This window comes from Caenorhabditis remanei, chromosome II, assembly GCF_010183535.1.
Source record: "Caenorhabditis remanei strain PX506 chromosome II, whole genome shotgun sequence".
Lineage (NCBI taxonomy): Eukaryota > Metazoa > Nematoda > Chromadorea > Rhabditida > Rhabditidae > Caenorhabditis > Caenorhabditis remanei.
Window position 1 is genome coordinate 2233256 of NC_071329.1, and position 140260 is coordinate 2373515.

General features: G+C 39.9%; 28 protein-coding genes and 1 pseudogene across 29 annotated transcripts; 20 read left to right on the forward strand and 9 right to left on the reverse strand.

The window, feature by feature from the left end:
- Positions 1–504: 504 nt before the first annotated feature.
- GCK72_004035 (uncharacterized protein) lies at positions 505–974 on the forward strand (the record flags this gene model as incomplete). Its single annotated transcript, XM_053724416.1, has 3 exons — positions 505–641; positions 693–755; positions 881–974. The coding sequence occupies 3 exons, from the start codon at positions 505–507 to the stop codon at positions 972–974; spliced, it is 294 nt and encodes a 97-aa protein (XP_053588610.1).
- Positions 975–1807: 833 nt separating this feature from the next.
- Positions 1808–12056, forward strand: GCK72_004036 (uncharacterized protein; the record flags this gene model as incomplete). The annotated part of the gene is made up of 21 exons (XM_053724417.1): positions 1808–1885; positions 1928–2033; positions 2301–2453; positions 2498–2631; positions 2680–2752; positions 2800–2896; positions 3028–3268; positions 3751–3882; positions 3933–4019; positions 4066–4229; positions 4279–4405; positions 4453–4534; positions 5260–5370; positions 5538–5751; positions 7891–8120; positions 9041–9221; positions 9270–9380; positions 10251–10619; positions 11559–11666; positions 11715–11897; positions 11942–12056. The coding sequence occupies 21 exons, from the start codon at positions 1808–1810 to the stop codon at positions 12054–12056; spliced, it is 3096 nt and encodes a 1031-aa protein (XP_053588611.1).
- Positions 12057–12437: 381 nt separating this feature from the next.
- Positions 12438–16219, forward strand: GCK72_004037 (uncharacterized protein; the record flags this gene model as incomplete). Its single annotated transcript, XM_053724418.1, has 7 exons — positions 12438–12514; positions 12573–12674; positions 13527–13716; positions 13770–13816; positions 14986–15122; positions 15809–15976; positions 16020–16219. The coding sequence occupies 7 exons, from the start codon at positions 12438–12440 to the stop codon at positions 16217–16219; spliced, it is 921 nt and encodes a 306-aa protein (XP_053588612.1).
- Positions 16220–21054: 4835 nt separating this feature from the next.
- Positions 21055–21531, reverse strand: GCK72_004038 (uncharacterized protein; the record flags this gene model as incomplete). Its single annotated transcript, XM_003098390.2, has 1 exon — positions 21055–21531. The coding sequence occupies one exon, from the start codon at positions 21529–21531 to the stop codon at positions 21055–21057; it is 477 nt and encodes a 158-aa protein (XP_003098438.2).
- Positions 21532–23452: 1921 nt separating this feature from the next.
- Positions 23453–32311, forward strand: GCK72_004039 (uncharacterized protein; the record flags this gene model as incomplete). Its single annotated transcript, XM_053724419.1, has 22 exons — positions 23453–23569; positions 24227–24357; positions 24429–24538; positions 24587–24719; positions 25392–25627; positions 26094–26216; positions 26456–26497; positions 26593–26681; positions 26877–27002; positions 27582–27720; positions 28006–28133; positions 28182–28387; positions 28436–28805; positions 28919–29291; positions 29766–29851; positions 29899–30131; positions 30185–30308; positions 30354–30493; positions 30540–30742; positions 31124–31221; positions 31320–31526; positions 32138–32311. The coding sequence occupies 22 exons, from the start codon at positions 23453–23455 to the stop codon at positions 32309–32311; spliced, it is 3588 nt and encodes a 1195-aa protein (XP_053588613.1).
- Positions 32312–32601: 290 nt separating this feature from the next.
- Positions 32602–35377, forward strand: GCK72_004040 (uncharacterized protein; the record flags this gene model as incomplete). The annotated part of the gene is made up of 9 exons (XM_053724420.1): positions 32602–32641; positions 33187–33384; positions 33438–33590; positions 33655–33788; positions 33837–34247; positions 34343–34474; positions 34734–34817; positions 34884–35047; positions 35146–35377. 9 exons carry the CDS (start codon positions 32602–32604, stop codon positions 35375–35377), a joined length of 1548 nt encoding a protein of 515 aa, XP_053588614.1.
- Positions 35378–35910: 533 nt separating this feature from the next.
- Positions 35911–40674, forward strand: GCK72_004041 (uncharacterized protein; the record flags this gene model as incomplete). The annotated part of the gene is made up of 11 exons (XM_053724421.1): positions 35911–35941; positions 35992–36029; positions 36083–36171; positions 36275–36372; positions 36419–36473; positions 36526–36595; positions 36687–36791; positions 37163–37333; positions 38317–38516; positions 39354–39717; positions 40543–40674. 11 exons carry the CDS (start codon positions 35911–35913, stop codon positions 40672–40674), a joined length of 1353 nt encoding a protein of 450 aa, XP_053588615.1.
- A 231-nt stretch (positions 40675–40905) lies between these two features.
- Positions 40906–42227, forward strand: GCK72_004042 (uncharacterized protein; the record flags this gene model as incomplete). The annotated part of the gene is made up of 2 exons (XM_053724422.1): positions 40906–41022; positions 42054–42227. The coding sequence occupies 2 exons, from the start codon at positions 40906–40908 to the stop codon at positions 42225–42227; spliced, it is 291 nt and encodes a 96-aa protein (XP_053588616.1).
- A 5177-nt stretch (positions 42228–47404) lies between these two features.
- GCK72_004043 (uncharacterized protein) lies at positions 47405–49995 on the forward strand (the record flags this gene model as incomplete). The annotated part of the gene is made up of 10 exons (XM_003098391.2): positions 47405–47505; positions 47771–47852; positions 48377–48540; positions 48603–48717; positions 48766–48867; positions 48931–49246; positions 49294–49371; positions 49485–49612; positions 49661–49745; positions 49796–49995. 10 exons carry the CDS (start codon positions 47405–47407, stop codon positions 49993–49995), a joined length of 1371 nt encoding a protein of 456 aa, XP_003098439.2.
- Positions 49996–50304: 309 nt separating this feature from the next.
- On the reverse strand, positions 50305–51611 carry GCK72_004044 (uncharacterized protein; the record flags this gene model as incomplete). The annotated part of the gene is made up of 3 exons (XM_053724423.1): positions 50305–50445; positions 50547–50786; positions 51540–51611. The coding sequence occupies 3 exons, from the start codon at positions 51609–51611 to the stop codon at positions 50305–50307; spliced, it is 453 nt and encodes a 150-aa protein (XP_053588617.1).
- Positions 51612–53100: 1489 nt separating this feature from the next.
- On the forward strand, positions 53101–53577 carry GCK72_004045 (uncharacterized protein; the record flags this gene model as incomplete). The annotated part of the gene is made up of 1 exon (XM_053724424.1): positions 53101–53577. The coding sequence occupies one exon, from the start codon at positions 53101–53103 to the stop codon at positions 53575–53577; it is 477 nt and encodes a 158-aa protein (XP_053588618.1).
- A 959-nt stretch (positions 53578–54536) lies between these two features.
- GCK72_004046 (uncharacterized protein) lies at positions 54537–55013 on the reverse strand (the record flags this gene model as incomplete). The annotated part of the gene is made up of 1 exon (XM_053724425.1): positions 54537–55013. The coding sequence occupies one exon, from the start codon at positions 55011–55013 to the stop codon at positions 54537–54539; it is 477 nt and encodes a 158-aa protein (XP_053588619.1).
- A 1765-nt stretch (positions 55014–56778) lies between these two features.
- Positions 56779–57243, forward strand: GCK72_004047 (uncharacterized protein; the record flags this gene model as incomplete). Its single annotated transcript, XM_003098337.2, has 1 exon — positions 56779–57243. One exon carries the CDS (start codon positions 56779–56781, stop codon positions 57241–57243), a length of 465 nt encoding a protein of 154 aa, XP_003098385.2.
- Positions 57244–65790: 8547 nt separating this feature from the next.
- On the forward strand, positions 65791–66267 carry GCK72_004048 (uncharacterized protein; the record flags this gene model as incomplete). Its single annotated transcript, XM_003098328.2, has 1 exon — positions 65791–66267. The coding sequence occupies one exon, from the start codon at positions 65791–65793 to the stop codon at positions 66265–66267; it is 477 nt and encodes a 158-aa protein (XP_003098376.2).
- Positions 66268–67012: 745 nt separating this feature from the next.
- GCK72_004049 (uncharacterized protein) lies at positions 67013–67489 on the reverse strand (the record flags this gene model as incomplete). The annotated part of the gene is made up of 1 exon (XM_053724426.1): positions 67013–67489. One exon carries the CDS (start codon positions 67487–67489, stop codon positions 67013–67015), a length of 477 nt encoding a protein of 158 aa, XP_053588620.1.
- An 880-nt stretch (positions 67490–68369) lies between these two features.
- GCK72_004050 (uncharacterized protein) lies at positions 68370–69634 on the reverse strand (the record flags this gene model as incomplete). The annotated part of the gene is made up of 2 exons (XM_053724427.1): positions 68370–68531; positions 69551–69634. 2 exons carry the CDS (start codon positions 69632–69634, stop codon positions 68370–68372), a joined length of 246 nt encoding a protein of 81 aa, XP_053588621.1.
- Positions 69398–69955, forward strand: GCK72_004051 (uncharacterized protein; the record flags this gene model as incomplete). Its single annotated transcript, XM_053724428.1, has 1 exon — positions 69398–69955. The coding sequence occupies one exon, from the start codon at positions 69398–69400 to the stop codon at positions 69953–69955; it is 558 nt and encodes a 185-aa protein (XP_053588622.1).
- A 1010-nt stretch (positions 69956–70965) lies between these two features.
- GCK72_004052 (uncharacterized protein) lies at positions 70966–71442 on the reverse strand (the record flags this gene model as incomplete). Its single annotated transcript, XM_003098360.2, has 1 exon — positions 70966–71442. One exon carries the CDS (start codon positions 71440–71442, stop codon positions 70966–70968), a length of 477 nt encoding a protein of 158 aa, XP_003098408.2.
- Positions 71443–74986: 3544 nt separating this feature from the next.
- On the reverse strand, positions 74987–75289 carry GCK72_004053 (uncharacterized protein; the record flags this gene model as incomplete). The annotated part of the gene is made up of 2 exons (XM_053724429.1): positions 74987–75076; positions 75146–75289. The coding sequence occupies 2 exons, from the start codon at positions 75287–75289 to the stop codon at positions 74987–74989; spliced, it is 234 nt and encodes a 77-aa protein (XP_053588623.1).
- Positions 75290–76458: 1169 nt separating this feature from the next.
- GCK72_004054 (uncharacterized protein) lies at positions 76459–76732 on the forward strand (the record flags this gene model as incomplete). Its single annotated transcript, XM_053724430.1, has 2 exons — positions 76459–76541; positions 76585–76732. 2 exons carry the CDS (start codon positions 76459–76461, stop codon positions 76730–76732), a joined length of 231 nt encoding a protein of 76 aa, XP_053588624.1.
- Positions 76733–76865: 133 nt separating this feature from the next.
- GCK72_004055 (uncharacterized protein) lies at positions 76866–78572 on the forward strand (the record flags this gene model as incomplete). Its single annotated transcript, XM_053724431.1, has 3 exons — positions 76866–77188; positions 77392–77737; positions 78519–78572. The coding sequence occupies 3 exons, from the start codon at positions 76866–76868 to the stop codon at positions 78570–78572; spliced, it is 723 nt and encodes a 240-aa protein (XP_053588625.1).
- A 22222-nt stretch (positions 78573–100794) lies between these two features.
- On the forward strand, positions 100795–102935 carry GCK72_004056 (uncharacterized protein; the record flags this gene model as incomplete). Its single annotated transcript, XM_003098323.2, has 3 exons — positions 100795–100941; positions 101075–101135; positions 102814–102935. 3 exons carry the CDS (start codon positions 100795–100797, stop codon positions 102933–102935), a joined length of 330 nt encoding a protein of 109 aa, XP_003098371.2.
- A 5335-nt stretch (positions 102936–108270) lies between these two features.
- On the forward strand, positions 108271–110306 carry GCK72_004057 (uncharacterized protein; the record flags this gene model as incomplete). Its single annotated transcript, XM_053724432.1, has 4 exons — positions 108271–108381; positions 108625–108759; positions 108810–108848; positions 109965–110306. 4 exons carry the CDS (start codon positions 108271–108273, stop codon positions 110304–110306), a joined length of 627 nt encoding a protein of 208 aa, XP_053588626.1.
- A 453-nt stretch (positions 110307–110759) lies between these two features.
- On the reverse strand, positions 110760–119418 carry GCK72_004058 (uncharacterized protein; the record flags this gene model as incomplete). Its single annotated transcript, XM_053724433.1, has 9 exons — positions 110760–110866; positions 111603–112188; positions 112652–112786; positions 112830–112994; positions 113500–113766; positions 114997–115398; positions 116354–116602; positions 118472–118663; positions 119302–119418. 9 exons carry the CDS (start codon positions 119416–119418, stop codon positions 110760–110762), a joined length of 2220 nt encoding a protein of 739 aa, XP_053588627.1.
- Positions 111279–111982, forward strand: GCK72_004059 (annotated as a pseudogene). Its single transcript has 2 exons — positions 111279–111325; positions 111565–111982. Coding segments are annotated over exons 1-2 (465 nt in total).
- Positions 119419–119850: 432 nt separating the features above from the next.
- GCK72_004060 (uncharacterized protein) lies at positions 119851–124112 on the reverse strand (the record flags this gene model as incomplete). Its single annotated transcript, XM_003098322.2, has 7 exons — positions 119851–119934; positions 120507–120584; positions 120672–120977; positions 122040–122604; positions 123406–123795; positions 123850–123959; positions 124011–124112. The coding sequence occupies 7 exons, from the start codon at positions 124110–124112 to the stop codon at positions 119851–119853; spliced, it is 1635 nt and encodes a 544-aa protein (XP_003098370.2).
- Positions 124113–129300: 5188 nt separating this feature from the next.
- GCK72_004061 (uncharacterized protein) lies at positions 129301–130401 on the forward strand (the record flags this gene model as incomplete). The annotated part of the gene is made up of 4 exons (XM_053724434.1): positions 129301–129334; positions 129774–129955; positions 130002–130174; positions 130227–130401. 4 exons carry the CDS (start codon positions 129301–129303, stop codon positions 130399–130401), a joined length of 564 nt encoding a protein of 187 aa, XP_053588628.1.
- Positions 130402–132379: 1978 nt separating this feature from the next.
- On the forward strand, positions 132380–133830 carry GCK72_004062 (uncharacterized protein; the record flags this gene model as incomplete). Its single annotated transcript, XM_053724435.1, has 4 exons — positions 132380–132542; positions 133202–133383; positions 133436–133608; positions 133662–133830. 4 exons carry the CDS (start codon positions 132380–132382, stop codon positions 133828–133830), a joined length of 687 nt encoding a protein of 228 aa, XP_053588629.1.
- A 2142-nt stretch (positions 133831–135972) lies between these two features.
- GCK72_004063 (uncharacterized protein) lies at positions 135973–137119 on the forward strand (the record flags this gene model as incomplete). The annotated part of the gene is made up of 3 exons (XM_053724436.1): positions 135973–136253; positions 136298–136906; positions 136954–137119. The coding sequence occupies 3 exons, from the start codon at positions 135973–135975 to the stop codon at positions 137117–137119; spliced, it is 1056 nt and encodes a 351-aa protein (XP_053588630.1).
- Positions 137120–140260: the final 3141 nt, after the last annotated feature.

Below are 140260 nucleotides of genomic sequence, written 5' to 3' on the forward strand. Positions count from 1 at the left end.
TCTACAACATCAGGTATTTGACTTAATGTTTGCGACCTTTTCGTTTTAGGCTCCGCCCCCTTGAGACTTTACGAGACCCGAGATTTGGAGCCTAAGTCCAAAGCTTCCAGGGTTTTTGTTTTGTGAGCGGAATCTAATATTTCTGTGAAAATTTTCAAAATCTCAGTTTGTGGGTTACTGTACACGCCTTGCATCCGTAATCTCTCTAAAACCTAAAGCTCCTCGAGCCCCCGCCCCTTTGCTCTTTATTGCCTCAAATTTATATTCTTTGTGTAGATCAAGTCTAAACCTCCATTTTAGTAGTTGACCACTTTTTTGTACGAGCGGTCCCTAGGGAGATACGGTAGGATGAAGCTCGGCACTTTAAATTTCGCGCGCCTTGTATGTGCTAACTTCGCTCTACCGTATCTCCCAAAGGACCGCCCGTGCAAAAAAGTTGTCAACTACAAAAATGAAGTGCTAGGCTTGATCTACAACATTGCCCCAATAACTTTCCAGGTAACAATGCGTTTCTCCCAATTCTTGGCGCTCTTCTTCATGTTGACCGTGTTCTCCATCACCACGGCTCAACCCTACCAAGGCTACCGTACCTACCGTAGTCCCCTCCGTGACGGAACATTCGATCACGCCTCAATGTTCAGGTAGTCTATGGAGCAAAAGAACGCGCTTCAGAATTTCCCCATCATTTTCAGATTCACGTCAGACGGCTCAGCCGCGAGTGGTCAGAAGCTTCCAAGGTTTGGACAAGGTTTCAGGTAGTTAGTACCGACACTTTCCTATATTACCCATTTCTTTAGCGTTTTTTGGTTTTATGGGGTGGTGGGCGTGTCTCAAATCTCAAAAGAAATGAAAAACCCGTAATAATTCTGAAAAATTGCAGAGACTACCCGTACGCCCAGGTCCAATACGGCGCCTCGTCGCCGATGTATGTTTTTGACGGTCGTCTGTACAATCTGGCGTCAGCACGCTCTTAGACAAGCCGCCTCCGAATCGAAATGATACATTAATTATCGATTTTCTTTTTCCTGAATAACAGACCCAAAAGTTGATAAACGAACAAACAAACGTGCGAGATAATAAATTATTTTGTTGTTAACAGTTTTTTTTGTTGCGGTTTTCAGATTTTTCAGGTTAAGAAGTGCCAGTGAGCTAGCAGGACTCAACGAGACCTGAAACTTGAATCCTGAGACTCTTAGCCTCAGACTTTAAGCCTAAGCTTTAAGGCATAAGACAATAAGCCTATACCTTTAACCCGAGACTTGGAGCCTAAGACTTGGAGCCTTAGCTTTGAGGTAGGTTAACTTTGACCGCCCGTATCTCGTGAAATTGAAGTTCTACTGAAAAATGAGCAACTACAAAATTGTAGCCCTTGACTTTGTCTACATTTTACCAAAAAATTATTTAAATCCGTCATTTCCAGATTCCTTAAGGAACACGGAAAGTCTGGAATCTCATTCTGGGTGTTGAGCACTCAGAATCTGTCAACGCTGAGGTCGAGACTTCACAATTTGAACGAGACGTGACGAGACTCGGAGCGAGACCCAACGACAATTTTTGTAAACTACATTCTATGGTCTGTGCTCCTCACACGTGTTCTATGAACCGGGTTCCCCCCCCCCCCCCTCCTGATAAGAAATTTGATAAGAAAAAAGTGACGGAAATTTGCCAAATTTCAGTCTCTCCCTCGTCATGAAGTCACGGTTTCGTACTATTTTCTCATTTATTTTTTTCATTATATTTTGTTTAGGTAGGTCACAAACTTTCCACAAAAAAATTTTGTCCAATAGAGCGCGTTTTCTTCCAGCAAATGCCGATGACTGTACATCGAAATCATTCAAAGATGGTACAGTATGTGTTTGCAGTTTGGATTACTGTGATGAAGTTGGTAGATCAAATTTTTCAGATTTTCAATAGAGCACATTTTCAGATCCCCGCTCTGGACATCACTATGGGTCAGGCGGCGGTTTACACGTCCTCTCACGCTGGAGCGCGAATGCATCGTGATGTGATCTACGCGACGGATGCGGAACCTTGTGAGTTTTTTTTTGGAGCGCACTTGCACCAAAATCTATATGGTTAAAAAGCGGAAGAGTTGAGGATTCAGAATCTATGTTTGAAATTTTTCTAGGACAAAAACTGACAGAGTAATGACGTTTTGAAAGTTTAGTCTGAAATTCGGAAATTTTTAGTGAACAACTAAAACCTCTGTAACTCGGTTAGATTTGGTCCCAGAAAATATCTAAGACCAGATTCAGAATTCTCACGTCTTCAGCTTTCTCATTATACCAAAAAAATTTCAGTCGGCACACTCCACTTAACAATTGACTCCTCGAAAAAGTACCAGACGATTCAAGGATTCGGTTCGACGTTTTCCGGCGCTTCTGGCGCAAATTTGAGAAGTCTTCCCGATAAATTAGCGGACACAGTAATCCGACAGTACTTCTCGGAGTCAGGTGAGGAGTCTCGAGACTTCTCGAGACCAAAACAAAACTTTCAGGCCTAAACCTTCAATTCGGACGTGTTCCCATTGCTAGTACCGATTTTTCCGGCCGCGTTTATAGTTATAACGATGTCAGCGATGACTACATGATGCAAAACTTTAATTTGACGAAAGAAGACTTTCAGTGGAAGGTAAAGTAAGCTGTAGATCAAAAAAGTTTGAAAATTTGATCTACACAGATCCCCTACATCCAAGCCGCCAAGAAATACAATCAAAACTTGAAATTGTTCGGAGCGCCGTGGAGCGCGCCAGGTGAGGCTCTAAAGGGGCGTGGCCTATTTCAAAAAATTTTATTTTAGGATGGATGAAAACTACAAAAGCCATGTCGGGACCGGGAGCATTGAGCGGGAAAGCGGGGGATAATTACCATAAGGCATACGCGACGTATTTTGTGAGGTAGGTTTGACTTTGACCGCCCGTATCTTGTAAAATTGAGGTTCTACTGAAAAATGATCAACTACAAAAATGTAGCCCTTGACTTTTTCTATATTTTACATAAAAAATTGACTAAAATTGGTTTATTCCAGATTCCTTGAGGAGTACGCAAAGTCTGGAATCTCGTTCTGGGCGTTGAGCACTCAGAATCAGCCTACACTGGGGTCGGATAAGAAGAATAAGATTCAGTCGACACTCTTCACCGCCGAGACTCAACGAGACTTTATCAAGAGTGATTTGGGACCGGCGTTGATGAAGTCCAACGTGGGAAAAGATGTGAAATTGCTTATTTTGGACGATAATCGCGGAAATTTACCGAAATGGGCGGATACGGTGAGTTGGGAGGGGCGAAATCAGGCGAGACTTGTAGCGAGACTCTACGAGACTTCACGAAACCCTGGACCCTAGACCCTAGACCCTAGACCCTAGACCCTAGACCCTAGACCCTAGACCCTAGACCCTAGACCCTAGACCCTAGACCCTAGACCCTAGACCCTAGACCCTAGACCCCTAGACCCTAGACCCTAGACCCTAGACCCTAGACCCTAGACCCTAGACCCTAGACCCTAGACCCTAGACCCTAGACCCTAGACCCTAGACCCTAGACCCTAGACCCTAGACCCTAGACCCTAGACCCTAGACCCCTAGACCCTAGACCCTAGACCCTAGACCCTAGACCCTAGACCCTAGACCCTAGACCCTAGACCCTAGACCCTAGACCCTAGACCCTAGACCCTAGACCCTAGACCCTAGACCCTAGACCCTAGACCCTAGAGACCCCAAAACGAGACCCAACGAGACTCCCACTATTTCAGGTGCTAAACGACCGTGACGCCGCCCCATTCGTCTCCGGAATCGGTGTCCATTCGTACCAAGACTCGGAAACCGACAAGCATCTCGACGAGACCCACAAAAATCATCCCAACTTTTTCATTTTGGGCACCGAGGTATGTGAAGAGCAATTTTTTCCTAAATATGTAGATCAAATAAAGTTTAGGCAAGCGAAGGGGGCGGAGCCAAGGATGTTTCAGTGGATTACGGTAGCTGGGATCGTGCGGAGGATACCGTTTCGGATATTTTGGATGTAGGTCGAAATTTATCGATTTTTTTCTAACTTTTTGTATATTTAGGACCTAAACAACTGGGTTGTCGGTTGGACAGAACGGAATCTTATCCTAGACGCCCAAGGTGGACCATCTTGGGTGTCTGACTTCGCCGATGCACCAATTATTGCGTTCCCCGCATTGGCGCAATTCTACAAGCAACCAATGTTTTATGCTATTGCACATTTTAGGTGAGCTAATGCGCTCCATTGACAATTTGTCATTAGAGCGCACTTGCAGCCACTTCATTAAACCGGGCGCCGTGAGAATCGACCATTCTCTGAATGTGATCGAGTTGGAAGTGGAATCGTCGGCTTTTTTGAATCCAGATGGCTCCAAAGTCATTGTGATGGTTAATAAGGGATCGGTAAGTTTATGAAGATCATCATGTAGATCAAAATTTTAAATTTGCAGCTCGTGGCCACAGAGCATACTGTAGTTGTGCAGGACACTGCGGACAACAGGAATCACTATCAATTCAAGCTTCCGCACAGAAGTATTACCACTTTGTACATTCAGACATCGAATTTTTAATTTTTTCTGGGAAAATAAAAAATAAATTTTTAAAAGGACGAAATATCAATATTTTCGTGGAAAAATATTTTCAATTTTATTTTTTCTTTCCTTTTTTCCGAAAAATTCACTCCAGAAGCCGTCAATTCATCGTCAACGTCTTCCTTCCTTGCTGAAAATGCAAACGCGCTCCACGGCTACGCACGAGAGAGTGAGAGACGCAGAGAGTCGTGCATTATTTAATTTTTTTGATAAAAATTGCATTTTTTTCGAGTTAAAAATTGGTTTTTCGCAGGGAAAAAGGGGTTTTTATTGTTTTTAAGTGAAACATTTTAATTTAGAATAAAATTTCCTTGTTTTGCATATAGAAAATCTTTTTTTAAATGAATTTTGAATATTTTTGCAATAATAAAGGAATTTTTTAATTTTTTAATTGTATGAAATAATATAAATCATGATAAACCGAAGTTTTATAAAGCCAAAAAACTTCTGAAAAACCGAAAAATCGCGAAAAAAATTTTAATTTTTTTTTTCAATTTTTTGCGACAAAAATTAAATATTCGGGTTTCTTTCTAAAACCTGAAAAATCAAATAAACCATTAATATATTCAATTCCGTCGCAAAAAATCCAATTTTTTGAAACTAAACTCTTATGAAAAAATCGCGAAAAAATTTTTTTTTTTAATTTCTGAATTTAAAATTTTTCAGACAATTTCCTTATGGATACCCCGTTAAAACCATTTGCTCTTCTAGGAAAACCGACAAATCACATTGATGACGTGGAAATCGACGAGGAGTCAGAAGAAGTGGATTCAGAGGGTTGGTGTGCTGGAAAATCTGAAAATAAAAGCCTAAACCTGGAAAAATCGATAATTGACTCAAAAAAATTGAGAAGAAACACTTGAACACACCTTAAACACACAAAAAAGCAATTTTTGAAAAAAATTTCGAAAAAAAAATTTTTTTTCAACATTTCTTTTTTATAGCTCCAGAATCCTCCCAAAAACGAGTCCGCCGCCAATTCTCCGCATCGGAACGTCTTCATGTATTCCAATACATTCTAAGTGAATGTAAAAGTCGGGTACCCGGAAGAGAGGGACGAATCGCTAAATTTAAAGTGCAGACGAATAGTTCAAAAGTTTGGGAGAAATTTAAACAGTTGTATGGATATGAAAGGGATGTCGCAGTGTATAGGCTACAGTGAGTTTGCTGGGGGAAAAAATCGGAAAAATGACATTTTCAAGACAAAAAATGGAACTTTTATCAGAAAAAAACTGATGAAAATCGTAAAAATTCAAAAACAATTTTTTTTCGAAATTTCATATATTTTCATGATGCAAGGTCTCCCACATTGCGAAAAAGAACTGCAAGAAACGCGAAGAGAGAAATTGGCGAAAACCGATGAAAATCGTAAAAATTCGATTTTTATGAAAACCACGGCAGTGCGAGGCATAAGGTCCGCAACGAACAGATTTGAATGTTTTCCGAGCCGCGTTGCGTGCGCGTCGCGGTTTATACTGAAAGATACGACAAATAAACGTTAAATTTGAACGATTGGCACCAGGGATGTGCGGAAATAAAATTTTCGGAAATCGGAAATTCCGGAAACTCGGTTTTTCAAATTTCTCATGGTCAAATTCAATAAATATGCATTAAAAACTGAAAATTTTGTTAATTTTTGCAGCAAATTTTTTTTTTTAATTATCATCACACGGTCTCCCACACTGCGAAAAAGAACTGCAGAAGCCGATTTGTTCCACGTTTTAATTCTATTCTTTTAGTTTTTGCACTGAAATTTCAGTATTTTTTTGGGTTTTCAGACGTCGGAATGGATGAAAAAAGGGTCCCATCCATCAGAATTGTAGAAAATGAAATTCTCTATCTTATGAGCCAAAAAAACGCGAATTTTGGTCAGAAATTGACTTTTTTGATACAGAAAAACTGATTTTCACAAATATGAGATTTTCAGCCTTTTCAGCTAATATCAAAAAAGTCAATTTCTGACCAAAATTCACGTTTTTTGGCTCATAAGATAGAGAATTTCATTTTCTACAATTCTGATGGATGGGACCCTTTTTTTCATCCATTGCGCCGTCTAAAAACCCAAAAAATTGTGAATTTTCAGTGCAAAAACTGAAAGAATTGAATTAAAACGTGAAAAAATCGGCGTCTTGCAGTTCTTTTTCGCAGTGTGGGAGACCGTGTGATGATAAAAGAAATTGCTGCAAAAATTTACAAAAATTTTCAGTTTTTACTGTATTTTTACAGATTTTGACCATGAAAAATTTGAAAAACCGAGTTTCCGAAATTTCCGAAAATTTTATTTCCGCACATCCCTGGTGCCAATCCACTGCACCCTATCACTCCAAAATCTACTTTTAATGCGTCAGCTCGACAGGAAACGCGTCAGAAGTCTACTGTGCGCATAACGCGATAAAATTGTTTTGAAAATGTTTTCAGTGGAAAAAACCAATTTTTTGAAGATTGAAAATAATTTTAGGGGAAATTTCGAAATTTTATTGCTATAAAACACCTCATCTTCACTGAATTCGGTAGAAAACGGCTGATTTAGTAATTTTTGTATACTGTAGGAAAACTTTCTTGCTATGCGCCTTTAAAGCTACAGTAAGAACTTGCACTGCTAAAGCGCCAGCAATGCCTTGGGTCATTTGGATGCGTAAGGACCTGTGCAATCCTTCAAATTTAACGTTTATTTGTCGTATGTTTCAATATAAACCGCGACGCGCACGCAACGCGACTCGAAAAACATTTAATTCTATTCGTTGCGGACCTTTCGCTTCGCACTGCCGTGGTTTTGATAAAAATAGAATTTTTACGATTTTCATCGATTTTCGCCAATTTTTCTCTTCACGTTTCTTGCAGTTCTTTTTCGCAGTGTGGGAGACCGAGCATCATGAAAATATATGAAATTTCGAAAAAAAAAGTTTTTTCCGGAAAATTTTCTCGGAAATCGGCAATTTCCAACGGAAAACAGTTCTGAAAAAGTCGGAAATTTCGGAATTTCCGATTTCCGTTCAGCACATCCTTGGTTGGATCTTACAACTGCGCCCCACCGCAAACGAGAGAGTATCGGAAAGAGAGACGCAGAGTTTTTTTTCTCGCGTCGACATAGATTTTCACAGTTTTTGACCTATTTCCGCTATTTTTCGTAATAATTTTCCGAAAAAATTATGGTAAATAGCGAAAATAGACTCTCTCGTTTGCGGTGGGGCGCAGTTGTAATACATATGCTTGGCTAACAGAAATTGCATTTTTTGCCTCGAATATTTTATTTTTTTTTTTAAATTGATTTTCCGATTTTTTCCCATTATTTTCCAGCTACAACTTCAATTCGCCCCGCCTTCACACGGTGATCGGTCTGTCTCCAGATGAGCGTGTCGATTTGTACTATGCAATGGATATTCCGGTGACATGTGAAAAGGAGAGAACGATGATAATTGAGAAATATGGGTGTACACTGAATTCCGATAATATAGTGACTGGAAGCACGAAATGTGAACATTGGGATCTTGTCCATTCGGATAGTGAAGACGATAAGGACGGCGATGGTACGTGCGGGGAAGCCACGCCCACTTTTTGCCATAAGGGCGCACGTTCTAGCCGAGACGCCGTGTACTCCACGTGGACAACGTGGAGTTTGATTTTTGAATTTTTAGTCATTTTTTGCAAAAAATGCCTAATTTTTCGGTGACTTTTCCAACAAATGTCGTGTAATCCTTGTGGACAAGTCGCGTTCCTAGAAAAATTGTTATTTTATGCAAAAAATCTGGAAACGTCTTGTCCACGCGGAGTTCACGGCAGCTTTTTTGCATCTTCCCGCCAAAAATGCTTTTTTTCTATCGAAATGACATTTTTTGCTGTTTTTCTTGAAAAAATAAGAAAACAATTATATAATTATTACTATAATCGAAGATTCTCAAAAGAGTTTCGTATACCTGGATAGCTGAAGACGTGAAGATTCTGAATCCAGTTTCAGAATTTGGAAATTGTCGAAATGAAGCGAGATATAAGGTTTTCGGTGAAAAATATCATATTTTCACCGCCAAAACCCTTATATCTCGCTTCATTTTGACAATTTCCGAATTCTGAAACTGGATTCAGAATCTTCACGTCATCAGCTATCCAGGTATACGAAACTCTTTTGAGAAACTTCGATTATAGTAATAATTATATAATTGTTTTCTTATTTTTTCATGAAAAACAGCAAAAAATGTCATTTCGATTGAAAAAAAAGCATTTTTGGCGGGAAGATGCAAGCGCGCTCCATTGATAACAGGTTCCGTAAGAGGCGCCATGAACTCCGCGTGGACAAGACGTTTCGAGATTTTTTGCATAAAATTTTATAAAATAACAATTTTTCTTGAAACGCGACTTGTTCACCAGGGTTACACGACATTTGTTGGAAAAATCAAAAAATGTCGGAAAAAATCAATTTTCGTGCTGAAACCCGACTCCGCCCCTTTTTCAGAAGGCCGAGAAACGACGCGATACGTGGAATATCAGGATGGTGTCATGTGGCAATTTCTGCTGGATCGCGCTATGTCGACAACGGATATCATTAGTTATGGATTGCCGGTGTGGAAAGAGTTTCGAGAGATTTATAACTCACCGATTATTAGGAAAAAGTCTTACGTGTGTTATGCGGATAGGTACGGTGGTGTAGATTTACGCGCGTAAATCGACTTTTTTTTCTCCAGATGTCGTCGGATCCTTCTCCCAAATCTCCACATAATGCCATTCGATATTGAGACTAAAGCAGCATTATATCAGTCGCTGGATTACCCGGTTCCACCTGAATTCAAAGAAATGTAGGCTCCGTTTTTTCAATGGAGCGCGCTTCCTTGAAAAAACAATTTTCAGCAGATTTTTTTTTGCTGAAAATTCGGTTTTCTGTCATAAAGAGCCAATTTTTTGCAATGTTTTGGTTTAAAATGAGAGAAATCGGTCTAGTTTCATCTAAAACTAAAGAATCTAGAAGAAAATTATATGACTGGAACGCGGAAGGCGTGAGGATTCTGAATCCGGTTTCCGAATTTGAAAAATGACAAAATGAACGGAGATATAAGGGTTTCGGTGGTGAAAACATGATATTTTGGACCAAAAACCTTATATCTCGCTTCATTTCGACAATTTCCAAATTCTGAAACTGGATTCAGAATTTTCACGTCTCCAGCTTACCTGACATACGAATTACTTCCAGAATCTTCGGTTTTAGCGAAAACTATACAAAATGTTCTTATCTTTCCACGAAAAACAGCAAAAAATGCCATTTCGATAGAACTAATAACATTTTTGACGTTAACTTGAAATCGCGCTCCGTTGATAACAGATTACGTAAGATGCGCCGTGAACTCCGCGTGGACAAGACATTACGAGCTTTTTTGAATAAAATAACAATTTTTCTCGGAACGCGACTTGTCCACAAGGATTACACGACATTTGTTGGAAAAGTCACCGAAAAATTCGGCTTTTTTTGCAAAAAAATGACTGAAAAATTCATAAAACCAAATTCCACCAGAAAATTGCTGAAAATGCGCGTTTTTGATGATAGAAAACTGGATTTGCAGCTAAAAAAAAACTTGGTGAACATTGTGTTTTCAAGGAGATCGAGACGATTAGAAGCAATCGCGCTCCCTTGACAATGTGGGAGGGAAAAAAGCGTAGAAATATGTTTTCAGCCTAATCACCGAAACTGGTGTAGAAATTCTCTCGAACAACTTCATCGCCGAATACCCGGCTCGCCCCGCCCACCTGGTACTCCAGTCCCGCCCATTCGACGACTCGCCGATCGGAATCACGTCGACAACGAAATTCTCGACACTGCGAGCGCCGGAAGAACATCGTTCGCGGCTATGGATTGTCGATCAAAAAGGGTGGTCGGACAAGGAGAATCAATCGATTTGGGAGTATATTCTGAAGAAGGCGACTGAAACGAAGAATGGCGTCATGCGGCCGATTGAGGTGCCGAAGTATGGATCGGCACGGTTTTGGTGGAAATTCACGGAGGCGGTGAAGACGAACAGATCGTGTCATGCGTTGGCTCAGCAGTTAGTATTAGCTTGGCACAGTTCTTACAACTGCGCTCTACCGAAATGCCCTTGAAAACTGTCTTCATCTCTGAGTCACTCAATTTCGCCCACAATTTTCTTTGGTTTCGGTGGAGCGCGGTTGTAAGAAGTGTGCCGTGTAATGATGATACTGTGTTCGGTAGGGAAACAGCTCGTGACCTAGAAACCTAAACAGAAAAAAAGTTCGGTCATGATTTTATTACACACTGGATAATGCAATGAACCTCTAGAAAACGTGCTCTGCGGCTAACCGGGATGGGCGCGAAGCGGTTTTCAGCCGCGACGCAACGGGCAGCATTGGGCACTATAAGAAATCCGCTTTTTTCCACTGAAAACATAATAGAAAAGGTACGAAAAATTGGTTTTAAACGACTAAAAATGAAGAAAATTTAGCTTTTTCGAAGAATCACGAGCTTCGCGGCTCATCACTTGAAGGGAGCCGCAACGCGCACGCAACGCATCTCTTTCGGTGTGGATTTACGAGATTGAATTCGAGGTTCATCGCCATTACCCCGTGATTACACTGACCATTTTTTATGACCACTTTTATCATATAATAGGAATTTGCATATTTTTCTACACATTCTGAAACAAATTATCAGAATACAGGCAAACTTAAATTGACAACTGAATGATGTTTCCGATGGGAAATTTATTTTTGAAATAAATCCGAATTTCACAATTTTTGATAAAAATCAGAAAAAAAAACCCCGAAACCCAATTAAGCACTGTAAAAACTACCAGAATGTTACATAATTTCAGAAATGCTAAAAATGGTCAGTGTAACCGTGGCCGAACTTTTTCTCTATCGGTTTCTAGGCCACGAAAAGTTGTTTTCTGTTTTGGTCAGGAATGACCTTTTTTTTAGACATTTTCAAAAATATTTCCAAATTAAATAAGTAGTTTTTATGTTTCCAGTTTCAAACTTCTTCGCACCCAAATTCTGTCATCTGGTCTCGACTTGGAAAGCAACATCAATTTATATTATATAATTACCCAACCAGTTGATAGGATTGCTCTGGAGAGGTGAGAATGAATCATGCAAAGTTTCAGCCAAAAATGTCGCGTTTCCAGATTCAAATCGATTTCGATTTTGGTGTTGGATGCGCAGCGACTCATCCGATACGCAGTAGGAAAGACGTTTCTGATTGGACCACTCGCCGGAGAGAGTTTTGAGAATTTCAACACAGACAACTACTCGTTTCATTATGATCCGACGGTTTTGAAAAATATTTTGGGATTGGAAGGGGATGAGAAGTGGGTGGAGTCTAAAAAAAGAAAATTATTGATTTTTTGTCCAGGCCCGACTACTCGAAAGTCCCTCAACAACTACAGACATATATGCTTGAATTCGAAAGAAAACAACACTTTGCTTATCTCAATTTGAGTAATAGTCTCAAATTTTCGAATCTGTGAGTAAGCGCGCTCCATTGTTAATCGAAGGAAATTATAATTCTTGCCGACACGAGCCGGCACGTAACTCGCGTCAAACTTAACATTATGAGCTGAAAAATATACCAAAATGTAGATCTCAACGAGTTCTATGTCCGTGACCTAGTACGGGCCGGATGGTTATTAGTTAGTATGTCGCGGGCCGGGAAAAAGTGCCAAAAACGCGAAAATGGCCAAAAAAGCCTTTCTAGCCCAGCCCTCGATACATTAACGAATAGCCATCCGGCCCGTAGTGGGTCACGGACATAGAACTCGCCGAGATCTACATTTTGGTATATTTTTGAGCTCATAATATTGAATTTGACGCGAGTTACGCGCCGGCCCGCGTCCGCCCGGTTTGCAAGTATGGAAATTATTTTCAGCGATGGTCCCTTCTATCGAGGAGCATCGAAACGAAAGAGTATGACGCCGGAAGATTTGTGGTGAGTTTCGAAACAGGATGATTTTAAAACAAGCGGTTCTAAACCGTCCCATTTATAGCGACCAACCACGTGGGAAAGAGATGAAGGTGGAGATAGTGAAAGATGAGATGCCATCGATGGAGAAGGAAGTTGTCAAATTGGAACCCGTTGAGCAGGAGAGGTAAAAAATCGAAAATAATCAAATTTTACAGTACCGCTCAAACGGTTATCATCTTTGGTCGTTTTCCTCGTAAATCTACACAAAGCCCTTGTAAACTTACATTTGAAAAATGAACTCGTAAATCTACACAAAAAGTAAATCCACACAGAGTTTGGAGAACTAAAAATCGTCGTAAATCTGCATATGAACATCCCGTAAATTCACATAGAACCCCTCGTAAATCAACATCTAAAATATAGCGAATTTACATTAGGAGAATCCTCGTGAATCTACAAATGATTTTTAATAAAAACCACACAATAACCGTAAATCTACAACACGTAAACCGACACCTCGTAAATTTACACTTAAGGATAAATCCTTTTTTTTCGTTCACTATAGAAAAGCGCTTATAGTGAACAGAACTTTCTATAGTGAATAGAACTTCTTGATTTACAAAGTTCTTAAGTGTAAATTTACGAGGTATCGGGTTACGAGGTGTAGATTTACGGTATTGTGTGGTTTTTACTAAACATCATGTGTAGATTCACGAGGATTCTCCTAATGTAAATTCGCAATATTTTAGATGTTGATTTACGAGGGGTTCTATGTGAATTTACGGGGTGCTCAGGTGTAGATTTACGACGATTTTTGGTTCTCCAAACTCTGTGTGGTTTTACGAAGCTTTTTGTGTTGATATACATGATTATTTTTCAAGTGCAAGTTTACAAGGCATCAGGTTTGAATTTCTGGTCTATAAAGTACAGTACTCTTAGTCGTAAATCTAGACATAAAGTCTCGTAAATCTACCATAATTTTCGGGTCAAAATCTTCACACAATTTCCTATTAAAAATGTTAAATTTGTCTTTCAGTGACCGGCCGCCGCATCTATTCCCGATGATCTCAAATAATGGTGTGAATCCACAAGAAATACCGTATCTTCCCCTGGAATCAGCATTTGAAGAACTCGAAAAACGGATCCGAATTTTCACGGAGAAACTTCAAGAAGGGTGTCGAATGATGAAGGAATCCCAGAGAATTGCCTATGTCAACGAGTTGGAGGTAAGCCGAAATATTCTGAAGACGTCACAGGACTTTGAATCCGTTTTTTTCAGAATTCGAAAATGTGGGCTCCAATTGTTGAAAATCTATGGAATTATGGGTTTGTTTCTTTTTAAATAAACTTTTGAGTTTTTGTGAAAACGCATCTTTTTCAAAATATACTTATTTTTGAGACGTAGGTTTCCTCAAAGGGAAAATTTTTTCCAATATGGAAACGTAACCGTTTCCGGGCAGTTTTTTAGCTTTCGCTTGACCGTTGGCGTTGAGAGTGTATTAAGGCAACCAGATGTTGCGAGTATTTTCTATTTCCCGGGTTTTTAGAACGTCCGTATCTTTTCTCATCGTCCATCTTCCGTCGCCCGCCCGTAATCCAAGGGTACATCGCGGTCATAGGTACATTGAATCTTTGGGTACATAGAGTACCTATGATCATGGGGTACATCAAGTCAGAATTTTCATAAAATTTGAAAAGGCTCAGTGTTTTCATCAAATTTTGAAAAAACGCTTTACAGACGGATTATCATCTCTGAAAAAAAAACAGTCAGTTTTCCTTTAGAAGCTTTTCTGAAAAATTGATGAAAACTCTAAACTTCTGAAATTTTATGGAAATTCTGACTTGATGTAACCTCATGGATGTCCCCATTATCATAGTTTCTCGATGAACCCTAAGATTCACTGTACACTCTGTATCCTTTTTCGATGTACCCTTGGATTACGGGCGGGCGACGGAAGATGAACGATGAGCGCGGAGACACGGATTTCGACGGGAAAAAAATACGAATGTTCTAAAAACCGGGGAAATAAAAAATACTCGCAACATCTGGTTGCCTTAACACAACCTCACCGCCACCGGCAAGAGAAAGCTAAAAAAAAACTGCCCGGAAACGGTTACGTTTCCATATTGGAAAAGATGTTGCCTTTGAGGAAACCTATAATTTCCTCTAATTTTTAGAGTTGTTTTTACAGTATATAACAGATTACGTGCTTTTTATCTCAGAAAGAAGTATATTTTTAAAAATATGTCTTTTCTCAATCCCTTTTATGGTGCGTCCAAAGTTGCTACAAAACAGCAAAAACGACAAATCTGCGGTGTCCAAAGTTGATTTATAGATTTGCAGGTTTTCAGTTATGCGTTATTGCTCATCCTTAATTTTTCAACTGCGAAACCTGCAAAACCTACAAACCTACAAATCAACTTTGGACGCCGCAGATTTGTCGTTGTAGCAACTTTGGGCACACCATTATAACTCCAATTCCATCGGTTTCCAGTTATCAAGAAAATGCTCACTACCATCAGCATCATTACCCATCAGCTCATCATACCGAACGCTTTCAAACTCTTTCCTGTCCATCGGATGTTCCCATTGACACTTCCTACTGCAACAATATGTCACCAACCTATCAAGGTAATATATTTCAGATGTCTTCTCGAAAAATGAAGTCACGCGACCCTTGCAGACAGAAATTAATTTTATACAAAATGAACCATAGTTGTCAAGGCCCGGCCCGAAGGCCCGGGCAAATTGGCGCGAAAGTCAAATTTTCAAATTTTTTGAATTTTTTCGCGAAAAAGTCAAATTTTCGACTATCAGTCAGAATTAGAAGAAATTCTGAAAAATAGTCAAAAATGGTCACATTTCCGATGAAAAATTGAAAAAATTTCGAAAAAAAAATTGGAAAAAAAAGGGTCATTTTTTGAAGCCGGGCCTTGAAAATTTTCTACCGGCCCGGCCCGGGCCTTGACAACTATGAAATAAACCGGTTCCTTAACTACTGCACCACTGAGTCACCAACTATGTATTCTATCGAAGCACAATCTTGTCTACAACTAGAATTCTCCGCCACTTTCCATTAATCCGCTTGCTATTGGTGTGACGGTTCTCTCCGACTCCCCATCAGTGTTGTTGGGAATTCCGACTTCCGACTTCCGGGCATTTTTTCACTTCCGACTTCCGGATAAGAAATTTTACTTCCGACTTCCTGATAAGAAAAATCACTTCTAACTTCCGACTTCCGGATAAGAAAAGTTTCACTTCCCAACATCTCTGCTCCCCATCTTCACAACTTCAATCTTGACTTCTTTATGTTTCAGATCTCGGACATGATCTCAGCCCTCAATTCTGGTGTGCTGAAGTGGATTGTGCCTATGAGAGATGTGCCACGAGAGTTATTCCTCGCGGACAATCTATCTATTTCAGACATGATGAGGGTATTCATGAAGCAAGTCCAGTCAATGATAATCTCAAGAACAATGACTGGGGTAAGGATCATCGAGTGAGATTCAACTGAATTCAATTTTTCAGAAGTCAAGAAGGCCTTCCGTAAAGAGCAGAGTAAAGTGGCTTCTGCCCGTTACCGTGTGAAAAAGAAGGCAAAACGGCAGGAGCTTTTGGATCAATTAGAGGCTGAAGAGAAGCGAAATGCTCGTCTCAAACGAAAGTTTGCTCAATTGGAAAAGGATGTTGCCGAAGCGAGATTCCATCTGAAACTTTCCCATAAATAGATCAAATTCTATAATTTACCATTCCCCTTTGTATTTGTACATCACATCTTCAATTTCTTTTTCGTGGAGGAGACCGATTTAATTATCGATTTTTTTCCTTTCAAATTGTTGGCATGAATTTTACATTGTTTTAGAGAATTTAGGACATTAGGCTTGCAAGTGCGCTCTATTGAGAAGCGCACGCGACGCGACCGCACCGCGTTTGTTTCTATTTAATTGATTTCTTTAGCTTTTTTGTTCAATTTTTTGCACTTTTTTTAATTTAAAAGTATTTGGTTGATTTAAAAATAATTTATTTCAATGTAAAGAAACGGAACAAAACAATTACAAATGGGATTTTTCTCAGAAGTCATTGGAAATGCAATGTTCTTATTGAGAGCTTCAATTATTTTGATAGTCGTGAATTGCGCATTCCGACGAGTATCGAACTTGTTCTGGAACTGGAAATTGATCCAGTGTTCTTTGGTGACAGCTAAGTCGCATTTGATCTCTTGATCGTTCTCACATCTGAAAATTTGAGATGAAATTTATGTTTTCATCGAAAAAACTCACTATCTGTACAAGTCGCAACGACTTTTTGGGTTCACTGGACTTGAGCTCTTCACAAGATGGCTCGTTTTTTTTGAAGAATCAATCTAACAATCAATTTCAGCACTTCCATATTCATTTCGTTAACTTCATCCGTCATTGAAAACAAATCCATAGCTCGAGAAGCAATTGAGAGCACATCGATGTCATTTATTGTCTGCTCTATTCCATTAGGCGGTCGGAATCCACCGAGTCTTCATAAGTTCGATATCGGCTTTTCATCTTCACCAGCTCTCCATCGGATGTTTCAATGTTTCCCAAAGATTGACATTTCTGTTGACCGTTCCAAATATTCTGTTGATCTGTTTATTTCTAAAATAAAATAAAGTTAAATAAATAATGAAAATTAGCAAATACCACAACTTACTGGTGAAAACATGTGGATCTTTGACTGGCGGAAACTGAAGCAGATCTCCAAGCATCATAATGTTATATCCTCTAAATGGTTGAGGGAGGACACTGATTTCACGTAGTCGACGATGAATCTTCATCAAAATGACGTTCGGCACCATTAATACTTGATCCATAAGAAAAGTGCAAAAACAAGGGGAAGCTATTAGTATTCAAAAAGAATCAGAGGGAAAAGAGGGAGACCAGCCATACAGTAGGCAGTCTGGAGCGCAGAATGAGATGGGAGATCGTCTATCGCTTACGTCAAATGGAAACACATCTGCGTACTCTGCGTATTGGCTCCTGGGAAGAGCGCGCACCACTTTTGTGGTCATAGGACTAGAGTTTTCCCAGAAGCCAAGATGCAGTGCCTATGACCCTAAAAAGTGGTGCGCGCTCTTTCCAGGAGCCAATACGCAGAGTACGCAGGAGTGTCTCCACTTGACGTAAGCCAGAGTCAATATCCCATCTCATTCTGCTTTCCCGACTGCCTACTGTATGGCTGGTCCCCCCGATTCCCCCTGATTCTTATTGAATCATAATTCCCCTTACTCCTCTTTCCTGTCTGCTACTGATATTCTAATGGATTAAGATGTCCTTCCGCCAGTCCTGCTAGAGTTTGGAGTCTTACGATAACAACCTTGACCGGTCTATATGGATACTGAAGGCTCGTATAAGGAGCTCCGGAATGGTACCAATGATCATACTATTCGATGTTATGACACGAAGAGTATTCTTATTGAAAGTTGACCGGATGAGTGCCGGTGAATTGGCGGATGTTAAGAGGGTAGCAAATCTTTACTCCCATCGAATGGTAAGTTATAAAATCATTTTTGCCCCACAAATCTTGTTTTATTACAGATTGTCAAAGCAGTTCTGCTTACCCAAAAAACTTCAATGTTGCCTTCGACCTCCAACAAAGTGCACTTTATGGTATTGTTTCCTCCATTCCTTTCTCAATGTCAATTCACCCAAAACACTACGAAATAATTCCAGAAACATATACATACGCAATTTCGTTTCAGAACATATTCTCCAACATGAGCTCTACCCAGCCCGATCAAGGCTCAAACGCCGAAATAAGAGAGCGATTCGAGTCGACCATTGAAAATACCAAAAACACAATTTCTACTTTTCTGGAGTCTAATCAGGTAAGAATTCTTGTTGTTTTCGAGGATTTGGTAGCAAAACTTGAAAATTTTACTTTCAAACATTGAGCTACTTTCTTAAAATTTATCATCCTACTCGGTTGCTTGCTAATATACTGAAGACCCGTCGTGCAAAATCTGCGGTGGGATATCCATTATGGAGTACACATGTGTGAAAGGCTAGTATTTTTTGCATGTAGTAGTTCAAATTGTTTCCATTTCAGTGGTTGACGTACCGAAAGAAAATTTATTGTGCGCAAAAGAGTCAAATTGTGTAATTAACACAAAAACCTGTCTAGCATGCCGACTGCAAAAATGCTACAAGATGGGCATGACTAATGGTGAGTTGGTATGATTTTTTTGATATAGACTTAATGTTTTATTTTAGATTATAAAACGTCAAAATCTCATGAATCGTACAATGGATTTTCATCGGCTGAATCAAACACTTGATAAACGACCCGCTTATTTCGAAACGCCGGATCAATACTGTATGGACGTGCGAGCTACTGGTGGAAAACTATGTTCGAAATGTCGTCAGTTTTCATATTGCAAATGTTCCTATCCCACGTGTGTAAATGAGAAAAACAATAGTTGTTACTCAAAATCTTTATTTTATTCAATAAATTATTAATATTTCATGGCACAGGTCCTTACGCACCCAAATGACCCAAGGCATTGCTGACGCTTTAGCAGTGCAAGTTCTTACTGTAGGCTTAAAGGCGCATAGCAAAAACGCTTCCATACCGTATACAAAAATTACTAAATCAGCCGTTTTCTACCGAATTCTGTAAAGTTTAGGTGTTTTATAGCAATAAAATTCCGAAATTTCCCCTAGACTTATTTTCAATCTCCGAAAAATTGGTTTTTTCCACTGAAAACATTTTCAAAACATTTTTATCGCGTTATGCGCACAGTATACTTCTGACGCGTTTCCGGTCGCGCTGACGCCTTAAAAGTAGATTTTGGAGTGATAGGGTGCAGTGCATGGTTTCACATTAGTCGCTCTTCAATTCGTCTATAAATTTGAAATAAAAACAAGAGCAGCTTTTTAAAGCACAAGATTTTCAAAAACTACATAAAGTACTGGAACAAAAGGTATCAACTTTGGCTGTTTTCAGTGGAAAATGACCAACTTTGAGAGTGTATTTCGGTGTCATTTGAATGTCACACCAAGAAAACTTTTAATGGATCATACAGATCAAGGGTAGAACTTTATTTTTGTAGTTTATAACTTTTTTGTACGGACACTCCCTAGAAAGTTACATATCGACAACGCAATTTCTTCCTGAAATCGACCCATTTCAGTGCAAAATAGAGTGATTTTTGAGCTGTCCCCTTAAAATGACCATAACTCTCTAGGGTGTGACCGTATAAAAAAGTTGTCAACTACAAAAATGGAGCTCTACCTTTGATCTATATGATTCATTAAAAATTTTCATGGTGGGATTTTCAGAATTACTATGGCGCACTGTCAAAGTTGGTCATTTTCCACTGAAAACAGCCAAAGTTTATACCGTTTTTCCGGTACTGTAACTCTTGGTCAAGCAAAGTACGTTTTTTGAAACGATGATAATGGTTTTGCTCATAACTACTCCAAACTTGAAACAATCTTTTTCAAGTGCTCAGAAAAATTTGGCTTCAACTTTTACCCAATTTATCATAATTTTTGATTATGAAACAACTGAACTTAACCAAAAGTCTATTTTCGCTATTTTAAGGTTTTTTGGCAAATTATTATGGAAAATAGCGGGAATAGGTCAAAAACGGTGAGAATATTATGAATTCATTTTTTTCCTGTGCAAGAGAAGCTCGCGCTGCACTCTTGCGGCAGTGTTCAGAAATTGAACGCACCGATGAAATCGGGGTGTCCGTGCCCGCCGCGTGAGTGCGGTGCGAACTTCTCTTGCACAGAAATAATGTATTAATAATAATTGTATGCGCGAGCAAAAAACTCTGCGTCTCTTGCCGATACTCTCTTGTTTGCGGTGGGGCGCAGTTGGAAGTCGGGATGGGCACACGCACATGTCCCAAAAATAGCCGCTTATTTATTACATGCGCAAGACCAGAGAACGGAGGACTTGTGAATTACTGGTTTTCATTTGAAATTTTCACCACTTTTACCCCAAATAGTTCTTACTTTGTAAACTTAACTTTCTCATATTTCCACACTTTATACAATTTTCCGGTTTATACAGTTTCATAATGTTCCTTAACTCTCACAAACACTAACGCTGTGAAAGACAATTGACAACCTGTATTTTCATACAAGACATTTCTTCCCAGAGCCTTCTTCTCATTACTACATAAGAAAGATATGGTGCTTGACCTTCTCATCCATAATCTTGATTGTCCTCCGTATTGTTCTCATCGTTAGTATTCAAAAAAGTAGGTCACCAACCATACTATTTTTACAGCCTCTACCCAGTCTCACTTACCGTTAATTTTGAGCCAGTGGCGCACCGCGTCTACCCTTCCGGGAAGAGAGCGCACCACTTTTAGGGTCATTGACATAGAGTTTTCCCATGAAATTTTGATTCAAAATGGATCATTCCAAGTTTGCTGATTGTTTTTGCCATTAAAGAAATGCTAGAAACAGTACAAGGTATTATTATTATTAAGATTTATTGATTGAGGGAATGAGAATAACAATCGAATGACAGAAATAATAAAAAAGACATAAGCAAACAAAATGAATCCTGAGATCATTTATCGGTTGAATTTTCGAATAATCGGTGTTGGTTTGTACTCTGCATACATCTCCATTATTGTAGTCTTCAGTCCGTTGGATCCTGAGAACTCCGGGTCGTACTCCTCCTCCTTCAACTCCAACTTAGCTGCTTTCTTTCCAAACTTCTCGGATTCTTCTTTACGACGGAGCTCCTCGAATTTCCGTTTGAGAATATTGACCTGATACAGGCACTCAACATTTCCTTCGAATCTCTTCAGTCTCTTTTCCGTTTTACATGTCTCGAACACTCTAATAGGGCAGTTCAGTTGGGCGAGTCGGAGAAGAGCATGACTAACAGCATGTCTACAGTTGGAGTGTTTCAGAATCTTCGAATACTTGGCGACTTTCTCAACAGAAGTCTCGACAGGGGTCTTCTGGATAGGGTGGGGACGGGTGGCTGGGATAAGGGTAGCCGAAGAAGAGAGAATAGAGTGGGGGAATGGTCGTGGGGCCATATTGGTAGACGGAATAGAAAATAAGAGAGCAATAAGACAGTAGGGAGTTGGTAAGGCAGAATGAGATGGGAATTGGTCTATGCCTTACGTCAAGTGGTAACATATCTGCGTACTCTGCGTATTGGCTCCTGGGAAGAGCGCGCACCACTTTTAGGGTAATAGGCCTAGAGTTTTCCCAGGAGCCAAGACTCATTGTCATCAAAAGTGGTGCGCGCTCTTCCCAGGATGCAATACGCAAAGGACGCAGATATGTTTCCACTTGACGTAAGCCCTATACGATCTCCAATCTCATTCTACCTCCCAGACTGCCTACTGTATGGCTGGTCTCCCTCTTTTCCCTCTGATTCTTTTTGAATACTAAAATCTCCCTCTTGCCCGTCCCCTTTTCTTATGGATCCCAATGTTTGAAGGTAAGTTCTATAGTATTTGTCATTTGAGTATTCGATTAATTGTGTTATTCCAGGTGTCTGAGTGTTTGGATGCAAAATCAAAACACGCTATAGCTATAAGAAATTCCAATCTCTGGAAGGATATAGAGACGTTCGAGTTAACCGAAAACCAACGAGCAATTACCGATCCTGAATATGCAGCACTAATTTTGGCGATCGGCGACGGGACCAACTACAGGGTTGACTTGGCGGATTGGGTGTTTCCAGATGTGGATGATTCGGAACTCACCAAGTCAGCTGCTATCTTGACGCCGTCGATAACAAGACTGCACTCCGGCACAACCACAATGGATTTTCATCGGCTGAATCAAATACTTGATAAGCGACCCGCTTATTTCGAAGCTTAGTGGCCGGGATGGAAGAAAATGATTGACGCGAACAGTAAAAACTCGGAGTTTGTGGTACTACCTGATGGAACAACAAGTAAACTTCAACCACTGGATTAATCGTTCAACCGGCAGTTCAAGAACTTCATTCGAAAACTGGAAACACTAATTCGATACATCCACCCAAACATAATAATTGCCTGAAGAGAACGACAGCTCCAAATTGTTCAGTTTGTACTGATTGTTCTGCCCTTAAATTGGTTTTAATAATAAACTATTGATTATTGTAAATTCTTTTGTTACCTTACATTGTTAGGCAGTGGGCGGTTCTCTGGACAGTATTGAAATGGAGGGTGGTTTTGAAAACGTCTGAACCCGGAAAAGTCGGAAGTAAAATTTGTAATCCGGAAGTCGGAAGCAAAATTTTGAAAACGGAAGTCGGAAGCCGGAAGTCGAAAGTGAAAAAACGCCCGGAAGTCGGAACTCGGAAGTCGGAAGTAGATTTTTTCGCAAAGATTCAAAAACTCCAAGAGAAAAGTTCATAAAATTCGCGAAAGACCATTTTTCCTTCTATTTTTGCGAGATGTACTTTTCCGAAATCCCACAATTATGGAATAACGGAAGTCGGAAGTAAAATTTTGAAAACAGAAGTCGGAAGTGAAAAACAGCCCGAAAGTCGGAATTCCGCGCAACTCTGTTCCCCAAGTTTTCCAAAACTATCGGTTTTGTAAAGTACGGTTCTTATTCGTAACAATTTTGAAACGTGGCAGTTGGGTTCTGAAATGTCCCTTCTATAACTCGCCCCATTGAGATCACAAATATTTTCGTTTCATGTAGATCAAAAGATTCCTTAAAAGATCAGTCATACCTTCTCCCTAATCCCGAGAGATGCCCTTCTAAAAGTTTTGAAAAGTAGGCGGAGTCTAAAGATTAGTCACCTAGACCCTATGACCACAGGGGACCCTATGACATGGGGGAAGGAAGCCAACAAATTTTTTCGAAATTAAATTTTTTTTCTTCATATTTTTATTCGAAATTTTCTCTGATTTCAATAAGAAACCTTTCACTAATCCCCCGCAAGGAAGCAAGGCATTTCTTAAATTTCCACATTTCACTTTTCAAATTGTATATTTTCCTTTTAAAAAAATGGAATTCCTGTTATTTTTGCTGGTTTTTGGAAGTTTTTCACCGTCTTTCACCGATGGACAAATCACCCAGAGTACTACTACGACGACACCGGTACCAGCGGCGAATCGGAGGACGGTTAGTTGAGAAAAAATCGATAAAATCGTCGAAGACCGCGACGCGACCGCACACGCACTGTTTAGGGTATTGATTTTGGGTGAAGAAGGAGCGCACGCCGCTACGCGACCGCACCGCCTTGAAATTCGTGTTTGCGTACTTCTTTGACTACAGTACTCCCCTAATAGAATTTTTTGTTTGCAAATTCGCTTTATCGCACTTTGTCCAAATTCAGACTAGACGCTCGACTTTTGGGTGAAATCGGTATTTTCAACCAACTTTGACACCTCGTCACAGTTTTCTTTTCGATTCTATCGCACCAATTTTATACTCATTGTGTAGATCAAACCTAGATCTCCATTTTTGTAGTTGGCAACTTTTTTGTACGGGCGGTCCCTGGGGAGAGCGTTCCGAAGTTGGGTATCCCTTTCAAACGCATTTAGCAACTTCAACACACCGCATCTCCCCAGGGACCGCCCGTACAAAAAAGTTGCCAACTACAAAAATGGAGATCTAGGTTTGATCTACACAATGAGTATAAAATTGAAATAACTGAAATAAGTAGGAAAGTCGTGACGGGCTCTCAAAGTTTGCCGTAAAATTTTCAAAAAAAAATTTTAAATTTTTTCAAATTTTTAGGTCATTTCTAGCCAAATTCCTCAAAATTTTTGTTTTCAGATCCGCGTGGGCGTGGCAGCTGTACAAACAACAGAGCTTGATAGCATAGGATGGCCGATGTCAGGTGGTGCGATAAATCTCGCGATTCAAAAGCTACGAGACGACGGATTTATTTCGGCTTTCGATTTCGAGTGGGTTTTTAACACATAGGGCTTCCTTGTGATCTACGTCTCAAGAATTGTTATGATCTACATGATTCCAGACTCACCGTAAACTACACAGAATGCGATCGGTCGTTGGGCGCCGCTGTTGGGATGGAATTCATGAGAAACAAAAAGTTAGACGTGGTTATTGGGGCGCCGTGTCAGGATCGTAAGCTATTTGGTAGATCACAGAAAAAAGCAATCAATAATTTTGTAGCTATGGAAGTGATGGCGACGATGGCGACGTTTTATAAGACACCTCTGCTGGCATGGGGTCTCGTGACGGATTCGAAATTTACTGACGCCGATCGATATCCGTATCTGACGAATATCATGGCTAATTCGTTGTCGTAAGTTGACGGTATCGATAATATTGATATATGATAGTGATGATATTGATATAAGGTATCGATGATTTTGATGTATGATATCGATATCGTCGATCAGAGTTGCGCGGAAGTGATTTTTTCTAAAACGGAAGTCGGAAGTCGGAAGTAAAATTTGTAATCCGGAAGCAAAATTTTGAAAACGGAAGTCGGAAGCCGGAAGTCGGAAGTGAAAAAACGCCCGGAAGTCGGAAGTCGGAAGTCGGAAGTAGATTTTTTCGCAAAGATTCAAAAACTCCTAGAAAAAGTTCATAAAATTCGCGAAAATCAGTGAAAAACTAGTTTTTGGCTGAAGAAAAGCTCATTTTCTGTCTTTTTAGACCATTTTTCCTTCTATTTCTGCGAAATATACTTTTCCGAAATCCCACAATTATGGAATGACGGAAGTCGGAAGTAAACATCCGAAAACGGAAGTCGGAAGTCGGAAGTAAAATTTTCAAAACGGAAGTCGGAAGCCGGAAGTCGGAAGCCGGAAGTCGGAAGTGAAAAACAGCCCGGAAGTCGGAAGTCGGAATTCCGCGCAACTCTGTCGTCGATATATGATCGATGTATGATATCGACGATATCGATGATAGCGATATATGATATCAATGTTTTTCAAAAGTATCGGTTCTAATCCGTCCCTCACCTTTCCAGACTCGGTTTCTCTCTAGTCAAACTGCTCGAAATGATGGATTGGGATCGTGTCGCCCTTCTATATGAAACCAGTGCCCAAGACTACCCGTTATCGATTATAAATGATGTGGAGACGGCGATAAACGAGTACGAAACATATGGAGTCAATGTGGTGGTTAAACAAGCGCTCCCCAGTGGAGATGCCAACGACGCTCAGTACATTTCGGTGCTCAATCGGATTAAGAGCCGGTGTCGGAGTGAGTCAGCACGATTTTCGTTGTCGTCATAAAATTTCCGAAGTTTTGAGCCCCATATTGCCTATATTTAGAAAAATTCTAGTTTTGACCTACACGACCGCGACGCGACCGCAGCGCACCATGAAAAACAAGCTTTCTTGGAGTTGTGCGAGCTGAAATTCAAATTTACTATCCTACATCCAAAAGATGAAACACATTTGCCGGAGTTTTTCATTCTTTCAAAATTCGGCGCGCTGCGGTCGCGTCGCGGTCGTGTAGGTCAAAATCAGAATTCATCCGAATATAGGCAATATGGGGCTCAAAATTTTGGAAATTGCACGGAGAATTCAAATATCATAGAGAAAACCAACGATTTCTTTCAAAAAATCGAGAAAATTTAAAATATAGGCAATATCGGGTTCAAAACTTTGGAAATTTTACGTAGAACTCGAATTTGACATCTACTTTTCATGATTTTGATTTCCAGTCATAATCCTGGTCGTCCAAACGGCGACTCCTCGTCGAAAATATCTGCGAATGATCACCGAGCAGAATATGGCGAACGAGGAGTATGTGCACATTTTGTTAGGTCTGAGGAGTATCGGGTTTGGTGAGTTTTGAAACGAGACTCGACGAGACTCAAACGAGACTCAAACGAGACTCAAACGAGACTCAAACGAGACTCAAACGAGACCCGAACGAGACTCAACGGGACTCAACGGGACTCAAACGAGACTCAACGAGACTCAAACGAGACTCAAACGAGACTCAACGAGACTCAAACGAGACTCAAACGAGACTTAGACGAGACCTGACCGAGACCTGACCGAGACGCAAACCATTTTTCAGGTAAACAAAGCGCAGGCCTGACGAAATGTGAGTTAGGCTGCTGTAAGTTGGATATCTGTCGTGTCTAGTGGTTTGTACCTGTCCTTTTTGTGTTTTGTGATCTACAATAATGTTTTTGTGATCTACAACAATTACAGTATCCTCTGGCATGTCACCTGTATGGGAAGTCAATCCGGATGACGGTTGGAACGAGAGACTTAAAGTGGCGTCGACACGGATGCTGGTTGTGAGTACTGGGTTACGGTAGTCACAGACAGACTACCGTATCTCTCTTCAAGTGAACCCCTCTAATAAAGTTGCACATGTTTTCAGATGGATCTACCGGCTACGGTAGGAGACACGCACACAATGAAAAAAAAATTCAAAAAAAAATTTTTTTTGCCGACAAAAATTTTTTATCGATAAAATTTCTCTCTTCCAGATGGATCTGTCGACCGATGTGCCTGACGTGAATTATCTGAATACGTTCACGTCACAGTGTGGAGCTCAAGTGGTGAATCCGCCGGTCTCGTGTGCAACACCACAGTGTCTGAATGCTTCCACATCGGTAGGAATCAAATTTTATCGATAAGAAATCAATTTTGTTTGACAAAACCATTTGTATCGACAAAACTCATTTTATCGATAAATTTAGATTTTTATCGATAAAAGCTCAATTTTTATCGACAAAGCTCATTTTATCGACAAATTTCAATTTTTATCGATAAATTTCCATTTTTATCGACAAAACTCATTTTATCGATAAATTTCCAATTTTATCGATAAAAACCCAATTTTTACCAACAAAAAATAAATTTTTATCGATAAATATCCAATTTTATCGTCAATAACAACTTTATGTAGGTAAAAATCAGTTTTTATCGACCAAACTCATTTTATCGATAAATTTCCATTTTTATCGATAAATTTCCATTTTTTATCGATAAAAAACTCAATTTTATCGACAAACTTTTTTTATCGGCAAAAATCATTTTATCGACAATTTTTCATTTTTATCGATAAAAAACCAATTTTTATCGACAAAAACAGTTTTATCGCCAGAAATCAATTTCATCGATAAATTTCATCATTTTTATTGGTGAAAATCCAAATTTTATCGATAAATCTCGATTTTATCGTCTTCCAGCCCCCGTCCGCGTTCGCCAGAAGCCTTCACGACGTCTTCTATTTGTACGGATTGGCTATCACCAACGTTTATAATCAGAATCCGGCTAATTTGAATGTTGGGAGCGTTATAAATGACGCTATGCAGGTCACATTTCAAGGTAAGGCTGGACGAGACACGAGACGAGACTCTCGAGACTTTCGAGACTTTCGAGACTTTCGAGACTTTCGAGACCTTCGAGACTCAACTAGACTCAAGGAGACTGCAAGAGACTTAAGACTCCACGAGACCCAAAATCCGATTCTCGTTTTGTCTCGAGACCCGATTCTCGTCAGGTCTTGAGTTGAGTCTCGTTAGGTCTCGTTGCTCAGTTGTTTCGAGACTTGTGCCTCGAGACATGACTCTCGAGACTGTCCCGAGACCGAGACCCACCGAGACGTTTCAGGACTCACTGGAGAAGTGTCAATCAACGCCAATAACACTCGGGTGCCAAAACTGATGCTCTATGCGCTAAACGAGAAGTACGACCAGGCGTCCTACATGAATTTGACCTACTCTGTCGACGGAGGAGCGGTGGGGAGTGACCACGCCCACTTTATCGATTATCGATTGATTTTTCAGAGTGTCTCGTTGGCATACACAAATGAAGCGTCCCTCTGGTTCTGGTATAACGGACTCCGCCCACTTTCCGTCCCAACTTGTGGATTCACCGGCACAGAGTGTCCCCAATCGTTTGTAGATCAATACGGAGCACTCGTTTTTTCGGTGGGCGGAGTCTTGGCATTGGCTCTCTTGTTTTTGATCACTTGCTTCTTTTATGTGTTACGGTAGGGTGGATTTATCGATTTTTATACAAATTTTTATGGTTACTGTAGACAAAGGAAGCTGGAACGTGACCGTATCGACGCGGAATGGCAAATCCCCCTAGTGAAACTTCAGAAGCCACCGAAACGAGAGAAATCTCAAATGTCAAAAAGATCCCTCCAATCGGCACCGTCCAACATCACAGACACCTCGAAAATGACATTTGACAACACTTTTTCCAACTATTCCATATTTTATTTGGATAAGGACCCCGTGCTAAGCACCGCCCATCCCGCATCGAATTTGTTCCGTGCGGATTACGATACTTTTGTGAAATTGAGGAAATTGGAGCATGAGAATGTGAATAAATTCATTGGATTGTCGATTGATGGGGCGGAGTATTTGTCGGTGTGGAAAATGTGCATGCGTGGTAGTTTACAGGTGAGAAATTGGAGAGACGAATCAATTTTTATCGACAAAAATCGATTTTAACTGGAGTCTCGTCGGGTCTTGCCTCCAAGTCTTGACGAGACTCTCATTCCCCGCATTTCCAGGACATAATCGGTCAGGGAAACTTCTCGATCGACCCATTCTTCATGTTTTGCGTGATCCGTGACATGGCCGAAGGGCTCAAATACCTCCATAACAGTTTCCTTCACGTTCACGCGAATCTTCGCAGTGGTACTGTACTTATCAACGAGTCGTGGCAAGCGAAACTCACGGATTACGGTCTCGGGAATCTGGCGGAGGAGAAGAAGCCGATGAAGAGGAGGCAGTTGTGGATGGCACCGGAAGTGATACGGGGGACGTTGTTGCCACATCAAATTGAGAAATCTGCGGATATCTACTCGTTGGCTGTGATTGCGTCGGAGGTTTTGACGAGAAAAGAGGCGTGGAATATGTCGGAGAGGAAGGATACGGTAGATGGTAGGTTGGAGAGCCAAGAGACTAAAGCCTGAAGTCTAAAGCCTTAAGCCTTAAAAACCCTAGACCCTAGACCCTAGACCTAGACCCTAGACCTAACCCTACCCTAGACCCTAGACCCTAGACCCTAGACCCTAGACCCTAGACCCTAGACCCTAGACCCTAGACCCTAGACCCTAGACCCTAGACCCTAGACCCTAGACCCTAGACCCTAGACCCTAGACCCTAGACCCTAGACCCTAGACCCTAGACCCTAGACCCTAGACCCTAGACCCTAGACCCTAGACCCTAGACCCTAGAGCCTAGACCCTAGACCCTAGACCCTAGACCCTAGACCCTAGACCCTAGACCCTAGACCCTAGACCCTAGACCCTAGAGCCTAGACCCTAGACCCTAGACCCTAGACCCTAGACCCTAGACCCTAGACCCTAGACCCTAGACCCTAGACCCTAGACCCTAATTTCCCCAATATTTCAGAAATCGTGTACCGTATCAAGAAGGGCGGCCCAAACCCGCCACGCCCCGATTTGGACATGGACGGTGTGGAGATCAATCATAATTTGGTATGTGGTTTCAAAGTTCAGGTTCTAAAACGTCTCCGTTTTTCCAGTTAATCCTAATCCGTGACTGTTGGAGTGAAGAGCCGATGGACCGCCCGTCGGCCGACGTCATCTGTAATCTTTTGAAGAATATGATGCCGAAAAAGGGGAATCTGATGGATCACGTCTTCAATATTCTCGAGGATTACACAACGAATTTGGAGGTGGAAGTGGAGGATCGGACGAAAGAGTTAACGGCAGAGAAGAAGAAAGCCGATGTCTTGTTGGGGAGGATGTTGCCAAAGTGAGACTTAACGAGACCTAACGAGACCGGGACTCCCACGAGACTCATTTCAGACAAGTCGCCGAACGTCTCAAACAGGGCCAAACCGTCGAACCAGAGGGATTCGACTCGGTTACCGTATTCTTCTCGGACGTCGTCAAATTCACCCAACTCGCCGCCAAGTGTTCACCTTTTCAGGTATTGTAGATCAAAAACTGTTACTGATTTTTTGTGATCTACCAGGTGGTCAATCTCCTCAACGACTTGTACAGTAACTTTGACGCGATCATCGAGGAGCACGGTGTGTATAAAGTAGAATCGATTGGTGACGGATATTTGTGTGTCTCGGGACTCCCGTCGAGAAATGGGAATGCACATATAAAGTGAGAAATCAAGACCGAGATCCACGAGACTTACCGAAAATTTCAGACAAATCGTGGAGCTCTCTCTGGACTTTATGGCCTACTGTAAAGCATTCAAAATCCCTCATTTGCCACGTGAGAGAGTGGAATTGAGAGTTGGCGTCAATTCTGGACCGTGTGTCGCTGGAGTTGTTGGTCTAAGCATGCCACGTTACTGTCTTTTTGGGGATACTGTAAATACGGCGTCTCGAATGGAGAGTAATGGGAAGCGTGAGTGATTTTAGAAGAAATGGTTATGATATTCGAATTCTACGTAAAATTTCCAAAATTTTGAGCCCCATATTGACTAGGTGTGGTGGAAATTGATTTTTGACCTACAAGATCTATAAGAAAGACCGCGACGCAGCCGCAACGCGTGGGCCAGTTGTCAAATTGGAGCGTCACTATCTATCCTACAGTGTCATCTGTCTTATGAATCCATTAAAACAACAAAATGACAAATATTATTTTCAACTGCGGTGCGGTCGCGTCGCGGTCGTGTAGATCAAAAATCAAACTCCGCCAAACCTAGGCAATATGGGGCTCAAAACTTTGGAAATTTTGCGTAGAACTCGATTTGACTGGAAATCCTTCGATTTTTCCCGTTTTCAGCGTCCCACATCCATCTAAGCGCCGCCTCCTACACACTTCTCATGAAACACTACCCGAATCAATACAATACAGCGTCGAGAGGTGATGTTATTATAAAAGTGAGTTTGACAGCAAACGCGCTCTATTGATAACTCTTGAAAAAGTCGAAAAAAATCCATGAAACACCCAATTTTTCAATTTTTCAAAATTTTCTCAGTGGAGCGCACATGCATGCCAACTCGATTTGTTTCAGGGAAAAGGAGTGATGGAAACATTTTGGGTTTTCGAAAGAAATAATCAATTCATGCTGTCCTCGTCGAATTCTGCATATAATCCTGATAAGAACAAGAAGAAAAACGATGATGACAGTAGTGACGGCTCCGTGGGCTCATCGACGCCTCCGAGTACTCCGCCGATGCATGATGTGAGTTTTTTTGGGGTATGGGAAGCAATGGAACAGAATTTGGATGTTTTCAAAAAAAAATTTTTTTTTGGAATTTTGGATTTTCTCGCTATTTTTTAGAAATCGTAGGTTTTCACTATGATTTTAAAATTCTCCGTGAAATTTCCAAAATTTTGAGCTCTATATTGCCTATATTTGGATGAATTCTAGTTTTGACCAACATGACCGCGACGCGACCGCAGCGCGCCGAATTTTGAAAGAATGAAAAACTCCGGCAAATGTGTTTCATCTTCGGAATGTAGAATAGTAAATTTCAATGTCAGCTCGCACAGCTCCAAGAAAGCCTGTTTTTCATGGTGCGTTGCGGTCGCGTCGCGGTCAGTAGATCAAAACTTGAACTTTTCTAAATATAGGCAATATGGGGCTCAAAATTTTGGGAATTTTACATAGAATCCAAATATGTTATTGTTAATCTTGTTAGAAGCCATTGATGTGACATCCGTTGCGGTCGCGTCGCGGTCGGTGTAGACCAAAATCCGAATTCCATCAAACCTAGTCAATATGGGGCTCAAAACTTCAGAAATTTTATGGAGAATTTGAATATTATAACCATAAATCAACAACTATTCCAGGAGAAACCGAACAGCCCTGTCCGTCACCGTAAACCGCCCGTCCCATCATCACCAACGCTCTCCAAACGGTCTGTGAGCCCAATAATGGAGGCAAAGGCCCGAGATATTCACAACGAGGAGACCGAGGCCCTGTATCGACAATTCCGACGGCAGGAGACGTTGGCGTTGATTTGATCTACAATTTATTTTGGAAAAATTGATACATACATATTTTGCTCATAAAAACCCAATAAATGTGATATTTAATGAGACGAGAGCCAAGACTACAAAGACTACACAAATGACTTATGTCAAACGGGCACAAAATTTCGTGTGATTTTGTGTGAAAAGTGACTGCGGCAGACTACACGCAGCGATAAGAACGATGACGATAATTTTGAAGTACTAATTGAACTGATGCGACTGAAAATAGTATAAATGGAAAGAGTTTGATAAGTGGAATTAAGTTTCTAGACTATATTCTCATGGCTACTCGCTTATTTTTGGTGGTGTTGGCGGTTTGTGGTGAGTTTTCTCATTTTCACACTTAATTCTCGAAATTTTTCAAAAAACTAGAAGTCGTAACAGGTTTTCATTACGATTTTCGACTTCCCCGTGCAATTTCCAAAATTTTGAGCCCCATATTGCCTATATTTGGATGAATTCTAGTTTTGACCTACACGACCGCGACGCGACCGCAGCGCATCGCCCACAGATGACATTTGACAAGCATTTGGTAGTGATTTTCGAATTCTCCAAGAAATTTTAAAAGTTTTGAGCCTCGTATTGCCTATATTCGGATAAAATCGAATTTAGACTTAAATGCGTTGCGGTCGCGTCGCGGTCGTGTATGTCAAAACAAGAATTTTTCCGAATATAGGCAATATGGGGCTCAAAATTTTGGAAATTTTGCGGAGAATACAAAAATTACAACAAGAACGCTCTCCGAGTGAGATGCGTTGCGGTTGCGTCGCGGTCGAGTAGGTCAAAACCAGAATTTTTCCAAATATAGCCAATATGGGGCTCAAATTTCTCCAAATTTTAGGAGAATTCAAAACTTTTATTATCAGCTCTCTCCCTGCCAACCTCCGCCTCGGACTGCACCGAAAAGAAGTTCAAGTCGGGTACAGTATGCGTGTGTGACCTCACAAAATGCGATGAGATTCCAAATATCGATTTATCGTCTGGACAGGCGGCCACATTCACCACAGCCAATTCTGGAGCACGTCTACACCGTGATATCGTGTACGCGACGAATAGTGATCCGTGTAGGTCAAAAATTTTTTTTCGATTTTCGATTATCGATTGATTTTTGCTACAGTAACCAGTCTGCATTTGACAATTGACTCCTCAAAAACGTACCAGACGATTCAAGGTTTCGGTTCGACGTTTTCCGACGCTTCTGGCGCCAATTTGAGAAGTCTTCCCGATAAATTAGCGGATACAGTAATCCGACAGTACTTTTCGGAGTCAGGTGAGGAGTCTCGAGACTTCTCGAGACTTCTCGAGACTTCTCGAAACCAAAATGGAATTTTCAGGCCTAAACCTTCAATTCGGACGTGTTCCCATTGCCAGTAACGACTTTTCCAGTCGTGTCTACACGTATAACGACGTGGCCGACGACTACAGTATGACACACTTCAGTTTGCAACGGGAGGACTATCAGTGGAAGGTACAGTAACCCTGTAGATCGAAAAATGGACGATTTTGATCTACACAGATCCCCTATATGCAAATGGCTCAAAAGTACAATCACAACTTGAAGTTTTTCGGAGTGCCTTGGAGCGCCCCAGGATGGCTCAAGACTACAAACTCCACTTCGGGTTACGGTAGTCTGCTCGGTTCGAGTCAAGGCACCTATCATAAGGCCTATGTGACGTATCTTTTGAAATTTTTCGAGGAATATCAGAAAAATGGAATCGAATTCTGGGCGATGAGCACTCAAAATGAGCCAACAAGTGGTGGGGATAAGAAGACGAAGGCGCAGTCGATGTTGTTCACTGCCGAGACTCAACGAGACTTTATCAAATTGGATCTCGGGCCGGCGTTGAGGACGTCAAGTGCGGCGAAGGCGGTGAAGGTACTCATTATGGATGATAATCGAGGAAATTTGCCGAAATGGGCGGATACGGTGAGTGGGGAGGAGACGAGACCGGGCGAGACTTGTAGGGAGACTTTGCGAGACTTCACGAGAACCTAGACCCTAGACAAAAACCCTATTTTCAGGTCCTTAAAGACTCTGAAACTGCGTCCTACGTCGCCGGAATCGGTCTCCACTCGTATCAGGATTCGGAAAGTGACAAACATCTCCAACAAACCCACGATAATCACCCAAAATACTTTATTTTTGGCACGGAGGTACGCAATTAATCGATACAAAAGAATCAAAAAAGGAAAAAATGAAATCCGCAGTCAGCAGGATTCGAACCTACGCGGGCAGAGCCCAATTGATTTCTAGTCAATCTCCTTAACCACTCGGACATGACTGCACGTCGAGGAGACGACGCGGCGGGTGTATATAAAAGAGGGGAGGAGGAGAGGGAGAGGCGAGGAGAGGGGGGAGGAGGAAAACTGAGAAACTTTTATAAAGTCATTTTGATGACCTAGCTTTTTCTAGGCCAGCGAGGGATACAAGTCGAAGGATTCAGTGGATTACGGTAGCTGGGATCGTGCGGAAGATTATGTTGAGGATATTTTGGATGTAAGTTAAAAAATGTTTTTTTTCTTTTTCAGATTGATTGAAATTTTTTTTAAATTGTACATTTAGGACCTAAACAACTGGGTTGCCGGTTGGACAGAACGGAATCTTATCCTAGACGCCCAGGGTGGACCGTCTTGGGTGTCTGACTTCGCCGATGCACCAATTATTGCGTTCCCCGCGTTGGCGCAGTTCTACAAGCAACCAATGTTCTACGCTATTGCACATTTTAGGTAAGCTAATGCGCTCCATTGACAATTTATCATTAGAGCGCATAGATGCACCATTTTCTAGTGTTTTTTGAAAAATTTTTGAAAATGTTAATTTTCAGTCATTTTATCAAACCGGGAGCTGTGAGAATCGATCATTCACTCAATCTACCCAACTTGGACATTCAAAAAAGTGCATTCTTGAATCCAGATGGCTCGAAAGTGGTCATAATTCTGAATAAGAATGTTTTAGCCCCTTATAGTGTCAGTGTCAAGGACAGTCAACGTTCCTCAGATCATTATCAGGTTCATATGGGTCCCAGATCAATTGTTACTTTGTATATTCAGAATTAATTGCTTGAAAGTGTGAATAAATATTTTTAGTCCAAGTTTTTCTCTGAAAATCGATAATTGGCAGTGGTTTTTGCGAGAAAATGTATTTTTCTAGTTTAATTTTGCCTGAAAATCACGAAAATGTTATTAAAATTTTTTACAAACGCTGAAAAGCTGCTGAAAATTAAGAGTTTTGTGGAATTTAGTGCAAATTGAGCAATTTCGTGGCGAGACCCAAACTTCAATTTTTAAAAACAGCAGTTTTCGCACCGATTTTTATATTTTTTTTTGCAAAATATTGTGGATTTAAGGTTTAAAAAATTTAGTATATAAAATTTATAATAATTAATTATATAATTAGCCTAAAAACCGTTGCCGAAATACGGCCAGGTACGGTAACACTCGTTTGCGCTGTGTCGATTTCCCCGTGGTTTTGATTTACGCGCTGTCTGTTTGTCTATTTATTTTTCGGTGTAAAAACCGAATTTCTAGTGTAAAAAATAGTTTTTTTGGCATAATTCATTGATAAAAGCGTGTTTTCGATCTCAAAAATCATGCAAAACAACCAAAATTTCTATAGAAACGGTGAGAAATATCGATTTTTGAGGAAAAAACTCAAAAAAAATTTTTTGCAGGGTACCCACGATATGATAGCTTTCCCACGTCTTCTAGGGCAAGTTTGGGCGGCGAAAACGATGGAAATGATGGTTTTTCAAGAATTTTCAGAGTTACGGCGTGAGAAACGATCGATATGAGCGTTGGCACGAAGAAGACGACGATTGGTCGACGCCGAGGAGAGAGGAGACGTGGAGAGGGTAATTATATGCAAAAATGATGAAAATAATGCGAAAAAGCTGTAAAAAATCGGTCAAAATCCTGAAAAATCGAAAAATTTCACTGAAAATCGATTTTTTCCAGAGATTCCCGTCGAAACCCGGGTTCCCGTGCTGCTGAGGAGCGCCGACGGAGTGATAGCTGGAAATCGGGTTCTCCAAGAGATTTCCGACATGGTAAAGGTAATTTCTTGTAAAAATTTAGGAAAATTTATGAAAATCGTTCCAGATCGCGCTCCAATGCCCATCGACGACGAATTTCTGGATAGATATGGTGCGAAAAGGTGAAAATAATGGAAAAATCGTCGATTTTTACGTTAAATTTGTGGTTTTCAGGCTGAATAATGGAAATCTAGTGGATAGAGATGGTTACACACTGAGAACTCGTGATCCAGACTGTCGGGCGGTAAGTTTCGCTGAAAATACCGAGAAAAATCGATAAAGATTGGATTTTTAGCTATTTTTCTATTCCAAATCATTAATTTTAGCATTTTCAGCCCTCTCCACCCACATTCAATCCAGGAAGAGAGATGCGACGATCAGGAGATGGAAAACCTCCACCTGGTCTAGCGAATAGGCTTAGTGAGGAGGATTTAGACAAGGTGCGGGTGATTTTGAGCAGAAAATTCGGATTTTTGGGCTCAAAATTCGTTTAAAATGGATTTTTATCGATTTTCCGGCCGAAATTATCCGAAAACTCATTTTGATTCGTCTGAATCTCCGTTGTACTGGTTTCCAATGGACTTTAATAAATTCTGGAGCTTTTCGAGCGAAAAATCTCCATTTCTGACTCAAAAAACGCGAATTTCAAAGTTTTAATGCTGTGAAGTTGTTTTTCGAGCCAAAACTCAGTTTTCCGGGTAAAAAAAAACTCAAAATCTCAATTTTCGACTCATTTTTTCGCGCCAATTCTCGAAAAGTTATGAAAAAATGCTCGGAAACTCAACTTTTTCACCCATTCCCACAGTTTCAGAAAGCTCGTCAACAAATAGAAATGATGAATCGAATGGCGACGACGCAACAGAAGGACGAAGAGAAAAACGAGAAGAAACAACGGAATGAGAGAAAACGGAGGAATCCGGATGAAGGGGAAGACGAGTATGAAGAAGTCGAGGAGCCACCAGTGAAAGAAACACCGATTGAGGTAGAATATCGACGGAAAATTGCGAAAATTCGTGTTTTTCGGCAAATTTTGAGCCAAAAAAATGACAATTTCTGACTGAAAAACTGGATTTTTCGTAAATGCTGGCCTAGGAACCGACAACTCGCCCATAATCTTCTGAAAATCACAATTTTGTCAGATTTGACTTCAAAAAAGTCAATTTTTGACTGAAAGATGGCATTTTTCGTAGTTAAACACACTGAATGTTACCGAAATCGTTATAAGAAAGTCGTGGCCTAGAATCCGACAATTCGGCTATCATAATATCGAAAATGACGTCACACAGCTGAAACGTGTGCTACCGTAAGATTCTTGTGCGGAAAATTTGGATTTTTCAATGATTTTCAAGCGATTACCAACAATTTTAAGAGAAACCTCTTGAAATCTTTGAAAAATCCAATAAAAATCCATATTTTGGGCTCCAGAATCTTACGGTACCACTCGTTTCAGTAATGGCCGAATTTTCGAATTCTAGGCCACCACTTTTTTATACCGATTTCGACCACACACAGGGTCTAGGGTTGAGTAGTGAAATCGTATGCGCTCCACTAGACATTGGCGGCAAATTCAAGTTTTAATTTTTGCAATTCGCTGTTTCACTGTGGCATTTTGATACGCAGCTTAATCGACCAGTTTTGAGCCGATTTATGCCAGTTTTCCCGCATTTTTGGCCAGTTTTTCGACCGTCGCGCGTCTTTTCGAGATCAATTCTATTCATAAAATAAATAAAATTTTTAAATATAAAATTTATTTTGAATTTCGCGCTAAAATTTCAGCTGATTTCAGCGGAGCGCGTTTATTTTCACTACTCATCCTGAGACCCTGTGACCACAGATCTACGAAAAATGTCACTTTTCAGTCAAAAATTGACTTTTTTGGAGTCAAATGTGAGAAATTTATGATTATCAGAGGATTATGGCCGAGTTGTCGGATCCTAGGCCACCACTTCTTTTTTTCTATTCCAGACCTCCAACCCCTACTGCAACAACATCAAAAAGGCACTTCTGACGTCTCCGCCTTCTTCTTCTGAATCCTTTCATCATTCATCGAATTATTTGGGAAAAAACCCTCGAAATATCCCATATCGACCCGCAATTTCACAACAGAAATCATGGTTTCAAGAGTATAAGCAACGGGTGGACACATTGAAGGAACAGACGTATGGGTACGGATTTGTAAAGCAAAAATCTGAAAATTTAGGTGGAAAAATGACAAATTTTGAGCATTTTTACCACAAATTCGTGATTTTTCGAGATTTTTCAGGTTTCTAGTATCGAAATTCATATTTTCGGTATAAATTTTTAACTTTTTGACTGAAAAATGATATTTTTGACTTTATGTCTGGAATTTTTGAAATTTCGTTTCGAAAAATGCCATTTTCAGCTAAAATACTTAAAAATTCGTATTTTCTGTATCAAAACTTAACATTTTTGACCAGAAATGTCTTTTTCTTGCGATTTTTGATATATTTCTGATGATTCGGTGAAAATCTCGTTTTGAAATCGAAAAATTGCGATTTCTCACTGATTTTTGATAATTACACTGTAAAATATTGCATTTAACACGACAAATCGGAAATTTTCGTTCAAAAAATACTATTTTTAGCTGAAAAATCACATTTTCAAGGTGAAAATGTGTAAATTTCTAATGAAAAATACTTATTTTTCAGACTTTTCACTTCAAAATTCGTATTTTCGGTGTCAAAGTTTGAAATTTTCAACGAGAAATACCACTTCCGGCTGAAAACTGAGATTTCCTATGTATTTTCGTTGATTCGGTGAAAATTCCGTTTTGAAATCTAGTTTTTGGTCAGAAAACATCAAAATACGCATTGTTGGTACCAAATGACATTTCCAGTCGAAAAATTGCGATTTCTCACTGATTTTTGATAATTACACTGTGAAATGTTGCATTTTTCGCGAAAAATCTGAAATTTTTGTTCAAAAAATACTATTTTCAGTCTGAAAATGTCTATTTCTAGCTGAAAAATGCTCATTTTCAGCCCCTCCCCATCACTTCCCGCCGCCACGCCCGGCTACTTCTTCAAGTCTCAACCCACGCTCTCCACGTCATCTGGAGCATCCACAACGTCTCCAGGAGCTCCATTCTCCTCCACATCATCACCATACTACGCGGTGGCGGCGACGTCTTCTTCTTCTTATCTCCAGAATCCTCAGAATGTGAATCCATTCGGTGTGCCGAGAGACGTCCCGATTCCCGACGTCGTCTATCCGCCGTCGACGCCGACGCCTCCTGGAGCCACGTCACGATATGCGAATCAATATTTGAATGGGATCAGTGTGGCGTCGAGTGCGACGATGAATCCATTCGGCGTGTGGAGTGGGAATAGTAATGATGGAATACAGGTGCGGAAAAAATTCGATAGATTTCAGAATACGAATGTTGGAAAACCGGGATTTTCACCCAAAATCGATGTTTTTGGCTCTGAAACCACGTTTTTGACCGGAATTTCTGCCAAATTCTATGTTTTTTGGCTCGAAAACCACTTTTTTGACCGGAATTTCTGCCAAATTCTATGTTTTTTGGCTCGAAAACCACTTTTTTGACCGGAATTTCTGCCAAATTCTATGTTTTTTGGCTCGAAAACCACTTTTTTGACCGGAATTTCTGCCAAATTCTATGTTTTTTGGCTCGAAAACCACTTTTTTGACCGGAATTTCTGCCAAATTCTATGTTTTTTGGCTCGAAAACCACTTTTTTGACCGGAATTTCTGCCAAATTCTATGTTTTTTGGCTCGAAAACCACTTTTTTGAGCGGAATTTCTGCCAAATTCTATGTTTTTTGGCTCGAAAACCACTTTTTTGACCGAAATTTCTGCATTTTTACTGAAAAAGAATTCGATTTTTGGCTAATTTCTGATAATTTTCGGGTCAGAAAGTGATTTTTCTCAATCAAAACAAGAAAAGGCATTTCCGCTTGCAGATTTCAAAATTTTGGTCTAGAAGTTCACATTTTCCGAACCGAATTAAACATTTCGTCGCACAGAAATCGATTTTTTAAAGCAAATCGACTTTTTTCTTTCAAAAAAGATGGATTCTGAAGAGAATAACACATTCTCAGTAAGAAAACCCGGAAAATCATGATTTTGAGCTGAATTTTTATAAAAATTTTGAAATTTACCATTGGAAAAGTCAATTTTTTCGCTGAAATCTCAAATTTTTCGTTTCAGCAACTCGCCCACGCACCCCCACCACCGCCTCCTCCAGAAGACCGCCGACGCGATTCATCGGATTCGGATTCAGAAGACGAGGCGATGACGAAACTTCGACAGATTATCGAGAATTATGGATCGAAACGTTGAAAAAACGTATTAATTTATTGATTTTTGTAATCAATTTCACTCATTTTCTATCATTCCGACGCATATCTTCTATTGAATCTCCATTTTTTCCATTGATACACCTCGTTTTAGAAGAAAATTGAACGTTTTTATTGATTTTTTTGTGATTTTTCTGCGTTTTCTGACGCTTTTATATCGAATTTCTGCCATTTTTTGTGGATTTCACTCATTTTTTTAAACCATATTTTGCAGATGACACGCAGCGAGGACGAAGTCGGTCAAAAAATTGACAGATGCTTTGCGGATTCACTTCTCAAAGTGACCGGTGGAGTCGCCATCGGAATTGTCGCCAGTGTGGCGTTTTTTAAGGTAGAAATTCGGGAAATTTCGATGAAAAAAAGGAACAAAATGGTGAAAAATTGTTGATTTTTAGCTTTTTTGGTCGAAAAAACTTATTTTTTGACAAAAAGTCGTTTAAATTTCGTCACTTTTCAGCCCTGTGCCCTAGAAATCCGAATTTTTTGAAAACTAGGCTCCCAACACGAAATTCAATCAGAAAAACTAAAAATTTGACTATAAACTGCCATTTTCAGTGTTAAAAACCTCAAAAATGGGAATTTAGAGCTTCAAAACTACAGATTTATGCAACTTCGCTCTACCGAATTAACTAAAAGTTCGGCAGAGCGCACTTTACAACTTCTTTGAAGTTGCTATTAGCAGACACACTTCTTACAACCGCGCTCTACCGAAACCGACGAAAATTGTGTGCGAAATTGAGAGACTCAGAGAAAAAAAATGACAAAAGTAGACAATAATTGTTCAAATTTCGTCGATTTTCTGCAAAGTGGGTTAGAAATCCAAATTTTTTGAAAGCTAGTCTAAAATTGTCGAAGACAGTTAATGTTGAACAAAAAATGGCAGATTTATGCAACTGCGCTCTACCGAAGGTCAAAATTCGGGAAAATTTCGACGAAAAATCGAATAGACAAAAATTGCTCAAATTTTGTCTATTTTCAGCCAAGAAGAGTGAAATATCTGTCTGAAAACTGTTATTTTTAGTGTTGAAAACCTCCAACACTATTTTTTTTGTGGAAAATTGACGAAACTATTGAAATTTTCAAGTTTTTCAGTAAATTTTAAACAAAAAATGACAGATTTATGCAACCGCGCTCTACCGAAATAGGCGGAAAGCATGTCGAGTTTGAAGTTCGACAGAGCGCACTTTGCAGCTCTTTTGAAGTTGCTAGCGCGCTCCATTGAACAATGAAGTTGAAGTGTTCGGTGGAGCGACGTTTCTTATCTCTTCAAACGTAATTGTTGCGATAGAGCGCACTTCAAAGATTTGAATGTTCGGTAGAGCGCCCTTGCCACCCACAATATCTCAAAATGAGTTCTTGCAGAGCCGCTCGTGGCCAATCTGGTTCGGATCGGGCGTCGGCCTTGGAACGGGATGGTCGAACTGTCGTCACGACTTTGCGTCGCCATACGTTCTTCACGGAAAAAAGATTCCAGCCGGACAGGATTCAAACGGAAAACCGACATACAACATTATTCCGGAACAACAGAAACAATAATTCTAATTTAATGGAATAAGCGAACGTCTACTACTTCTCCTCATTCTCTCTGTCTTTTCTGTATTTTTATTAGATGAATTTATAGAATTCATCATCCTCTCCTCCCCCGTTGATAGATGTCAATTTTAAATGAATTTATGTGGAAATAGGCGATTTTTCCAGATTTTCAGCCATTCTCACCACCAAGCAAACATAGGGAGTGCCTGGGGCAAATATTTGATGTTTATTACCGCGCGGAAAGAGGAAAAGTTTGTTTGCGGAAAAAGGTTGGAAAAAATTGACGAGAAAACTGGTAGAACTTGTCAAGTTCCAGTTTTCATCGGGGTCAACTTTTTACTTATATAAAATCACGAGATTTTCTGATTTTCTGACGATTTTTGAGTTTTTTGAGCAAAAATGAACTCCTAGGACTCCGGAGTTCGGTAGAGCGCATTTTCTCGCTTCCTTAGGATAGCAAGCGCGCTCTATTGAACTCCCAAGACTTGAGAGTACAATGGAGCGCACTTTCATACTTTTGTGCAAAAAGGAAAATGCGCTCCAGTGCACTTGCAAGTGCGCTCCATTAGACTCTTATAACTTTAGAGTCCAACTTTAGAGTCCAATAGAGCGCGTTAACGGAATATGCAAGTGCGCTCCACCAGACTTCTCCATTTTTCAGGAGTCCGATGGAGCGCACTTGCGATCAATAACCGCGAGAAAAAAAAATCGGGCGTTATCAATCTTTTTCTCCCCATTTTTTTGTCTTCCTTCTAGAAAAAACGGGTTTTTTTGGGGCTAGAAGCTTTCCCGCCCTTTAGTATCTTTTTCTTTTAGTACCCCTTGTATTATCAGTTGTGGGTGTAATAATAATAGTTCTTACAACTTGCAACTACCATTCCCCCCTTGGTACACAGAGGTTTCTCTGTATTGTCTCGAACTTTTTACTTTTTTTTTTGAATTTGCGATTTTCTCGAGTTCTAGACTATGAATTTCCTGAAATTCACTTGAAATTTAGAATCCGCGGATTTTTAGCTTTCGAATGGTATAGCATATGTCATAATACCGTTTGATATTGAGGGTTTTTGGGGAAGTTCAAAATACTGCGATTCCAAAATATTTGTCAACTTTGAGATCCCCTCACGACATCCCGAATTATCCTAATTATCCCGAATTTATATTTATTATGTAGATCAAACCTAGATCTTCATTTTTGTAGTTGACCACTTTTTTGTACGGGCGGTCCCTAGGGAGATACGGTGGGTTAAAGTTGCTATCCTTTAGAGGCGCCTGAGAGAGGGGTACCCAACTTCAACACACCGTATCTCCCGAGGCTCCACCCTCACAAAAAATTTGTCAACTACAAAAATGTAGATCTCGGTTTGATCTACACAATGAATATAAATTCGGGATAATTAGGATAATTCGGGATGTCGTGCCGGGCTCTCGAATTTTGTCAAAAATTAATCATTTTGGTAAAATACAAAAATTTTAATTTTTTGAAGATGTGCTCCTGTGCCTGGTGTTCAGCTGATTATTCCAATTCTATATTGGGTTTAGAGATCAAAACTAGGACTACATTTTTGTAGTTGACAACTTTTTTGCACGGGCGGCGCCTCGGGAGATACGGTGTGTTGAAGTTGCTAACCTTTAGAGGCGCCTGAGAGAGGTACCCTACTTCAACCCACCGTATCTCCCTAGGTACCGCCCGTACAAAAAAGTTGTCAACTACAAAAATGTAGTCCTAGTTGTGATCTACACAATGAATATAAATTTGGAATTATTAGAACAATTAGGGATGTCGTGACGGACTCTCGAATTTTGTCAATTTTCAAAAATGTTAAAAATATACAAAAAAAAGTATGAAATTTTTGATTTTGCTCAACTTTGACAGCCCGTCACGACTTTTCTAATTACCCACAATTACCTCAAATTTATATTTGTTATGTAGATCACAACTAGGACTACATTTTTGTAGTTGACAACTTTTTTGCACGGGCGGTACCTAGGGAGATACGGTGTGTTGAAGTTGCTAACATCTAGAGCCGCCTGAGAGAGGGGTACCCCACTTCAACACACCGTAATTCCCGAGGCGCCGCCCGTACAAAAAGTTGTCAACTACAAAAATGGAGATCTCGGTTTGATCTACACAATGAATATAAATTTGGGATAATTACGGTAATTAAGGAAGTCGTGAAGGGCTCTCAAATTTTGTCAATTTTCGAAAAGAAAAATTTAATTTTTAAAAGTTTTTTTGTCAATTTTTTTTCAAAAACTGACGAATCTCCATTTGTTTGACATCACAATTTTGACTGCTATTAGATTTTGATCGTTTATTGAACCCTTACTAGTAATGTATCAGTGAAACATAGAAATGAAGAGTGTACGCAGGTAGTACTCATCGGTTTCCTTTTTTTGTTGTTATTGTAGATTTTTAATCAATTTTTGTTTTGTCAAATGATGACACAAGACGCAAAAATTTTTCAATGTATGTTGTTTCTATATTGTAATCAAAATTTAGTAGCAAAATAGTTTTTGAAAAATACATGACAATTATAAATTGAGAGCCCGTCACTGCTTATCTAATTACCCCCTTTTTCAACTTAATTATAATCGCAATCAAAAAATTTGTAGCTTTCTAATGGCACATAATTTGTTTTGTTACACTTCTAGATGGGTAATTTTCAGAAGTTAGAAAATATCGCAAATTTTCTCGATTTTCAAATTTCATCAACTTTGTGAGCCTGTCAGGAACTCCCTAACAACCTCAATTATTTCAAATTTATATTCATTGTGTAGATCAAGCCTAGATCTTAATTTTTGTAGTTGACAACTTTTTTGTACGGACACTCCCTAGCGAGATACGGTCGGTTGAAGTTGCTCAACTTTAAAGGCGGCAGAGAAAGTACCCAACTTCAAATCGCTCTACCTCTCTAGGGACCGCCCGTACAAAAAAGTTGTCAACTACAAAAATTAAGATCTAGGTTTGATCTACACAACAAATATAAGTTTGGAATAATTACTGTAATTAGGGATGTCGTGCCGGGCTCTCAAAATTTATCAAAATCGAAGAATTTTGGAATTTTTCACTTCCGCGAAATCCCTTACGTAAGGATTATAACATCATTAATATCATTCAAAAGCTGAAAACATTCTTATATAAAATATTTACAAAGAAAACTTAAGTTTCAAAAAAGAACTCGATTTATGTAAAGTTGGAATGGCACTAAACGTTCTATCCGGCTGTCTGTCCGGATGTCCGTCTATCCGTATGTCTGTCTGTCTATCTACTCATCCAGATGTCCTCCATTTAACATTCTACTCTGATCTTCCATCTTGTCTGACCATCTGTTGATTCCCTGTCGGTTTCCCAAAAATTTTCAAATCTTTGAAAGTAATAAATAGGCGAGAAATAGCACACACAATAAGGAGACTTAGAGACTCTAAAAGAGAGAGTGAGAAGAAATTTTAAAATTTATAAACATATGGTCAGCCTCCTCCCTCTTCTTCTTTTCTTCCCTCCTAATTGCTCACAGATGGTGAAAAGTGGGGAATGGAAGAGGGGGAACATTTTAGAAAGTTCATTTTACTATGGTTTTGACATTGTCTCCAACTTTAGATCGGGTTTCCTCGAAACTTTAGCTTCATTTGTTAAAACTAGATAAATTTTCAAAATAAGCATATTTTCAGCTTCAGAATGATATAGATTATGTCATAATCCGTGAGGGATTTTGTGGAATGGAAAATTCCTACATTTTTCAATATCTTCAATTTTGATCAATTTGGAGAGCCCGTCACGGCTTCCTTAATTACCGTAATTGTCTCAATTTTATATTGGTTTGGTAGATCAAACCGAGATCTACATTTTTGTAGTTGACCACTTTCTTGTACGGGCGGCGCCTCGAGAGATACGGTGTGTTGAAGTAGGGTACCCCTTCAGACGCCTCTAAATGTTAGCAACTTCAACGCACCGTATCTCCCTAGGGACCGCCTGTATGAAAAAGTTGTCAACTACAAAAATGGATATCTAGATTTGAGCTACATAACCAATATAAATTATATACATTTGACATGATTTTTGACAATGTTATGATGTCTCAAAAATAATAGTTTTGGTTTCAATTTTTCAATTTTTCAAAAAAAAAGTTCAATTTTTTGAAGCTACGGTGCCTGGTGTCAAACAAATTATTTCAAATTTATATTTTTTGTGTAGTTTAAACCTAGATCTCCATTTTTTTAGTAGGCCACTATTTTGTACGGGCGGTCCCTTGGGGAGTTATAACACTTTGAAGTTGGGTATCCCTTTCAGACGCATCTAGCAACTTCAACACACCGTATCTCTCTAGGGACCGCCCGTATGAAGAAGTTGTCAACTACAAAAATGGAGATCTAGGTTTGATCTACACAATGAATATAAATTTGGGGTAATTGGGGGTAATTAGAGAAGTCGTGACGGGCTGTCAAAGTTGAGCAAACTCAAAAATTCATACTTTTTTTTGTATATTTTTAACATTTTTGAAAATTGACAAAATTCGAGAGCCGGTACGACATCCTTAATTGTTCTAATAATTCCAAATTTATATTTTTTGTGTAGTTTAAACCTAGATCTCCATTTTTGTAGTTGACAACTTTTTTGTACGGGCGGCGCCTCGGGAGATACGGTGTGTTGAAGTAGGGTACCCCTTTAGACGCCTCTAAATGTTAGCAACTTCAACAACGCACCGTATCTCTCTAGGGAACGCCCGTACAAAAAAGTTGTCAACTACAAAAATGAAGAACTAGGTTTGATCTACCAAACCAATATAAAATTGGGATAATTACAGTAATTAGGGAAGTAGTGACGAGATCTCAAAGTTGGGCAAATTTCAAAAATTTTGAAAAATGTCAAAAAAAAATTTTGAAACAAATTGAATTAATTTTAAGTTTTCCACTGTTTCCCTTGGAAATTCTTCATATTTTCGTTGTTTTTGTCATTCTTGAACGAGGAAGAACTCACCTTCGTCATCTTTTTTTTTCTCGGGCTCTCCGTCTACTCTGACAGCCCCCCCCCCTTAGGCTCAAATATCATTCTTGTTATCACTCTCGCCTAGAGCTATCATATTTCTCTGACACAAAACGGACCATTGTTCACAAAAGAAATTCGAAAAAATATTTTTGAAAATTTCCCCCTCCAAACTCAAAATTTTAAGGCCCAAGGAGAGATGTGGCTTCACTTCTTGGTTCCCCTAATCCTTCTGACGACGTGGACAGTCACCTGCCACGTCATCGATGAAACCGCAGGGAAAATGGCTGATTATAGTGGGTAAGTGCGCTCCAATGCAACAAGTTTGGTGTCTGGCGTGTCTGGGACGCGCCGGGAGGCGCGGATGCCACCAATTACTTATACGTCCTGAGAGGCTCGGCGCGCCGAGAGGATGTGTGGCCGAGTGGTCAAAGGCGGTGGGTGGCGCGCGAAGCATCCGGGGTTCGATTTTTTCTCGGGGCTAAACCTTTTTTTGGTAATGTAAAAACTGGTTTTTAGATTAAAAACGTGATTTTTATGCTGTTTTTATCAATTTCTCTTACAGATATACCCTCCACCGCTTCCAAGTCGACACCACATCGAATACTATGGAGAAGTTGGAGAGTTATGATATGGAATTGGATCAGGTAGGGCTTTTTTTTTTTGGATTTTGAATGAAATTTAGGGGTGTTTTTGAATTTGAGTAATAGTCAAAACTATGAAAAACGATTGTAGAAGTTTAGAAAGTTTAGAACTTTTTTGAAAAAAATATTTTTAAAAGAATTTTACTGAAAATTCTCAAAGGTGTCCTGGTGTCGGCTATGGTTCAAGTAGTCTAAATTTGTATTCATTGTGTAGATCAAAACTAGAACTTTATTTTTGTAGTTGACAACTTTTTTGTGCGGGCTGTCCCTAGAGAGATACGGTGGGTTGAATGCACCCCTCGCAGGTACCTCTAGAGGACTAGTAGTTAGGCATACTGTATCTCCCTAGGGACCGCCCGTACAAAAAAGTTGTCAACTACAAAATTGTAGCCCTAGATTTGATCTACAACATGCCATAAACTCAATGCCCTGCGACATATTCTGATCTCGTGGCATTTCCTCAAAATTTTAAAATTTTTTGAAGAAAAAAATTTTGCAGAAACTTAAATATTTTCTTTGTTTTTCAGACCACCCAAACCGCACGTCTACTAATCGATATCTGGGCGGAGCCATCGAAACAGAATCCTCACGCCGATGTCTTGGTTGCTCCAGAATTCCTCCAAAAATTCAAGTCATTGCTCACCGGCGCCGAGCTTTCCACTCTCAAAATGATCGAGGGAGACATTCAAAGGTAAGGGGTGGTGGCCTAGGATTCCAAAATTTGGAAAGTTAGGCCACGGACTAATCTTTCAGCCAAATAAACGCCGAACGTCGAGCGATGATTCACAACTCGGTGCGACGACGACGTAAGCGAGCATTGAGGTCTTGGCACGAGTTCGATACCAACGCCTACCATTCTTACGATGAGGTACTGTACGGGTTACTGTAGATATTGATTATTCTTCAAAACCTCCAGATGGTCGAATTCATGAGATTACTGTCGGAACAGAAGCCGGATATGGTGGAGATGGTAAAGGTTGCCACGTCATCAGAAGGAAGATCGATTTATGGAGTGAAGGTGAGTCGAGACCTGACGAGACCCGACGCCGAGACCCGACCGAGACCTTACCAAATCTTGCAGATCCACCCTCCCGGCATCTCGCCACCCGAAAAACCGTCAATAATCGTTGACGCGGGTGTGCACGCGCGTGAATGGATCGCACCCGCAGTCGGGCTCTTCATGATCAAAAAAATAGTGTCGGAGTACGGTAAAACCGCCGAGGTGACAGCGAATCTTCAGAAATTCGATTGGTACATCATGCCACAAGTGAATCCAGACGGTTACGAGTACAGTAGGACGAATGACCGTCTCTGGCGTAAAACTCGCAGCAAGAATGTGACGGTGAATCGATGGTGTGTTGGAGCCGATGCGAATCGCAATTGGGGATATCGATGGGGTACTGTAGCAAGAAATTTTGATAATTTGAGAAAAATAAATTTCCAGGCGAAGCTGGAGCCAATCGTACACCCTGTTCGAACATCTACATGGGAAGTCATCCATATTCGGAGCCAGAGATTAAAGGTGAGACCGTAGACCGTATACCGTATTCCATAGACCGTATACCATAGACCGTATACCGGATACCGTATCCTCCCCCCTGGACCCTAGACCCTAGACCCTAGACTTTTTTGCAGGTCTAAAAGAGTTTTTCACGTGGCAAATCACGAATCCGATGGTCTACATCTCGCTCCACTCATACGGTCAACTCCTCCTCTCCCCGTGGGGATACACTAATGAGAGAACGGAAAATTATCAAGATCAGGTACAGTACCTTGTGCTTTGGATTACTGTAGCCAAGAGATTTTTTCAGCAAAACGCCGCGAAGGAGGCCGCGTTGGCTATCAAGAACACCACTGGAGTCTCTTATAGCTATGGCACAATTTCTGAGATGATGTGTGAGTTTTAAAAGTGTTCCCAAGGTACAGTATCCCTAAAAATTCTGCAGACCCCGCCTCCGGCACCAGCATCGACTTCATGCAACACCGCGGTGTCCCTTATATCTATGGTGTGGAACTACGCCCCACTGATAATCCGAACAGTTTCGCGTTCAACTTGCCACCATCGTATATTCGAGCGACAGGCGATGAAATGATGGCTGCCCTGAATGCTATTGGAACTCATGCCGTGAAAATTAAACGTCTGTAAATTGGATCATCATCCCCGAGTGTGTTCTCTCAAAGTCTTGCCTCTCATCCCTATTTAAAACTTTTGCTTTAATTTTATATGAATTTGAATAAAAATCAATAATAATAGACTAAGTATCCGCAATCCGTTGAAACCGAGACGTTTGGCAACTAAAATTTTGTTCCCCAATCCGACTGATAGGGTGGTCTCAAAATAGAAATGAACAAAAATCAATAATTTATTACTAAAACAAATTTCAGCGCAGATCATTCCAGGAATCAAGGTTGTGGTGTTTGGCTTTTTTCGTTATTTCGTTTTCAGCAAGTGGTGTTATAGCAGAATGTTTTTCCTGTTCCTCCAGCACCACCGACGTATATCATTCGCGACTTTCCGATTATCATATCCAGCTCGAGTACTCTGTCGACGAACTTCTTTTGCTTCTCCTTTATTCTTGTGTTCGGCAGGATTCAACTGGACAGTTAACGGGTTGTCGATATCATCATTCGGAACAATGGTGGGAGTCGTTCTCCAATTCAAAATCTGCGAGCTTCATTTCCCAATGTTTCGTCCACAGCTCTCCCGGATTGACTGGCGAAGAGACGTCTGCATTCGACTGGTCTTGCAATCTCCGAAATCGCATTCTCCCATTCAATGTTTCCATTCATAAGTCCTCGTGCACGGACCGCTTCCGAGCAAGTGTTGTAGAAGGCGCCGCGGAAACATCTCTTACTGACTGAGCCACAAGTCGAATAGCTGTCAACTCCAGGAATTGAGGATGTGGAGATTGATTTCGTCCCGTCCTGAAAGACAATCTGTAACCAAACAGGGTTTGAGGGATAACATAGATTTATAACTTACCTAAACCATTGGAGACTGGGTAGGGGGAATCTAGTATTCAATAAAAATAGGGGAAAGGACGACCAGCCATACAGTAGGCAGTCTGGGAAGGCAGAATGAGATGGGAGATCGTCTACGGCTTACGTCAAGTGGAAACATATCTGCGTACTCTGCGTAGTTGGCTCTTGGGAAGAGCGCGCACCACTTTTTGGGTCATAGTCACTGCGTCTTGACTCCTGGGAAAAATCAAAGGCCTATGACCCTAAAAGTGGTGCGCGCTCTTCCCAGGAGTCAATACGCAGAGTACGCAGATATGTTTCCACTTGACGTAAGCCATAGACAATCTCCCTATCTCTATCTCCCGTCCAGACTGCCTACTGTATGGCTGGTCACCCCCGTCTCCCTTGATTCTTATTGAACTCTAAGCTTCTCCTATTTTCCTGTTACCACCATATACCCATGTTCCCCTCCAATGATCCCAAATATGTAAGTTTCATTTTCATGAACGATTCCCAGTTTCTGTCACTCGACAATTAATAAGATTATCAATTTCTTGTATTTCAGTTTTTCGAGGGATTCGATGATAGAATTGGACTTGATGCAGCGCAAAAGCTTAGTCACAAGCTTGTCTGTGGTCACACTTCTCGACACTACCAGTTACAGATTTGTGGAACTGAAATGTTGAAAACGAAGATGAATCTTGCATCACTTATGATGAATTCACTCACCATTATAATGAAATCATGGATACGATACGGAGTCATGGTATGATACATTGAACCATGGATCCAAGTTGGCATTGATTACCGCATTTGATGTAAGAACGCGAACGGTCTTCTTATTCCGCACTGTTCAAGTTCATTTTTGCTTTTTTGTATGAGTCATGCATTGGATTTTGAACTTTTTCTTTCGAAATAAAGTATATCTGGCTTACACACGTCGTTAGTTAGTATTCAAAAAAGTGGGACATAAACCAGCCTATTTTTCTTCCCAAGAGGGTCCACTGACCCAACGTAAACAGTAAGTGAGACTGGGTACAGGCTGTAAAAATAGTATGGTTGGTGACCTACTTTTCTAAATATGAGAACAACAGTATTGCGGAGAACAATCAAGATTATGAATGACAAGGTCAGGCACCACATCTCTTCTTATGTAGTAATGAGAAGATGGGTCTGGGAAGAAATGTCTTTAATGCAACAATAAGTTTTCATTATTTTCAAAGTTTTATTGCTTAAATGAAAAATCGACAGTTGAAAAAAAGTGATAGTAACCAATACATTTCAAACTTGTAAGTCCTTCCATGCATCGTAGTATCGCAATATTTGCCGGGCGTCAAAAAGATCTTCTTCAGCTTCTTCAATGGAATGTTTTCTTCAGACTTCTTTTTTGCCAAGGACGCGATTTCTTGTTGTCGAGAGCACGTTAAACGTTGATGTAGCTCTGTAATCCACGCAATCGATAGCATCAATCGTCACTGTCTCCACCTGGATCAACCTCAACACTTTTGTGTTCATTTCATCGACTCCATCGGGAATTGTTGAGTGTGAGTCCTTGAGCTTTGTGGATAGTCGCACCGTAGGCAATAACTAGTGGGAACTGGGTCCGCGTCATCATCTCATCCTTATGACTGAACAGTGCTAGCGGGAAGGAATGATTGCGGTCGTCGAATTGGACATGAATCCAGTCCACTACTCCTTGATCGTTCTTGACAATCCTTGTGACCTGCTCCATTGACTAGTCGATCGCGAATGCTGATGTTCCGGCGGAGCATGACACGAGATCCAACAGCGATTGTGAGTTGTGGAGGCAAGCCACCATGCAGCAAAATATGTCAATTTTGAGTGAAAGTGACAATAAAGTGTCATGAGTTAAAAACTTTAGTATAAAATTACCTTACCTTGTACAAATCAATAATAAGGGGAATTAGTATTCAATAAGAATCAGAGGGAAAGGAGGGACCAGCCATACAGTAGGCAGTCAGGAAGGCAGAAAGAGATGGGAGATCGTCTATGGCTTACGTCAAGTGAAAACATATCTGCGTACTGTGCGTATTGGCTCCTGGGAAGAGCGCGCACCACTTTTTAGGGTCATAGGCCCTGGATCTTGGCTCCTGGGATAACTCTAGGCCTATGACCCTAAAAGTGGTGCGCGCTCTTCCCAGGAGCCAATACGCAAAGTACGCAGATATGTTTCCACTTGACGTAAGACGTAGACAATCAGAAATCTCATTCTGACGTCCAGACTGCCTACTGTCTTATTGCTCTCTTATTTTCTATCCCGTCTACCAATATGGCCCCACGACCAATCCCCCACTCTATTCTCTCTTCTTCGACTACCCTTATCCCAGCCACCCGTCCCCACTCTATCCAGAAGACCCCTCTCGAGACTTCTGCCGATAAAGTGGCCAGATATTCGAAGATTCTGAAACACTCCAACTGTAGACATGCTGTTAGTCATGCTCTTCTCAGACTCGCTCAACTGAACTGCCCTATGAGGGTATTTGAGACATGTCAAACGGAAAAGAGACTGCAGAGATTCGAAGGAAATGTTGAGTGCCTCTATCAGATTAACATTCTGAAAAGGAAATTCGCGGAGCTCCGTCGTAAAGAAGAATCCGAGAAGTATGGAAAGAAATCATCTAAGTTGGAGTTAAAGGAGGAGGAGTACGACCCGGAGTTCTCAGGATCCAACGGACTGAAGACTACAATAATGGAGATGTATGCAGAGTACAAACCAACACCGATTATTAGAAAATTCAATCGATAAATGATCTCAGGATTCATTTTGTTTGCGTATGTCTTTTTAATTATTTCTGTCATTCAATTGTTATTCTCATTCCCTCAATCAATAAATCTTAATAATAATAATGAAAAGTGTATTGTTCCTAGCATTTCTTTAATGGCAAAAACCATCAGCAAACTTGTCATGGCCCGTTTTGAATCAAAATTCGAAATGTTTTTCGCAGAAAGTTTAGTTTTTGACTAAAAATTAAAATTTTAATCAAAAGGTTGGTCCGATTTTTGACAAGTTTGCAAATCAGAATTAGATCATCTGGTTTTTGACACAACATAAGATTTTTATTAGTAAAGAAGTCAATATTTATAACGACGTTCACACACGTTTTTTGCTCGCACTGTAACAATATGTGAAGACAAACATTCCCATGTGACCTTTAACTATGCATCCTATCGTCACATTTTCTTAATCGATGGGAAGGAGCGCAGTGCGAGAATGCATAGTTAAAGGTCACCTGGGAATGTTTGTCTTCACATATGGTTACAGTGCGAGCAAAAACGTGTGTGAACGTCGTTATAAATATTGACTTCTTTGCTAACACAAATCTTATACATGGAAACTAAATCAATAGGCCTATGTTCAAGAGAGAAATGAGAGTTGTAAGGAAATATTTGAAGTAGTTATGGGAAAACACAACAAATATAGAAATAAGGAGCCAGGTATAGTATGAACTGAACTGGTTTCTAAGTTTGGGAGTTTTTTTCAGTCAACTTTTGTAAGTGGTAGGTACTAACAACCCAAATCTTAAACCGTCCGAATTAAAACTGGTATACTGATAAGAATGCTGACTGTTTTTGACATTAAAGAAATGCTTAAAACAGTACACTTTTTATTATTATTAAGATTTATTGATTGAGGGAATGAGAATAACAATGGAATGACAGAAATAATTAAAAGACAGAAGCAAACAGAATAAATCCTGATATCATTTATCGGTTGAATTTTCGAATAATCGGTGTTGGTTTATACTCTGCATACATCTCCATTATTGTAGTCTTCAGTCCGTTGGATCCTGAAAACTCCGGGTCGTACTCCTCCTCCTTCAACTCCAACTTAGCTGCTTTCTTTCCAAACTTCTCGGATTCTTCTTTACGACGAAGCTCCTCGAATTTCCGTTTGAGAATATTGATTTGATACAGGCACTCAACATTTCCTTCGAATCTCTGTAGTCTCTTTTCCGTTTTGCATTCCTCGAATACTCTCATAGAGCAGTTCAGTTGGGCGAGTCTGAGAAGAGCATGACTAACAGCATGTCTACAGTTGGAGTGCTTCAGAATCTTCGAATACTTGGCGACTTTTTCGGCAGAAGTCTCGAGAGGGGTCTTCTGGATAGGGTGGGGACGGGTGGCTGGGATAAGGGTAGCCGAAGAAGAGAGAATAGAGTGGGGGATTGGTCGTGGGGCCATATTGGTAGACGGGATAGAAAATAAGAGAGCAACAAGACAGTAAGCAGTCTGGGAGGGCAGAATGAGAAGGGAGATTGCCAACGGCTTACGTCAAGTGGAAACATATCTGCGTCCTTTGCGTAATGGCTTCTGGAAAGAGCGCGCACCACTTTTAGGGTCATAGACACTGCTCCTGGGAAAACGGTAGGCCTGTGACCCGAAAAGCGGTGCGCGCTCTTCCCAGGAGCCAATACGCAGAGTACGCAGATATGTTTCCACTTGACGTAAGCCAACGACGATCTCCCATCTCATTATGCCCTCCAGACTGCCTACTGTATGGCTGGTCACCTTTTTTCTCTATGATTCTTATTGAATACTAATTTCCCTTATTCTCCTGTTATCACCGTATGCAGAGCTTCAAAAGTGAGTTTCCTTTTCTTCAATGACAGTTTTTGTCAGCCAACATTTAATAAGAATATCAATTTTTTGTATTTCAGCATGTAGACAAACGAAATAAACCCATAACATGGAAAACGATGATAGAATCGGGCTTGATGCCGTGTCTGTGGGCACACTTCGCGACACTACCAGTTACAGATTAGTGGAACTGAAAACTCAACCAGACGTTAGTTTGGTTACGATGAATCTCGCGATACTTGCGAAGTCATAGACATAACTATGGACTTCGAGGATTCTCACGTCTTTCTTGAGGATGTCCAGAAAAAAATGTGCGGCAAATGGAAGAATAAAAAAGACGTCGGCACCTATCAAAACCCGAAAAGGCCGATCCGTAGTTCTTGTTTAATGATGGAAGGTCAAATTCAATACAGCACTTGTGAGAACATAATCAATACGATTTTCGGAACGGGAGACATTGAGCTGGTTTCTTTGGTTTTCAAAGTGAATTTGACTGTAAGTTAGCCATATGCATATTTCATCTCAAATAAGTGCAATTTTTCAGGAAATCATCCACAGAATGGGACTCGATGATGGAATCGGACTTGATGCCGCGCAATATGGGATACCAAGTGAAGAAGATTCATGAAGTATGGCATTGGGACGACTCAAAGTGGTTCAGGGGAGGATTCTTCTGAAAGTATCTGGAACCACTTTCGAAGATGAAGCATGAGGCGTCCGGCTAGCCACGACCCAAAATGAGCGACAAGGAAAAACAGGACCACATTGATTCCATTAGGAAAAAAAAGATGGAATCAGCGCCGACAATGTGAAGAAGAACCCTGCACTCCGACAAATGACCAAGCTACCTTTAAATAGCGCATGGGTTAATTACTCTTTTCTTGTTAGCTAAAAAATTTAAATAAATTATTGGTCTTTTGTGATATTGATGTTGTTACACCGTATTTCTTTCAGAATCAGAACATTTTTTTGAAAAAAAGATGTTTTTCCATCTATCATATCGTGAAAGTTGAAAAACTACGACAACCAGTGAGGAATTAGGCAAACATATTGTCCGAGAGGACTACACGGCTGTACGGAGGACAATCAATATTATGAATGAGAAGGTCAAGCACCACACATCTGTTTTTTCTCTTCTTGTGTAGTAATGAGAAGATGGGTCTGGGAAGAAAAAACATATCTGCGTACTCTGCGTATTGGCTCCTGGGAAGAGCGCGCACCACTTTTAGGGTCGTAGACATTGTGGTTTCCACTTGACGTAAGCCGTAGACAATCTGCCCATATCATTCTGCCTTCCCAACTGCCTACTGTCTTATTGCTCTCTTATTGCTCTCTTATTGCTCTCTTATTTTCTATCCCGTCTACTAATATGGCCCCACGACCAATCCCCCACTCTATTCTCTCTTTCTTCCCAGCCACCCGTCCCCACCCTATCCAGAAGACCCCTCTCGAGACTTCTGCCGAGAAAGTCGCCAAGTATTCGAAGATTCTGAAGCACTCCAACTGTAGACATGCTGTTAGTCATGCTCTTCTCAGACTCGCCCAACTGAACTGCCCTATGAGAGTGTTCGAGAAATGTCAAACGGAAAAGAGACTGAAGAGATTCGAAGGAAATATTGAGTGCCTGTATCAGGTCAATATTGTGAAACGGAAATTTGAGGAGCTCCGTCGTAAAGAAGAATCCGAGAAGTTTGGAAAGAAAGCAGCTAAATTGGAGTTGAAGGAGGAGGAGTACGACCCGGAGTTCTCAAAATCCAACGGACTGAAGACTACAATAATGGAGATGTATGCAGAGTACAAACCAACACGGATTATTCGAAAATTCAATCGATAAATGATCTCAGGATTTATTTTGTTTGTTTATGTCTTTTTAATTATTTCTGGCATTCGATTGTTATTCTCATTCACTCAATCAATAAATCTAAATAATAATAAAAACGCGTGCTGTTTCTAACATTTCTTTAATGTCAAAAAATCAGCAAACTTGTCATGATCCTCCTGAGGAAACTCTAGGTCAATGACCCTAAAAGTGGTGCGCGCTCTTCCCAGGAGGGTAGACGCAGTGCTTCACTGACCCAACGTAAACAGTAAGAGAGACTGGGTACAGTCTGTAAAAATAGTATGGTTTATGACCTACTTTTTTGAATACTAACGATGAGAACAATACGGTAATGTTCTCGAGTTAACTATAAGAAATATCCAGAAGGCATGTGTCTTCCATCCGTTGAAGAACAAAAGAGGATAGCGAACTGATTCAGATCATCATGGATTCAATGATTTGCCCTCTAGACTTACGTTGAGAACTGGAGACGTTGATTAAAAGAACTTCCTGAAGTAGAAAAACGACTGGATTACGTTGACAGCCGTGGACCAATCAACCACATTGATTTGTCATATAAGCAGTAGGATATTGAATTCATTTTGGGATATTTCATGGAACGACAACAGATCACGCTTCACACTTCAAAGTTAAAAAAGAGTTCGTGAATGCGAGATCTCGAACTTATAAAGAACTGAAGGACACATTTGTCGTATGATCCTTTGTTTGACAAAATTGTGTTTGAAAAATAAAAATTTCTTTTTCTATATCGTTGTTAAAAAACGATATTTTCTGTGAAAAAAACAAAAAACATGGACCGTTTTTCCCGTTTGTAATAAGACCAGTCGGTTCACGTCGCCTAACGGCGACTAAACCTCCTTTTCTACACCACCCTTCCAGGGGTTACAGCGCCTGCGGCGCTTCCCAAACGGTTCAGACTATTGAGGTTTCCGAAGTCTCTCCAACTTCTGAATAATGTAAAATCTATGTTTTTCTGATGCGATTTCGATCCCTTACTCCTCTATTTGTTTTAAATCTGGCGATAAGAAAAAATCTTTCGCGTGTCTACATGGGTTCGAACCAACGGCTCTATTTAGATGGCCTTTAAAAACTCAAACGTCCCTTAAAACACTTAGACGTCCCTTGAAACACTTAAACGTCCTTTCAAACTCTAATTTTTTTAAAACGTCCTTTCAAAAGTTTAGACGTCCCAAAAAACGTTTAAACGTCCCATAAAATGTTTAGACGTCCCTTGAAATCCCAAAATATAGTTCTGAAGATTTAAACGTCCCAAAAAACATTTAGACGTCCCACAAAATATTTAGACCTATTCAAAACTATTCAGTTGCTTTATTGTTGAAGGGACGTCTAAACATTTTTTGGGGCGTTTAAATGTTTTTTGGGACGTCTAATTATTTAAAACGAAATTTTTGGGCTTCAAAGGACGTCTCAATATTTAATGGGACGTCTAAACATTTTTTGGGACGTCTAAATGTTTTTTGGGACGTTTAAACAATTTTGTACATATTTTGGATCCGAAAGGACGTTTAAATGTTTCAAAGGACGTCTAAGTGTTTCAAGGGACGTCTAAGTGTTTTAAGGGACGTCTAAATGTTTTTTGGGACGTTCAAGTTTTCAAAGGACATCTAAACTGGAATAGAGCCGAACCAACTGACTACAGTCAACGTTGCCCAACTTGCCAGATTTGATGCAGCAAAGAACCGACCTTCTTCATTTGAAATTCGAACTTGGATTTGAAATGTAGTGCCTCGTAATATGAACAAACTGGATCCATGCTTCTGATGTAGTGAGGATCTGGTTGTGCATCAGTACCAACCACTCCGAGAATAGCTCCCTTACGTGTCGATTTTCAAACTCGATGTGGTCTGCCTGACTGTTTCGCTTGAGTTACGCACGCTCTGGTGGTGTTGGCTCTTGTTCTTCTTGCCGTCACATCATAAGCTCTTCTGGTCGTCTGGCAGCTGCCCGGGAAATCATTAAAGCCCGTCTAGATCTCGTTTGATCTTCGAACTCATTTTTCCTGCTGATTTCCATTTGTTTGGTATTGGTTCTGATATTTCTCGACTGCTCAGTGTCAGACTGTGGAGATCGTCGAACTGATACCATCAGCCACGATTTTAAACCTCAAAGATAGTAAAGATCCTGACTATCTTGGATGCCGGATAGCACGGCCCGAAGTCTCCTTTTTGTCGATGTTTTTCACAGACTCCATCAGCTGAGTGCCCTCGACCGCTCACATCTGAATTCTGTTGACATGTCAACAACATTTGCTATGGAATTCTGACAATCTTGATTTCGGATAGTAGTCTTTTTGTCGTTTTTCTTCACCGATTCTTGTGTCATGAGTTGAGTGTCCTCTAGCCCATTAATTCCTCCGAGCTCCACGCTACCATCCGATTCTCTTCTTCTATACCCATTTGACTTTGATCCTTTGACCTGATACCCAGACAATCTCGAAATCGTCGTACAGCGTCCGAGGTGGAGGTGGTATCACCGGGAACAAAAAAAGCAGCACCATAAGCATTCTGTGAATTGTCGGCGGGAACAGTAGTAGTTGGAGAGAGTGACGCCATGACGGGAAAAAGAAAATAATAACTATCAGCTATTTGAAAACACGGGTTTCACGTGGTTCCATGTCGGGACTACACGCAACTTCCGCTAATCTCTATATTTTACACGAACAAAATAAGCGGAGCAAAAGCAGTGGTAAGAAGAATGTAAATGCTATTAGCACCGCACGCTTCTTATAACCTCGCTCTACCGGAACCCAAAAAAGTGTGTGAAATTGAGAGTCTCAGAGAAATACATACATTTATCAAGGGCGTTTCAGTGGAGCGCAGTTGCAGGAACTATGCCCAGCTAATAGCCAAAACGGCTATTAACACTTTCTTTTAAATGAGCACCCATATGTATCCAAAATGAATCCCATCTTCCTTCACCTGTGTCCAGAAAATTGCCGTTTCTTTTTCTGATATCAATCTGGAAACAAACGACACGGTTGGAAATCTCTATTTTTCTGAATCAGATGATAACAGCACATCTTTCTCATAGTCCCTTTTGGAGAACGGTCCGTATTTCTTTGTGACGTAGTTCTCGCTGGAAACAGGCTGCGCGTTCGGAAACCTCTATATTTTCCCAATCTATCAACGAAAAAAATCAAAAAAATTTTCTCGGCACGCGGGATCGAACTTAAAACTAACTGCAGTCAACGTTGCTTAACTTGCCAGATCGGACGCGGCGACACGTCAACCCTTACCATGCGGCCACGGAAAATGCAGGCTGAAGAAATGAAAGAAATGGCGACCCTTCGGTCGACAGTTTCACGCCACTTTCCCGTGTTCATTCCCCTATGCTTTATCAGTGTTTTTGGCTCAGAAGGCGTCATTTTGAGAATTTTGAAAAAAGAAAAAGACGGGCATCATGCGGGGGAAATTTCTGATCTTTTGGTCCAACTTCGAAGAAAATCGGTCCAGTAGGAAGGGCTGTAGGATCGGCGACACACACACAAACATACAGAATCTGGTGTTTGTTAATAGTAAAGATTCAGTGCCTTGAAAAGTTATAAGAACTAAAACGAATGAAAACGCTGAAAAGAAACTGATTTTCATTGGAATTTTTATTAAAAATAAAGTGAGCAATATGTGAAAAAATCCACGTGAAAAAATGTAAATGAAAAAAGAAAAGAAAAATGCAACTACATACGATACATGTACGATAGATGAAAACATACACAGAGTGTTTGTGGACTTACACACCGTACTCACTTCCAGATTTGTCAACATATTCAAAAAAAAATTCAGTGCTTTTCTGCTTATTTCTGACAATTTGTGATCTGAAAAAGATTATTTATAAAGGGAACAGTTGAAAACAAGGTTGAATTCACAAATCGTCACAAGAATACCGTAGAAAAAAAGAACCAACAATTTGAGAATTAGAACAATTTGATAAGACGGTCGAGAGCTTTCGCTTTGGCACTATCCGACAACTTTTTGTATTCTGGAGACTGGTCCAATTTCTTTGCTTTCTCCACGGTATTCAGTCCACGAATACACTTTTCGAGAAGTTTTGGCATCACATACTCGTCAGCCATCCACAACATCTTCTCACTATTGATTTTCGAGTTGTATAGAAGATGATATTCGATTATGTTGATAACTGAAGAAACCAGAAAACGACTGGCCATTTCTAACAGCTTATCTACAGTACTATCATTTGGAAACACTGGATTTGGGTAGAAACTGCTGAGAAGTAGAGCGAAATCATCGAAAGAAACGTCTTCAATCGGAATTTCATCCATTTGTCCTTCTTTGAAATTCGAAGAGAAGAGAGCGCTGAAGTATTCGGAGTGGTAGGAAAGGAACTGAAAAACGTAATTTTAGGGAAAATTCTTAATAATAGCTGATACAGAAATCGAGTTTTTCATTTATTCTACTAAAAAGGAAAACGTGAATAAAAGCTAGCAACAATTTGCTAATATGAACTCACCGCTTTGCTCACATGAAGCTTTTTTCCGTCGACAACTAAAATCGCATCGTTTTTATCGGAAGGCAGAAACAAGTTGTCGTAATCTCGTTTTTCAGGAGCTGGAGCGTAGTGAGGAATGAGAGAATATTGATAGTAACAAGTATCGTAGCTATAATTGCATTCAATTTGCTGTGTGATCACTTGGTTGTCTTCTGTGATTTTGATTGCAATCTTCTGTGCGTCGAAGTAATTATTCACAGAGTAGATTGTGATCTGTCCAGTGATCTCATCGACTCCTTCGCTTTTGGGTTTTTCCCAGTCAAATATCCAGGTCAAATTAATTTGATAGTTGTTGTACTTTCCGCTCCAGACACTGAAAAAATGACTCGTTCCAATCATTCTTTGGCCCTGTTCTTTCATTTTTTGATGAGAAATATGACTTACCATTTGATTCCGTGATGGGTCTTCGTCTCCAAAATATTGGTGTTGCCATTGATCTCATAAGTACCACTTTTATACTCGATTGCGTCACCCAGCATTTTCGTTAAATTTTCTTGCAATTGTTGCTATTGAAATACATAGAAATTGAAAAATTTTGTATGTAAATGATCGCAAACCCATTTTACGGGGAAAAAACTATTTGGAAACCAAAAAAATCAAGACTTTTCGCTGAAAAATCTTTTTATAAAAATTAAAGTGAGCAAAATTATCAAACAACGGAGAGTGTTTGCGGACTTGCGTACCGTACCCTCTTCTAAAAATTGTTATCGCTATTATAAATTCACGGTCTGCCGCCGCAGGGTGTTGCTGACAGCATGAAAATCGTAATAGATAACAGTTTCTCACCCATTTCAACTACGAGACTCATCAGAACAAGTTTCATGCGCCTCTAACACCCTGCGGCTGCAGACCGTGTGAATTTATAATACCAGTCGGTCGGTCAACCTCCTTCCCTACACCACCCTTCTTAGTTTTTCAGCGCCTGCGGCACTTCTCTAATGGTTCAAACAATTATAGCAGTGGGAAAAGTTTAAGCTTTCCAATGTCAGAAAATTTGACAAGGGAGAAACCGAGGGAAGGTAGGGACGAATTAAAACGGAGGACGTTTGGCAACCGGGGACAGTTTAGAGCCAAAACTGATATCGATACCTTAAAAAATTGTGTTCCCGATTCCGACCGAAAGAATGGTCTCTCCTCACGTTTTCAAATTTCCAGTCATGCTGCCCACTGACTGACAATGTAAGGTGAAATAGAAATGAACAAAAATCAATAATTTATTATTAAAACACATTTCAGCGCAGATCATTCCAGGAATCAAGGTTGTGGTGCTTGAGTTCGTGGTGTGCGAAACACATGTCCCATTCCGTTATTTCGTTTTCAGCAATTGAAAGATGGTATTATAGCAGAATGTTTTTCCTGACTCCTGGGAAGAGCGCGCACCACTTTTTGTGGTCATAGGCAATGCGTATTAGCTCCTAGGAAAAACCAAAGGCCTGTGACTCTAAAAGTGGTGCGCGCTCTTCCCAGGAGCCATTACGCAGAGTACGCAGAAATGTTTCCACTTGACGTAAGACGTAGACAATCTCCCATCTCATTCTGCCTTCCCAGACTGCCTACTGTATGGCTGGTCACCCTGTTCTCCCTTGATTATTATTGAATTCTAAATTCCCTCTATTCTCCTCCTATCAACATACACCCATGTTCCTCTCCAATGGTCCCAAATCTGTAAGTTTCATTTTCATTAACGATTCCTAGTTTCCAGTTTCGACAATTAATAACATTATCGATTTCAGCTTTTCAAGAGATTCGATTATAGAATTGGACTTGATGCAGCGCAAAAGCTTAGTCACAAGCTTGTTTGTGGACACACTTCTCGACACTACCAGCTATCGATTTGTGGAACTGAAAACCCAACCAGACGTTAGTTTGGCTTGCATCACTTCTGATGAATTCAAGTACGCAGATATTATTGTTCACGACATAATGAAATCATGGATAAGATAAAAGGCACCCTGCGTCACCCCTCACCTTGGCCAGTTTACGTCGATACGGAGTCATGGATACATTTGATCATGGCTCAAAGCTGGCGTTGATTACCGCATTTGATGTAAGAACGCGAACGGTCTTCTTATTCCGCACTGTTCAAGTCTCAAAAAGTCAGCTAGAGAACATCAAGTGGGAGATTAACAATCTTGGCCGAAAGGTTTTGACATTCGGGAAAAGGACTTGAATTCTTTTTGAAAAATCTTAATTGTTCCCTTTTTCATCACTTCTTTTTGATTGTCGATTTTTCATTTTAACAATAAAACTTTTTAAATAATAACAACCTGTTTTTGCATAAAGGCATTTCTTCCCAGAGCCATCTTTTCATTACTACATGCTGATTGACCTTCACATTCATAATCTTGATTGCCCCTCCGTATTGTTCTCATCGTTAGTATTCAAAAAAGTAGGTCACCAACCATACTATTTTTACGACATCTCTCTTGCCCCAACCCCTCAGTTTGGGAATAAAAGACCTGTCACTTCTCCTACACATCTTCCCTCTGACTGATGCCAACTCGTCTCTTTTATATGAATAATCTACCGAGTTTTGTTGTTATCAGAGATAATGATGCTGTAAATGAGTCCAACTGGTTGAGAGCCATAATATATATATCCGAGATAAACAGAAAAGAACTAGCTTCAGTTTCATACTTGCCGTGAGCAATATTACGTTATCGGTGCTGCAAACTCACAAGTTTATTTAGGGAAGACGGAATCAATTTAATATTTGAAAGGAGTAATTGATCGAGAACTAACGATGAGAACAACAACAATACGAAGGTCAATCAAGCTTATGAATGAGAAGGTCAAGTCATACCATATATCTGTTTTTTTCTCTTCTTATGTAGTAATGAGAAGATGGGTCTGGGAAGAAACGTCTTTAATGCAATAATAGGTTTTTATTATTTTTAAAAGTTTTATTGCTCAAATGAAAAATCGACAATTGAAAAGAAATCCTTGTGACCTGCCCCATTGACTAGTCGATCGCGAATGCTGATGTTCCGGCGGAGCATGACACGAGATCCCACTGCGATTGTGAGTTATGGAGGCAAGCCACCATGCATCATAGTATCACAATATTTGCCGGGCGTCAAAAAGATCTTCTTCAGCTTCTTCAATGGATCGGTCAATGTTTTCTTCCGACTTCTTTTTTGCCAAGGACGCGTTGTCGAGAGCACGTTTAATCGTTGATGTAGCTCTGTAATCCACGCCATCGATAGCAGCAATCGTCACTGTCTCCACCTGGATCAACCTCAACACTTCTGTGTTCATTTCATCGACTTCATCGGTAATTGTTGATTGTGAGTCCTTGAGCTTTGTGGATAGTCGTACCGTAGGCAATAACTAGTGGGAACTGGGTCCGCGTCATCATTTCATCCTTATGTCTGAACAATGCTAGAGGGAAGGAATGATTGCGGTCGTTGAATTGGACATGAATCCAGTCCACTACTCCTTGATCGTTCTTCACAATCCTTGTGACCTGCTCCATTGACTAGTCGATCGCGAACGAGATCCAACAGCGATTGTGAGTTGTGGAGGCAAGCCACCATGCATCAAAATATCACAATTTTGAAGTGAAAGTGGCTGAAATGAAGTGAAATGAGTTAAAAACTTTAGTATAAAATTACCTTACCTTGTACAGATCAATAATAAGGAGAATTAGTATTCAATAAGAATCAGGGAAGAAGAGGGGCGACCAGCCATACAGTAGGCAGTCAATAAGGCAGAATGAGATGGGAGATCGTCTATGGCTTACCTCAAGTGGAAACATTTCTGCGTACTCTGCGTATTGGCTCCTGGGAAGAGCGCGCACCACTTTTTAGGGTAACAGCCACTGTGGGTCTTGGCTTCTGGGAAAACTCTAGGCCACTGACCCTAAAAAGTGGTGCGCGCTCTTCCCAGGAGCCATTACGCAGAGTACGCAGAAATGTTTCCACTTGACGTAAGCCGTAGACGATCTCCCCATCTCATTCTGTCGTCCAGACTGCCTACTGTCTTACTGCTCTCTTATTTTCTATCCCGTCTACCAATATGGCCCCACGACCAATCCCCCACTCTATTCTCTCTTCTTCGGCTACCCTTATCCCAGTCACCCGTCCCCACCCTATCCAGAAGACCCCTCTCGAGACTTCTGCCGAAAAAGTTGCCAGATATTCGAAGATTCTGAAGCACTCCAACAGTCGTCATGCTGTTAGTCATGCTCTTCTCAGACTCGCTCAACTGAACTGCCCTATGAGAGTGTTCGAAAAATGCAAGACGGAAAAGAGACTGCAGAGATTCGAAGGAAATGTTGAGTGCCTGTATCAAATCAACATTCTGAAACGGAAATTCGAGGAGCTCCGTCGCAAAGAAGAATCCGAGAAGTTTGGAAAGAAATCATCTAAGTTGGAGTTGAAGGAGGAGGAGTACGACCCGGAGTTCTCAGGATCCAATGGACTGAAGACTACAATAATGGAGACGTATGCAGAGTACAAACCAACACCGATTATTAGAAAATTCAATCGATAAATGATCTCAGGATTTATTTTGTTTGTTTATGTCTTTTTAATTATTTCTGGCATTCGATTGTTATTCTCATTCCCTCAATCAATAAATCTTAATAATAATAAAAAAGTGTACTGTTTCTAGCATTTCTTTAAGGTCGAAAAAATCAGCAAACTTGTCCCCATCCGTTTTGAATCAAAATTTGAAAAAGTTAAGTTTTCGAGTTCTCAACATGTTAGGGGTGTCCCTCAGGGGCATTCTCGCACTGCGTTCCTTCCCATCGATTAAGGAAATGTGACGATAGGATGCATAGTTAAGGGTCACATGGGAATGTTTGTCTTCACATATGGTTACAGTGCGAGAAAAAAACGTGTGTGAACGTCGTTATAAATATTGACTTCTTTACTAAAAAGAATCTTATACATGGAAACTAAATCAATAACAACAATCCTATATTCAAGAGAAAACTATCACAATGTTTGACGAACTCGAAATGAGAGTTGTTATGAACTGAACAGGTTTCTAAGTTTGGGAGTTTGTTTCAGTCAACTTTTGTAAGCGGTGGGTACTAACAACCCGAATCTTAAACCGTCCGAATTAAAACTGGTATACTGATAAGAATGCTGACTGTTTTTCCATTGAAGAAATGCTAGCAACAGTACACTTTTTTATTATTATTATGATTTATTGATTGAGGGAATGAGAATAACAATCGAATGACAGAAATAATAAAAAAGACAGAAGCAAACAAAATAATTCGTGAGATCATTTATTGGTTGAATTTTCTAATAATCGGTGTTGGTTTGTACTCTGCATACATCTCCATTATTGTAGTCTTCAGTCCGTTGGATCCTGAGAACTCCGGGTCGTACTCCTCCTCCTTCAACTCCAACTTAGCTGCTTTCTTTCCAAACTCCTCGGATTCTTCTTTACGACGGAGCTCCTCAAATTTCCGTTTGAGAATATTGACCTGATACAGGCACTCAACATTTCCTTCAAATCTCTTCAGTCTCTTTTCCGTTTGACATGTCTCAAATACCGTCATAGGGCAGTTCAGTTGGGCGAGTCTGAGAAGAGCATGACTAACAGCATGACGGCAGTTGGAGTGCTTCAGAATCTTTGAATATTTGGCGACTTTCTCGGCAGAAGTCTCGAGAGGGGTCTTCTGGATAGGATGGGGACGGGTGGCTGGGATAAGGGTAGCCGAAGAAGAGAGAATAGAGTGGGGGATTGGTCGTGGGGCCATATTGGTAGACGGGATAGAAAATAAGAGAGCAATAAGACAGTAGGCAGTCTCGAAGGCAGAATGAGATGGAGAGATCGTCTACGGCTTACGTCAAATTGAAACATTTCTGCGTACTCTGCGTATTGGCTCCTGGGAAGAGCGCGCACCACTTTTAGGGTAATATGCCTAGAGTTTTCCCAGGAGCCAAGGTGCAGTGTCTATGGAAGTGTCAATAACTAAGTGAAACAATTATTGACTAAACTTTCAGGTACAATCGCACTTCCGAATCACCTCTAGTTATTATTCCGATTATGAACTCAGTATTCAACATCAATATCTATTTTGACGACGACGAAATGGATACAATCGTCGAAATTGAAGCAAAACAATTGAAACGACAGAAAGATGCAGTCCAGCCTGTGTGCAATAAGAAGACAAAAAGTTGCATAAATTTCATTTTTCAACAAATTTATCTTTTTTACTTAAAAAATGATTCTTAAAAATTGATTTTTCCACTGTACAGCTTAATTGCTTAATTGGAGACCGATACTTTAGAAAAGTCTAACAATCTTTTATTATCGACACATATGCTAAAAATCTAAAAATCAAAAAATCGCGCGCATATCTCATTCTCTTTGGTTGCTTTGGTGGAAGAGTTTTTCCGCGCGACCGTGTAGTCCTCTCGGATAAGATCTTTGCCCAATTCCTCGTTTTCTCACTCTTAGTTTCTCAACTTTTTTTGATATGAAAATTGGAAAATTACATTATCCTTTTTCCAAAAAAAAACTGCTGATTCTGACGGAAATAAAATAGTGTAACAACCTCAAAATCACAAAAAAATAATAATTTGTTTAACAAATGGTCAGTTAACAAGTGAAGAGAGTTATATCAGGCGTGTGGACTATTTTTGGTGTGCAGGTTTTGTATGTAGCAATGTTGCTACGAGCATTTCACATCCGTCGACGGAGAGAGTTCCGTTTGATTCCGTGAAGACTGCTAGACGTGAGGTTTTATAGTAGGAATACAACTCTCCATTGTTGATAAAATTTCCGACTGGAGCAATCTGAAATCGAAAAGCTTGAAACAAAATGTGAAAAAAAACCAATTTTACGTTTCCATATACTCTTGTTGGATTGTTCCAAATTGTCAGCACATATTTGGACACTGTCGTTCTTCAAAATGGTATTGATGTGGTCTTGCTTCCATAAGAATATCAGTGGCAGACAGGAGATAGGAGTCAGATGAATAGAGGAATTAGTGTTCAATAAGAATCAGTCAAGGAGAGAGGGGGACCAGCCATACAGTAGGCAGTCTGTGTGTTTAACTGGTAGTGGTAATAATATTTATTGAAGCTAAAATAGAGACGCACGCCTCTGCTTTTATACTGACAAGAGGCGGAGCTTAAACATAGATGTGTTGGTGGAAGAATGTAATAATAAAAGATAGAATGATTCAAGGTTCAGACCCTATGAATCATTTGATTGGGAGTGGGAGAGGAAGCGGAAAGAAAAGTGGGAGAGTGTAAAGTACACAATCGAGCACAATTGTCCATGGCAGACTCTTGGGAAGATGTAGTCCTCTCGGACAAGATGTTTTCCCAATTCCTCGTTTCCTCTCTTGTCGTTTTTCAACTGTTTTCCGATATGAAAGTTGGAAAAATACAATATCTTTTCCAAAAGTAGGTTGATTCTCAAAGAAATACGGTGTAAAAATCTGTATACTACAAAAAATCAATAATTTATTTACAAAACACATCCGCGTACTCTGCGTAGTTGGCTCCTGGGAAGAGCGCACACCACTTTTAGGGTAATAGGCACTGCATCTTGGCTCCTGGGAAAACTCTAGGTCTATGACACTAAGAAGTGGTGCGCGCTCTTCCCAGGAGCCAATACGCAAAGTACGCAGATATGTTTCCACTTGACGTAAGCCATGGACGATCTCCCATCTCATTCTGCTTTCCCAACTGCCTACTGTCTTATTGCTCTCTTATTTTCTATCCCGTCTACCAATATGGCCCCACGACCAATCCCCCACTCTATTCTCTCTTCTTCGGCTACCCTTATCCCAGCCACTCGTCCTCACCCTATCCAGAAGACCCCTCTCGAGACTTCTGCCGAGAAAGTCGCGAAGTATTCGAAGATTCTGAAGCTTTCCAACTGTAGACATGCTATTAGTCATGCTCTTCTCAGACTCGCCCAACTGAACTGTCCGATGAGGGTATTTGAGACATGTAAGACGGAAAAGAGACTGCAGAGATTCGAAGGAAATGTTGAGTGCCTGTATCAGGTCAATATTCTGAAACGGAAATTCGAGGAGCACCGTCGTAAAGAAGAATTCGAAAAGTTTGGAAAGAAAGCAGCTAAGTTGGAGTTGAAGAAGGAGGAGTACGACCCGGAGTTCTCAGGATCCAACGGACTGAAGACTACAATAATGGAGATGTATGCAGAGTACAAACCAACACCGATTATTCGGAAATTCAACCGATAAATGATCTCAGGATTTATTTTGTTTGCTTCTGTCTTTTTAATTATTTCTGTTATTCGATTGTTATTCTCATTCCCTCAATCAATGAATCTTAATAATAATAATGAAAAGTGTACTGTTTCTAGCATTTCTTTAATGACACAAAAAATCAGCATTCTTATCAGTATACCAGTTTTAATCCGGATGGCTTCAGATTCAGGTACCTTAGAAACTTGTTCAGTTCATACAATACATGGCTCCTAATCCTTATTTCTATATGTGTTGTGTTTTCCCATAACTACTTCAAATCTTTCTTTACAAACCTCATTTCTAGTTTGTCAAACATTGTGATAGTGTTCTCTCGGATATAGGCGTATTGTTATTGATTTAGTTTCCATGTATAAGATTCTTGTTAATAAAAAAGTCAATATTTATAACGTTGTTCACACACGTTTTTTGCTCGCACTGTAGCCATATGAGAAGACAAACATTTCCATGTGACCTTTAGCTATGCATCCTATCGTCACATTTTCTTAATCCATGGGAAAGAGCACAGTGCGAGAATGCATAATTAAAGGTCATATGGGAATGTTCGTCTTCACATATTGTTGCAGTGCGAGCAAAAACGTGTGTGAACGTTGTTAGAAATATTGACTTCTTTACTAACAAGAATCTTATACATGGAAACTAAATCAATAACATTACGCCTATATTCAAGAGAGAAATGAGATTTGTAAGGAAATATGTGAAGTAAGGATCAGGAGCCAGGTACAGTATGAACTCAACAGGTTTCTAAGTTTGGGAGTTTGTTTCAGTCAACGTTTGTAAGCGGTAGGTACTAACAACCCGAATCTGAGACCGTCCGGATTGAAATTGGTATACTGATAAGAATGCTGAATGTTTTTGACCCTAAACGAATGCTAGAAACAGTACACTTTTTTATTATTATGAAGATTTATTGATTGATTGAGGGAATGAGAATAACAATCGAATGACAGAAATAATTAGAAAGACATAAGCAAACAAAATATCATTTATCGATTGAATTTTCGAATAATCGGTGTTGGTTTGTACTCTGCATACATCTCCATTATTGTAGTCTTCAGTTCGTTGAATCCTGAGAACTCCGGGTCGTACTCCTCTTCCTTCAACTCCAATTTAGCTGCTTTCTTTCCAAACTTCTCGGATTCTTCTTTATGACGGCTCTCCTTGAATTTCCTCTTGAGAATATTGATTTGATATAGGCACTCCACATTTCCTTCGAATCTCTGCAGTCTCTTTTCCGTTTGACATTTCTCAAATACCCTCATAGGGCAGTTCAGTTGAGCGAGTCTGAGAAGAGCATGACTAACAGTATGTCTACAGTTGGAGTGCTTCAGAATCTTCGAATACTTGGCGACTTTCTCGGCAGAAGTCTCGAGAGGGGCCTTCTGGATAGGGTGGGGACGGGTGGCTGGGATAAGGTTCGCCGAAAAAGAGAGAATAGAGTGGGGGATTGGTCGTGGGGCCATATTGGTAGACGGGATAGAAAATAAGAGAGCAATAAGACAGTAAGCAGTCTGGGAGGGCAGAATGAGATGGGAGATTGCCTACGGCTTACGTCAAGTGGAAACATTTCTGCGTACTCTGCGTATTGGCTCCTGGGAAGAGCGCGCACCACTTTTTGGGATCATAGTCACTGCTCCTAGGAAAACTCTAGGCCTATGACCGTAAAAGTGGTGCGCGCTCTTCCCAGGAGCCAATACGCAGAGTACGCAGATATGTTTCCACTTGACGTAAGCCAACGACGATCTCCCATCTCATTATGCCCTCCAGACTGCCTACTGTATGGCTGGTCACCTTTTTTCTCTATGATTCTTATTGAATACTAATTTCCCTTATTCTCCTGTTATCACCGTATGCAGAGTTCCAAAAGTGAGTTTCCTTTTCTTCAATGACAGTTTTTGTCAGCCAACAGTTAATACGATTATGAATTTCTTGTATTTCAGCATGTAGACAATCAAAATAAATCCATAACATGGGAATCGATGATAGAATCGGGCTTGATGCCGTGTCTGTGGGCACACTTCGCGACACTACCAGTTACAGATTTGTGGAACTGAAAACTCAACCAGACGTTAGTTTGGTTACGATGAATCTCGCGATACTTGCGAAGTCATAGACATAACTATGGACTTCGAGGATTCTCACGTCTTTCTTGAGGATGTCCAGAAAAAAATGTGCGGCAAATGGAAGAATAAAAAAGACGTCGGCACCTATCAAAACCCGAAAAGGCCGATCCGTAGTTCTTTTTTAATGATGGAAGGTCAAATTCAAAACAGCACTTATGAGAACATAATCACTACTATTTTTGGAACGGGAGACATTGAACTGGTTGCTTCGTTTTTCAATGTGAATTTGACTGTAAGTTAGCCATATAAGACGGTCAAAATTTCAAAATTTTTTGCTAGCGATTATATTTTATTAAAAATTGAGAAACTCTGTACTAGCACATATTCATTTCTCAGCTTTGATTCCGTTGAAATATGTGTGAAAAATATCATGTAAGCACAAATCTGCTTCACTTTTGTCTGTTCACGTCATTTTCTGTTCTTTTTTCAAAGTTTATTCAAAAGTACAGAATCGGTATGGATACCGATTTTGTACCAAGAAACTCCTCCAGATTTGGTATTCATACCTATTCTGTACTCTGCATAAAAGATCACGTGAAAAAAGTTTTTTCTCCAAGTTTATTCGAAAGTACAGAATCGGTATCGATACCAATTCTGTACCATTGTAAGTTCTGTATAAAAGGTCACGTGAAGAATTGAAAATCCACAATTTCAAAGTGTCAAATTTTATTTATGATTATTTTCGCTTACGTGGATTCAAATTTGATGTTCAACTAGTGGATAAACTGGCCAAAATGACAATTTTTGAGGAAAAGTTACCTAGATTCTGTAATTTGATTTTGATCAACTTCACCTTTTCTTATTCAACAACATTAAAAACGTCCGTTTTAATGAAATTTGCATAAAAAGGTTTGAAAATGTGTTTTCTTTTTAAGTAAGAGAAGGTAAAGTAAGTTGATCAAAACCTAATTACAGAATCTAGGTAACTTTTCCTCAAAAATTGTCATTTTGGTGAGTTTATCCACTTGATGAACATCAAATTTGAATCCACGTAAGCGAAAATAATCATAAATAAAATTTGACACTTTGAAATTGTGGATTTTCAATTTTTCACGTGACCTTTTATACAGAACTTACAATGCTGTTGTTTGGTACAAAATCGGTATCGATACCGTTTCTGTACTTTCGAATAAACTTGGAGAAAACTTTTTTCACGTGATCTTTTATGCAGAGTACAGAATAGGTATGAATGCCAAATCTGGAGGAATTTCTTGGTACAAAATCGGTATCCACACCGATTCTGTACTTTTGAATAAACTTTGAAAAAAGAACAGAAAATGACGTGAACAGACAAAAGTGGAAAACTCTGTGCTTCACGTGCAACTTTTTCTAGCAATTGCCAGTTTATTGCAAAATCGTTCAAATTCAGGGAAATGCTGTATTTTCAGTACAGATTACTCACAGAAAACCATTTTTCAACTAGCTAGCAAAAAATTTTGAAATTTTGACCGTCTTATATGCATATTTCATCTCAAATACAAGTGCAATTTTTCAGGAAATCATCCACAGAATGGGATTCGATGATAGAATCGGACTTGATGCCGCGCAATATGGGATACCAAGTGAAGAAGATTCATGAAGTATGGCATTGGGACGACTCAAAGTGGTTCAGGGGAGGATTCTTCCAAAAGTATCTGGAATCACTTTCGAAGATGAAGCATGAGGCGTCCGGCTAGCCACGACCCAACATGAGCGACAAGGAGAAGGAGGACCACATCGATGCCATTATTAAGATTGATGGAATCAAAAATGCGCCGACAATGTGAAGAAGAACCCCGCACTCCGACAAATGACCAATCTACTTTTAAATAGCGCATGGGTTAATTACTCTTTTCTTGTTAACTGAAAAATTTAAATAAATTTTTGATCTTTTGTGATATTGAGGTTGTAACACCGTATTTCTTTCAGAATCAGAACATTTTTTGAAAAAAGATGTTTTTCCATCTATCATATCGAGAAAGTTGAGAAACTACGACAACCAGTGAGGAATTGGGCAAACATATTGTCCGAGAGGACTACACGGCTGTACGGAGGACAATTCTCCCACACATCTTCCCTCTGACTGATGCCAACTCGTCTCTTTCGGATGAATAATCCACCGAAATTTGTTTTTTTGTTATCAGAGACGTTATCAGAGATAATGATGGTGTAAATGAGTGCAACTGGTTGAGAGCCACAGTATACATATCTGAGAGAGATAAATAGAAAACAACTAGCTTCAGTTTCTTACTTGACGTGTACAACATTGCGTGATAAGTGTTGCAAATTCACAACTTTATTTTGTTAAAACCGAATCAATTTAATATTTGGAAGGAGCGATTGATTGAGAAACCATAAACCTGTCTGACTTTCTTTTATTTAAAAAAAAATAGAATCTTTTATTAAAAATTATTTTAAAAAAATGAATCCAGTCCACTACTCCTTGATCGTTCTTGACGATACTTGTGACCACTCCGATAGTAGTATGGGGATATAGATCCGGGAGGGGGAAGGTCCCTAACAGCTGTTCCCCACACGACACCCCCCCCCCCACCCCAGCGGAAAAAAACGGGACACCCTCCTCTTTTTACACACTCTCTCGCCACCCAAAGCGGAAAAAAACGGGACAACTTTTCCGAAAAAAGAAGACTTTTTGCACCTCAGTCAAAAAAGTCTTCTTTTGGCGGAAAAATTTCCCGCCAAATTCAAATTCAAATTCTTTCCTATTTTTTTCAAATTTCTTTTTCAAATTCTATTTTCAAATTTCCCACCAAAATTCTATTTTCAAATTTCCTTTTCAAATTCTATTTACACCTGAAAGAAAGAAAGAAACACAATTTTTACCATCACCACAATTTTATTATAAATAATTAAAAACAATTTTAAAACAATTTTAAAAAACAATTTAAAGTTGTGATTGTGGTGTCGTTGTGATTGTGGCGTTGTCGTTGTCGCTGTGGTGGTAGTTGGCTTGGGTGGTGTGGCGTGTGAGGGTCTGCAATAAAAAAGATGAATAATTATTCAAACATAATTATTTTCCTACCTATTCCTCCACGGGGAGCACCTGGATGTGCTCAGCCGGGTAAAAATTACCCGGCTGAGCCGCAACGTAGACCATGCGGTCTACGGCGTTATGGGTGGTCAATCCATAACGCGTCCAGAAGTGCGCAGCGACGGTCCTCTTCGCCCTCGGTGGGCCGAAAGCCATGAAGGCACTGAAAAAAGCAAAGACCGATTTAGATAACTATCATATTCACCTACTTCTTTTCATAAATCTGAATGATTCCTGCCGGAATCCGCCTCACCTCACCCCCCCCCCGTGGCGTAATATCGAAGGGTTCAAAATGACTCCGTTCCATATATAGAGCAATTATATTTGGAGCTCCATCGTTGTAGATAGGGAAGTCGGTGGGAAGTGTGACTTGAGCTCTTCACAAGATGGCTCTACACCCGACAAGTATCACATTTCTGTTTATACTTGTTCGTCAAATCTTCTTTGGTTGTGTTTGTCCTACTCTTGCGAAGTTGTAAGTAGAGGCTGAAATACTAGAAAATGAGATGAAATATAAAGAGCAAGGGATAACTTACCAGCAGTAGCAAACAGGACATAGGAATCAATAGAAATAGAGGGGTTACTAGTATTCAATAAGAATCAAGAGGAGAGAGGGTGACCAGCCATACAGTAGGCAGTCGGGAAGGCATAATGAATTGGAAGATTGTCTAGGGCTTACCTCGAGTGAAAACATATCTGCGTACTCTGCGTAGTTGACTCCTGGGAAGAGCGCGCACCACTTTTAGGGTCATAGGCCTGTTATTTTTCCCAGGAGCCAAGAAACGGTGCCTATGACCCTAAAAGTGGTGCGCGCTCTTGCCAGAAGCCAACTACGCAGAGTACGCGGATATGTTTCCAGTTGACGTAAGCCATAGACAATCTCCCATCTCATTCTTCCTTCCCCAGACTGCCTACTGTATGGCTGGTCCCCTCTGATTCTTATTGAATTCTTATACCCCGCTGTCCCAATGTCTCGTATTTGACATATTTCTACTTATTTCCGCACTGATTGTAATATGGCTCACATGACATTCATTGCAACAACTGTAAGTTTCTAGGCTTATCAATAGAATTCTATAGCCAACAATTACATTTTTCAGTACTGGATCGTGGCTATCAAAAAGCTCATATATTTGGGCAGACTGCTTCGTAAATGTCTCTGTAAACTTGTTGTACAGTATGACGATGTTCGGATTGATCACTAACAAGGAACACTACAGGAAAACACGATGCAAGGAATGTCCAGCGGAGATTTTACTGTCGTAGGAGATGTCGTCGCTTCGTTTTATGGGATTAATGCCTGATGGAATGAGATAAATGCGGTGATGGTCAGCTGGGGGCCATTGAGACTCCGCACCACCACCAACAATAGGAAATATAAAGGAGTGTGGAAACTATGGGAGATGACGTGAGTTGTGTTTTTTTTAAATGTCAATTTGTGTTTTATTTAGGGCTGAGTCGATTCTCGGGAGAGGTCGAACAATTCAAGACGACCTCAAAGAAGAAGGATTCTTGGTCGTCTACCCATACGATCGAGTCGTTTTCGTCCAAGGAATGGCACCAATGCCAATCCAATTCGTACAAATCAATATATGGTAAGATTTGACGAACAAGTATAAACAGAAATGTGATACTTGTCGGGTGTAGAGCCATCTTGTGAAGAGCTCAAGTCACACTATCCACCGACTTCCCTATCTACAACGATGGAGCTCCAAATATAATTGCTCTATATATGGAACGGAGTCATTTTGAACCCTTCGATATTACCAAAACATCGCTGGTAGCCAACATATACTATTGCGAGCATTGTCAGAAGATCATCACGGACGCGTCGCAGGCTTCTCGAAAAAACCACAATAAGCTGTGTGCTGCAAAGTGTCGTCGATGTGGAGTTCTCAACTGTGCCACGCCCACCCTGGAAGATTTATCGGCCAAGTATAATAAGAAATGCGATACATGTCGGGTGACATTCCATGCAAAAGCGTGCTATGAGAGCCATTTGGTGAAGAGCTCGAGTCCCGTAAACCCAAAATGTAATTGCGACTTGTTCAGATAGTGAGTTTTCCCTACTTTTTCCTATAAACCATTGTAACGTTTCAGCGTTTGAAATATGCAATCGCAATGTTCGCTCAGGAGATCATAAATGTGGAGACAAGTATTGTCTAGTCATGATTCTTCCCACTCATTGAAGAAACAAGAAGAATATCGATTGTTTGTTGTGGACATTGAAAGCAAAGTTACATCTTCAAGTTCTCCAGCGTGCTACGAAAGGACCCGCACACGTTCCAAATGTTATTTGCGGTCAATTCATGTGCAATAATTGCGTCGGGATGTCATCACTGTGGACAGCAACACCAATTCACATATAAGGATGAGGCGACCAAAGGACAGGCGATGAAGCAATTCGTAGAGTTTATGTGCAATGACATTCGATTCAACAACTGCATCATACTCGCCCACAATGATGGTAAATATGACCACAGCTACATCTTGGCCGAGGTGACGGGAGCCACGCCAAATATTCTGATGAATGGAAATCAGATTATTCAAGCAGAAGTGGTGTTGAATGACAAAATAAAGATCACCTTCGAGGACACCTTAGTAGTATGGAGATATGGATATCGGGGGGGGACACCTCCCAACAGCTGTTCACGGCGCTCTCCCCCTCCACCCCAAGCGGAAGAATATCGGGCACCCTCCTCTTTTCCCACACTCTCTCACTCACTAAAGCGGAAGAATATCGGGCCACCCTTTCCCTCACCCTTTCACCAAAAAACCGGGCACCCCCCAGCGGCTCACAACCTCCATCGTCTCACAATCTCCATCGTCTCACAATCACCATCGTCTCACACTCACCGCTGACCAACCCGCGGTTCTTCAACTGCCGTTCAGCCGTTTAAAATTGTTTATTTTTATTATTATTGTTTTTATTATTATAATAAAGTTGTTGTGGTGGTAAAAATTGTGTTTCTTTCTTTCTTTCAGGTGTAAAAGAAATTTGAAAATAGAATTTTGGTGGGAAATTTGAAAAATAGAAAAAGAAATTTGAAAAAATAGAAAAGAATTTGAATTTGAATTTGGCGGGAAATTTTTCCGCGAAAAGAAGACTTTTTTGACTGAGGTGCAAAAAGTCTTCTTTTTTCGGAAAATGGCCCGATATTATTCCGCTGGGGGGTGCCCGGTTTTTTGGTGAAAGGGTGAGGGAAAGGGTGGCCCGATATTCTTCCGCTTTAGTGAGTGAGAGAGTGTGGGAAAAGAGGAGGGTGCCCGATATTCTTCCGCTTGGGGTGGAGGGGGAGAGCGCCGTGAACAGCTGTTGGGAGGTGTCCCCCCCCCCCCCCCCCCCCCCCCCCGATATCCATATCTCCATACTACTCACCTTCAGCTTCTTGCCAATGGCTCTCAGTCAGATGTCTTTGGATTCGAAATGTGTCAATAATGGAGGACGATGAGGCAATTTATAAGGCTTTCATAGATCTGGAGAACGAAAGGATGCACAACAATGTGGAATACGAGTGGACATTGGACGGGGTGTCTGAAATCATCTTGGAACTCAAAATTTGGGCTGCCGGTTTAATTGTAATAGGTATTATTTATTGCTTCTGCTGCTGTTGTCCCAAATTCAGATGCTGCAATAAAATAACTGTTTTACCTAATTGAATCTTTATTACTTGCCTGCCGTTTCGTCTTTTTTAGTGTAAAATAGTGCGATTTTTGAGCTGTCCCCTTAAAATGACCATAACTCTCTAGGGAGTGTCCGCACGAAAAAGTTATCAACTACAAAAATAGAGCTCTATCATTGATCTATATGATCCATTAAAAATCTACTTGATGGGACAATCAGTATAACCATGGCACACTCTCAAAGTTTGGCGTTTTCAACTGAAAAAACCAAGCCTTAATATACTTTTGAGCGGTACTTTTTCGTTTTGTACTCATTTTTCTATTTTTGAAAATAAAAAAGAAAACTAACAGTAAGAAATTTAAGAGTTTGCAATCAGTTTTATTTGAAAATTGCACAGTGAACAAAGTGAGTGAGTCTGGGAGGGTTCATCTTCATAGAAATATTGTTAGATTCTTTTGTCGAGGGGAGGTGTATGCAGTGTGGGTGCGAATTCTTTCTTTTTGTACTCACATGTCTGAGTACATTCCCCACCTTTAGGGTGATAAAAAAGGAGTGGATGATTTTTTTTCTTTTTTTGAGGGGGGTGAGAAACAAGTTTGAAGAAATGATTTATTCCTTGGATCTCTTCGAGTCATGTGACTCTTCCTCGCGCTTTCGTTTCTTCGCTCCTTTCGATGGTCCGTCGTTTTCGTCGCATTTGATTTCGATCTTCTCGGGGCACATTGAACAATGATGGGTGATCTGGGTACAGTAGAAGCACCTTTTGTGGTACTTGCACTTTTCCCCATCTTGGTGTCGGAGGAGACACTAGAGACAAAGTTGTTTCTTGATCAGTTTCTTCTTTCTCTCCGGGTACTCCGGAAAGTTGAAGCATCTGTCCGACATGTGCTTTTCTTCGCAGAACGCGCAACCCTGATTGAAATTGGGTGGGTTCTTCGTTAGGCATCGTTGCTTGGGTCCCCAAGCTACTTGGGACTTGAGCTTCTTCGGTTCTTCTTCTTCTTGGGGTTCACTCTTCTTTTTGGGGATCTTGTATCCCTTCAAGGATCCGTGGGAGTCCTTCTTGTCTTCTTCAAAAAGCAAATATATACATTATTGTGGACGAGCGACACATGCAAGTCAAGAAGGTAGAAATGAAGAATTACGAAACGCGACGGAGAAAAAGGGGGCGGAACCTATAGTCACCGATAGAGCGGCGGAATGTGTGTAGGTGTCAAGTGAGAGAGTAAGGGCATTACTGGAGACCCAGAGTATGTCCATGACAAAAGTTACATCTGCATCCTTCTGGTCACAAGTTAACAAGGGACGGGAAGTGTCCAGATGTTGTCATTTCTAGAGAGCGTGTAAAGGGATGAGGGTGGCAGGGGTGTTAGACAGTAAGAAGCAAAAGACTAATAAACAGGAGATAAATATACGAGAAAAAGCATAATAAAGTAACGGAATATAAAAAGAATACGAGAATTGAGTAAAGTTTGGGAGGCAGAATGAGATGGGAGAATGTCTTCTCCAACTGTACAGTACCGCTCAAAAATATATTAAGTTTTGGTTTTTTTTAGTTGGAAAGGTCCGAGAGTGTGTCATTGTTATACTGGTTGAACCATCAAGTAGATTTTTAATGGATCAGATCAAAAGAAGACCTCCATTTTTGTAGTTGACAACTTTTTTGTACGGACACTCCCAAGCGAGTTATGGTCATTTTAAGAGGACAGCTCAAAAATCGCACTGTTTTGCACTGAAATGGGTCGATTTGAGGGAGAAATTACTTTGTCGATGTGTAACTCTCTGGGGAGTCTAGTTCGACTATGTCAATAGATGGAGTGAGCTTGTAAACCAGAAGACCTTCCCTCACTAAATAGAAAGTGACCCAGATAGGAGTCCCGATTGCTTGTACTAATAGGTAATTTAGTGTGATGCTCTGCTGATTACGTAACCTCAAAAAGTATAACATTTATTGTTAATCAGAATTCAAAAAATTGAGAAGAAATAAGAGAAAGAAAGTTCGCATAAACTGATCCTTGTTGTTGGTAGACCAAAATTTTGGGCTCTTTGCATTGGACTTGTTGAAGCAACGGGATTTTTGATTTCGGTGCCAGTGATGTCTCATTTCTGACAATTTTAACTTTTTGACGAAATGAAATTGGTTCAGTGCTTCTTCCAAAAAATTGGTCAACCCGTTCGTCGGCAACGAGTCAAAATTGAACTTTGGTTTTACGTAGCATTTGCACATTATTGAATCTTCCTGCAGCGCTTTGCATGCTTCATGAGAGAAATAGCGTCAGGTATGTGGTCATCAAAATTGTCCGCTAACATTCCGTGCATTGTGTTCTTCCCGTATTGTTCCTTGGTAGTTATCAATCGAAAGCGGAACATCGTCATACTGTACAACAAGTTTACAGAAACATTTACGAAGCAATCCGCGCAAATATGAGCTCTTTGACAGCCAGGTATATCAGCATATTTCAAGTTTGCATTCCTGGTTGACGGATACTGAAAAATGAAATTGCTTGCAAATAAATTGATAAGCCTAAAAACTTACAGTCACAGTTGTTGCAATGAATACCATGAGCATGATCAGCGGTCAGTACACGATAGGAAGTCCACAATAATACAACCAGCGTAGAAATAAGACATTGGGACAGTTGTAACAGGGGGATACAAGAATTCAATAAGAATCAGGAAAGAAGGAGTGACCAGCCATACAGTAGGCAGTCTGGGAGGTAGAATGAGATTGGAGATTGTCTATGGCTTACGTCAAGTGGAAACATTTCTGCGTACTCTGCGTAGTTGGCTCCTGGGAAGAGCGCGCACCACTTTTTAGGGTCATGGGCACTACATCTTGGCTTCTGGGAATACGCAAGGCCTATGACCCTAAAAGCGGTGCGCGCTCTTCCCAGGAGCCATTACGCAGAGTACGCAGAGATGTGTATCCACTTGACGTAAGCCATAGACGATCTCCCAACTCATTCTGCCTTCCCTGACTGCCTACTGTATGGCTGGTCCCACTTTCCCCTCTGATTCTTATTGAATACTAGTTTCCCTATCCCTTCTTCTGCACTATCTGCTACTGGTAAGTTATCCCTTGCTTATAATTCATCATATTTCCACTATTTCAGTCTCTACTTGGAAAATACACCCGCTACTTACAACCTCGAGGGCAACCATTCCAATTGCCGCGACTGGAACCACACCGAATATTTTGATGAATGGAAATCAGATTATTCAAGCAGAAGTGGTGTTGAATGACAAGATAGGTCTACTTCAAGTAAATCTTCAACTTCTTGCCGATGGCTCTCAGTCAAATGCCCGCCGCTTTCGGATTCGAGGAGTTGTGTAAAGGAACATTCCCATACATGTTCAATCATGAAGATCATTATGGTAAAAAGTTCTCAAGCCTCCCGAACAAAGCGTACTACCAGCCAGAGTTGATGACCCCCCCCCCCCCCCCCCCCCCCCGAATAAGGCGAAATTTGATGAGTGGTATGAGGAGAATAAAGATAAGGAGTTTGATTTTGATAAGGAGATTCTCCAATACTGCGAGGATGATGTGCGCATTCTTGTCAAGGCGGTGGCCAAGTACTTTGAGGTATGTGTTTCACATTTGATTTATATTCAACACCATTTTAATTCTAATTCATTACAGATTTCGGCACTAATCTTCAACAATTGGAATCCAATCGTTCAAACGTGCACTTTGGCAGGATTCGTGATGTTCGTCATGAAACATGAGCATTTTGACAAGGGAGTTGTTGGATACATCCCGGAGAACGGATTCCGCAGTCCAAGCCGATCCAATTCTGCTCTGGCTCTCAAATATCTCCAATGGTTAAATGAAAAAAAACCCTATTTGAAGATCCAACATTCGCTCAATTGCTGTAATTATATGATAAGAATAAATTTTCCAAATAAATCTCTTTTTGACATCACAAATAGACTCTTCATAGTCAAATTACTATAAAACCCATTTTTAGTAGAGCGAGAGAGAGCGCAGACAGTTAGACCCTCTCGCTTCTCTGGGTCTCTCCCAACCTTCAAAAGATCATATCTCTTGACTCCGAGCAGCTATCAAAAAGTTGTCAACTAACAAAATGTGCAGAATTTTAAGCTCTATATTTTACCAATTATAAGTTTTTTGATAGCGTGCTTCCATGTTGAGATAAACCGGGTTGAAGTTTTCCAGTCAGAGAGACGCAGACAACGAGACGCTCTCGCTTCTCTGAGTCTCTCCCCTTGTTCAAATCTTTTGATATTTGATTTAAGAGTGATTTATAATCAATATTTGAAAGATTTAACTGTTTTATCTGGAAATTTTCAGTGTTTTCCAACATTATTTAGTCTGTTAGCTTTCCCAAGGCTTCTACGCGCCCAAGGCGCGCCAGACCATACATATTTTTTACTTTTATGACACTAGAAGTTTTCACCTATCTATTTATCTACTTATTTTCCCTTTTTCCTTTAGAAATCCCTGTTTATTTAGCACTTTCCGCCGCCTTCCCCTCCTTTTCCCTCATTTTATTATTTAAACGACGCGCCGAAAAGAGTGTCCAATGGAGCGCGCTTGCATCACACTTGCCGGTTGTCAGTTTATTTATTGCCCTGAAATCCCTTCGATTTCATCGATTTTTGTCCGATTTTTTGAGTTAAAAAGTGCAAAAAATCAAGAAAATAAAAATCACGGATTCAGAGAAACCCCCAAATAATGCAATTGCGAGGAGAATGAGCGGTGAAAACGAGACACCGAACTATCAAGAGCAACCGGCGCGGATATTGAATCAGATATGGACGCCGCAGAATATTAGGGTGTGTTCTGGACTAAAAATTGTGAAAAATCATAGAAATTTGATGGAAATTTCAGATTTTTCAGCGAAAATTGAGCTAGAAATGCTATTTTTGCTTTTTTACTCATTTTTTGCCAAAAAAACTGATTTTTCGGTGGAAATACTAGTTTTATAAGCTGAAAATCATGAAAATCACCTTTAAAACCTATAAAAACCTATAAAAACCTACAAAAACCCCAAAAAATCGAAAAATCAGCTGAAAACTCAAAATTTGTATTTTTTGCACTATTTTTCCGCAAAAAACGATTTTTTTTGTCAAAATACAGGTTTCCTGACCTCAAAAACCGTGAAAATCACAAAAAAAACCTGTAGAAACCACTGAAAACCTCAAAAATCTGCGAAAAATGTTTGAAAAATCAAAATTTGTGATTTTTTACTCATTTTTTGTCGGAAAACCAGATTTTTAGGTGAAACAGACACAAAAAAACAAAGAAAAACCTCCATTCCAGATCGAAAATCCGCCGCCTCCTGCTGAAAATGCTCAAAATCCACGTGGCGCCGCGGCGGCTCCGCCCCCTCCGCCCCCTCCACAGAATAACAGTTTAAACGCGGCTCGGTGAGAGAGAATTAGAGAATATATTAACACGGCACGCGTCTTACATCCGCGCTCTACCGAAACCGAAGAAAATAGTGTGCGAAATTGAGAGACACAGAGAAAAAGCGACATTTTTCAACGGGATTTCGGCGGAGCGCAGTTGCAATTACCGTGCCGTGCTAATAGAATGTTCCGGAATAAATATCTGAAAAAAACGAGTTTTCCTCAAGTTTCAGCGATCGATTATTTCACGCAATGCTCGTAAGAATAGCGTTGAAATATTCGGGAAGGGTTAGTCTGCGGTGGAGAAAAGCAATCGAAGGGTCCATTCTGTTTGTGGTGAGTTTTATTGATGAAAATAGTGAAAAATAGTGGAAACCTGAAAAAAATCGTTAAAGTTTGACATTTTTTGCATCAAAATTCGAGTTTTTAGCTCCAAAGCATCTGCGGCTGTCGCGCCTTTGGCGCGTTTTAAAATTTTGGATCAAACAACCTTGTCTGGCGTTCCTTTGACGCGTTTTCTCAATTTTCCAGTTTAAAATGTTAAAATAAGGTTGAAAACTACTGCTGGCCCGCCTTAGGCGCGTTTTTCAAGTTTTTATCGTGAAAATCACTGAAATTATGCTAAAACCGCCTAAAAACTATGTATTTTTCGAAAAAAAACAAGACTGTCGCGCCTTCGGCGCGTTTTTCACATTTCAGCACAAAAAGATCTTCCGAATGCTTATTTTCAAATCAACAACATTGTCTGGCGTTCCTTTGGCGCGTTTTTCAAGTTTTTATCATGAAAATAAGTGAAATTATGGTAAAACCGCCTAAAAACTATGTATTTTTGGAAAAAAAACACAAGTCTGGCGTGCCTTTGCCGCTTTTTACACCAATTTACAAATTATTTTTTTTTTAACCGAAATCACATAGCTGGCGTGCCTTTGGCGCGTCGTTTTTATGCCTAGAAATCGCTGAAATTATGTTAAAACCTCTGTGCCTGGCGCGCCTTCGGCGCTTTTTCGAATTTTTAGTTTGAAAATCGCGAGTAGGAAACGCTAGCTCAAAGAAGCACGAGTCTGGCGTGCCTTTGGCGCGTTTTTCGAATTGTTTTTAGAAAAATGCTGAAATTATTCAAAAATCCTCAAAAAGGGCACGGCTGTCGCGCCTTTGGCGCACTGTTTTTCAGAAATCACTCTAAAAATCGTCAAAAACATGCCAGCTGGCGTGCCTTAAGCGCCTTTTCTTCAAATTTTCAGTTTGAAAAATGCTCAAAATGATGAAAAAAGTGTGTTTCTTTCTATGAAATCGGAAATTAATTCAATTTCCGTTCACCCCGTTTCCAGGCTCTTCTCCTATTCGCCTCTCTCATCTTCATCCATTTCAATTTCACTCGATCACCGGCAACATGTCTTGATTCGATGCAAGCGGATTGGATACGAAAAGGTATCATATTTAAAGAGGGAAAAACCGATTCTCAGATAATTTTTCTCTGAAAAAAAACCGAAAAAATCGAATTTTCGGCCAATTAAACATATTTTCATGAGTTTTAGGGCAAAAAAACTCCGAAAATTCGAATTTTTCACTCATTTTCAGCGGAATTTCTCAGTTTTTCCATCGAAAAATCCAATTTCTAGTTGTTTCGAACCTAATCAGCCGATTTTTGTGCAAAAATTCGAATTTTCAGACAAAAAATTGCTAAAACTAGTGAAAAATTTCGTCTGTCGCACCTTCCATGCGTCAATAATCTCATATTTTCACTATTTCAGACCGGAAAATCGCTCGAAATTCTTTTAAATCAGCTAAAACTTTTGGAAAATCCAAAAAATTCTACATTTTTGTAAACAGGCTGGCGCACCTTCGGCGCGCGCGAAATCTCGAAAAATACTATTTTTGTGTCAAAAATAGTTTTTTTTTTGCATTTCCGTACCGAAAACTGCCAAAAAATGCGGATTTTAATGAATTTTCAGCTGAAAATATCAATTTTTCAGTGTATTTTCCACGCTTACCGTCATTTTCAAAATAAATAGTGTAGTTTTTGCAATTTTTTTCTGAAAATTTAAACTGCTCTGTAATTAACCAAATTTCTCAATTTTTCGATCAAAAAGTCGAATTTCTGGTTGTTTCGAACCTAATCACCCGATTTTTGCGCAATTTTTCTTTGAGAATCACGAAAAAGTCATTTTTTTTGGTCTAAAAATTGAATTTTTCAATAAAAATTCGTCTTTAAGTCGAAAAATCGATATTTTTCCAGGTATCGTACGTATCGAAGTGGTCCGGAATCTGGAAGTGCTCGAGGAAAAGGAGAATTTTATCAGTTCTTACAGTAAGACACTTTATTTTTGATCTACTACAGTAATCTTCATTCGATTCCAGTCAGTGACAACTCTCATCGAACATGTCATTTCAACCCAATCGATGTGTTCCGTTTCGGTCCAAGTGTCATACCGTACTCGATGAAAGAACGACAAGCGGCGAAGGCGCGCCAGATGAAAATTGCGAGTCCGGTAAGTGAGGGGGAAATACACTGAGAAATCGATATTTTCAGTTAAAAATTCATAAAAATCCGCTTTTTTTGGCAGTTTTCGGTACGGAAATGCAAAAAAAAACTATTTTTGACACAAAAATAGTATTTTTCGAGATTTCGCGCGCGCCGAAGGTGCGCCAGACTGTTTACAAAAATGTAGAATTTTTTGGATTTTCCAAAAGTTTTAGCTGATTTAAAAGAATTTCGAGCGATTTTCCGGTCTGAAATAGTGAAAATATGAGATTATTGACGCATGGAAGGTGCGACAGACGAAATTTTTCACTAGTTTTAGCAATTTTTTGTCTGAAAATTCGAATTTTTGCGCAAAAATCGGCTGATTAGGTTCGAAACAACTAGAAATTGGATTTTTCGATGGAAAAACTGAGAAATTCCGCTGAAAATGAGTGAAAAATTCGAATTTTCGGAGTTAAAAATATTGCTGAAAAAACTATTTTTGACACAAAAAATCACGTTTTTCAAACTAATTTAAACGCGCCAAAGGTGCGACAGTCTTATCTCAAATCGCTATAAAAATGCTCATTTTTCTACAAAAATGCAAAAAATTTCGAGTTTTTCAGCAGTTTTTTCGAAAAAATAGTGCTTTTTGGTCCTAAAATGTATTCTTTGCAGTTTCGACCAATGACGTACTACTCATCAGTTCTCTCATTCCTTCGACCCAATTTGTTCTTCGATGAGGAAGAGGAGGAGGTGTATACGGTAAGGTTTCAACCTGATTTTGAAAGATTTCGGACGGAAATAACCTTTAAATAAACAAAAGTCTGCAAAAAACTGAATTGCTAAGCTAAAAACCGTCAATACTAAAGAAACTCCATGGCTGTCGCAGCTTTGGCGCGTTTTCCAGCAATTTGTTCTGGAAGTTACTGAAATCATGCTAGAATCCGAACAAGACATGTGACTGGCGTGCCTCGAACGCGTTTTATAGAAAAATAGAAATTTTTCTTGGAAAATCACAAGGAATCCGACTAAAATTGCCATAAAAACGTTCTGGCGTGCCTTCGGCGCGTTCGACTTCACTTTTCTTGTGGAAATCACTGAAATTATGCTAACCACATCTTTGGCGCATATTTGAAGAATTTTGTTGAAAAATTGAAGTTTTTAATTGGAAAATCAAACGATATCCGGTCCGTGTTGTATCGGAGATATAGAAATCGTCGAAATCTACATTTTGGTATATGTTTCAGCTCATAATTTTCAGTTTGAAGTGTTTTTTGACCTACGCACCAGAGTTGCGCGGAATTCCGACTTCCGACTTCCGGGCATTTTTTCACTTCCGACTTCCAACTTCCGTTTCGAAAATTTCACTTCCGACTTCCGACTTCCGTTTTGAAGATTTCACTTCCGACTTCCGACTTCCGACTTCCGGATTTGGAGTTTCATTTCCGACTTCCGTCATTTCATAAGAGTGGAGATTAGGAAAAGTATATTTCTCAGAAATACAAAGAAAAATGGTCTTAAAGGACACAAAATAGGCTTTTCTTCAGCCAAAAACTAGTTTCTCACTGATTTTTTTGAATTTCATGATATTTTCTTTTGAAGTTTTTAAATCTTTGCGAAGAAATCTACTTCCGACTTCCGACTTCCGGGCATTTTTTCACTTCCGAATTCCGACTTCCGACTTCCGGATTTGGGATTTTACTTCCGACTTCCGACTTCCGGATTTGGAATTTTACTTCCGACTTCCGACTTCCGTTTTTGAAAAAATCACTTCCGCGCAACTCTGCTACGCACCGGTTTGCAAATATAAAATGATTTTTCAGTCGAAATCCATCTCAATTTACATATTTTCCTATTTTGCAGACAGTAAAACACTATGACTCGGTTGAGGAACTGGAATATCATGATCCGCTGGAAGCAGAAGCTCATATCGCGTTTTATGAGACTATGAAAGGTGATTACGATTCGAAAAATTGCAAAAATTCAATCAAAAATTAATGTTTCAGACCGCCCGGAACCGCGTGAATACGAGTATTTGTATCGTGTCGAGTACGCGATGCTCTACGGAGTACTCCGATTGCCACCCGATTTCCGAGAGGAACACGGAATTCCGACGACGTGGATACGGGTGAGATTCTGAGAGAAAAGTCGGAAAATTGCTTTAATTTTGGTGAAAATCATCGAATAACGCGTTTTTCCGAATACTTTGCTTAAAAATTCTCTGAAATGTCCTACTGTTTACATAGAAACGAGTCTGGCGTGCTTTTGACGCGTTTTTTCAAATCTCCGGATTAAAAATAGCATAAACAAGGTTAAACCTGTCTAAAAAAATCAGTTTGAGCCAACCTCCTGGCGCGCCTTTGACGCGTTTTTTGGAACTTGCTGCAATATCGTGGAAATGATAGGGAAAAGTGTGAAAATTGCATGCCTGGCGCGTCTTTGACGCGTTTTTGACCTGAAACCGCTAGAAAACTGTATTTTTCAACAGAAATCATTCTTCCTGACGCTCCCCATTTCAGTTTTTCTCAAAACCACCTTTCGAGAATAAGAATGTGGCTGGCGTTTTTTCGGCGCTTTTTTAACAGTGTTTAGGTTGAAAATCGCGTTGAAAGGCCCAGAAAACTGTTCAATTTCTTATATTTCGAACCAAAAAAAAGTGACTGGCGTTCCGTTAACGCGTTTTGAGCTGGAAAACGCGAAAAAACATATGTCTGGCGTGCCTTTGGCGCCTTCCCAATTCGAAAAATCCCGAATTTTTTGCAGACCGTCAAAAACCAACATTCGAGACTAAGAATGTGGCTGGCGTACTTTTGGCGCGTTTTTCGTAGCGTCTAGCTTGAAAATCGCTGGAAAACGCCCAAAAACAAATAGCTGGCGTGCCTTTGGCGCTTTTTAATCAATTTTTGTCTGAAAAATCTCCAATTTTTTCGTTGCAGATCGACTCGAAATCGCGTTGCTTCGGCGACCAAATGTCTCGTCTAATGATGCGTCTATTCGTCGGATACGAGGATACAATCATCGCCGCCCTCCGTGGACAAGCCTACAATCTATCACTCGTCCATCCGGAAACCCATTCGATGGGATATCTTCATAATCTTCAAACACACGATCACTACCATTTTGTGGCGAATTCACTCGGCAAATGGAGTTATATCACCGCCGCCGTGTTGATGATCATTTTTGTGCGTTTTTTGGGGTGGAAAATGGTGGAAAATTGCTTTTTTCCGGTCAAAAATACGAAAAACCCCGAAAAAATGAACAAAAATGCGAAAATTTGAGTTTTTGAGCCCGTCTGGCGCGCCTTTAGCGCGTTTAATAAATTTCTGAAAATCACTATAATTTTGTGAGTTTTTCGGATGAAAATTGTGAAACTTTTGATTTTTTGGAGTAAAAGTTGAAAATCCTGGAAATTTGAACAAAAATGTGCTTAAAATGCAAAAATTTGTGTTCTTGAGCCCGACTGGCGTGACTTCGGCGCGTTTTTGAACATTTTCGAAAATCACTATAATTAGGCAAGAAACCTCATAAAAACAATTTTTTTAAAACAAAACCGTGCTGCTGGCGTGCCATGAGTTATGAGTTTTTTGGGCTGAAAAATGGTGAAAAATCCAAAATCGTCCAAAAAACCCGAAAAAATGACCGAAAAATGCAAAAATTTGAGATTTTGAGCCGAAAAGTTGCCTGGCGCACCTTTAGCGCGTTTAATAAATTTCTAAAAATCACTATAATTTTGTGAGTTTTCCGGGTGAAAATAGTGAAAATGTTTATTTTTTCGAATAAAATAGTCCGAAAAATCGGAAGAAATGACCTCAAAATGCAAAAATTCGAGTTTTTTAGCCGTTCGAAAAGTTGACTGGCGCACCTTCAGCGCGTTTAATACATTTTTAAAAAGCACGATAATTTTGTGAGGTTTTGGAGTGAGAAATAGTGGAAAATCGAATTTTTGAGGCAAAATAGTCCGAAAAACAGGAAAAAATGACCGAAAAATGCTGAAATTTGAGTTTTTGAGCCTTCTGGCGCACCTTCGGCGCGTTTTCATCTCAAGAGTGTTTAGGTTTGAAAACGCGTCAGAGGCGCGCCAGATACTGTTTTTTCGGTTTCTAGCATAATTTCAGTGATTTTTACGAAAAAAAAACGCGCCGAAGGTGCGCCAGACATCTGTCTTGCTCGGTTTCTAGCATAATTTCAGTAATTTCCACAATACAAATTGCTGAAAAACGCGCCAAAGGTGCGACAGCCATAGGTTTTTCTTAATTTCGGCGGCGGTTTTCCGACATTTTGTGCAATTCTAAAGGCTCTAATTTGGATTTCTGGCTGAAATTCGCATCTGAATAATAATTTCCAGACATTCGCCATCTCGATGCTTCTCCGCTTCTCACACCATCAAATATTCGTGTTCATTATCGATTTATTGCACATGTTCGAGTTACAACAACCACTGAATCCACCCGTCGCACCGCTGATTACTGTAGTGTTGGCGTTAGTTGGTGAGTTGGGCTCATTTAGGTCCAAAGTCGAGAAATGACCCCGTTTCGAAACTGTACCGTTTCGAAACTGTTTCGAAATTAGTCTGAAATGGAACCGTTTGTTTTAGAACTGGGAACAGAACCTTTCTTTCCGTCGTTTCAAAACTAGTCCGATTTGTAACCGTGCCGTTCTAGAACCGTTCGGAACCGGACATTTTCCGAAACACCCCTCTGAAAACCGTTTTGAAACTGATCCTGTTTTAGAACCTTGCCGTTCTAGAACCGTCTGTTTCAGAACTGTTTCAAAACTGATTCGATTAGGAATCATCAGTTTTAAAACTGTTTCAAAACGGCGTCAAATTTGAATTGTCTCCCGTTTTGAAACCGTCCGTTTTGGATTAGTTCAGTTTGAAACCTTGCCGTTATAAAACGGGTTTTCATAAATTATCCGTTTCAGAACCGTTCTGAAAAGTCAAAAATCGTACCGTTTTGAAACCGGCCCTGTTTTAGAACTGATTCGTTTTGAAATTTGCCGTTTCGAAACTTTTCAAAACTTTGCCGTTTTAAAACCGTTCTGAACTGCTTCATGACGACATCACCTGTGTGGGAACCGCCGTTTCAAAACTGTCATGTTTTGAAACCATCATGTTTTAGAACCGTTTCAGAACGGCTTCGGTTTCAAACCTCGCCGTTTTAGAACCATTCCGAGCCGGGTAGTTTCGAAACCTTCCCGTCAGCTAAAACAGCCGAAAATCCTTCATTTTTGTAGAAAAATCAAGTGATTTTCCATCAGGCTGTCGCACCTTCGGCGCGTTTAAATTAACCTTAAAATTGTGATATTTGGTGTCAAAAACAGCAGTTTTTTGCATTTTCTCACGGAAAACTGCCGAAAAATGCGATTTTTTTGGATTTTTAGCTGAAAAATGACGATTTAGAAAACCGCCGATTTAGCGACACATTTTAGACACATCCGTTTTGAAACCGTTCTAAAACGGGTTTCACACGCCCATTTCGCAACCGCCTCTCTCCAAATACGTGGATAACAGGTGTTTCAGGAATGGAGGCGATCATGGCTGAAGTGTTCAACGACACTTCCATCGCCTTCTACGTCATTCTCATCGTTTGGGTCGCCGATCAATACGATGCGATATGTTGTCATTCGCCGACGTCGAAAAAGTTCTGGCTTCGATTCTTCTATATCTATCAGTTCTTTTTCTACTCATATCAATATCGATTCTCGGGACAATACGGTGGTCTAGCACTTCTCACGTCGTCAATGTTCATTTTGGTGGGTTTTCGGATACGCGCCCGAGGCGCGACAGACAAACAGATTCTTGGCGCAGGTTTGAAAATCAAAATCGCGCCGTAGGCACGCCAGCAGCTTGAGGAAGCAACCGTTTTTAGACGGATTCCAATAGTATTTCGATGAATTCCTGAAGATTAATGCATAAAACGCGCCAAAAGAACGCCAGATTCACGTCTGTCGGTTCAAATTATTCAAACTTAGATGATTTCCGGTGTTATTTCAGAGATTTTTTAGACATTTAAAGAGAAAACGCGTCGCAGGCACGCCAGACACTTTTTCAGATTTCAATGAATTTTACGCGTAAAAAACTCCAAAATTTCGCTAAAAATGGCTAAAAACCGGAAAATAGACTTTTTCAAATTTCATGTTTTTGAACCCTTTTAAAACTTAAAAAAAAAGGTTGAAAATTGAAAAATTCCGGTAAAAATGGCTAAAAACCAAATCTAATCAACCTGAACTAAAACGACCCTGCTGTCGCACCTTTGACGCATTTTTCGATTTTTTTTTTGAAAAAAAATCAAAAATGCTAATTTTCATCTGGATTTTCGTGATTTTTCCGGCATTTTCAGCTAAAAATCTCCAAATGATGCGCCTAAGGCACGCCAGACACTCGAAATCTGCAAGAAAAGCCAAAAACAGCGCCGACGGCACGCCAGACACATAGTTTTTTTGTAAAACTAAAACTATTCCACTTTAAAGGGCTTCCAGCGCAGACTTTTGCGATTTCGCGCGCCCAAGGCACGCCAGACACCCATTTTTTTCCAATCTTCAAAATTTACCGATTCCTTTCAGCACTCAATGATCTACTTCTTCCATCACTACGAAATGCCGCTCATCTTGTATCAAGATCGTGTTTCACAGGTGTTGGCTGATCTACACGCACCGCCGGTACAGTTTTGGCGCGAATTTCGAAAAAAAATGTTGAAAAATTTCTGAAAACGCAATTTCGGTAGAGCGCACTTGCGTTTTTTGGGATTCTTTTTTTTCTTACATCTGTCACTTCCATCGCCTCTATACTTTTCTCATCTTCGAGATGTCTCTCCAGATGACATTTCTCCTCCTCCACGACGACATCTCGTTTTTTTTTCTTCTGGAAATCCGACGCCTTCTCGTTTTTCTCCTCTCTTCTCGCTTAGCTCATCCATCTATGTATGTTAGGTGATGAATTATTAATTCATGAATGTGGTGGTCCTTTTCCCTATCTTGTCGACGGAGAGCTCAAAAATTGACTTTTTGGCCTCAAAAAACGAGATTTTGAGTGGAATTTGTGACCTTATATGTCAAAATTGAATTTTTTGACGGAAAAACTGTTTTAACATGGTTTTTAGAGGAAAATCCATCATTTTTCAGTAATTTTAAACATAGTTATGTTATAGAAGTCCTCTAGCTCATGAACCAGATATGAAATGTTCGGTTTCGAAACGTCCGGTTCCAAAACGTACCAGTCTTGAAAGAGGAAAGTCCATATGTGAATAAAGTGGCTGCCGTTTTTTCGGCGCTTTTTTAACAGCGTTTAGCTTAAAAATCGCGTTAAAAGGTTCATTTAACAAAACGCGCCGAAGGCACGCCAGACCGCGTTTTGAATAGCTGAAAAACTAAAAGTTTTGCATTTTTCTTCAAATTTTCTGATATTTTCCTTTTTCTGACTTATAAAATGCAATTTTTCACCATTTTCGCCCTCAATTTGCCTCAGAAACCATAAAACCACTTTTAGAAGTGTTTTGAAGGTTCTGAAGTCCTCAGATGATAGTTTTGACGCGTTTTGGGGGTCTAAGCCGCTGAAAATGCTCAGAATATTCTGAAACTAGGTTTTCAGAATTTTCAGCATTTGAAGTTTGGTTTTGAAAATAAGTAGGAGAAATTGGATCCTGATTTTGGCTCAGAAACTGTGAGAACTTCTGCCCAGAATCGTACTATTTGATCTTCAGAATGCAATTTTCTGTTGTCAGAGATGTTCCAGACATTCTCAGGACCGCCTGGAATTAAAAACATTCCTCAGAACCTTCAAGACCGCCTCTTCAGCCGGTCTACTGAGACTACGCTAGAGCGTAGTTGCACTGGAATCGCTGAGATTCAGAGTCAGATGCTTCTATCGTCTAGAATCTCAAAGTCGTACTTTGCTCAACTGTGATTTCGGTAGAGCGCACGTGCAACTGATTGTAGGTGACCGTGTTCTCAAAAACAGACTGGTTCACTGAGCAGCGTCATAACTCGCTTCAAACGCAATATTATGAGCTGAAAAGTATACCAAAATGTAGATCTCGACGAGTTCTATTTATCTGGATTAGTCCCGGGAGAATCGCGATTTGTTAGGCTATCTGATTCAGATCGAGAAGTCTGCATTCTGAATTTCATGCTGAAGTTCCCGCTCTAGAGCAGTTTACTGGCTTCAAATCGTCAGAATCAGATTCTAGGCAATGACGGGTTGGTAATATGTCCCGGGCCGGGTTATAACGACTTTTTTGGACATTTTCACGTTTGTCCGACCCGCGGCACGCTAAAAACCCGTTGTGAGCCTCGGAGTTTGCCAGTAACATAGAACTCGTTGTGATCTACATTTTGGTATATTTTGTAGCTCATAAAACTGAGTTTGAACGGAGATACCAAGAAAAATGTCCGAAATTCCCCGATTGTCACATAAAAACCACAACTTTTCTCCATCACTTCCAAAAACACTTGAATTCAATGTTTTTTCTTTCTTCTTCATTTTTTTACTCAAAAACAAAATTCTCCCTCTCTTCTTTTCTTTCTAACTCATTTCTCTTTTCCCCCCTTCCTTTTCTTGTTGTGTGGGAAAATAAGTGATGTATTTTAGAAGAAGAAGGAGAAAAGAAATGCACATCATCAAGAAAGATGGGTCCCCTCGACTAAACTCAACAACTTTTTTTTCTTTTCCCTGCGTCTCATAGAAAGAATCTTTCGAATTTCTTCTGGGGGTGCTTAACTTTTTTCGACGACGACGAGGAGAAAGAGTCTTCTGGAGCGACTTTACTATTATTTTTTGGGGTTTTACCATCCTGAGTTGCTGCTCAGCAAAATCAATATAGGTGAATGATACGGAGCTTAGCTAGAGCTAAAGCTTCAAACTGACTGAGTAGCGACTGCGGGTCTGATGCCAATGATTGATGGTATTTCTCTGAAAACCCCTCATCTGACGCAGCTTTTAGTGTCAAGATTCTAATCTTTTGTGACAAAATCATCCTAGAGTAAGCTCCGCCCACTTTTTGAGGTATTACAATCTCATGTACCTTGTGGGGGCCTAAATGGGCGGAGTTCATAAGCCTAACACATAACGAAATTCTAAGGAGACGGAGCTTCTAATCTTGAATGAGCGGTGTTTCTGAGCCTAATGGGTAGATTTCTTGAGCTTAAAAACCATTGCTTCGAAGCAGAGCTTCTAAGCCTAAATAGGCGGAGCTTATAAGCCTAAATGAACGGAGTTTCTAAGCCTAAACATGCGAAGCTCCTAAGCCTAAAGATCATTGCTTCGAAGCCTAAAAAGCAGAGATTCTAAGCCTAAATGGGCGGAGCTTACACATATAATTTGTGGGCGGAGTCTCACTTCGATCAATATCGATTCCGTTCTCCCCTCAATGTATTGGTATTCAAAATGAGAATTTTCATTCATTTTTTGGCCTCCCTCCCCTCCCAACACTTATTTATTTGTCTTCCTCTCGTTTCCTGTCATAACCATCACTATCCAAACACTACATACACATATATGTATGTATGAGTATAGTGATGGAATGGAATTCCTTCTCATTTACTCACATTCCCACTATTTCCGTTTTCAATTGACTGAATTGGAGTAATACTATTAGTTGTGAGATTTGACTGAAATTGGCGCTTTTTGGTCTCCGTAGTGCGATTTTTAAAAGCCCCCCGTGACCGGAAGCTATTTTGAAAAGGTCCCCCACACCTATTCAGTCCGTTTTGTGGGAAATAATGGAGCTCATGTGGTCTCCAAATGTCTTTTGGAGCTCATGAGCTCCCAAAAGTCTTCTGGTCTTCTAGAGCGCGTCTGCTATCTGGCAGAGCTCAAAAATGGGCTCCCGTACAGTTTCAGATGGCTGAAAGCATGCTTGGCGTCTTCTGGAACGTTCAAATGAGCTCAGACAAGTTCTTGAGCGCTTTAAACGTCTGAAAACTCTGAGACTGTTTTCTAGACTTATATGAAGGCTTCCAGAGCGTTTCCGATGACTTTTTGAATGCTAAAACACGTCCGACGGTCTTGAAGTCCTTTTGGAGCTTCCAGACCTCTTCTGGAGCATTCTTATGACTTCTGGGTTACTCAGATATCCTACGGTCTTCATAAAAGGCTAAATTGTTTTCTGGCTTCTGAAGTCAATTTTGGCATCGTCTGGTCTCTAGATGAGTCCCCAGCGTCCTGAACGGTCACGGTCTCCAAATTCTTCACGATCAAGACTGAATCCTATCGAACGATTCCTAGAAGGCGAAGGGCTCAATGAAGTTTCTTGGCTTTCAAAAGACTCACTGGCGTCGTTAGACCTTCTGAAGCCTCCTGGACTATCGATAATTTTTCTCCAGAAATCTGGGTGATACCTCCAGACCTTCTGAAGCCTACTGACAGAAACCACTGGTCCCCCTGGTCTCCCAAGACACATCTTACCGATACTAATTATGCTTAATTATCACCATCAGAAGACATAGACACCCTCTCCAAGAGATCCGGTCTGCTTCTCAATTCCATTACTTTGATTAGTTTTGGTGGGTGTGTCTAGAAGAGTGTCACACACTCTCACACACAACTTTCTTATTTTGAGTCATTCCCCCCTTCTCTCGCCTTTTTTTCATTATCTTGATGAAAAATAGCGAGGAGAACAATAGAAGGGCCTGAGTTTGACACGGGAGGTGTCGTTTTTAGAAGTGTCTAGAAGATTCTGAAGTCGTCTAACATTCTCAAGGTTACTGTAGCCTGGATAGCTACTAGAAATGTCTAGAATCTGATTCTGGAGCGATTTTCGTTGATTTCAATTGCTTGAGCTAGAATTTGCGATCCAAGGTGCCTAGAATCGTCCCGAATCCGGATAAGATCTGAAATTTCAGCATGAGATTCAGAAAAAAACGGTTTCTCGGTTTGAATTCAGCCGTTCGAGAAATTCGATTCACAGAAACGTTCAAATCCGTCAGAAAACGAAAAGTTCTCAGCGGAACTAGAAAAGTTGCCTTCAGAACGCAATTTTTACATTGTCAGACAGTTCTAGACACTCCCAGAAGACATTGATCCGAAGATCTCAAGAAAAAAACTTGAGCCGGATCACTGAGATTTCGTTAGAGCGTTCTTGCACTGGAATCGCTTAGATCCCGTGTCCGCGCTTTGAGAAGCGTCTAGCAATTGCCTAGAATCTCAAATATGAAAGAACCAGCCTGTCTCCCCCGCCTTCGGCGGTTGAGCCGGCTGGTCTCTCTTCATTCACGTGGTCATTAACTTTCGAATGTGCCCGCATGGCCGAGTGGTCTAAAGCGGCGGTCGTTGTCCAAATCACGTCAGTTCGGTTTTGCCCGCTGGCTCAGTTTCTCTTCTCTGTTTCCAAAAACCGCTGCGGACATCGCCTCAGACAAACAGACAACGCCCAATTGTCTTTTATATATAAGAATGATTGGGATTTCGGTAGAGCGCACTTTCATGAAAGTGGCTCCGCTCAGAAATCTCGAAAACTCGCTGGAGCACATTTGCATCCAGATAGCTCTTCATACCTTTTCAAAATAAAAAGTGAGAACTCTCCACCCCAAACCAATTTCCTGTCGGTTTTTTTTCCCGCCATCCCTTCCATTTTTCCATTTCCCCTTTCTCTCTCCCCGTCATTTTATATATTTGGGTATTTGCACACACACACACAGAGACACAACACTAACGAAATGAGAGAGAAAGAAAGATGTGAAAGTATTATTTGTTGTTCTGTGCTGCTATTTGTCCTTCTTTTTTTCCATCCTTTTCAATACTCTTCTTTTTTGGCTCCGTTTTTTTTGGGAAGATAGAGTGACCGATAGGTTTTACTTTCAGTGTGGAAAGAATAGGCTGGTCTAGAGAAGCCTGAAACGGTCTAAAGACCGTCAGGATCCTTAAACCAAGCCAAAACCGAAAAGTCTCTGGTTTGGTCGGAAACCCGCCGTGATCTATCTCGGATGGCCTAAATCTGATAATCAGATTCTGATTGTGATACTGTAGACCAAGAAACCTGTGGTTTACCTTAATCTCAGCAGTTTTCAACTCGTTCTGATGAGTTTCTGCTGAAATCGGTTTCACTGCGTAGCGACTAGAAATTCACAGTCGATGGATACGGAGTCAAACGACATATCCACAGTCGTTTGAACGAGAACCGTTCTCAATAGCTAATGGATGACCATAAAATTGGACTTCTTAGTCTCTGTGGTCCCACTGCGTAGCGACTCGAAATTCATAGTCGATGGATACGGAGTCAGGTCGAGCAAGCCGTTCTGAATAGCTACTCGATGACCATAAAGCTGTTGTCAGACATCAAATCTGGTATAGCTGACGGTCCGAAGTGGTCAGTGACCACTCGGCTAAAACATGTCTAGACCGTCCGAAGTTTCGTCTGAAACGGCCTAGACCTTACGTTTCACAGTTTCAGACTCAAAATACGAGCCAAAAACTTGTCAGATGGAAATTCTGCGCTAAAAGTTGATCTGGGACTGAATTTCCAGCCAAAATTCGAGGTAGACCAGGTCTTCGATCTCAATACTGCTCGAAACCCGGATAAAACCGGTTTTTAGTCAGTCAGACCAATTTTTAAGCCAGAAAACCGTTCAAAATCCTTGATTTTCCACCAGAAATCGGTAGGAATCACATGAGTTGAGCTGGTTCTCGCAAGATGCTCCGCCCCCATTCCTCCCGACACCATATAATCCTTACTATGCGTCGAGTCTCTTCCAAGTGTCACACACCTCTCCCACTCACCCCGATTTCCAAATACCGATCGAACAGGTGATTTCCGAGCACTTGTCGTGCTCTTTCACAAGTGCTCTCTCATTCTCTCCACCCCGAAACGGCTCGCAAAATGAGAAAACAGGTGGTCAGTTATTGGAGCTATTTTCGGAGCACTTATTTTTGGGAGAAGGTCGCCACTGATTTCTCTTTGTGTCGAACAGGTGTAAAGTTTGGTGGTGTTTAGAGACCAATTTCTGGCTCAAAATGAGGTTTTTGGGTGATTTTCAGCCAAAAACCCGTGTTTTGAGACCAGCTTTCACCCACAATTCATGGTAAGATTCTGTTCAGAACAAATCTTGAATCAAAACTCGGCTCTGACCAAGACATGGCTGAAGGTTGTCAGTTTTAGGAAGTAGTACTCGGTTTTCAACCAATTTTCTGCTAAAAACCTCAATTTAGAGCTGTTCCGAGCTCAAAATTCGAATCTGAGCCAACTTTGAACCCCTTGGAATTCGGTTCTGTATCAATTTGAGCTTTTTCCACGCTGAATTCCTGATTTTTAGAAAGTTTTCAACCGACTCTGGAGGAATAAGAAGGAAAATCCCGATTCCCACCGATTTTAGGCGAAAAAAATCGGTTTGAGAGCAGTTTTAGGCCGAAAATTTGCTTCTTTTCCAGTCATTTTTCTCAAATTTTCGACTACAAACTACATGATTCATCCCAAAAACATTGAATTAGGGATGTGTAGTAGTGAGTAATCCGTCTTTCCGAAATCCAATTAACTTTTTCACTTTTTTTCTCCTTTTCTCTCTAATCTCATGTGTTTTTCTCGTGTTTTCCCCGTTTTATAATTGGGTTAACCAGAAAACAAAAAATTAGAGAGGAAATATTGGCATTTCCTGGTCATTTTGGACCCAAAAAAGGTTTTCTTTTGAAAAAGCGCCTGCGGCGCGCCAGCCTCTTCTGAAAATCCCACAAAAATAGTACCTTTTTTCTAGTTTTTGGCGGCGTTCTCCTGCATCAAATATCTATTTTAAAAACTTAACTTTAAAAACTTGAAAAACGCGCCACAGGTGCCCCAGCCGATTTCAAAGTTTAGATTTGAAAAGGTTGTTTTTATTCAAATTTCCTTCAAAATACCCGTAAAACTCTCAAATTTTCCGTTTTTAGAGGGGAAATATTGGCATTTTTCGGTTATTTTGAACCCTGGAAAATGGGGAAAAAATCTTCCGGAAAAAGCGCCTGCGGCGCGCCAGACTCTTCTGAAAATCCCACAATTTTTACACTAAAAATGGTACTTTTTCTAATTTTTAACATTCTCTTGCATCAAAATATCTTTGAGTCAAAAATCCACACAACGCGCCACAGGTGCGCCAGACGATTTTAAAATCACACCGAATTTGTCTATTTTAGACCAAAAAGTTGATTTTTTCTAACAAATTTCCTTCAAATACCCGTTTAAAACTCTCTAATTTTCCATTTTTAATGAATTTTTATTTTTTGATTTTCAGGGCGGAATGGGAACTGTCGAAGTGCAAACAATCTCCGTCGCCATCCACAATCGGCAACAACAACCGACAATGACCGGACCCGCTGGACCCGTCGGAATCACAATTAACGCGGGAAATGGCGAGGCGTCACAGGCGGAAAATGAACGGCCAGCGGTTAGTGTTTATTTTTGAAAATTAAAAAAAAAATGTGAAAAAAAAAATTTTTTTTTTTCGAAAAAAATTTTTTTTTTCATAAAACAACCAAATTTTCATTTTGTAATTCTAGACCTAACGATTTGTGTTACAGGAACCACTCAGCCCATCAAGTGTATTCGATGCTCGTGGGCCGAATCTCCCAGTACCACCGGGTAGGTCAAAATCGAAAATTTTTTTTTAAAATTCTAAATGGTTAAAAATAAAGAAAATTGTCTCGAAACTCAAAAAAATGACATTCCACACGTTTTTCTAGACGAAATTCCATTAAAAAATGAGTGAAAACACCCCTAAGAGAAAAACGCGCCGACGGTGCGCCAGACACAACGAGAGGAAGACAAATGATTTCATTGAGATTTGAAAGGTATTTAAGCTTGATTTTGATAAAAACCTTATTCTAACTCGCCGAAAACCGATTTTTTTCTCAAAAATTTGCTTGAAAACGGTTTTGATATAAATTCGCGTCAAAGGCGCGCCAGACTTGCAATTTTTCGAATTTTTGGCGATGATTTGGTCAATTTATTGTATTTTTTAATAAATTTTTAATTTTTCTATTCAAAATTGGTAGAAATCGGCTCAAAATTATCTTAAAAATCCGTAAATCGGCTGAAAACCACCAAAAGCCAAAAACGCGTCAACGGCACGCCAGACTCGAGGTTTTTGAGTTTTTCCCGAATTTTTTCGAGTCACAGTTGAATTTATACTTAAAATTTAATAAATTTCATGCCGATTTAGTAAAAATGAGTCGAATTCGGTCTCAGACAGCTGAAACAGAAAAATGCGTCAAAGGCGCGCCAGACTCGGCATTTTTCGAGTAATTTGGTCAATTTAGTGTATTTTTTCAGTAAATTTTTAATTTTTCTATTCAAAATTTGTGAAAACTGGCCTAAAACCTCCAAAAATAGCTGAAAAATCGGCTTAAAACCGCGAAACCCCCAAAAACGCGTCAACGGCACGCCAGACTCGGGATTTTTGAGTTTTTCCCGAACTTTTATAACTTTTTTCCAAGTTTTTCTGAATTTCTCCTAGTCGCAGTTGAATTTCTACTCAAATCTAAAAAATTTCATGCCAATTTTTTCAGAAATTGGTAAAATTCGGTAAAAATTAAAATTGCGCCGAAGGCGCGCCAGACTCGTCATTTTCATTTTTCCTAGTTTGGGCAGGGCTTAGGCAGAATTTCTTGATTTTTTCAATGAATTCGTCAACTTTCTACGAAAATCCGATGAAAATTGTCCAAAAATTGGATAAGAACTGAAAACGCGTCAAAGGCGCGCCAGACTCGGCATTTTTCGAGTAATTTGGTCAATTTATTGTATTTTTTCAGTAAATTTTTAATTTTTCTATTCAAAATTTGTGAAAACTGGCCTGAAATTATCCTAAAAAATCCAAAAATCGGCTAAAAACCACCAAAAGCCAAAAACGCGTCAACGGCACGCCAGACTCGGGGTTTTTGAGTTTTTCCCGAATTTTTATAACTTTTTTCCAAGTTTTTCTGAATTTCTCCTAGTCGCAGTTGAATTTCTACTCAAAATCTCTAAAATTTCATGTCGATTTAGTAAAAAATGGGTGAAATTCGGTAAAAATTAAAATTGCGCCGAAGGCGCGCCAGACTCGTCATTTTCATTTTTCCTAGTTTGGGCAGGGCTTAGGCAGAATTTCTTGATTTTTTCAATGAATTCGTCAACTTTCTACGAAAATCCGATGAAAATTGTCCAAAAATTGGATAAGAACTGAAAACGCGTCAAAGGCGCGCCAGTCTTTCCAGTTTTCGCCGATTTTTAAGCAGAATTTTCGGATTTTTTCCAACTTTTTTGAAATTTCTTCAATTTTCAGCACCTCCGGCAGACAACGCATCAGAAATGGAGACGGTCGAGCGGGGACCACAGATTCCAGAGGAGATAATTGCTCATCAAATTGTCAACGATGCCATGAACGAGCTGTTCAATCAGGAATAAATTTTTTTTGAATTTTTTCACTTAAAATTTTCGAATTTCCCGCCATTTTTACCCCTCTCAAATGTGATTTTCGCGCCCATTTGCATTCCAGATTATTGATTTTTGATTTTTTTAGAAAGTTTTTAGTTCCTCCTAAAATTCACTATTTTCATGGGTATTGTTTTAATTTTTTTTTTGGATTTTTCGGATTTTCAATTACAGCCTAATTATCTGTTGATTTTTCCTTGAAATTCTGCTGAAAATTATATGAAAACGCGCTCTATTGAGAAAAGTTGAGTTTTGTCTCATTAGAGCGCGTTTGCATCACTTTTGAGTGAATTTTTCGAAAAATGCCCAATTTCTGTACATAGATATATCTATATATTTCACAGAGTTTTTTTATTCCAGCATAAAATCAAATTTATTTCATAAAAATTACAAAAATAATAATTTTTTCCTGAAAATTTGGTCAAATTAATTTTCCCTCGTTTTATCTGTGTGATTTCCCATTTTTTGTGTTCTTTTTTTAGTTTGATTGGGATTTTTAGGTCTATATCAACAAAAAATCGTTTCGTGACCTAGAAAACCGAAAATTTGGGAAACTAGTCCCTTTCTATTAAAAACGACGAACAACGCGTCAAAGGTACCCCAGATCCAAGCAATGGGGGGACTAATTTTCAAACAATTTGGTTTTCTAGGCCATCCCGCTAATTACTATCGAAAATGACATTTCTAAATTGAAAACTGTGACAGAAAAACGCGTCAAAGGCACCACAGTTGACGATCTTTTTGCAAAAAGCGCCGGAGGCACGCCAGAATTTCGAATTTTGGGATTTTTAGTGGTTTCAGACAGTAAAAATGTCTCAAAATAGGCTGTAATTCGTCTTTAACCATACTTGCAACGGGCCGGGCCGGGCCGGGCCGGGCCGATTTGAGAATTTTCACCGGCCCGGCCCGGCCCGGCCCGGCCCGGCCCGGCCCGGCCTGGCCCGGCCCGGCCCGATCGGCCCGGGTCACAGTACAAAAATTTGAAAATTTGAATTTTTTTGAAAATTTTTTGATTTTTTCGCAAAAAAGTCGAATTTTCGACTATGTTTTTACATATCGATAAAACTCAAGTGTACATAGGATTTTTGACTATTTTTGATGAAAATTTCAAAAAATTTCGAAAAATTTTGTGAAAAAATTGTGCTCATTTTTTGACTCCGGGCCGACCGGGCCGGGCCGGCAACTTTCTCTACCGGCCCGGCCCGGGCCGACGGGCCGAGCCGGGCCGGGCCGATATTTTGCAAGTCTGTCTTTAACTGAAAAATCACGCCTAAGGCGCGCCAGACGTTTCGAAACTCTTATTTAGGACTGTTTTTGGTCTATTTTCACACGATGCTGAAAACGCGCCAAAGGCACCCCAGCAGCCTCAGCTTATTCTTGATAGTTCGACACGCGTCAATGGCACGCCAGACTGCAGCTTTCTGCCGAAATTTGACGATTTTACAGCAAAAAACGCGTCAAAGACGCGCCAGACTTGCGAATTTTTGAATTTATTGCGTTTTTTCAACTATATTCTTGTCAAAAAAACAAGAAAAGCGTGGTTTGTTAAAATTCTCTTGGGTCCGCTCATTGTCGATGACCCCTTTACTTGTTGGTCCCTCTCACTCTGTGACAGACGGACCGCCCATCTTTTCCTTTTTTCTTTTTTCAAATGTTGAAGTGTTTGCGTGACACAAGAATAGGAAAAGTGTCTTCCGGGAGGGAATTTGGAGAGAAAATTCGATTTTTGGGCGGTCTGAGTAGTTCCGGATTCAGAAAGTAGCTATGTGTGGCGGCTTTTTCCTGTTTGCCCGGATTTCCACTACTTTTTCTTGCAATCTGGATTACTGTAGGTTTCTTGAGTAAAGAAATGTGATCTAATGCACCAAGTTGTATGACTTGAAAGCTGAAGGTGTGAGGATTTTGAATCTGGTTTCAAATTTTGAAAAGTGTGAATATGGGCGGAGACAAATGATCGCAAAGTTTGACATTTTTCAAGTTTTGAAGAGATTTTCACGACTTTTTCACTCGAATCCTCTGGCTTTGAGCCTCGAGTCGCTACGCAGCGAACCTTTAATTACATAGTCAGATCATTGCCAGACAATAGCTTATCTATCTGTCTGTTTGTCCATCTGTAGGTACAAATGTCCAGATGTTTGCTTCACCAGAATTAGCGCTCGAAATGGGACGTCCCGCTTTTTTCCGGTCATTTCGTAAAACAGTCAATTTTGGTCGGAGAATAGTGAAACTTTCACAGAGTCTGAAGACATAGCTTGGGACGCGATTCCCTAAGTTTTAAAAATATAGGTTCATTCTTAACCATTTTATGACAATCCGGGACGCGCGGGACGGGGACGCGGGACGTTCCAACTCGTCCCATTTCGAGCGTGTAGCTCGCTTCAAACTGAGTTTTATGAGGTGAAAATTATACCAAAATGTAGATCTCGACGAGTTCTATGTCACTGACATAATATGGGTCGGCTCAGATCTCATGATGGTACCCTCGTCGAGATCTACATTTTGGTATAATTTTCAGCTCATAAACCTCAGTTTGAAGCGAGTTCCGCTCCCTGTCCAAGTATTCCGAGGACCTACAGTACTGGCCATAAAGAATGCGACAAGAGCAGTTTTTAGTTGAAAATGGTCAACTTTGTGAGTGTGACACGGTCTCCCTGATAGTCCCATAATATTGATTGTTTTTGGATGGCATAGATCACAAAAAGAGCTCTATTTTTGTAGTTGACAACTTTTTTGTACAAGCACGCCCAAAGAAGTTACAGGCAGTCAAATTAAAAAGCTCAAAAAGTTCTCTTTTTAACACTGAAAAGGGCAACAATTGCGAGAAATTACTTTGACTGCCTGTAACTTCTTAGGATGTGCCCGTACAAAAAAAGTTGTCAACTACGAAAATGGAGCTCTATTTGTGATCTACACACTCCATTAACAATCAATATTGTGAGACTATCAGGAAGGATGTGTCACACTCACAAAGTTGACTATTTTCAACTAAAAACTGCAAGTGTCGCTTTTCTTTATTGCCAGTACTGTATGTCAGTCTGTCGGTATCTAAGTTTATCCGGATCTCCAAGCTTCTGAACACGTGGTCTGCTAGACCGTCTATCTGTCTGTCCATCGATCTGTCTATCCAGATGTCACTCTTCTACTAGTGAGGCCTATGACCCCAATCCTCTTCCAAAGATCATCGCGTCCATTTTCTCTCCCTCCATATCCCCCAAGGGACGAGCCCTTGAAGATACATTTTTTTCATCCCGTCGTCTTCAACAACAACAAAAAAAGAGACAGAAAATGACCGCCCATCCGGGGAGTGGGGGAGACTGGTACCACCAGTCGCAACGCCCCCTTTTCCGTTTTGGAAAAAAAATAGAAGAGGCGTTGATTGTTTTCGCATTGGCGGGGTTTTTTTTGGGTATAAGAAACCAGAAAACTTTTTTTTTGGTCAGTTTCAGAGCTTATTTCAGCGAGACTGGAAAAAGTAGGATGGTGGCCTAGAAATCCCATTTCTAGGCCACCAATCTGAAAAAGTTTCGGGGACTAGTTTTCCCCAGCTTGAAGGTTTCTAGGCCACATAATCTCTAGTTAATCGGCCCTAGATCCCGGGGACTAGATTTCCAATTTCTGATTTCTAGGCCACCACCATTCAAAAAGGGCATGCGCCCAGTTTTTGCACTTTTAGTGCAGAAAGACATCGCACTTTTTGGAATGTATCGCATTTCTTCTTCTTTTAGATTCACTTTGTGGGTGTGTCAAAAAAAGAGAGATGAAATTGGATTAACAGCTTTCTATTTTTCACACTTTCTGTCTTTGTCGTCTCAGAATCTGACGTCGTGAAGATTCTGAATTTGGTCTTCGAGTTCTAGATGTTGTCAGCTGTCAGACTGAGATCTTAGAATTCTGAAATTTTGAACATCCTTCTGAGCACGGGTTACTGTAGTTTGCAGATGTACGCAAACACTGACGCATCATATCTGACGACAAATTGAGGGGAAATTTCGAACTTTTAAGAACTCTGCTTTTTCACAAGTTTCGAATGCAAACGCGCTCCATAGATAAATTCGGTTTTTAATAAAAATTTCATTTTAAAATGTAGATTTTCGTAGATTTGACACGACGACAAATTGTATCCACGTTATCAGTAGAGCGCGGTTGCAACGTATGACCGTAATCAGTTTTTCAAAAAGAAGAGTCGTGGCCTAGGATCCGACAACTCGGCCATCAAAATATCGAAAATGACGTCAAGCGAGTGCTCCCGTAACATTTTGGAGGGAAATTTGAATTTTTTTCATATTTCAACCGATTATCAGTTATTTTTCTCCGAAAAACTACAGAAATCGCTTGAAAATCGATAAAATTCAAATTTCCCGTCCCAAAATGTTACGGTAGCACTCGTGACGTCATTTTCGATATTTTGATGGCCGAGTTGTCGGATTCTAGGCCACCGATTTTTGGCAAAAACTCATTGACTACACCTCTCATTGACTACATTATCTCATTGACTACACATTCTCAATGACTACAAAGTCTCATTGACTTCATTTTTCTCAATGACTACACTTTTCTCATTGACTACACCACTCATTGACTACAAAATTCGAGGGATTCTCTCATTGACTACATCTACAAATAGAACGTGATACTCACAATTTTTTAAAGTTAAAATTAGTAATCTTTGAGCATTCACCATTCTCTTAGGCTTAGGTTTCTTAGAAATTCGGAAAAAAATTTTGACAAAAACGGTAATTATTCGTTTTTCGTTTTTGGCAATTCTTTTCCGAATTTCTAAGAAACCTAAGCCTAAGAGAATGGTAAAAACTCGTTTTTATTTTGGTCTATTTCTAGTCCTGCTTGGAAGATAAGGCTTCTGAGATATATTATAAATTCAGATGGTCTAGTGGACTGTCTTTCAGAGATATGTAGTCAATGAGAGAATTTCTCCAATTTTGTAGTCATTGAGTGGTGTAGTCAATGAGAAAAGTGTAGTCATTGAGAGACAAGAAGTCAATGAGACTTTGTAGTCATTGAGAATGTGTAGTCAATGAGATAATGTAGTCAATGAGAGGTGTAGTCAATGAGTTTTTGCCCCGATTTTTTATGTACAGATTTTCGATAATAATTCATTTAAGCATAGTTGTCAAGTCCCGGCTTCAAAAAATGACCCTTTTTCCAATTTTTCATCGAAAATGTGACTATTTTTCAGAATTTCTTCTAATTCTGAATGATAGTCGAAAATTTGACTTTTTCGCGAAAAAATTTCAAAAAATTTGAAAAAAATTGGATTTTTTTTTCTTCCAGCGCCCCGCCCCCCTCTGCCATGTCCCTCCCAACACCTCAATACCGTCTCCAAGCGATTCGAGCGCTCGACGTCTACGAGCCATCTGAAGACACGTTTCTGTTGATTGATGCGATTGAGAAGGATATTAAGGTATCGATTGGATTACTGTAGTCGGAAAAGTACGCAAACACCGATGCACCATATTTTACGACAAATCACGTTTTTGAGCGAGAATTTCGAATTTTGAGAAAAGATGTCAAGAAATTCCGCTTTTTCACGAGTTTTGAAGACGAGAACTGTTTTTTTGCAAAAAAAACTTCTTTTTTTTTTTTGAAAAAAAAAATTTCGAAAAAATGTTTTTTTTCAAAATTTTCCAAAACTCTATTTTTCCAGGAAATCCGTTCCCGTGAGCCCCAACTAGTGCTAGAAATCGGTTGCGGCTCTGGCGTCGTCTCAACATTTGTAAATCAAGCACTCGGTGGAAACGTGACGTCAATGGCCACCGATCTGAATCCCCACGCTCTCGATGTGACACTGGAGACCGCGAAACTCAATGATATCAAGATAGATGTGGTCAGGACGGATTTATTTGCTGGATTGGAGAATTGGTTGGGAAGGTAAAAATTTGAAAAAAAAAAATTTTAAAGAAATTTTTTGCGAATCAAAAATTTTAAATTTAGGTAAAAAGAGACGAGAAAAGACTTATATTTAACTGAAAACCCTAACAAAATGTGTTTTTCTCCGAAAATTTTCTTTTTTTTCCAAAAATTTCAGAAAAAAATTCTGTTGTCCACGAGGACTACAAATTTCGTGAAATTTCGAATTTTTCTTTTTTTTTCCCCATGTCAGGTCAGAATTACCTGTTTTCTGGTCTTAACACCTCCAAAAACGGAAAAAATTGTCGAAAAATAGCCAAAAATCGAAAAATTAAAAAATTTTCTCGTGTACTCCTCTCGGACAAGTGAATCCACGTAAGAGTAAACTACTTGTTTTTGACTTTTTTGGTAATTTTGACTATTTCCGCTCCAAAAATACGTGATAAATCAATAAAATTCAAGTAAAATACGGAAAATAAGGAATTTCCTTCGTGTACTCCTCTCGGACAAGTTGGGATGACTTGTCCACGTGGAGTACACCAGTGATTTTCATTATTTTTGGAATTTTGCTTGATTCGCACCTTATAACACTTGAAAATTCGCTAAAAAAAAGCAAAAACCAAAAATTTTGAAAATTTCCCCGTGTACTCCTCGTGGACAAGTTTCCTCAACTTGTCCACGAGGAGTACACGGTGAGATTTCGAGATTTATGGAATTCCAGATTATTTTGCACCTTAAAGTACGTGAAATTCACCAAAAAATGAAAAAAAATCAAAACTTTGGGAATCCCCTCGTGTACTCCTCGAGGACAAGTTTGCCGGAATTGTCCACGAGGAGTACACGGTGGAATTTTGGAATTTTGAACATTTTTCGAATTTCAGGTCATTTCGCATCTCAAAGCAAGTGAAAATTAACAAAAAATAAAAATTCCCCGGAAAATTGAAAATCCTTTCGTGTACTCCTCTCGGACAAGTTAGGATGACTTGGCCACGAGGAGTACACGGGCAAATTTTCAAAGTTTTTTGGTTTTTGCTTCTTTTTTTAGCGAATTTTCTATTTCTTTCAGAGTTTTAGAGGTTTTATAGCTTCGAAAAGTCGATTTTAGCTATTTTTCCCTCGAAAATTCTGAATTTCCAGGTCGACGTGCTGCTCTTCAACCCTCCATACGTTCCAACCGAAGAGGAGCCCTCCACAAATATCGAATTGACGTACGCCGGCGGTCGAACGGGTAGATCAACACTCGATCGATTGCTGCCACGTGTCCCTGAGCTGTTGTCGCCACGTGGCGTCTTCTATCTCGTCGCACTGCACTCGAATGATATTCCCTCGTTGCTCAAAGAGCACTCCGATCGGATGACCGCATCCGTCTCAATGGAGCGACGTTGCGGCATCGAGCATTTGTATATTTTGAAATTTGTGATGAAGGAAAAGAAATTGAACAATGATTGTATCACCGCTCCGTTGGCTTGTCCTGAATAAATCGCTTTTTCCAGCTGTTTTAAAACTTGTCCACGAGGACTACACTGCAGAAATAACCGAAAATTATGAGAAAATTGGAAAAATAATCGAAAAATTGAATAAAAATCAAAAAAACAGGCAAAATTGGAAAAATCTCGAAAATTCACCGTGTACTCCTCGTGGACAAGTTGGGCACTATTGTCCACGAAGACTACACGACGGGATTTTCGGAATTTATCTATTTTCAGTTATTTTTGTCGATTTTTCTATATATTTTTTGGATTTCCAAATAAAACATCGAATTTAAAGGCGAAAAACCGCAATTTAATGAAATAAGTTATGCTGGAATGATGAATTTGGAGGGAAGTGAAACAATACCGATTAAACACAATGACGGGGATCGAAAATACCGAAAAATTTCACACATAATAAATAAATAAATATTGAAATAACTTAAACAGGGAGAAGGAGGAATTATTCGTTGCGAGAACTCGGACGAGACGGTGGGCGGGCGATTCGGGAGTTGGATGGAGGGCGAGGCAGAGCTGAGGAGCCGGGACGAGCGATTCCGGATGGAGTGGCTGGAATGCGATTTTTTATTGAAAAAATCGTCTTTTTACCGAAAAATTGGGTAAAAATCGGATGTTTTTTAATAGAATTTCAGTAAATCTTAGAATTTCTGAAAAAACGCGCCGAAGGCACGCCATGCAATATAATTTTTCACCCCATTCCGCCACGGAAAAAATGGTCCAAAAATAGCCAAAAATCGAAAAATTAGAAAATTTCCTCGTGTACTCCTCTCGGACAATTGGAGTCAACTTATCCACGAGGACTACACGACCTGTTTTGGTAATTTTGACCTATTTTCCTATTTTGAGTTAGAATTGGCTCTTTTCTTGTTTTTGCACTTTAAAACACATAAAAATAACAAAAATTGGTCGAAAATCAAATTTTTGAGATATTCCTCCGTGTACTCCTCTCGGACAAGTTCGGATGACTTGTCCGAGAGGAGTACACGGGGAAATGTTCAAAGTTTTTTGGTTTTTGAATGAAAAACTTCTTATTACTGAAAAACTGGTTGAAAAAGCAACGATTTTTGACAGAATTTAAAAAAAAAAGTGAAAAACGCGCCGACGCCACGCCAGGCGCTTCTCTCGGACAAGTTCGGATGACTTGTCCGAGAGGAGTACACGAGGATATTTTCAATTTTTCGGGTTTTCGATTGCAAAAATCGTCTTTTTACTGAAAAACTGGTTGGAAAATGGAAGATTTTTGACAGAAAAGTGAAAAACGCGCCAACGGCACGCCAACCCATACCAATTCTCGATCTCGTTGGTCCACCAGTCGACGGGGCGCCCGCAGTCTGTGGTCTAGCGATTCCAACGGGTTTCCTAGCCATCGGAGCCCCCGGAGCCACAGGTACAGTATGCCTAACAACATTCGGAGCAATTGGTGTCGGTCTGACAGGAGCCATCGGTCGTGAGCTAGTCGTCGGTCGTGAACTCGGAGCAACTTTCGGAGCAACTCTCGCCGGCGCTACCGTAGCCTTTGGTTTCGCGGTGAGACCCACCGTCGCACCACCACCACCGAAATTCGGCGCTGGTCTCGCCACGAACGGTTTCGGCTTCATTGGTGGTACTGTAGCGGTGGGAGGCGGAGCTTTGGGTGATGGTGCTCGGCGAGTTGCGGCAGATTGAACAGGACGAACGGTTCCGGATGGTTTGGCGGATGAAGAGATCCGAGGGGGCGGAGCCGCCGCCGCAGAAGTTGCTCTTTTTGTGGGCGGAGCCGAGGGTTTGGGCGGTGCGGTGCCACCGATTTTGTAGTGTTTGGCGAGACGAAGGATTTCTGGAGCTGCGGTGCTACCGTACTCCTTTTCGAGCTCCTCGATTATAGAGGGGATCTGGAAATTATCGATTTTTCGAGGTGAAACAAGACTTGTTTCGTGTACTCCTCGTGGACAAGTCAGCTCAACTTGTCCACGAGGAGTACACGGAGAAATTTCGAATTTTTTCAAATTTCAGGTCATATCGCACATTAGCGCATGAGGAAGTTGACAAAAATGAAAAAAATTGAAAATCCCTCCGTGTACTCCTCGTGGACGAGTCAGTTCAACTTGTCCACGAGGAGTACACGGGGAAATTTCGAAATTTCTCGAATTTCAGATCATTTAGCACCTTAAAGCACATGGAAATCAACAAAAATCAGCAAAAGAAACCGAAAGTCTGAAAATCCCTTCGTGTACTCCTCGTGGACGAGCCAGTCCAACTTGTCCACGAGGAGTACACGACAGAAATTCACGAATTTTTCAAATTTTAGCTCAATTTTCATCAATTTTCGTCGTTTTTTCTTGTGGGATACTGTACCTTTTCAGCCTTCAATTTATCATCATATACATCCGCTAAAAGTCGTTTCGCAACCGCTTCTCCTAGTGATTTTTGAATTGAGGCGACGATACGGAGCGACGCTTCACGAACTTCTTTATCGGCGTCGTTGGTCGCCTGAAATTTGGAATTTTGGGTGAAAACTGGAAGGTCAAAATACCTTCAAAATGTGCTCCACCAACTGTTTGACCACATCGATTTCCACCGTTTTCGTATCGTTTTTCGCGTAGAATCGACTGAGAAAAAGGGCGGTTTGTTGACGAATTTGAGGATTTTTCGAGCCGAGAGCAGTGATGACAGCTTCCGAGTAGGCGGAGAGAGGCGTCTGGATAAAAAGGAAAAATTTAAGTGAAATATGTCAAAAAACTGTAATTTCAGATCGAAAAGTTGAACTTTGAGGGGGAAATTTGGAATTTCTCAACTTTGGTGTCGATTTACGGCGTAAATCTACACCGAAAACAAGTTTTTCCTATCTCAAAGCCCCATGGCCGAGTTTTTGCGAAAATTCGGTCATGTGATTGTTTTCCATGAGGAATTTTCAATTTTAATGTCGATTTACGGCGTAAATCGACACAGAAACCGCATTTTTTAACCTTCAACGTTCGGTGACCGAGTTTTTGTAAAAATTCAACCACAGCCAGCTAAAATTTAGCCATAAATGCCTTTTCATAAGAAGAACTCCATTTTGGTGTCGATTTACGCCGTAAATCTACACCAAATTCATCTCTTTTCTATCTTGAAGCCCTGTGGCCGAGTTTTCCCGAAAATTCGGCCACGCTTTCGGATTTTTAGCGTTTTTTTTTAATCTATCAGTTTTTTTTCTCCCTTACCGTAACCGCCGCCTCATCACAAAACTCGACCAGCGCATCTCTCAACACGGCCTTCTTATCCTTGAGTTTATCAAAAACGACAGGAAATGCTCGATGAGCCAACGAGGCGAACGCGAATCGACTCTTTTGGGCGGTCTCTTTGAGAATTTGGGCCGATAGGGCCGCCACATTCACATTCACATCTTTCTCAATGATTTTGATAAGAATTTTCAAAAGTTCATGAAGACGTTCCGATATTTCGATTCGACCGATTCCGTCCATTGATTTCTGCAAAAAAATGTTAGAAATTATAGAAAAACTAGGATACAGTAATCCTAGATGACAAGGAGGAGCTATCTACAGTAAGAATATCGAGTCAAACACGATTTTTGACCGGAAATGATCGAAAATCACTGTTTTTGATCAAGAAATACCCGAAAACCCAGTTTTTTCCAGTAAAAAACCCGCGATTTTCAACCAAAAACCGGAGAAAAATCACTGTAAATTACGGTTTTTGAGCTACAGTACCCCTGACAACGCTCCGCCTTCTCTATTCAGAGTCTACAGTAACCTAGTACTGTAGCTACAGTAGTACCTTAATACTCTTCCCTCCAGCCAAAGCTAAAGTACGTGTTTCGAAGATCTAGCTACCGTAATCCGCTATCGGGGCTAAAGTAATCTAGTAAGACGCTACAGTACTCAGATAACGCTCTGTGTCCTCTATCCAGAGCCTACAGTAACCCTTCCAATTCTACAGTAATCGAGTCATTTGATATGTTTAGATCTGGAAGCTACAGTAACCTTTTGGCATAGAATTCGAGGTACAGTAATCTAGTAAGACGCTACAGTACTCAGATAACGCTTCGTATCCTGTATCCAGATCTACAGTATCCCTCCCAATTCTACAGTAATCAAGTCATGAATTTTATATAATGGGAGCTACAGTAACCTTTAGGATTGGAATTCGAGGTACAGTAATCTATTAAGACGCTACAGTACCCCCTGACAATGCTCCGTCTCAGCTATTCAGAGCCTACAGTAACCCTTCCAATTCTACAGTAATCCAGTCATGAATTTGATATAATGGGAGCTACAGTATCCTATCCAGCAGCTACAGTAACCTTTAGGAATAGAATTCGAGGTACAGTAGTCTATTAAGACGCTACAGTACCCCCTGACAATGCTCCGCCTCAGCTATTCAGAGCCTACAGTAATCCAATCACAACTTTAATAGATATTTCATACAGATATTGAGCTACACATGTCGCTACCGTAATCCAGTATCAGGGCTACAGTACCCCTGATAACGCTCCGCCTCCTCTATCCAGAGCCTACAGTAACCCTTCCAATCCTACAGTAATCCAGTCATTTGATATGTTCAGATCTGGATGAAAGCCAAGTTACAGTAACCTGGCGAGTGCCACTTCTGGAAATTCGGGCTACAGTACCCCTGATAACGCTCCGCCTCCTCTATCCAGAGCCTACAGTACCCAAGTACAGTAATCTACAGTACAGTACCTTAATACTCTCCCCTCCAGCCACTCGTTCCTTCCAATTCTTATCCACCAATTGCCCTTCCACTCCCTTCTCAATCTTCTTTCCAACGTCTTCTGAATCCATTATCTCCCATGGATCCATCACTGATGACGTGGCAGCGGATTCTGTTTCCTCTGACAACGAAGCTCCGCCCCCTTCTTCCTCCGTTTTCTCCGAATTTCCGACAGATTTCGGTTGAGATTCCTGGAATTTCTTGAATTCTTCCGTCGCCTCCTCCAGATACTGCTGGATTTTTTCCATTTTTGAGGTGTCTGTGGAGATTGGAACGAGGAATGCAGAAATGGCGTCGCCCATTAGTCTTTTGAGGGCTCCGAGTGCCTGACATGCTTTATCGCGGACTGTGACGTCACTGTCTGTGGAGGCCTGGAAATTGGAAAAATCGAAAAAATATCGCTATTTTTCAGTTTTTCCGGGTAAATCACACAAAATTCTGAAAATTTCTCATGAAAATCAAAGGAAAGCTGCAATTTTGGCGGAAAATCATTTAAAATTTCCCATTTTTTAACTAAAAATCAATGAAAAAATGTAATTTTTTAACAAAAAGCTGAAATTTTGACTTAAAATCACAAAAATTCTGAATTTTTCGTTTAGATTTCAGTTTTTCAGGCAAAAATCGGTATTTCAGACTCAAAATTGATTGATTTTTCAAGTTTTCAGCAGAAAAATAAGCAATTTATCTGTTTTTCAAGGTAAAAATGGCGAAAAGTTCTGAATTTATCATCTAAATTCCATATTTTTACGGTTTTTTTCTGAAGGAAAACTACCAATTTTTCGATTTTTTACAGAAAAATTTAGAATTTTCCATAATTTTATCATTTTGCATCAAAATTTATTGATTTTTCTTAATTTTCAGCCAATTTTCTACTTTCTTCCATCTCAAATCGAGAGAATTCATCAAATTATTGAAATGTTCTCATTATTTTTGCGTTTTTTTCGCAAAAATCAATATTTGTAGTATTTTTGATGAAAATTCAATAATTTTTCAGTTAAAAATGTGATTTTTTGAGACAAAATTTCAGCTTTTTCCGGGTTTTTATCTGAAAATTCGTAATTTTTCAAACTTTTTGCTCAAAAATTACAGTTTTTCATTGATTTTCAGGCCTAAAAATGCAAAATTTCAATGATTTTCAGCCGAAAGTTTTGGTTTTCCTTGATTTTTCATCTGAAAATTCGTAATTTTTCAAACTTTTTGCTCAAAAATTACAGTTTTCATTGATTTTCAGCCTAAAAATGGGAAATTTTCAATGATTTTCAGCCAAAATTTCAGCTTTCCTTCGATTTTTCATCTGAAAATTTGCATTTTTTCCAATTTATTCACCTTCACAACCAACGGCGCGACAGCCTTAACGAATGGAATATCCATCTGAAATTGTCGACACCAATACGAGAAAAGAAACGAGAGAAGTGTCTGTTTGGATTCTGGCGACGGAATTGAGAACCAATCGATGATATCCTTCAGAAGACGTTCAGATGACGTCGTATCGGATACAGAAGAGAGGGCGGAGAGTATGGCGTCACGCACATTCTTCTTCTTATCTTTCGCACGTTTGATTAGGAATGGTATCACCTGGAAATGAAAAGAGCATTTTTCAACTAAAAACGAGTGAAAAACGCGCTTTCAGACACACTTCCAGAGCATCGCTGGCGCGCCTTCGGCGCAGTTGAAAGTCGCGAATTTCAGAGCTCATTTTCAATAAAAAAAATAAAATTTCCGGTTAATTTCGATTTAAAAACTGCATTTTTCAGTGATTTTCTTCAATTTTTATTAAAAATCGAGGGTTTTCAGACGTTTCTGGGCCAAAACGTGTGATTTTTTTTTTATCGTATTCGATCGGAAAAGTGGCCAAAAATCTCGCTTGTTGGATCATTTACGATTATTTTTCACTCCGGAACACCGTATTTCGCAGCGACTTTTCCGTTTTCAGAGTGATTTTCAGCAATTTTTTATCAAGAAAACGGGGTTTCTGGTCGTTTTCTTCACTTTTTCACTAAAAAAATGCGGTTTTTGAGTCGATATCAACCGGAGAACGTTAAAATTCGTTGTTGAAAAAAGTATGAAAATTTCGGTTTTTGAGTAAAAAATGAGCCAAAAACGGGATTTTTGACCCAGAAATAGGAAAAATCCAGAGTTTTCAATCAAAAAATGGTGAAAAGACATGGAAAACACGAAGGGAAACGTGCTTTCAGAGTCAAACACCAGTGTGTGAAATCGCTGGCGCGCCTCCGGCGCAATTGCAAACCTCCGAATTTCAGCGATTTCCTGTTATTTTCGACTCAAAAACCGCATTTTTCTGAAATCAGTATCGCCAGAAATCGGAAATACGCGAAAAAACGAGATTTTTGACCCCGAAATAGCTAAAATTCAGATTAAATGATGGAAAATAGTGGAAAGACATGCAAAAATTGCTGAAAAAACGGACTTTCAGAGTAAAAAAATGACCAAAAATCACGGTTTTTGATCTAGAAATGCCTGAGAACCCAGTTTTTCAGTAAAAATTCCGATTTTCATACGAAAATCACTGAAAAATGCGGTTTTTGGGTCGTAATTAACTGAAAAATGCTGAAAAATGCTGCAAACAATTTTAGCTATTTTGCGGTCAAAAATCCCGCCGTTTGGCTCATTTTCGATCATTTTCGACTCCGAAACCGTATTTCGCATCGATTTCTCCGTTTTCAGGTGTTTTAGGGTCAAATACCGTGATTTTCAGCTATTTTTTCATCGAAAAAACGGGGTTTCCGGTCGTTTTCGTCATTTTTTCATTGAAAAATGTGGTTTTTGACTCAAAACTAGCCGAAAAACGCTGAAATTTGTGGTTTTCAACCGCGTTGAAGGCGCACCAGCAATGGGGTCTTGGAGTGTGTGAAATCGCTGGCGCGCCTTCGGCGCAATTGAAAATCTCCGAATTTCAGCGATTTTCAGCATTTTTCAGTTAATTCCGACTCAAAAACCGCATTTTTCAGTGATTTTTCACGTTTTTTACCGGTTTCTACGATTTCTTGGCTGAAAAACTGAATTTTAGTCATTTTGGGGTCAAAAATCCCGTATTTCGGCTCATTTTCGATCGTTTTTTCGACTCCGAAACCGTATTTCGCAGCGATTTCTTCGTTTCCAGGTGCTCTAGGGTCAAAAATCGTGATTTTCAGCTATTTTTCATCGAAAAATCGGGTTTTTCTGGTATTTCTGTATCAAAAACCGAGATGTTCTGTTCATTTCCGATCGAAAAATCGTGTTTTTCAGCGAATTTTTCACTTCTTTAACCATTTTCTACGATTTCTTGACTGAAAAATGTGTATTTTAGCTATTTTGGGGTCAAAAATCCCGTTTTTCGCATCGATTTCTTCGTTTTCAGACGTTTTGGGGTCAAAAATCGTGATTTTCAGCTATTTTTCATCGAAAAATCGGTCGTTTTCTTCACTTTTTCCGTCATTTTCGTACCATTCCAACGAATCCTCCAAACTTCTGTCGGAGCCCTCTCGCCAGTAGCTCGACCGTCTTGATCGCTGTCGTCACAACGACAATATTCGATTCTCGATCGAGAATTTTCCGTATTTCGTCCATTAACTCCCCGTAAATCGTCATTGATGACGTGGCGAGACGTGGATTCGACTCGATTATCGTGTTGAGTGCCTGGAAATCGATTTTTGGGATTTTCAGATGAAAAATTGATGGTTTTTCGCGCTGAAAATCGATTTTCAGAGCGATTTTTGAGTGAAAAGTGAGATTTTCATGCAAAAAAACGGAATTTTGAGCTGGAAAAATGAGTTTTTGGAGTAAAATCGGGTAATTTCGATTGAAAATCTGGAATTTCCGAGCAAAAATTGAGTTTTTCCAGTTAAATCGTCCAAAAAATGCATTTTTAGAATCAAAATTATTGAATTTTCAGTTAAAATCTGGAATTTTTGAGCAGATTTTCAGTCCGAATTCGCAAAAAGTGAGTTTTTAAGCTGGAAAAATGTGTTTTTGGAGTAAAATCGGTAAAATTCCGATTGAAAATCTGGAATTTCCGAGCAAAAATTGAGTTTTTGCGAAAAAATCGTCTAAAAATGGATTTGTAGAATCAAAATTATTGAATTTTCAATCAAAATCTGGAATTTTTGAGCAGAAAAAGTCAATTATTCTTCTCAAATCTGAAATTTTTCTTGATTTCCAATAGCTTTTTTTTGAAAAGATGAAATTTTGGTTGAAAAGTTTAGGAATTTCAGTCAAAATCTGCAATTTTCTGTCTGAAAATATCCATTTAAATCTGAAATTCCTCTATTCTATACCTCCAATCCCTCTTTCCTCTCCTTCCACTTGGCTCCCGCCTCCAAAACTGCCTTCTTGTGCTCCGTGGGCCATTTCGCAATCACGTCGACCTCATCGAGAATCGACCATTCGTCCATATTGCGAAATCTGAATCTCTGTGAATATTCTGAAAAGAAGAGAGAAAAAAAGAAGTAAATTCGAGTAGATTCTGATCGAAAAAACGTGAAAATTCTGTGCGGGGAAAATCGGGTTCGAAAATGACCAAATTCGGGCAAATTCATAGAGAAAAATCGGGCGAAACCAACAAACAAAAGAATATAGAAAAACGGGATAGAAGAAGAAGAGAGCACACAAAAAGCGCAAAAACGGGAGAATAAAGGAAGCGGGAATTTCAAAAATTTAGAAAAATTGAAACAAAAAAAGCGGATGAGAGAGAGAAAGCAATACAAAAAGAAGACGAAGAGAAAAAGATCTTGGGGGCGATATAAAGAACCATGGAGAGATGCTTAAAATGTTAGGGGGCGGGGCTTAAGGAAAATCAATGAAATTTTCAGAAAAATTTATCGAAATTAGTGTGGCATGACCTCTTGTTTCTCTCCACCAACAGCCTTCTTCGTTCCCGAGACGATGTCGTCGATGCGGAGAAGCATTACCTGAAAATTTATGAATATTTTTTATGAAAATCAAGAATTTCAGCGAGAAAGTTAGGTTTTGGCTGTGATTTTCTAGATGAACTACCTATTTTCAGACAAGAAATTGAAATTTCAAGGCAAAATAGTGTTTTTCATAGGAAAACTGTAGAGAATTAGTGAAAATTCTGAATTTTCAGACTAAAAAACAGGATTTTCCGCGAAAAATTAGTTTTTTAAACAAAAAATGGTATAGAAATCGAATTTTTAGACTTTTTGACGTATTTGGTTGAAATTTCATGGAAATCAACAATTTTTTTGGTTAGAAACCGAATTATTCTCTGATTTTCCGCGATTTTTGAACCGAATAACTCATTTTCCCACCGGAACACACGTTGCGGGTCAAGATTTTGCATCTCTGACTGAAAATATGGCCCGAAATCGTAATTTTGACTGAACTTCAATGATTTCCGCACGAAAACCGCCAAAATCGGATTTTGAGCCAAAAAACTGCTCAAAATTTACTTAAAAAACCTATTTTTCTCAGTTTTGCGACTTTTTTTCATCAAAATCTCCTATTTTTCTGTTTCCCGTACCGATGTCTCGATGGCTGTCTTGAGGACTTGAATACGGACGGCAAGTGGATCCCAGATCTCCAATTTGTTCATGTCGACCTGAAATATGGCATAATGAGTGAATTTTGATCAGAAAAATGAGTTTTTCAGCCTTTTTTCGGCCTGAAAACCTCTCTAATCGCTTACCAAATCTCCAGTAGTGCCATCAACTCCGAAAGTCCAATTCTTTGCGTCTTGAGCGTGAACAGCACGAAGTTCCGTCATTCTTCTGATCGTCGATCCACCACAATTCTGAATGAGTGTACGTGGAATCACTTCCAGCGCCAGACCGATCGCCTTGTATGGCCACTTCTTCACTCCGTCCATCTTGGCTCCTTGCTCTTCGATTTCACGGCTCAGCGCCATCTCGAGAGCTCCGCCTCCTGGCACCAGCTTCGGGTTAATCATCACGTTTCGGACGACGTGGAGGGAGTCTTGCAAGTTGCGTTCAACCTGGAAATATGGAATTTGTGCTGGAAAAGGGCGTTTTTGAATCCAAAACTGGGCAGAAGTACCTATTTGCTCGCGAAAACATGAGATTTCAGCTCAAAAACCTCGCGTTTCACTAGGATATTGCGTTTTTGAGCCTAGAAAAGCAATTTACACTATTGGATAGCTCTAAATCTCAGATTTTCGAGTCTGAGATTGTTTCTATGTGCTAAAACACGAATTTTCAGCCCACGAATCAGCTTTTCGACCCTAAAGATTCCAAAATTGACAGATTAAGGGTGAAGTACCTATTTGCTCGCGAAAACATGAGATTTCAGCTAAAAATCCTCATTTTTCAAAAAGATATCGCATTTTTGAGCCTAAAAGCCAAATTACACTACCTGATAGCTCTAAATATCACATTTTCGAGTCTGGGTGGCCTCAAATCAACATTTCAAATCAAAAAATCAATTTTCAGTCATTCCTTTCTTTAAGAACTCCAACTTTGTCATCTGATACTTCCAAATTCACTATTTTCAAGAGTGAAACCGAAATCAGGCATCAGAACTCCAATTTTTCACCTCTAAATCTCAAAATTTACAATTCTGCACCGGATTTTCGATCCAAAAACTGTATTTTACTAAATATTCGACTATTTCTTTTATCTGAGACCTCTATATCCTAGATTACAGCCAGAAAGCACAAAGTGGATTTTCTTCCAGAATACTTTTCCAGCTAAAAATCGAGATTTTAGCTCAAAAACCTTGTGATTCACTAGGATATTGCATATTTTAGCTCTAAATCTCACATTTTCGAGTCTGAGATGGACTCTGTGTGCTAAAACACGAATTTCCAGTCGGCCACTTCAACCAGAACTCTGATTTTCCTATTTTAGTCTCCGAAATTCCATATTTTCCGAATTTAGCCACTAAGACATCGTTTAATACTATTTATAGTCCCAGAACTCCAATTTTCCCCCTCTAAATCTCACAATTTACAGTTTAGCACCGAAATTTCAACCCGACACCCTATATATTCCACTATTTCTGCTATCTGAGAGCTCTATTTCCTTTTTTTTTGCTCTACCTCATTGATGACATCCTTAGAAGGTCCACGAAGAACGACAGTACACGCGGTAGTTGTCTCCGAAGTGACAAAAGTGTAATACTCATCAGCAATCTTGATAACTTCAAAGAGTTGCGCCTGCGTTCCGACGTCTTCCTCTCTCAAATCAGAAGTGTCATGAGCAATTCGTGCTCCACAAACTCTCGACAAACGGTTATTATCCGTCTTCTTGAGACGTCTCAAACAAGTAATTCCCGCTTTCAGCAAGAAATGTTGAGCCAAGTCGGAGATTCCTTTTTCGGTAAAAACGAGATCTGGCTTGAGGGCGATAATCTCGTCGCACTGCTTACGAATCGCGTGTTCTTCTTGTTCGAGAATCGCCGAGATGTCCTCTTCTCTCATAATTTCCAACGACGTCTGCGATTCTCCCTTCTTGTATTCCAGATTGCAATCCAACAACACGATACGTGGATTCTCGATACGACGACGCATTTTCGCGTGGAGAATGTCCTTATTCAGCACGACGCCCTTCACCACTTGAGAATCCTCGATACGGCCTCCTGGGATCTTCTCGATACGACAGTATCTGCAAATTTTGGGGATTATAGGTGGAAATTTGAGGGTTTTGACATTTATAAAGCCAAAAATACTCGAAAAATCGGTCAAAAACGACATAGAAACTCAAATTTTACGACTTTAAGACTAATCACTTTGATTTTAAGCGTTTTCAACACAAAAAACAACGATTTTTGTAGGAAAAGTCTCCAAAACATTGATTTTTACTTTGATTCGACTGAAAATCGCTGAAACTCGGTTTTTTTTTGTGACGAATAGTTAAAAGCCACTCAAAAGTGCAATTTTCAGTGAGATATCCGTTTCTAGCTCCATTCTGATCAGTTTTCGTCAGAAATTTGTCGAAAAACGAGCAATACTTGCTACGGAACAGCTAAAAATGATTTTTCGTTCAAAAACTGCATATTTCTCATAAAAGAAGGAGTAATTCTATACTATAATCTTGGTTTTATGCGTTTTCAACACAGATACAACGATTTTCGTTGCAAAAGTTTCCAAAACATTGACTTTTCACTTCGATTTCACTGAAAATCGTGAAAAACAGTTAAAAGCGACTCAAAAAGTGCAATTTTCAGCTTGGAAACTAACTGACTGACGATTTTCAGCCAGAAATCCGTTTCTAGCTTCATTTTGATCAGTTTTCGTCAAAAATTTGTCGAAAAACGAGGAATAAATGCTACGGAACAGTTAAAAAATGGTTTTTCGTTGAAAAATAGGATCTGGGAACCATTTCCCGGCGCTTCTACGAGATTTCAGCACGAAAAACTCTCATTTTTGTAATAAAAACATCGATTTCCTCATCCAAACGCAGTACCTCTTGATATCAATCTCTCGATGTCCGCCCTTCTCAACACGGATAGTTTTGACAGCCTCAATAGAGATGTTGACAGCCAAATCCATCCAATGACTGATCATTTTCGTGCCCAAACACGATTTGACAACCTTGGCGATCTCATTATCATCAGTAATGTCTACTGGTCGGGAGAATTTATTCTCCGCCCACTTGATCATGTCTTCAAGTGCCTGACGATAGGCTTGAATAATGAGAGTTGGATGAGTTTTCTGCTCCAAATAAGTCTGAGCGTGAGCCATAACTTCTCCGGCCAAAATGATGACTGAAGTGGTGCCATCACCGGTTTCCTCGTCCTGAGTACGAGCGATTTCGATCATACTTTTCGCTGCCGGGTGTTTTACGGTGATTTCTCTGCAAATTGTGGAGTTTTTTGGTTGTTTTACGAAATTTCAAGTGTTTGCCTACCTAAGAATGGCATTTCCGTCGTTTGTCATGACGATTCCTCCCATTGGGTCCATCAACATCTTGAGCATGGCTCTTGGTCCCAAACTTGTGCGAATCACGTCGGCGATGGTCTGGAAATTGAGGTTTCAGTCAGTTTTCAGTGGAAAAATCAATGTTTTTACCTTGCACGCATTGATATTTCCGACTTGGACCTGATGGCCACTCTCTCGTTTTGTACCCTGACTGAGCACGATGATCGGCGATTGTCCGGCTCCGCGCATCATTTTGAACGGCTGAAATAGGGGAAAAATAAGATAAATGACGAAAAATTGGGATAAAGAGACGGAAAGCAAGAAAACAGGAACTTTCAGTGGTTTTTCTCTGAATTTTTGGAATTATAAAGAGGAATTTTACAAAAAAACCGGTGCGAAAGCGGATATGGCTATAAAAACTAGTGTTTTGAGCTCAAAATTGACTATTTAAGAGAAAATTTTCCAGTTGCGAGCTAAAACCATACTCCCAGAAACGTTTGATGCTGAAAAACATATATATCGTGAAAAAACCAAAGAAAAGCTGAAATTTTAAATAAGAAAAAGACAAAATTCAAAAATAAACTTCGTTCCGGTAGAAATAATCAATTTTATAGCTAAATTGAGGGTTTTGTGTCGATTTTTCTTTGTAAAAGACCTGAAAAATGATTAAAAACGAATAAAAATAGCGAAATTCATAATTATTGAGATTCTAGCCAGGAAAATCCGATTTACCGCACATTTTCACATTTTCGCGAGCAAGATATTGATTTTTGGGTAAAATTGACGCTTTTGAGTCGATTTTTCACACAAAAACACTCGAAAATTCATTGAAATCAATAAAAAACGACAAAATTCAAAATTACCGAGACTGTAATGGAGCAAAGACAATTTCCCCCTTTACGCCCCTATTTTGATAGAAAATTATCGATTTTCGGGTGAATTGAACGCTCCGGAATCGATTTTTCACTCCAAAACCATCGAAAAACCAAGAAAAACTGAGAAAAAAGACAAATTTCGGAGATTCAAGACGTTTTCTCGAACAAAACCGAATGGCGCCGATTCAAAAAGAGAATTCCAGTGCCTTGGGAGATTTCGTGGCGAGACCCACAAAATGAGTACTCTTTGATTATATTGTTTTTAATGTAATTTTCTGAAACATTTTTGTCGAAAAACAAAATAGACTTAATTGCTAATTTTTTAATAGCAATATTATAATTAATTACGCAGTGCAAGCATTTTTAATTGCGTTGCGAAATGCGGTCAACTACGGTAACACTTGTTTCAACTGTGTCGTTGTGTCGATTTACGAGGGAGGGTGGAACCCGGGTTTTCTTGGGAAGAAAAGAAGGAAAAGGGGTTTTAACTTTAAATAGACGGTTTTCTATTAAATCTTTTGTAAAACATATTGAGAAAATCATTAAAAGTTGTAAAATATCATCAAATTTTAGAATTTTAAGCATAAAATGGTATTTTTAGAATTCTTTAACATAAAAATGATAAATAAACTCAGTTTTGTGAGAAGCACATACAAAAGATGATGAATTCAAGTTAATTCAAAGTGAAATACTATTAAAACATGAAAAACTATGTAATTTATTAATTTTTCCGCTGTTCTCGTCGTTTTTGCTCGATTTTCTGCAATTTTCCACGTCGAAAGTCAATTCCAAAAGCATGACGTCATCGAAAAATCATATTCTGAAGGTGCTTATGCTGATCAACTCGGAAATCTTTATCCGTTTTTTTTAAATAAAAAATTTCATTTGAAAAAATCTCAATTTTTTTCAAAATAACAATAACTTTCTCTACATCTACAGGCTTCAGAATCAATTCTGAACCACTGAAATTTCAGATTTTCAAGTGGCATACTGTCGATTTTATAGTTTATATTGTCGAAATAAAAAAAGTGATACCCGGTGTTTGCGGACTTAGTGCAAAATTATTAAAATTAGCACTAAGTCCGCTAACACCGGGTATCACTTTTTTTATTTCGACAATAGTTGAAAGGGGGAGGACATTTGGACAAACAGAAGGACACTAGAAAAGACGCTGGACTTCCGGAAATTTACATCACAAAAGATTGACGGTTTGTGACTTTTTTCGGGGTTGGTCTTTCCTTATATGTACAATACTTCGAGGCCGAGAAGTTCAACTTTGAGATTCGTCATCATTTTCTGGAAGTTCAGTGAATTATAGTGAACACAGGGGTGCGAGGCGTAAGGTCCGCAACGAAAAGCTTTGAATTTACCGGCCGAGTCGCGTTGCGTGTGCGTCGCGTTTTTCATTGAAAAATACGACAAACACACGCTAAACTTGAACTTGGCACTCAGCCAAGTCCTTTTTTGGCACCGTGCCAACCGCTGTGAGGCGGAGCGCGTTTACGTGACCTGGCGTTTTGCACCCCTGTGAGTGAATTTCAGCACAATTTTCTTCTGAAAAAAGTTATTTATCAAGGGAACAGTTGAAAACAAGATTTAATTACACAAATCTTGACAAGATAAAACAAATAAATTGATAATTAGAACAATTTGATAAGACGGTCGAGGGCTTTCGCTTTGGTACTATCCGACAACTTCTTATATTCCGGAGATTGATCCAATTTCTTCGCTTTCTCCACTGTATTCAGTCCACGAATACACTTTTCGAGAAGTTTTGGCATCACATACTCATCAGCCATCCACAACATCTTCTCATTATTAATTCTTGAATTGTTCATCAGATGATATTCGGTGATATTAGTAACTGAAGAAACCAGAAAACGGCAAGCCAGTTCCAGAAGTTTCTCGACAGTTTCGTCAGTTGGAAACACTGGATTCGGATAGAAACTGCTGAGAAGTAGAGCGAAATCTTCATATGAAACTTCTCCGATCGGAATTTCATCCATTTGTCCTTCTTTGAAATTCGATGAGAATAGAGCGCGGAAGTATTCGGAGTGGTAGGAAAGGAACTGGAAAAAAAAGAAAAATTAATTAGAGTTTCCATTCTAGAGAATTGATACAAACTTTCGGCCCAAAAAAAATTGGAGTAAAAGTGTTTAAAATAATGCATATTCACCAATTGATTGAACTTTAAATTTTTTAGTCTAACAAGGGAAATCTTTGGAGACGCCACTTTCAAACGACCTGTAAATTTCTTCTTTCCGAAGCTTCTTTCCGTCAACAACCAGAATAGTATCATTCTGATCGGATGGTGCAAACATTTTGTCGTAATCTCGTTTTTCAGGAGCATAATGAGGAATGAGAGAATAGTGATAGTTGACCTCATCGTAACCATGTGGAGCTTGAACTTGCGTTGTGAATGCTTGATTATTTTCTGTCAGTTGTACATCAATTTTTTTTGCGGCGAAGTAATTATACGAAGAGTAGACAGTAATGTGTCCAGTGATCTCATCGACTCCTTGACTATTGAGCTCATCCCAATCAAATTTCCATGTGAAATCGATTTGATTGGAGTCGAAATTCATTATTCCGCTCCAGACACTGAAAAAAAGACACCTTCCAATCATTATTTTGTTCTATTCTCAGGTATTTTTTGATGAAAAATATGACTTACCATGTGATTCCGTGATGGCCCTTTGTCTCCAAAACATTCGTGCCGCTACTGACGTTATAATTGCTACTTTTATACTCGATTGCGTCGCCCAGCATTTACGATAATTTTCCTGCAACTGTTGCTATTGTAATACATAGAATTTGAAAAATTTGTATTCAAATGATCGCAAACCGATTTTAACGGCAGAAAACTATTTGGAAACTTGGAGTGCATACAGTGGCCAGATTTCAAATTTTTATGAGAAATATCCAGTCTCTGTCCTGTCTGTTCTCTCTTTTCCTCAGGTTCTCTCTCGATTGAGATGACGTATCGCTCTCGGCTTAGCGGGGCGTAGTCCCTTTTCCCCTTTACATTTTAGTTTCTATTCTATACTGGTGCGGGAGAAGGACGGGAAGTCCTTGCTATACCGGGATAATAAAGGATTGCAATCTACACTGAATGTACCTAAAACAGACAGAAATGACAAAAGTCCAGAGCTGGGCCTTTTACACATGTTTTATGCTGTATTTGTCCACACATCTCTAAATCTCGACTACTATTAGAGAGTATGCAACGGCCGAAACAGATTATCATATTGTTCAGATACAACCTACGGAACACGTGTCATAGCGAACGTCGTCTGGTGAACTCTCAGAAGTTTTACATACGTGATATGAAAATTAGGGAGTGAGTCCGATACGAATGACCCAGATTCATTGGCGGTTTTTGAGGGAATCGTGAGAGGATTTAGGATGAAGTTTCGAAGGGAAAGACTGAAGAGAAAACTCAATATTATAATCTGAAAAATATACCAAAATGTCGAGTTCTATGTCCTTGACCTGCTACGGGCCGGATGGCTTTTCGTTAATGTGCCGCGGGCCGGGAAAAAGTTCCAATAAAGATATTAACGAATAGCCATCCGGCCCGTAGTAGATCACGGACATAGAACTCGTCGAGATCTACATTTTGGTATATTTTTCAGATTATAATATTGAGTTTGAAGCGATTTACGAGCCGGCCCGTGTCGGCCCGTTTCGGCAGGGTTTGCAAGTATGGTTAGCACGACCTCCAGCGGAGCCCTTTCAATGCGCTCCGCACTGTTCTTTGAGAGGGCCTCTACGGAAGGCTGTGCAAATACGACTAGGAAGAAAGGACGGTGCAAACACGCTCTATTGCACACTCGCGGGCTATCCGGGATATTTGAATCGACTCGACTCATTCTATGCTGGGTATTCATATTTCTATAAACTCGAGGAATGGAATCTGATTCAATATTCGAAAAATGGAATCTACTTCCAGAGGAAATTAAATTGGAGTGCATACAGTGGCTAGATTTCAAAACGAGGTGATTACAGCTTTCTGAGAGGCGGAGTTTAGTGGAAACACAAAAAGAGGCAATTTTTATAAGAAAGATTGTATATTTGCAATTATTATTTAGCTGATCTAACTTTTCATGTTAGATTTCAAGGCCAGCAGCAATTTTTACTCTGGTTACTTACTGTTAGGCAGAAAAAGTGTGAAAATTGATAAGGCATGGGCAGAAACTGACTCGCTGTCAACGACTAGCACAATCCCATTATTTGCAGGGTTAGGAAACTTATCAACGATTTTTTGAATTCAAATTTGTCCACACACCTCTAAATATCAACTACTATTAGAGAGTATGCACCGCCCGAAACAGATTATCATATTGTTCAGATACAACCTACGGAACACGTGTCATAGCGAACGTCGTCTGGTGAACTCTCAGAAGTTTTACAAACGTGATATGAAAATTAGTGAGCTCGATACGAATGGCCCAATTTCATTGGCAGTTTTCGAAAGCATCGAGAGAGGATTTAGGATGAAGTTTCGACGGGAAAGACTGAAGAGAAAACTCGTGCCTTTGCTCTCGTTCATTTTTCAGACAGCGATGATTGATGACTTGTTCATCTATCATGTTCCAGGTATGTATATGCTCCGCCCCTTAAACAGAGGGGTTCATGGTGAATTTAACACGTGCCGAAACGGACCGACACGTGCCGGCGCGTAACTCGCTTCAAACTGAGTATTACGAGCTGACAGCTATACCAAAATGTAGATCTCGACGAGTTCTATGTCCGTGACCCACTACGGGCCGGATGGCTATTAGTTAGTATGTCGCGGGCCGAGAAATTTTCCAAAAACGCGAAAATGGCCAAAAAAGCCATTCTAGCCCGGCCCGCGGCATATTAACGAATAGCCATCCGGCCCGTAGTAGGTCACGGACATAGAACTCGTTGAGATCTACATTTTGGTATATTTTTCAGCTCATAATATTAAGTTTGAAGCGAGTTATGAGCCGGCCCGTGTCGGCCTGTTTCGGCCCGTTTCAGCCCGGCAAGTATGCTAAAATTAATGATTAAGGTGACCCGATAAAATGTCTGGAATCTCTCGAATCCACGTCTCCGTATCACATCAACAAACTTCGTGGATCTGTGCCCTTCTCTCTAATTCAAAAATGTGCGAGAGCTTCCGTGAGGAATCTGGAAATCACTAGAATGGAAGGCAGGAAATATCTCGTTCCAAGACTTCTCACGCAACCATCGGTAAGTTAGCGAATGGCTGGACTATAAAAATGTATGATAATTACAGTTAGAATCCACAAAAGTATGGCATCTCCATCTCGAGTGGTGTACGGATTTAGGAGTGGGTTTCGCTCGGAAATACATGGAATTAGATGCGAACATTCGTAGCTCACTGAATTTTGGAAGCATGTCTAGAGACACCATCGGTGATTTCATTGAAAGAATGGGAGATTTGAGAATGTAAGTGACATTATCATTGGAGCGCACTTTCTTCATTAGAAAACTATTTCAGTGTCGACAGAACCGAAGTCTTGGTTCGATTTGAGACGAACAACCCGGAGAAGCACATGATAATGAAGAGATTCGAAAGAGGAGAGTATAGTCGCGAACATCGTTTTGTGATGGTTGTGGTGTCGGCGGAAATTCAAAAATCTCAATATGATGAATACGTGTTCAACCGACTATGAATATGAAAAATGTAGTACGAGCCGTCGCGACGCAAATGACAGTGGCGAGATGTAAAAAAAGGCGTGGACCGTCCTAACGACTCCAGGAATAAATGGGGCAATATAGAATTGAACTGTTATAACTATTCTTTGAATATGGCTAATAAATTGAAATTTAAATTGAATTGATAACTGTTGATAATTAGTTCCAGTAAAAAAGATCCAATGAATACAGTACTGGCCATAAAGAATGCAACACTTGCAGTTTTTAGTTCAAAATGGTCAACTTTGTGAGAGTGACACGGCCTCCCTGATAGTCTTACAATATTGATTGTTTATGGAGTGTGTAGATCACAAGTAGAGCTTCATTTTTGTAGTTGACAACTTTTTTGTACGGACACTCCCTAGAGAGTTACGTATTGACAAAGTAAGTTCTCCCTTAAATCGACCAATTTCAGTGTAAAATAGTGCAATTTTTGACCTGTTGTGTTGAGATGACCATAACTTTCTAGGGAGTGCTCGTACAAAAAAGTTGTCCATTACAAAAAAAAGCTCTATTTGTGATCTATACACTCCATAAACAATCGATATTGTGAGACTATCAGGGAGGCCGTCTCACACTCACAAAGTTGACCATTTTCAACTAAAAACTGCAATTGTCGCATTCTTTGTGGCCAGTACTGTAACTATTCTTTGAATATGGCTAATAAATTAGAATTGAAATTAATGACTATTGATAATTAGTTACAGTATAAAAGATCCCATGAATAGCTTACTTTTCAACAAAAAATTAGCCAAAGAAGAGGAGTCACGGTTAGCACGGCCTCCAGCGGAGCCCTTTCAATGCACTCCGCACAGTTCTTTGAGACGGTCTCAACAGAAGGCTGTGCAAATACGACAAGAAAGAGAGGACAGTGCAAACACGCTCTATTGCACACTCGCGGGCTATCCGGGATATTTGAATCGAATCGCCTGTTTTCTACGCTAGTTATTTATATTTCTATAAACTCGAGGGATGGAATCTGATGCAATATTCGAAAAATGGAATCTACTTCCAGAGGAAATGAAATTGGAGTGTATACAATGGCTGGATTTTAAATCAAGGTAATTAAAGGGAGACGGTGCTTAATCGAAACACAAAAAATCTATTTTTGAGCAAGATAAAATTTGAGAAAGATAATTTTTGCATTGATTTAGCTGGCCGATCTTTTAATGTTATATTTCTAGGCCATGTTTTACACTTTTTCTTACTGTAAGAAACAAAATGTGAGAAAATCGATAATGATCATAGCTGTCAGGGCCCAGTCCTAAGAATTCTTATAATGATACTCAAAAATCATTTGAAAATTTGTGAAATGCAAACTTACAACCGGGAAAATGCTCAAAAACTGGCTCTGGTGGTCGATTTTTCTGATTCAGATTTCTAGGGCATTTTATGCACTGTTTAAACGGAAAATTTGGGTTTTTGAAGATATTGAGTATAGTATAATTAACTAGGGAAGGCCTCGGGGTGACCGTGGAGTTATGGGACGTGAGCTATATCGTTGGAAAGCTGGGAAAACGCTGATTCCAAATATATATTCTGTTTTTGCCCTCGAAGCGTGATATTTGAGAAAAATAAGGTCAAAGTAAGGGAAAATGACTAGTTATTGCCTTTCTAACACGTGAAAATTTTTTTCAATTTTTTTGCAATTTTCGCGTGTTAAAAAGGCAATAATTTGTCATTTTTCAGAACTTTGACCTTGTGTTTTTCAAATACCAGGTCTCGAGGGCACAAACTAAGTATATATTTGGAATCAGCGTTTTCTCGGCTTTCCAATGATATATGTCACGTTCCATAACTCCACGGTCACTCGGAGGCCTTCCCTAGTAAGGGAATTTCCACATTTTTCTACACATTACTCCCAGATATCATCTCCGGAACACATGTCACACGGAGCGTCGTTTGGTGAACTCCCAGACGTTTCCAATACATTCGATAGAGCTCGATAGGGATGAAATGGAAGGAGACACAAAACTGATAGTGTTTCTCGACAGAGAGGAGACGAACGGATACCGTTGGGTCTTCCGAGCAGAGACATTGGAAGCGACGTTCGTACCGTTGCTATCATTTATTCTTCAAACATCCATCATTGATGATTTCAGCATTTTTCATCATGCAGGTATGTGAAATAAACATTTAAAACTTAGTATAGATCATTGGCATAGAACTTGCCGATATCTGTATTTCGGTGTATTTTCCAGTTCAAAAAAGCTTAGAACGACTTTTTAGGCGCTACAGTACCGGTCAAAAAGTTGTAAACTTTGGCCGTTTTCCGTTGAAATTGTTCAACTTTATGAGTGTGTCATGGTATTATTGAGTGTTCCATCAAGTAAATTTTTCATGAATTATACAGATCCAAAGTAGACCTTTATTTTTGTAGTTGACAACTTTTTGTACAAACAACCCCTAGCAAGTTACATATTGTCGAAGTAATTTCTCCCCCAAATCGAATTTCAGTGCAATTTTCCAGCTGTCGTCTTAATATGACCATAACTCTCTAGGAAGTGTCCGTACAAAAAAGTTGTTAACTACAAAAATGCAGTTCTACTTTTGTTCTGTATGATCCATTAAAAATCTATTTGATGGAACAATAAGTATAACCATAACACACTCTCAAAGTTGGGCAATTTCGACTGAGAACACATAAAGTTTATAACCTTTTGACCGGTACTGTAGCGGCTAAAAAGCGGTTCTAAGCTTGTCTGATTGACCGAGTTGTGTCATTTTTAACAAGAGTGTTTGTGTAAACCAAATATAATAATAATAACTCACAAACAGGCTGCCCGATAAAATGTCTGGAATCTCTCGAATCCACGACTCCTTACCAAATCAACACACTTCGCGGCTATGTACCCCTATGTCTTATCGAAAAATGCGCCAGAAATGCGGTGAAAAAATTCGGGATATCAAGAATGGAATTCAAAAAACGTCTTGTCCCTAGACTTCTCACGTTTCCAGCGGTAAGTTAGCAATCTTCGCTCTAAGGACTATAAAAATTGATGATAATTACAGTTAGAATCAACTAAAGACTGGGATCTCCATCTCGATCGGTGTCCGGATTTAGGAGTGGGTTTTGCTCGGAAATTTATGGATATCGATGTGAACATTCGTAGCTCACTGAATTTCGGAACCGTGTCTAACGAGACGATCGACGATTTCGTTGAAAGAATGGGCGATTTGAGAATGTAAGTGACATTATCATTGGAGCGCATTTCTTCACATTGAAAAACAATTTCAGTGTCGACAGAACCGACGCCTTGGTACGATTTGAGACAAATAACCCGGAGAAGCATGTGATAATGATGAAATTCGACAAAAGACAGTATAGTCACGAACACCGTTTTGTGATGGTTGTGGTGTCGGCGGATATTGAAGCATCTCAGTACGATAATTATCTGTTTGGATGATTAATACCAGCGACGATTTCCCATTTCTTTCCATACTTGCAAACCGGGCCGAAACGGGCCGGCTCGTAACTCGCTTCAAACTTAATATTATGAGCTGAAAAATATACCAAAATGTAGATCTCAGCGAGTTCTATCTCCGTGACCTACTACGGGCCGGATGGCTATTCGTTAATATGCCGCGGGCCGGGAAAAAGTGGCAAAAAAACGCGAAAATGGCCGAAAAGCCATTCCAGCCGGGCCCGCGGCACATTAACGAATAGCCATCCGGCCCGTAGTAGGTCACAGACTGAGAACTCGTCGAGATCTACATTTTGGTATATTTTTCAGCTCATAATATTCACTTTGAAGCGAGTTACGCGCCGGCCCGTGTTTGCAAGTATGTTTCTTTCTGCCTTCCAGACTGCCTACTGAATGGCCGGTCACCTTTTCTCTTTTCCTTGATTCTTATTGAATTCTAAATATTAAAAATTAACTTGAAATTCACGAGGACCCTAACCAAAGAATGCATCCAAACATCATTGCACTACTGTCCCGGTCAATGACTATGCAGTGATTTTCATGAAGTATGCCAATCGATATACCCTGCTGAGTCATACTGGACGTTGAAGACGATTCACGGATATTTCAACCAATTGATTTCCGGGCTCCAATGGACATTCATGGTCGCGGATACTGTCACCATGAAAATGTCAACGGACCAGCGCTTGACGTTATGAACCAATGAGGAGTTTGTCACAATCGAGAGAATGGGTTAGTGTTTGTCACATGTTTTTTCATTTGCTTTTATATTCTGAACTGTCTTTTACATTCCTTATTTTCCATACTTGGCAACCGGGCCGAAACGGGCCGACACGGGCCGGCGCGTAACTCGCTTCAAACTCAATGTTATGAGCTGAAAAATATATGAAAATGTAGATCTCGACAAGTTCTATGTCCGTGACCTACTACGGGCCGGATGGCTATTTGGTAATGTGTCACGGGCCGGGAAAAAGTGCCAAAAAACGCTACAAATGGCCAAAAAAACCATTCTAGCCCGGCCCGCGGCACATTAACAAATAGCCATCCGGCCTGTAGTAGGTCATGGACATAGAACTCGTTGAGATCTACATTTTGGTATATTTTTCAGCTCATAACATTGAGTTTGAAGCGAGTTACGCGCCGGCCCGTGTCGGCCCCGTTTGCAAGTATGTTATTTTCAGACCTTGTGCGTAGAATTCTCCACATTGATGCGACACAACGATTGACTATTGCAATGATTCAGCAGGATGATTGGTTTCAAAACTTCAAGCGCCCGGAAAACCAATGTGATTCCCCTTATTGCCGATCATGTGCTAGGGAGTGCTTGTATATGTTTAACGTCTTCTATTCACTCTATTCTTTATACTTATATTTCTTATATAACTAAACCTATAATAAATACTTGAAAGGAAGATAAAATGTGTTAGCTTATGTTTTATAGTATAAACGGCCAAGTATTTCTGCGAAATATACTTTTCGTGAATTCCACAGTTATAGAATGACTGAAGTCGGAAGTCGGAAGTCAGAATTCCATGCAACTCTGGTATAGATATAACATGATTGGGGTCCGTTTGATAAATAATATAATAATAAGACGAACGTGTTGGATGCTGTAAAGATAATAGGGGTCATTGAGCAATATGGATACATACCAAATCATAAACATGAGAAAACGTTTCAGCTTATGAGTAAAAAGAAACAACAGTTCTGAAGTAATTTTTAATTTTTGAACAGAATGAGAAAAATTGAAAGAAAATTGAACAAATGTTCACGTCAACGGTTTTGAGCATTATGAGAGTAGCTGGTTTCTATAAAAGTGAGAGATGGAATCTTCTTCCAGATAATCTTCTTCCAAAAGTGAGAGTTGTTCACCTTCGCCTTTATTTTATGATCCCGGTTGATCATATAAAGTTGTCTTTCTATTTCGCGTCAAAATACCCCCTGGGAATTACCAACAGGTCAACCAGAAAAGGCACACACACACACACACACACAGAAACACACACACACGCACACACACACACAGAACGAGTCGTACCTGCGTACACACACCCACCCAGAAAATCAATTGTTGAGTTCTGCGCTCCTTATTCTTACCAATCCCTTTTAATTCTCAGTCCAAGAATGCCTATTCCATTTCTAAAGCTTCCAACTTTAGTCCAAATCGAAGTAATGAAACAACTGGAACTTCAAGAAGTGTTCTTGTTGAGTCTATGCTCTGAAAAGTCGAAAAGAATGGCTCAACGTCTCAGCATAAAACCAATGAAAATTAAATATACATTTCATGAAAATTCTGTCCGAGCTTCTGTAGCGTTTGACCAATACGAGTGGACAACACAGGATGTCGCTAATCTGAAATTTGTTCCATCCATTCCACCTGTGAAGCTAGGAGGGATAAGTTACAAGTGAGTCATTATTTTGGACTACTTGGTAAATAAAACTATTCCAGATACGTCAACGGCGCGTTACACTGCATTGAAGAGCCCGCAGCTTTGGAGTTTCTTCAAAGTCATATGAACAACGTGTTCCATGGCCAACCACAAGTTCAACTACACGTCAACTCCATTTATTCTATGTACCAATCTGGAATTATCAGGGATGTCACTGATACAAGTTTTAAAATAGATGATTTGGTCACGGAGGAACTCGAGAACTATCTGACCATTCATCCAAACCTGAATAGCCTACGGTTAGCCACCAAACTTTTTGGGCCACCGTTTGGAAATGACTCAAAGTTGTGGGATATCAAAGGATTGGCGTTTCAAAGAACATATAATGAGTTTGATGCGATTTTGGGTAGGGAGATTGACGAAAAAGGTTCGGAAATAATGAGAAACTTTGGTGGAGAGTGTCTGCTCATGTTCCATGTAGTCTATGATATCGAAGACTGGAAATATATGATCAGAAGTTGGAAAACAAAAGAATCCTATCAAAATTTGAAATGTTTGTATACAACGGCACCCAAGGGAACTGCTATCGAACATGACATGATTTCGGAATTCAATTTCGTGAAGTGGGATGGTCAGAGACGACCAAGATTTGCAGACTTCGATCCGAAGTTAGTTGTTGTAACAGGGTATTGAACGTTATTGTACCAATTTTCAGAATTATCAATATGAGATTGCATCCTGGAGGACTCGACTGCGGCGAGTGGATGGATATCCAACAGGATGGCGGTGGGAAGTGGGCATCGATTAAGAGGAAAGATAGTGAGATATGTTTTGTTGTGTGGGATGAAGACCTTTTGAAACCAGACGATTCGCAACCTTGACATTTTTTGGTTTTGAAACGTCTGGTTACACCGTTCCTTACTAGGGAATGTTCCAGACGTAACTTGGCCTTTCAAATTGCCTCATATCCTATAAGGTACTTTTGAACACGCTGATTCAGAATATGGAATCCGATTTTGCTGAACGCTTCATTGAACTGAGATATAAGCATTTTAAGTCATTTCTAGGCCAAAAGTTGCATTTTTCAAGAGGCTGAAAATCAATTTTCGACTCAATTCTTTTGATTTTCAGCCTCTTGAAAAATGCAACTTTTGGCTTAGAAATGACTTAAAATGCTTATATCTCAGTTCAATGAAGCGTTCAGCAAAATTGGATTCCATATTCTGAATCAGCGTGTTCAAAAGTACCTTATAGGATATGAGGCAATTTGAAAGGCCAAGTTACGTCTAGAACATTCCCTAGTTAGTCTTTTCAGCCCATCTTTTGATTGTCACTATCTCCTATCCTACAGTACCGTCCAAACGGTTGTCAATCAATTTTGCCCGTTTTCAGTTGTTGAAATTGTTCACCTTTGAGAGTGGGTCATGGTCATACTGATTGTCCCATCAAAGAAAATTTCAATGGATTGTACAGATCAAGAGTAGAGCTTCATTTTTGTAGTTGACAACTTTTTTGTACGAGCACTCCCTAGAAAGTTATGTATTGACAAAGTAATATCTCCATAAAATCGGCCCAGTTCAGTACAAAATAGTGCGATTTTTGAGCTGTCCCTTTAAAATGACCATAACTCTCGAGGGAGCGTCCGTACAAAAAAAGTTGTCAACTACAAAAATGAAGCTCTACTTTTGATCTGTATAATTCATAAAAAATCTAATTGATGGGACAATCAGAATTACCTAGACACACTCTCAAAGTTGGCCATTTTCAACTGAAAACGGCCAAAGTTTACAACCTTTTGGACGGTACTGTACATACTTTAATACATTGTGTTGCACTTGTATTGAATTTTATTCTCCAATTTATACTTTCACGATTGTAATAAATTATTATTATTATTAACAAGAAAATATGAAATTAGAATCAGAGCGAAGTTACATGGCTTCAAATACCGCAATAGCGATGGACAGACACACAGACAGACATCTATCAATTCCACTTTCTGAAAATATGCTTATGTATTCAACAAAGACTTATGTATGTATGTAACAAATATAGTTTTAGTATGGTTGCAGATTACGGTTACAGTAGAGCGCAGTTGTTATCGTCAGCTCACTCACCGCATTCATGAAAGTTGAATTAAATCTGGAAAAACCATAAAAGTTGCAAGAATAAGCTTTAAAACTTGGCGAGTATGGGTTTTCAAATGATATATCAAGATTTGAACTAGGGAAGAGACGCAGAGAAGGGATAGTGTCTCACTCACTAGAGAAACGTCCAAACCGTTTATTTCAACAGGGAAGCACGCTACCAAAAAACTTTCAATTGGTAAAATATAGAGCATAAAATTCTGCACATTTTGTTAGTGGACAACCTTTTGATAGCTGTTCAGAGTCGAGAGATACAGTTTGTTAAAGATTGGGAGAGACACAGAGAAGCGAGATTGTCTGACTGTCTGTGTGCTCTCTCTCTCTCTCTCTCATACCACTGAAAAATGTGTTGTATAATAATTTGACTATGGGGATTCCATTTTTAATGTCTAGAATATGGGATAACGTTCGGGAAGCGACACAACCGAAACATTTTTTATCTAATATTATTACAGCTATTGAGCGAATGTCGAATCTTGAAATCGGGATCTTGCTCGTTGAGCCATTGGAGATATTAAAGAGCAAGGAATTGGAGCGTCGTGGTTAGCGCGGTGCGGTAGGATACCAAAATCAAGATCGTTACATGTACCTCGGTTGGGGTATATGTCTTCCGGTCTTGTCTACTGTGACATAAACCTCTGATGGGGTCTATGCCTAGACTCTTTTTATATGCATTTCATACCAGAACACAATTAGAATAAAGGGATTTATTGGGTAAAGATAAATGAGGATTAATATAAAAGTCATCGCGTCGAAATCCTTTTTCAGTACAGCTGGCTGTCCTATCGGATAAAAAGTCACCCTTCATATTTGTCTATGGGTATAGGCTACAATAATCCAATATTCACTATCTGCCTTCACAAACGATTGGAATAGCTGAGTTCTTCCCCTCTCACGAGGTCTCAGGTTGTGGGTGTGACGACACTATAAAAATTTGATGATCATATGCTTTTTCGTTATTAAAAACTTACATCTTTGAAAAAGGTCTTCATTTCTGGGTTTTTCGCTATTTGCGCACGGAGTTCACATTCCCAAATAGCCTTAACAGTGTGTCCTTTTTGAGCGATATTCCTTTCTTGGTGGCCTCAAACAAATCGCGAATATCGCGCTCCGGGAAACACATTTCACATTCGTGCCACATACAGCCGTTTACCTATGAAATGGATCCATGACTCGGTGGTAATATTTTTATAAAACTAACCTCGTTGGAATAGCCATCCACAAAGTATGAGCTCGCTCCAGTTGTAATCTTGTACTCTCCGTCATTGAGCGAGTGCTGGATCTTCAAATTGGGGTCCTGATCGTTTTACCATTGAAGATATTTGAGAGCTAGATCGCAGTTGGATCGGCCAGGTCAACGGAATCCGTTCTCCGGGACGCACAGCTTTAACCAATATACATAAGATGGCAGGCTCGTCACATTGAGTGACCTTCGCACACATGCAGTCCATTGACAAGCGTTTGGTGACAGTTATATTTTCAAATATACTTCTCGCATTGCTTGTCATCATTTTTCCATTTATATTCAATTTTTCCACTGCTTTGATACCTCGGAAAAACGTCAAAGAGTGGTGGTGTTCGTTATCCAAACATACTCGTTGCAAATAGAGACTGAAAAACTGGAAAATGAGATAAAATATGAGAATGGGATAGCTTACCAGTAGCAATCAGGACAGAGGAGTTAGAGGAATAGGGGAACTAGTATTCTATAAAAATAAGAGGGAAAGGGAGCGACCAGCCATACAGTAGGCAGTCTGGGAGGCATAATGAGATGGGAGATCGTCTATGACTTACGTCAAGTGGAAACATATCTTCGTCTTTTGCGTATTGTCTTCTGGGAAGAGCGCACACCACTTTCATGGTCATAGTCCCTGT